We start from the raw sequence: 121,896 nt of genomic DNA on the forward strand, positions 1-121,896 counted from the left end.
AACTGTATAGCTACGGACATTATCATTGAAGCGGCAATGAATAAATGAAATTGGTGCATTTGTGATATCAGGAAATATTTGTTAATCTAAGGCTAGTTTAAAGGGGTTTTCGAGCACTAAATTATTGATGACCCACCCTCAGGATGGGTCATCAATATTTGATTCGTGGGGGTCCGTTATTTGTGATCCCCACCGATCAGTTGATTGAAGTGACAGTGGCGCTTGGGTGAGTGTCGCTTTCAGCTTAGTTGATGCCAGGTAAAACGCTGTTCATTGTATAGTGGATGTGTTTGGTATTGCAGCCCCATCCCATTCACTTGAATGGGACCAAACTTCTCTCAGGCCATGTGACTAATAAAAATGACATCACTGGCCTGAGAAGAGGCAGAAGCGCTATCTAGAAAGTTGCGGCTTCTTCAATCAGCTGATCTTCGGGGATCACAAACAATGCACCCCTATGATTAACTATTTGTAACCAATCCCGAGGATTGGTCATTGGTAGTTTAGTGTTGGAAACCCCCTTTAACAGAGAACACTTTGAGTACAAACTGCTATATTTAGCTATAACAAAAATCTGAATCTAACCCTCAGCAGTAGAATACTGCGGACTAGTAACACAATGTCAGCCATGGGCCCATAAAGGGGTATTCTAGTACAGTTACTCTCTATTCACAAGATAGTGGACAACAAGGTGATCAGTGAGGGTCTGACCTGAGGAGACTCCTATGATTTTCATAGTAGTCCCTCTGAGAGACTGGCAAATAAATTTATCTGTCATTCCCAGTGAAATGAATGTCGTGGTGGCTGAGCATGCACACCACCGCACCAATGTGCCAATCTCTCAGGAGGACATGGGATCCTTGTTCTGGCGATCGGTGGGGTCTCATCAGTTGGACCACTACAGTCAGCTAGTTATGCCCTAACTTGTGCATGGGGAATAACTTAATCTTCCCAGAATACCCCTTTATTGATTACCATGCATCTTGCACCAGTTGTGAAGTTCTGCTTTCCCATCCTTTGTTATGCTGGAGGAGTGGAGCAACAAACACTATTGGTGCCACAATGTAGCTTTCACTTTTTACTTCCTGTGCTCCGTCGGACTCTGAATTATGCTGTTGTATAAAATCTGCAACAATGGAAGGATTTTTCAAATCAGCATTAACCCTTTCCAATCCATTTTGTATCCTGGTTTTCCTATGGGAGCTCACTCTTTTTCTGCCGTTATACAACAGCGTTATATGCTGGCTAAAGCCAGTACTGCATGAGGTGACACGTTGGATAGGCTCTGACAGCAGAGAGACTGGCAATATACAGTAAGAGAACCCCGACGGACGTCTTCCAACATCGGAGCTGTACAGCCTTAAATCATAATGTCTTCAGAGGTCAGACAGTGGATTGGAAAGGGTTAACCTACAACCAGGAACCTGAAGACTTCTAGCGATGTAATAAAGCAGAGGCAGATCACTGACTATATATATAATTCTTTTTATTTACATAATGCTCATATCCATTACATGAAAGACATCTTCATGCACGCTACTTACATGCGTTCTTAATGTACAGAACTCATTAACAGAAGAAGAAAAACCTTTCAGTCAATCCCATTTCATCCAACATTCTCCCATATATTATTAGCAGGTAACATATGGCCTTGGAATTTTGTGTGCCAACATATAATGGCATCTCAGTATCGTCGCCAACTAGGAATGTCATGGAGTCCATCACTATTTCTGTGCCAGGGATCTCATACATTATAACAGTGCAGCCAACCAACCTACCCCTGTGGTGTTCATATCAGCCTGCTCGCCTGATCTTCAGTCCATTCTGCTAACGGATCATTCTACTCCATCCCTTGCTGCTCGGTGAGACACTGATACAGCAGGACGCAAGCAGCCTCTAGCGTTCCATTGTCAATTGCTTCCTCACCATGCAGCTCCTAAGAGGTGCATGCGGTGCTGTACTTGTATTCCGCATTGATTACTGTCTTTACCACCTGTGTTCATCATTGTACATCAGTACCTTCATGCAGGTTGTATAACAGAAGAGACTGAGTGTCATTTTCTGCACTTGGGAATTTCTTTTATTAGTTTTTTTAAATAAATTAAAAAAGTATAATAATAATGAGCACTAAAACTGTACAATATTCATACCAGTAAGGCCAAAGGCTCACAGCCATATTTGCAGCCTATGAGGCTATTCCCATGCACTATTTTTCACGTAGGCTGTTGATTTACGTGAAAAAAAAAATTAGCATGTCCTATTTCTGTCCGTTTTTAGAGATAAGAATAGGCCATGAAATGTGCAGAGTCTGTGTAGATCGGACAGAACACAGATAGGTGTCTATATGCTGTCCAATGTGAGTTGAGCCCGTGTCTCTTGGGTGCAATCTGCATTACAGCCATGTGCCTTTGGCCTACTGGAAACGTATGGGGGTTTAGTACATTCAGCATCACTTGATCTATAATTTCATTCACAGCCAATTGCATATTCTATATATACTGTGCCGGAAAACCAAGAAGCAGTCACACCTAATGTAAAAAGAACCAGTCACACCCATGCAAGAAAATAATAGAAATATACGACAGATTTAAGATCAGTATTGCAGGATAATAGGCTGAACTGCATGGATGGATGTCCTTTTTTCTGCCTTACATACTTAGTTACTATAAAATGACTGAGGGGCGACCTGATAATTATGTATAAATATATCAGGGGACAATATAGAGATCTCTCCCATCATCTATTTATACCCAGAATTGTGACAAGCCGGCATCCTCTGCATCAAGGGATGCACCGACATAGAAGGGGGTTCTTTACTGTAAGAGCAGTGAGACTATGGAACTATCTGGCTGAGGATGTGGTGATGGTGAACTTGATAAAAGCGTTCAAGAGCGGCCCGGATGCCTTTCTTGAGCGATACAATATTACATGTTATAGGCACTAAATACTTCAGAGGGGTCAATGATCCAGGGATTATTCTAATTACCAGACTTGGAGTTGGGAAGGAATTTTGTTTGCTAAAATGAGAAAAAGTAGCTTCTATCTCATTGGGGGTTTTGCCTTCCTCTGAATCAACATTGGGGGTAATAGGCTGAACAGGATAAACATACTGCATGTCTTTTTCAGCCTTACATAGTATGTTACCATTAGGCTTCATTCCCACAAGCGTATTTCAACCCTGTTTTCACAGCCGGTAGATATACGCTGCCAATCTGATACATTGGTTCCCAGATAGGACATAAGATGTGCCTTTTAGCCCAGGCGCTTTTACACCAGCGAGGAAAAATAGTTCAGGAACTATCTTCTGGCTGAAATACAGCAGCGGTACCAAAGACTCCTATAGGAGCTGCCAGAGAAGGGAGGTGGGAGGAAGTTTAGTGTCTGCTAAACTCCCACCCCCTTTCCTCCTCCTCTCCGCCTCTTGCCGGCTGTTTGCAATGGGAGAGGGCAGGACCGGGTGAGAGCTAGTTGCTAAGTTCCCGCATCATCCCACCCCCTGCCATTGCTGGCAGCCGACAAGGGGCGAAGAGGAGGTGGGAGCTTAGCACACTAGCTTCCCCCCCATCCCACCCAGTCCCTTTGTCAAGAGCTGGCGCGGGGGCGGAAAAGGGGAGGCAGTTTAGCAGAGCTAAACTGTCTCCCCTCGCCTGACAGTATCCCGGGCTCTGCATAAACTCGTCAGACTAGCTGAACGGGTGAACAAATGGGAGATTTTACGCGATTGAATGAGCCCTTAAAATGTAAAAATAGAAATGGCACCTATGACAGCAGAGATGGCACTTGCTATGGGGAGTGCAAACAATGTGTGCAACTGACTGACAATAAGGCAAGAACTACACAGTACCTTTGGCCATGATGGTGGTCAAGCAATGGTAGTGGCAACCTGCAACTCACACTATTATTCCACTCAATGGCAATGGGAGGTTGCAGCGTTGCCCTAGACTTATACGCACACCACTGTCCTAACCTCTTTACAAAGCAGGAATTCAGCAGGAAAAAAATTTAAAAGGGAGGTTTCGCAAATCGTGTTTTTTACCAGATGTTAGCTGTAGGTCAATACAAAAATATGAAATTTACTACAAACAGTGAATTTTTGGTAGTATTGTTTTTCACTTGTCATGTTTTTTTGGGTTACTGGTAAACAGTAGGTTTTGCATTTTCCGGTATTTTTGACAAGGCTTCTTCTATAGGAAGAAGAAAGGCATTAAAATGTCATGTAAAAAATGTGTGAATAAAAAAGCCTGCTCAAAAAAAGTCTCTAAAAAACGCATGAAGCAGTAAAAAATTTACTTTATTACAAGCCTTTCCTAGAGTCAAAAAATGTTACTCAAAACGATTTGTGAAGGAAGTGTAACAGGGCTTGGCAAAGAGAGAAATATCATCTTCTCAGTGTTTCGCAGTTTTCTTCTAGTCATCACTCTCATGTACTTCAGGTTCATCTTACTTTGCATGCTGAGATGGCCAAGAGCCTATCTCTCACAGACACATTTTTCTCTATATGATGCCCAATTGTAGCTTTTTTCCTGCTGAAACTTGCCATGAGGAAACTATTGAGGAAGAGATCAGTAAAGCTATGTACATGCGCACACTTAACCTTTTCCTGACCACTTTTAAAAGATCATACATTTTTTTATTTTTCCAGCGACGTATCTACATTGTTTTTGCAACATGAGTTATATGTTTCAATGAAACTATTTAGCGTACCTTATTATGTATTGGAAGACTTTTAAAAATTGTAGGGTGAAATGGGAAAAAGCCACAATTGCACCATTTTGGTAAGGGTTATTTTTATGGCATAAAAATAAATTTCCGTTGCTATCTTTTGACCCTATAACTTTTTGATTTTTCCCTTAATGGGCTAAGCGCTGCCATTCATTGAATTCAATAAATGGCTGAGCGCTGCCTCTGATTGGCTGAGCGCTGTGACCAATCAGAGCCAGTGCTCACCTGTCATTCAATGGCTAAGTGCTGTCTCTGATTGGTCACAGCGCTCAGCCAATCAGAGCAGCGCTTTCTGGAGGCAGGGATTTCTTAATCCCCAGGCAGAAGAAAATGCTGAAGAACACTGCTGGGGAGCCAGACAGAAGAAGCGCCGAAGCCCCGACAGCGCCGCTAAGTGATGTATTTTTTTTTCCATTCATCTAGGGCTTGTTTTCAGGGAAAGGCTTATATTTCAAGCCCTTCCCTGAAAATCACTGCAGGGGTTGCCTGCATCCCATTGCTTGGGACAGCTGTGACAGGGGATTCTTTCGTCCACTTGGGGAGTCCCATCATCACTGAAGACTGTGACAGGATTCTTTGCGTGCAGCATGGACCTTACTGGCGCATGCATGTCCTATCTGTTGCAGGTGCGAATATTTTGCGCCTGCAAAAAATGGACATGTGAACACATCATAGGAAACCAATGGTTCTAATAGATGCACTTTTTTTGCGCACATAGACATACACAAATACACGCTCGTCTGACCTTGGCCTTTTACAGTATAATGCAATACTAGAGTATTGCATTAGACTGTGCTTTAACTGCCTTTTAATTAAAGATGTGCTATATGTACATTTTAATAGGCAGAAATATATGGAAGCTCTGGGGGCCTTCAGAAGCTCGCAGGATGTCATGAAACCCAGAGGCACCCCCATGATCTTATCACAGAGCATTTAAAAAGTTAACAGCTGTATTCAGGATTACCGGAACTGATCACGGCTGTTGCAGATGGTTGTTGGCTGTCAGAATCAACCGATACCAGCTGTGTATGTCCGGTTCCCTTTAAATATTCAGCTGTGCAGAATGGCTGGATGTCAAGTTAAGTGCTCTGGGGCTGTGCCAGAGTCATACAGATCCAGAATAACTGCTCATTTCTCACCAGGCACTGTTAAACATTGTCTATGTTTTTACATAGAATCTGTTGACACAAAAAGTACTTTCCTTATCACAATTCCTCTTTATTGTTTTTCATCCTCACTTCCGAGAGCCATACCTTTTTTTTATTTTTCCACTGACAGCCACATGAGGGCTTGTTTTTGGGGAACAAGTTATATTTTTAATGGTATCATGTAATGTACTATACAATGTACTGAAAAACTTTTAAAAAATTTAATTAGGTAGAAATCCAAAAAAATGCAATTGCTGACTGCTTAGACCAGTGGTTAGTTTTGATAGCAGCATCTTAACAGTTAACTGCCATGATCAGAGCAAATTCTGACAGCAGCAGTTACTGCTGTTTGAAGGCTGTCATGAACAGCCAGTTCCATACACCCATCATACCTGCATGACGTGTATTTAGGTTATGCAGTAGGAAAGGGGTTAAACAGATGGTAAGTCATGTAAGGTCAATCTCCAGACAAAGTAGCAGAAATTACTTGGGGGAAAGATCAGAAGCAATGTCAGAACATATTACTTTACTGAGAAAGTATTAGATGCTTGGAACAAATCTAATTCATTGAATAGATGCTGCACATTCATGACCACTTCTGTATTGAGAACAGGAATGTGATTGGCCTGTTCTCAGGATCTGTGACAACTGCAGTCAACCTCAATCAATCGTTTACAGAATTAATGAATTATATCTCAATTAAATGGTTAGTGAGAAAATACATTAAGACAGTATTCACACGAGCATATCTCGTCCACACTTTCACAACCGCCCGATGTACGCTGCCCCTCTGATGCATTGGTTTACAATGCATCACTGCACATGGGCATATTCCCGCTGGCCAAGATAGCGCATTTCGGCTGGTTGCTGTTATGCTGGCGGCGGTGGCATAGACTCCTGTGGAAGCCTGTGACAGCTCCTGGAGAAGGGAGGTGGGAGGGAGTTTAGCAGCATGACTGCTAAACTCCCACCCCCTCACCTCCTCCTCTCCGTCCCTTGCCGACTGTTTGCAATGGGAGGGGGCGGGATGGGGCAGGAGCTAGTTGGTAAGCTCCCGCCCCGCCCCCTCCCATTGCTTGCTACCGACAGTGGGCGGGAACTTAGCACACTAGCTCCTGCCCCGTCCCACCCCCTGCCCTTGCAGAAAGCCGGCGAGGGGAAGGGGGAGAACAGCTTAGCATAGCTAAAGTGTCTCCTCCTGCCCAACAGTAGTGCAGGTTCGGCATATATCCACTGAGCTCAATGGGCACACAAACATTAGATTTGTGCATCTATTCACTCGTTTTTACATTGCCGGCGGACGAACATAAAAACGCATACGCCCGTGTGAATCCAGCCTAATACTGTATAAATATATCCTCTTCCAATTTCTGCATTCATTCTCACTTGCTATTTAGATCATCCCGTATGTCAGTATTTAAAGGGCCACTATGGTTATTTTTTTCAAATGTATTCATTATGTACCTATCCCCCAATAGTGTTACCTTGGTGAGTTATTTATTTCTATCTGAAACTTCCAGCCTCTTTTTCTTCAGATGGTCATGTGATCCAGTTATGACCAGCTCAGATCTGCTTGGGCTTATGTGTTCATTTTCTAGTCAATTTCTCAGTGCATGTGATGCCATTACATGAATCTAACTGTGTTGAGGGGGATACAGAATCTCCCGTCCCAATTACTGATGATAATCACACAGCTCCTGTCACACAGGTATAAAAGAGGAGATCACAGCTCATCTCCCTGAATGTATACTTATAGGGGGTAGCTTATTTAGGTGAATACAGAAGGTAATGATAATTAAACTGTTCCCCCCAGCAGACAAAATAGTATAGCTTTAACTAATGTTGGGCTGATGCATCATGGGATTTAATGAAAGTGAAAGTAATAAATCTTACCATCCAGATGGTCCCAGATAGGAGGCTGCAATGTAGGGAAATAACGGGAATATGCAGAGGAGACCTCCAGAGTGTGAAAGGCAATACGATGAGGGGGCGGAGACAGAAAAATATATTTTCACCTGAGTGGCCCTTTAATAACAAGGGGTATAATATCTAATACTACAAATGGAAACGTTTAGATGTGAAGTCACTGAGAACTTGGTGTAAATCATATATTTAGGTTGTCTAAAAAAATAGCAGGACCACACTACTCAAACATTTCCGAATAATTTACTCAATCCGTGACCGACAACAGGCATTTTGCATCTAGAGCGAAATTTCATCAAGGTCTTGCCTTGACATGGCCTTAACATAGCATTATTGTTGTCATTGTCCATTTTTGTCACAAATTTAATTGAGGGATCAGATTTAAATACACATTTCCTGTATGACAATTTCCAGTGATCAGTGCTGGTGATATTTATCTATATCATGGCATTCTAAGCATATAACATGAGCATTAATGCGCAGAACAATCTCCAGTATTCAAGGGCACAGTGTAGATTCAGGACTGTTCAGTGCTTTGCTACAACACTGCATCTCTGGTGAATATAGTATTGGATGATTCCTATATGGGACCCACATAATTCCTCATAATCACTTGGAAGGATGAGACGATGATCTCCTTTATACCTGAGATGCTCGAAGAGCTCTGTGCAATAACTCTAGTCCTGTATCATCCGGTACTGATAACTGGGATCTGACTTGGTTAGTATCCTCGACTCCCGTAACTTGTCAGTGATCGTTATTACGTCTGGGCTCTCTTAACTCCATCACTTGTGAACAATGGAAGGGGTTGATGTGTCTCTTTTCATCCTTTATAAGGGTTCATATCATTCAGTTTCACGTACATGTCTGGTTATTGCCAAGTTGCAAGATTTGTTTAATGAAAATATCCGCCTGTTCTTCATCACATAGGAACTTGCTGTACACATCCGAAAGTTTCCCCAATAACAGCAGCTGAAACTCTTGATTGCCCACTTCGATAGCAGCTGCAAGGGCCAAGGAGAGGTAAGCAACGGCATCTTCTGCATCCTGTAAACAGGTAATAGGTTACATCAGCACAGCTGTTCTACTAGTCTGTCCAAGAGGAAGTATCATCATCTTCCAGTCATCAGAACCGATGCACACGGCACAAGCAGCATGTTCACGTGAGATTGTGTATTCACATATTATCTGAATGTTTACCGAGTTATTTTATTGGCTCAGCATATTATTTTGTTCCAATCTGCTGTGAATAATGATGCATTTCTGTATTATTCCTCCTTAATAAGTTAATGCTACACTAAACCGTTCCAAACAAGCAGACAGGCTATGTTACTTTGAAAAGAACTCCTAGATTTTTACATTTCTGATTATAAAATACTTTAATTTCAGTTTTTCTATTGTTTTATTCCATATTACACACAGTTAAAAATTATATTGCGCATTTTATTACTGGCCACTAGATGTCAGAGTAAAAATATAGATTTAGTCAATTCAACTGGATCTCATTTTACTGCCTGTAGTAAACATAAGTGTTATCACATATAATGAAATTCCTTTAAGCTGGCACCAGATCAGGCAAAGCAGTTAACAATTCTCAGAAAAAATATATAATGTCTTAAGTGCTTTACTGAACGCCAAAGCAAGCTTTTTAAGGTAGAAATGACAGTATGTTTCCCCAGCAATTAAACCTATTTCCAGATGTCCTATCATGGTTATAAGTTCGGAGTAGTGTTGAAGAGCTATTGAAAAGTTCGGTTCAGCCAGTTCATCAAATCTCGTCAAAAAGTTTGGTTTGGTCCGAATTAGTTTGGACAGAACCTGAACTTCAATAATGCCTCTAGAACTGGTGTTTAACGCTCTCTAAGAGCCATAAAAGTTGTTGTTCTTCTCATTCTTTGGTGACTCAGTGGTTAGCACTGTTGCCTTGTAGCGCTGGGGTTCTAGGTTCAAATTTGACCAAGGACAACATCTGCATACAGTTTGTATGTTCTCCTTGTGTTTGTGTGGGTTTATCCATAATAATAATCTTTATTTATATCGCACATGCATTTATAGAGGAGAAGGACGGAAAGAGAAAGGAGGAGGAATTTTAGTTGGTTCGTCTGAGAAAATTTGGGGTTTCCGCCAAACCGAATTTTTAGCACTATTCGACACAGGGTTCAACTACGTTGGTTTGCCCAACACAAGTTGGGAGTCACTGCCCTAGTTCAACAAAGAAAATAAAAGAAAAATAGGATATGCTTTCTTCTCTGTGTGGATCACTGGATATGTCAGATGAACAGTCAGGTTGAAACGTCTTGGATCACAGCAATGCAATAATCATATTTATTGTGAACCATAAATAAGTCACAACAAGGACACATTTCAGAGTACAAGTCCTTCCTCAAACCAACAGACACATGTAAAAAATGACAAGAACCAATGCTTATAAATAGAAAAACCCTCCCACCCAGGATCAAAAGATCAAAGGTCGGTTGGCTTTATGATGATAACTAATTGACTAATAATCCTAATGTAATGCTACATACTGTATAAATAAGAAACAGAATTCTTCACCAATAAAATAGTAAATCATGAACACCACTGAACTAAAACTTTGTGTCTCACAACGATTTCAAATTTACCACTATGATACCCCGAAAATAAGACCTACTCTAAAATTAAGCTCTAGCATCATTTTTCAGAGTTTTTGAGGATGCACGGAATATAAGCCCCACTCCAAAAATAAGCCCTAGTTACAGTTAATAAAAAAGTCAATTTAAATAGAATCCAGACAGCTATACAGGTGAAAAAGTAAAATCTTTTGTAGCAAAAATTAACATAAGACCCCCTCCTATTTTGGGGGTAAAAGGGTAGTTTGGTGTCCCACTTTTAGTGAGCAGTCTACAGCGTTTCTCCTTACTGTATAAAGTGGCATACAGCAGCTGACAGCAGCAGCCGATAGCCGTGCTTAGCCCCGTCCCCTGTGGTCAGGGGGGCGAGCAGGGAGAAACAAGAGACCGGCACTTACCAATGCTGGTCCAACGGCACCTGTAGCACTGCTTCAGAGGCTCCCCTCTGCTGGCAAGAGTCACGGCCAGAGAAGGGAGAAGCAGGAGAGTCTAGGTACTTCAAAAGCCATGTTGAAGAAGGTGCCTGAATCCCACCCTTTGATGACAGTGCTGACGTGGCTAGCACATTAGCGTCTTAAGACCTGGCCCTGTAATAGGGATTAGTAAGGGGCTATGCCCTTGCCACCTCCTATATGCAGTAGAGATTTCGGAGCCCTTCAGGCACATCACAGGCACAGACATAGGCAGGCAGACCAGCAGACACAGCTCCACCAGGCAGACTCAGAGGGAGAGACCAGAATAGTTCAGCTAACTATATTTCGAAAAAATGTGCCACTCTGTCTGTCAGCATCGCGCCTTCCTGAACCTGTGTTCAACCACCACCCGTAACACGTGCATGCACCCTTGGGTAATTCAAAATGGGCAACGAGTAAGGAATGACAGTCGGAGTTAACCATCAAGTGTCTCGTTGGCATGGAGTCTCCCAGTACTTATGCGCCTCCGCTCCAGTCAGCACGCTCACGACAGGGCCAATGTCTTAAATACTAAGTACAAGCAAATGATATTCAGCGTGCATGTCCCGAAGGCCAATCAAATGGGTGCATATTCTGAATTCAGTTAGCCGTGTTGAGCGTCTGGTTGCCATACTGCAACAATGAAATGTGTCCCCATTGACACTTTTTATGTTTTGCAATAAATATGCCGATTATTACATTGCTGCGATCCTTGGTTCCAACCTGATTGTTCATCCAATCTATGCGTTCATCCACATGGAGGGGAGCGCATATGCTAGTTTTCTTTTCTTTTCTTCACTGTGCCGTTTCCAAGCCCTGACTAAATATCAGGTGCGATCATCTAGTGAATGCCGAAGACCCGTTAAATCTTTCTTCCATGTATGCAGTTGTTGTGCCTTCAGATGAGCACTCATCTGTAGACTGGAATATAGAGCGTCCCGGAAACCCTGTCCATGGAAGCACTCTGTTCTTGACTTTACTTTTAACTTCCCTACTTTGGTTTCTTTTGGTGTTCTCATACATGCAATACAACTTTTACCTTTCGTCTATGCAGTGCAATATCTCCCAGCCGCCAGTACACCTTCACGTAATATCCAGCCTCCGCAGCGTGTTGTATTGGTGAAGAACACACAGATAGAGCCTTAAGATAACAGTACTCAGCAATCTCATATATCTGCAGGGCGTAGTAGATTCCTGCCAGTCGATGAAATGCAACCAGCTCATGTACTGGGTCCTCTGGGGAGAGACATACAACAAGCATACATTTTAAGAACTACAGAGAGGAAAATGTAGAAATTCAAACTTTGCAGTCCTTAACACAGGGACCGAATCTAACCCTTCGATGTATGACTCATTACATGGATATTTCACACCATCAGTGGCCACAAATCTCTGAATTCCTAATTCATTACCTTCTACCCTTCCAAATATACACAAACCTAAGTTATATTACTCTGGCTTATTTCAACGATGTATCACTCCACGTACAAGTTTTGATGTAACACCATTTAAATGTTGTGCATTTCTCTCAGTTCTCCATTTGTTAAATGCCTAATGAAGGAGCCTGTGTACTCTGAAAGCTTGTGATTATCATTTTTCTGGTTGGCCAAGAAAGGTATACTAATACTATTGTCTTTTAAGAGTATTTAACATCACATAGATTGGGGAGGTACTGTGGTTAGAGATGAGCAAGCATACTCGCTAAGGGCAATTACTCGAGGGAGCATTGTCCTTAGCGAGTACCTCCCCGCCCGGAAGAAAAGATTCGGGTGCCGGTGGGGGGCAGGAAGCGGCGGGGGAGAGCGGGGGGGGGGGGGGGACGGAGGCGAGATTTCTCTCTCCCTTTCTTACCCCCGCTCCTTCCTGCTCACTGCCGCAACTCACTGCTCACCCGCGCCGGCAGCCGAATCTTTTCTTCCGAGCGGGCAGGTACTCGCTAAGGACAATGCTCGATCGAGTAATTGTCCTTAGCAAGTATGCTCGCTCATCTCTAACTGTGGTCAGTTATGGGATTAAGGGTAAATGCAGTATATTAAATACAGCTCACTCCATCCATCATAACTAAAGATTACTAAGTGATGTACAAGGTTTCCAATAATCTACTGCAAATCCATATTGTACATGACTGGGTCTTTCAGCATGGCAGATCTCAACCCTATAGAAAACCTTTGGAGGGAGTTGAAACTCTGTGTTGCCCAGCGACTGCCCCAAAACATCCCTGCTCTTGAAGAGGTCTGCATGGAGGAATGGGCCAACATACCAGCAAGAGTGTGTGCCAACCTTGTGAGGACTTACAGAAAAGGTTTGACCTCAATATAGGATATATAACAAAGGCAGTGGATGCCTGCTAGTGTGCCAGACAAGAAGAAGCAATAGGAAGTCTTTTTTCTGACCAGCATTAAACACATTAGATGGATGGTCCGAGTGAAAATTAAAAGAACACCAGGGGGCGTCATAGCAAGTATGTAGCAGTAATACCCAGACATAGGAGTGTGCTCTTTAAAGGATTCCTATTTAAAACTTGTTATATTATACACAATTTAACAGATTAAAATGGTATTTAACCCCTTAAGGACCAGGCTGTTTTGATCTTAAAAGGACAGACACTTTAGGGATTTTACCCATGTGGTGGTTTAATGTCCTATTTTTTTTTTAACTTTTACTTTTAAGTCATAGCGCTCATTGAGCGCTATGTACCTGGGAAAGGAGAAGGCAGAAGCAGGTAAAAACTGCTTCTCCTTTTCTTCTATGGGTCCTCTGCTGTGTCTGACAGCTGAGGACCCAATCTGCTCCTGATTGATTGTAGGAGTAGAGGCTTTAATACTGCGTCGTACATCTGCTATTGGCAGGGATTAAAGCCCAGGACCAAGCGCCGTATATTTACCGCTCTTGGTTTTTAATGGGTTAAAGAGTACCTGCACTTTCACTTTTGAGTGCTTTTGCTCTGTTGGCAATTTTCAGTTCCCTCCGGCAGCTGAAGACCTCAAAGGTAAAAAGGCAGATATTCCTTAATCGTGAGACAATCCCTTTAAGTATACGATCCCTTTATGTATACTGTATGAAATCTAAAATTGTATGTCCATATAATTGCATAAAGAGGACCTGCCAGCTCTACTAGTATGTCTATTTTAGTAAATACTTAAACCCCACAAAATAACTCTGGAGCATCTATTTTTAGAATTCTGCATTGTGCTGTTCCTCTGTAATTCCTCCTGGAAATGTTTTAATAAACTGAAAACTGATCATAACTAGAGATGAGCGAGCATACTCGGTAAGGCGATATACTCGAGAGAGCATCACCTTTTTCGAGTACCTGCTGGCTCATCCCTGAAGATTTGGTGGGGCCGCTGGGGTGAGCGAGGGGTTGCAGAGGGGATCGGGAGGGAGAGAGAGGGATCTCTCTCACTCTCCTCCCCGCTCCCCCTCGCTGCCCCGCGCCGACCCCCGCGGCCCCCCCAAATCTTCAGGGACGAGCCAGCAGGTACTCGAAAAAGGCGATGCTCTCTCGATTATATCGCCTTACCGAGTATTCTCGCTCATCTCTAATCATAACCATTCTCCTTGTCAAAGCGGCGTGTCCTTGATTGGACAGTGTCAGACTACAGGGATGCCCCCCCCCCCCAAAAAAAAATGGTAACACCCAGTTGTCAATTTACTCATATATTCTATGAGGAATAGTAGAGGAACAGTACAACATAGGACAGACATGCCAGGAGAGGTGACTAGTCCTTTTTAAATAGGGCAGAAATCGCAAGACGTTGATAAATTATTACAGTTTATGGGGAGAATACTTGAGAATAGAATCAAACCTATTACTGATAAACCATACTAAACAAACCATAAGCTCAGACTTCTTTTTTTTTCTTTCACCAACCTAATAATACATAGGTTACTGTAAGTGAATACCTACCAACAAGTGTGCTGAGCCTGACAGCCATTGTAGCAAATTCTAGTGAAGACTTATAATCTCCTTGATTTACTAGCAGCTGAGTAAGTTTGTGAAAGATTTGGAGTTGTGATCGAGTGTCTTCAAGTTTCTTTGCCAGTGGCAGGGCACCCTCCTGAAAATGAAGATACAAATGATGACTGTCCTGAAAACTACTCGATAAATTGAACACGACTTGCTCTACTTTTCACTAACTATTATAAATGAAAACTAATCATATGAGTAAAACTTTCTGCTTGCCACACTGATGTGATTACAAATGTTCCCTGTTGTATGACTTTGGTCCAAGGTGCTATTAACACTTTGCAATCCAATTTTGGATTCAGAGTTTCCTAGGGGGCTTTCTCTTTCTGCCATTATACAATGGTGCCATCTGCTGGCTAGAGCCAGTACTGTTGTATGGCACATGCTGGAGAGGCTCCCAACAACAGAGAGGCCAGTAATCTACAGTAAGAATACCCCGACGGACGTCTTCCGACATTGGAGCTTTACAGCCTTCAATCAGAATGTCTTCAGACGTCAGACAGTGGATTGGAAAGGGTTAATGATATAAAAAGACATTTAAAGTGTCTCTCAGCCCAATCAATAAAACTTGGCGAGTGCTCATTAAGTTTTACTTTTAGTCTACACTGTACTAAACCTATTAAAGTGGTTTATACTCCAGAGCTGCTTTTCAAAGCTGCTTTTTCCTGCCTGTATGTCTGCAGAAGGTATATTTAACTCCTATAATAAATCTGAATTCTGACCTTTGGAGTTGAGCAAAAAGGAGAGCGCACTCCTAAACTGAGGATAATACCACTGAACACACCTCCACTTAAAGGGGTTGTCCCACTGATTTTACTGATCGAGGGGGATCTGACCACTGGGATAGCACTGATCCTGAGTATGACCATCTGCAGCATCCCTAAATGAACGGAGCAGTGGTTGCACATGTGTGAGGATGCCCCATCCATTTCAATGGGATTGATTGAGATAGTTGAGTTCAAGCATTCAGCTATCTACAGCACTTAAAGTGAAATGAATGGAGCAGCATTGCAGATGCCCAACCACTCATCCATCTATCCAGGGTCACTGCAGATGCCTATTTTTGGGATCTGTGGGGGGTCCCAGAAGTCAGACCTTCAATGTCCAGTAAGTTGTCCCTCATCCTTTAGTTAGGGGATAACTTGTTTTGGTGGGACAATCTCTTAAAAAAAGGCAGCTCTTCCGATATATCTAGTTTAATAAATACTTGTATATTTCATGAAATAATCCAGGAGTATCCGATCTTAGAACGCTACTTTGTACCATTCCTCTGTTATTCTTCTTGTAAATGTATGTCTACATTTACAGCTCTGGCAGTATCAGACTGTGTATGGAATACCCCTATGACAAAGGGAATTGTAACTCCCAGTTGGCAATTCATTCCTAAATATTCAGGAGGAATAACAGAGGCAGGATATGACAGAGTTGTGAGATTGTAAGATCATGGGGAATACAAGTATTTACTAAAACGGACATGTGAGGAGTAGGGAAACATCCACTATTGACTTTTTCCAATCCACTATCTGACGTCTGAAGACATTCTGATTGAAGGCTGTAGAGCTGCGATGTCGGAAGACATCCATCAGGGTATTCTTACAGTATATTACTGGTCACTCTGTTGTCGGGGGCCTCTCCAGCATGTCCCATACCGCAATACTGGCTCTAGCCAGCAGATAGCGCCACTGTATAATGGCAGAAAGAGAAAGCTCCCTAGGAAACCATGAATCCAAAATTGGATTGCAAAGGGTTAACTTTTCATTCCGTTGTTGTCTGTAGAGAACAGCTATATTTCACTGTAAGATGTGACATCTTTAAATACGAAATATGTCTGTTCTAATTCTGCACGGTGAAGAAAATCATGCAGGACATGATGAACAGAAAACCGCAAGTAGTTTTACTTTGCACAGACAGAAGGCACAGATGCAAGTGGCACAACAAGCAAACCTATTTCACTAAACTTTGGTTAGAGTGAACTTTGAATACTGATTACAATATTTAAAAGAAAGTTTTAGAAAACTTTTAGGACGAGTGAAAGATAAGAGAACTTTTTAATAAACTGAAAATATAATGAGTGATGGGGCTGCCAATTTCCTAAAGGGTCAGTGTTTTACGTTTCACATATAAGCAGTCATTACCTTATAAAAAGGCAGCGCCTTCTCTCTCGTCTGCAGCCCATGGAAGAACACATCTCCAGCAGCTTCATAGAGGTGCAATGTAGCAGTAAAGTGCTCTGCTTTCAAGGAAGCCTGGATGCCAGCCTGTTATAAATCCATACTGCAGCCATTAGTCATTAAAATACCTCTTTAATACACCTTAAAGTGGAGGTTAAAGTGACCATCCAGGCAAAATTTTGGAGTTATATCACCTGCCACTAGTCTTCTGTGCCATTGTCACTCTGACTCGCCAGTTCCAGGTCCCTTTTTAAGCCGACGCAAACTTCAGACTACCTATACTATAGCTCATTAATTTCAAGTCATCTCAAATATGGCCAATAACTGGAATTTGTACTGATACACATTGTATACAAATGAATTGCACCTTGATATCCTTAAATTTTTCTCACTAAAATATCCACCCTCATCAATGATCACAGTATTTGTTTAGCTAAATAAATCCATACACAGCAAAAACTAGATTTTTTGTTCATTTCTGAAAAATCAATGATTTGGGTGGTATACCGATATTAATGAGCTGTAGTGTAATCCCCACAGTGCATTCGTGGTGTTACCCTGTGTTCCCACATATAGGTACCGACTTGCAATTGAGACTCCTCCCAGCCATGGCCGCCAATGAAAGCAAAGTCTTGCTTAAGATTGGCAAGATCATGCCACTATTGTCAGCCACGGCTAAGCAGAGTCTTAGCCGCTAGCCAGTACCTGTACATGAGAATGCAGCCTTAGACACCTGATTGGCCAGTGCTGCTGGTAATGTGATAAATGATCATAGAATGGTAGAGTTGGAAGGGACCTCGAGGATCATCGGGTCCAACCCCCTACTCAGTGCAGCATTTACCTAATTATCCCAGACAGATATCTATCCTGCCTGTTGATGTGCGTTACATACATAACCACCACAATTTTCTATCTTGGATACCTGAATATGAGGCCAAAAACTTGTGGCTCCAAGGAACAATAGCACAGAAAACCAATGACAAGTAATATAATTCCATTCCTGGGGGTCACTTTAGTATGTTAACACTACTTCAGAGTTTATCTATGGGTGTATTCACTGATTACTCAACTTTCTATATAATTATTTCTGCATGTAATTAAATTATAAGATGACGTAAAGTTACACTTAACCTTTGGAATACTCTACATTGGTAGACAGATGTACTTTAGCTAACCAAATCAGTCTGAGAGGGCTTGGAAACTGCATCAGACATAGCTATTAGAGATGAGCGAGCATACTCGGAAAAGCACTACTCGCTCGAGTAATTTGCTTTATCCGAGTATCGCTGTGCTCGTCCCTGAAGATTCGGGTGCCGCTGCGGCTGACAGGTGAGTCGCAGCGGGGAGCAGGGGAGAGCGGGCGGGAGAGAGGGAGAGAAAGATCTCCCCTCCGTTCCTCCCCGCTCTCCCCTGCAGCTCCCCGCTCCGTGCCGGCACCCGAATCTTCAGGGACGAGCACAGCGATACTCGGATAAAGCAAATTACTCGAGCGAGTAGTGCTTTTCCAAGTACGCTCGCTCATCCCTAATAGCTATGCTTTGCCATCATCATCAGCTATAAATGATGAAACTAGGTATTATACAGGGTTGTTCAAAAGCAAAAAGCAGACTTGGGGATTCAATGACCAAATACAAAAATCCACAGCCGCTGTGACTCTTTTCATGCACTTTGTGAGTGCACTCCACTGTTCTCAAAGAGTGTGTGCACACGGACTGAATGAAAGGAGTCCTACTGACTGACTGTGTGCTGACTTCTCGGGCTGGCAGCATGCCAAGTATAAAGATGACTCTCCTGGACTCAGGGGGACTTATCCTATAAGCATCATAACTTAGGTAACAGGTTCCTTTTAAGCATACATATTTTAATTAGTGATTAGCGAGCATACTCGCTAAGGGCAATTGCCTGTTCGAGAGAAAAGGTTCAGGTGCCGGCGGCGGCAGGGAGCTGCGGGGAAGAGCGGGGAGGAATGGAGGGGAGATCTCTCTCTCCCTCTCTCCCCCCCCCCGCTCCCCCCTGCTGACTGTCGCTACTCACCGCACCCCCGCGCCGGCAGCCGAACCTTTTCTCTCGAGCGGGCAGGTACTCGCTAAGGACAATGCTCGCTCTAGCAATTGCCCTTAGCGAGTATGCTCGCTCATCTCTAATTTTAATATATTCTAACGCGTATTTCATTATTACTCACATGCAGGTAAATCTCCACGAGTTCATCTTCTTGCAGGAGATAATATAGTTTTCCAGCTTGAATCCACCTCTGAGCAGATTTTTCATGTTGTCCCAGATCAATGGAAATCCTTAGACTTTGTTTTGTGTAGTCCAGAGCTTTTCTTAGGGATCTATAAATGAATGCAACATTCTTAATACAACAATGTGGAGAATCATTGCAGGTGATAATCGCAGAGGTGAAAGTTGAAGCTAACTTTCCCAACCACTAATGTGTGTAACTTGCCTATTTGTATTTGTTTATTGTCTAATAGTGAACTACCGTATATAGCGGCATATAAGATGACTTTTGAACCCCAAAAAATCTGCTCTGAAGTCGGGGGTCGTCTTATACGCCGGTAATACAAAAAAAAGAAAGTGTCAAAAAAAAAAAAAATCATTACTCACCTCCCCCGGCGTTCTGCGGCACTGCTACAGGATGTCGCTCCCTCCTGGTCCCCGGCAGAGCATTGCTTTCTGAATGCAGGGCTTGAAATCCCCGCCTCCAGAAAGCTAATACTGTGATTAGCTAACACACGCCGTCAGCCAATCACAGCCATTCAATGACATCATTGAATGGCTGTGATTGGCTGAAGGCGCACGTGTGCGCAGCAGCGCCGCAGAACGCCGGGGGAGTTGAGTAATGATTTTTTTTTTTTTTGCTCCGCTGTATTCCCGGCGTATAAGGTGACAGTTGGGGGGTCGTCTTATACGCCCCTTCGCCTTATATGCCGGAATATACAGTATTTATTTGTATAACCGGATTATTGTGTAACAAGTAGAATTTCATCATTATGTAATTATCATGTCACGTTCATATGTCTTCACATTGTCTACTTATGTCTAATGATGCTCGCCTCTTAGTTTGCAGGGGAATCTAGGCAAAGTTCCAAGTCCAATTACTACCTGTGCACCCTGTACTGCACTACATCTATAGCATTGCATACTGATAAAACATCAGATACAAGAACCAAAATGGAATTACTAAGTTGAAATAACTTTGGGAGAAGAATTGTACAATATTGTATATACAACATACGAGCCCATATTTAGTGGTACGGTTCTCATTAGAGTTGAGCGAACGTACTCTGTCGAGCTTGATGCTCATTCGGGTATTAGCATACTCGATGGTGCTTGTTACTCCAACGAGCAACAAGCCATGTTCGACCCCGCCCAAGTTTTTGGCTCCTCCCCGCTGTGACGTGCCTGTTTTGGCCCTTCCCAGCGCGCGTCATTGGCAAATTTTTTGTCTGGCAGGCAGGGGAGAGAGAGAGAGAGAGAGAGCGGGAGAGAGAGAGAGTGAGAGAGGGGGGGAGAGAGGGAGAGAGAGAGAGGGGGAGAGAGGGGGGGAGAGAGGGAGAGAGAGAGAGGGGGAGAGAGGGAGGGGGAGAAAGGGGGAGCACACACGGACCAAGAAAAAAAAAAAGCTCGGGACCCGGCGTTCCATACAAAAATGCTCGAGTCTCCCATTGTAGTCAATGGGGTTCGTTACTCGAGTAGAGCTCTCGAATTTTATGAAAAGCTCGACTCGAATAACGCGGACCCGAGCATTTGGGTGCTCGCTCATCTCTAGCTCTCATTAAAGCGGTCATCTCATGATAAAAAAAATGCTCTGTTATATCAGGCTAAACACAACAATATTTCAATTAGAATCACTTAAAATATGAGAAAATTATGTTTTTGTGTTTAGATCTTGCTATTATATACTTGCTATAAAAACCTTCCACACTCTGGAACTACAAGAAATATCATCCTTGGGCACAGTTAACCCCTTCCGTGGCAGGTTTATTATTGCCATGTTATGCCTGACTTTTTAAATGAGTCAACAATGCAATTTAATCTCACAAGTATTTGAAAGTACTGATAGTTGATATTATGGCAGGGAAATCTCCGGGGCTTGCTGCACTGAGTATGCAGTAAAAACCCTGGAAGAATTCAGATGACAGCTTAGTGCTCTGCACATTTCAGCACTAGAGCTGTCCACAGAAATCTTCCGGGGTTTAACTGCATGGTCAGTGCAGCAAGCCCCAGAGATTTTCCAGGAGTGCCACTAAAGGGGTTGAAGCAAGACTCAAAACCTATTTGGTGTTTGAGGGTAAATAATACACTTGCTTTCTACAAAGGACATTGTAACAAATTGATCGGTTTACTCCTGGAATGTGCTTTGAGTCACTTGTAAGAACAGCATGTTCTGCTGATTTTGTAATTCAAGTGCAGCAACACTGTACAACGTGCTGTATATAACATATATTAGATATTTTCTCCTGCAACAGTAGTTAACTTCATCCATAACAAGAAATAAAGCAACACACACTTTCCCAGCGCTAATGGGTTGTTACAGCCATATGTAACCTCGGGGCTAGGAAATATTAAAAAAAATTGTTTTCAAACAAAACTTTTCAATACAGCTGTAGAAAAGGGATGTTATAAATGAATATAATTTGTCCTTTGTGACAGCCCAGAGAGCGATCCTGATCATTCAAATTGAATTTTATAAATCTAAATGTTATTTTTACAAATTCAAAAGAATCAATTATCTAGGTTTTATTTGATTTTAATGAATCTTTTCTAGCAGTGCGTTTCAGGCTGAATGGTGAGTTGTCATATCCATTAGCACCAGGTTTTTGTAACATAATCTGCATCTGGATAAATGAGGATGAAGGTAGATTCATTTTCAGAGCCAATCAAAGCACAATAAAAGGTTTCTTCTAAAGTAGTGCTTAATAAACCTTTAGAGTACAAAAAGAAGACCAGATGGTGTGTGTTACATTCAATGGCTACATATAGAAGCCATGTAGAAAGAATAGAGATGAGCGAGCACCCAAATGCTCGGGTCCGTGTTATTCGAGTCGAGCTTTTCGTAAAATTTGAGAGCTCTACTCGAGTAACGAACCCCATTGACTACAATGGGAGACCCGAGCATGTTTGTATGTGGGACGCCGGGTGCCGAGCTTTTTTTCTTTTTTCTTGGTCCGTGTTCTCTCTCTCTCTCTCTCTCTCTCTCTCTCTCTCTCTCTCTCTCTCTTACCTTCCTGCCAGACAAAAAATTTGCCAATGACGCGCACTGCGTCACAGCGGGGAGGGGCCAAAACAGGCACGTCACAGTGGGGAGGAGCCAAAACCTGGGACGGGGTCGAACACGATTTGATCCTCGTTCGAGTAACGAGCACCATCGAGTACGCTAATACTCGAACGAGCATCAAGCTCGGCAGAGTATGTTCGCTCAACTCTAATAAAGAATTTAGACATACTGTACTGTGCAAAAGTTTAGGCAGATGTGGAAAAATTGCTGCCAAAAGTAAGAATGCTTTCAAAACTAGAAGTGTTGATAGTTTATTTTTGTCAATTAATAAAATGCAAAGTGAATGACCAAAAGAGAAATCTAAATTAAATCCATATTTGGTGTGACTATAATTTCAAAACAGCATCAATTCTCCTATGAACACTTGCACACAGTTTCAGCCAGGTCTGAGCAGATGGCACTGCTGGACATCTTCTGATTTTGAAGGGAAGTGGCACAGAGTGTTAAGGCAGCAGAAATGCAGTCCTAAGCTCTCGCTCGTGACATGAAGGTTGTGGGTTCAATCCCTGCTTGATTCAGGTAGCCGTCTCAAGGTTCACTCAGCCTTCTGTCCTTCCGAGGTCAGTAAAATGAGGGGGCAAAAGATGACTGGGGAAGGAAATGACAAACCACCCCGCAAAGAAAGCATGGGCAGTCCTATCACATCGTGACATCACCCGAGGAGTCAGCCATGACTCAGTGCTTGCACCGGGGGACTTTACCTTTATCTAAGCATGATGTGGGTGACCACTGCATCTGCGATCCTCAATGTTGCTCATTTCTTTATGTTCTTCAAAAAAGTTTGAACAGCACATCTTAAAACCCCATTCTGCTTTGAAATCTTTGCCTGGGAGAGACCTTGCTGATGCAGTATAGCTACCTTGTGTCTTGTTGCTGTGTTCAGTTTTGCCAAGCCATGGTATCAAGAGTATACCAAGACTGGTAGATCCACGGACAGACATTTGACAGAAGATCACACAGCATCAGGCCACATACAGTTGATTCTAGAGGCATGCATTAGGTGGCATGTCTGTAATATCAGCAATGATGTGCCACAGTGGACCAACTGACCCAGCAGCACAGCAACGGGAATGTTAGACAGATTTCTACAATGACCATGCGGCAAACCTTGCATCAACTGAGGCAATAGACCAACAAGGATGCCACTGATGACCCCGTGTCATCACCAATAACACTGTGCATGGACCCAGGACAAGCATTAATAGAGCTTAGGCACATGGCAGAAGGTAGTCTTGAGTAAGGACTGCCTCCTGAGGAAGTGGAATTCAGCTAAGCACTCCTCAGAGCGTAACTTTCTCTATATGCTTAGTTCTCCCAGTGGGCTACTACGAGCCGTGGTAGGCTTTGCATAATATGGTGATCCCCTAGGGGTTTTTTTCTGTTTCTTGCACTTTACAGCACTATCTTACTTTATATATGTATGTTTATATACTAGCCAGGATTGATTTTGAAAAAACAAGGTTTCTAGTAACTACACTATTCTACATTTGCGCCCCCTAGGGTATTATATCACTTTTTAGTGTTTGATTAATTTAATTATATTGCTAGATATATTGCTGTGCAATGTTGGTACAATAATTGTAGATTTGTCATCCTGTGAGAACCTTGCATTGCTTCTTTTTTCTTGCTGACTTCTATATAATATGTTATATATTTTTATTGTGATTAATTATAATTAATAAAATAATATATATATATGAATTATTATTAATTATTGGCTTCTTGTTTTGGTTGTTTCTAGCATGGCAGAAGGTAGTCTGGAGTGATGGGACCCATTTTGTACTGACCCATATGGATGAACAGGCCCACAAGTGGCATAACCAGCAAAAAGCTGTATTCCATGACTGTAACATTGAGGTTCAACAGCCATTGAATGATGGCGGTAAAATTGTCTGGGCAGCATTTTTCTGGCATGGAAAAGGACTGTTGGTCATCATACCGCAATCCTTGAATGGTGAACACTACAGGGACTATCTGCCCCCATATCTTGAGTGGTCTTCCCCAACCACAGTTCAATCTTACAACAGGATAATACCCCATGTCATCAAGCTTGGATCACTAAGGAGTAGTTGGAGGAACAGTATGGAGTATGGAGGGTGTTCACTACCTCGTAAAATCTGTTTCCCGATATCTGAAAGCCATGATCTTCCAAGTAGGTGAACCAACCCATTATTTAGTAGGCGTTCCTAATGCAGTGATGGTTCAGTTTATATAATCAACAATGTAACATATGTTGTTGAGGTAGCAGTACGTTGTCATTTTTGTTTTAGGTTTTCTACATGATTATTATTCATGTCTGCTTGACTCGGCCAATCAACTCACTTTATATAATACATAAAAAGTTGAATGCACTTACTTGGCAGTGTTTAGAGTCTGATAGAGCCTACTTAGAGTAGTTAGAACATCTCCTTCCTTTTGTCTGTCTTTCAAAAGTTGCAATAGGTGGACCCAGTGTTCACAGTATGTTATGTGAGCTCCAATAGTAGGAGAGACTTCACTGTAGAATTTAGATAGTTCTTCAATGACACTTAGTTGACCTGCATAGTTAATGCACAGTACAATCACAGTTATGACAAATTACTAAAATAAACTGTGGGAAATAAAAAGTAAAAGAAATTAAAATAAAAGTTTACATTTTCACTAAATCTGTCAATTAATTGGCATTGGAGACTATAGTGTCAAAATATCTCCTGATCTTAAAACACAAAAAGATGATTAAATTAAATATTTACGACTAGATTTTGCTTCATAACTTGCATATTTGGCGTATTCGGCAGGATTCTAATGCGGTTTATACAAATTTGATTGAAAATTCAATGGAGAAGACATTCAAATATCGCTCTATTTGTAGATGAGCCTGGTTCCACATATCTGGTGAAGTGAACAATGTAAACTGATAATTGGCCCCCTATTCTTTGACAACATAAACACACATCATTTTTGTTAGACGATTCAATAGGTTTTCTCTAACCTGTTAACTATCCAACTTTCCTGCTTCGAACATAATAGTACTACTGCAGTCATGTGGTCGTAATGCACAAGAAGGTACAACATACAATTATATGTGCAAAGGAAATGGGGCCACTTTCAACATCTCTAATAGAGATGAGCGAGCATACTCGCTATGGCAAACTACTCGCTCGAGTAGTTTGCCTTAGCGAGTATGCTCGCTCATCTCTAATCTCTAACTATACTGTAGCTATTGCAAATTAACACAAAATAGGAATTAATTTTCAGAAATGTTAAATAAATTGGAAATTATATCGAACACCTCTTAGGGCATGCTTTGTAGGAGGTACTTACTTTTTAAGTTATTGGACTTCATAGCAAATAGTAATGCTAGCTCAAAGCAAACTCTGCCGTCTTCAAGCTTGAGTTGCTCTATCAGAATTTTCCCCAACCAGAGCAAGACTTGGGATAGCTCTCGCTCCGCATCACCGTTGCCCTGCACATCTATAAAAAGCTGGACGGACTTTAAAAAATATCTCTCTGCCATAATGAAGGCTTGGCAGGACACTGCCAATGTCCCAAAGTTTGCCAGGGCTATGGCTTGGTTTCTTCTGTTGCCTGTTTCAGTAGCCATGTTAAGGGCATATGAATACCCTCTTGAAGATTCAAGTACCTTTTTATCCCTCTTCTGTGCATTTGCAAGGAGATTATGCACAACACCGCATTGGGTGGTACTGTCAGTTTCCTGCATTGAGTCTAAAAGAGGCAGCAAAATATGGCAAGCTTGTTCAAAATGGCCATTCAAAATATATAACCACCCTAAAAACAGAGCAGATTCAAAAGCTTCTTCTTCACTGGTCCATCTACCTAACTCAACAGCCCTTTTAGTATAACTAATGGCACCAGACAGAAGACTTCTCTGGAGGTAGAGCTTGGCTAAAAGAAGACACATCGTTCTCTGAGCTTTCACATCTCCACTTTCATACGAAGAGGACAATGCATGTTCTAAGTAAGGTGCAGCTTGAGTTGGAATATGATTACCTTTTAGTGGACAACCCCTAATTTTGGATATATTTTGCATAACTACACCAACTCTCCACAATGGAGATGGCAGTATTTTCATGCCAACTGATTTGCACAGTCTGGCTGATGCTAAAGCAATATGAGGCAGGTATTTTTTATCATACAAGTAACTTAAAATGGGCATCACACTTGTACTAGAATTCAGAGTTTGAGAGCAGGAAGTAATAAGAAGAAATTGCAAGCGTTCCAGAAATGGTAGGGCCTCATCGTGCTTTCCTAGCTGATAAAGCAACCGGAATATGAGGAAGCAAGTACGAGATTCTAAAGAGGCATTGTTAACAATTACAGCTTTCCTAAAAATATATTTTAGCACCTCAAGTTCATTTTCTGAACTAAATTTATGCTGTGATATGCAAGTTAAAAGGCTGGCAGCTTTCTCCAGCAACAGTTCCTGCTTAGATTTCAAATTCTGCTTCAAGTAGATAGCTGATAAATTCCCATACAAGGCAGACAAAAGTTGCAAATCTAGAAATCCATGGCTAATGGCACTTAAGGCTTCTTCAAAGTAAACTCTTGCCTGGGATAGCTTCATCCTCTTAGCACAAATTCGTCCCAGAAGGAAACAACATCGGGTGTGAGCCCAAGACATATTATTCCTTTTTGCCCAGTTCCGGGATGTTTCCAAGTACATTACCAAGTCTTCCTCTTCTGAAAACCCATAAAATGTGGAGTTGAGAAATGACATTGAAAGATCATATAAGGGCTGGAAATGAGAACCATAGCCTTCTTTATTCAGAAATGTCAAGACAGGATCAAAGACTTCAGAGTCCTCAAGGTCTCCAGCATTTAAGTCAACAAAGAACTTTGGGTCATCAATATCTTCTTGTCCAAGCACATGGAAGCCTTCCACTTCATATCTCCATTCGGAATCTGGACTTGACTTCTCAGACACACTGCATTTAGAAGATTCACTTACAGCTTCAATTTCCTCCCAACTATCAGACATTTGTGTTTCACCAAACTGTTTCAGCGTACCTGGAAAAATGTAAAGTAGGTTTCTTTAGATTAGGAATACCCATAAGACCAATAGTAGCAATCACCTCTGGTCAGCTCTAGAAAGTGCAAAACTCCTATGAATTATTATGCAAAAAACCATCATAACATATGATTATCCTAATGTTTGTTAATTCCATCTCCTAGAAACACATTAAAATTGTGGTCAGCAGCACAGGCCAATAATGGTTGTATAAAAACTACATCAGGTGATCAATAATTCTACTACAAGTAGCAATTTTTAAAATCTAGTGAATTTTAAAGTGGTTATCCAGTTGGCCTACCCAAAGGATAGATCAGTAGAGGCCTGCCGCCCGGGAGCCCTGTGGTTCACCTGCTCACCAGAATGCTGTGTTTGTACACTCAGCTGACCTCTGCAGGAAGCAGACAACTCCCTTCCCACTGCAGTGACCAGACTTGGTATTATAGGCGAAATTCCCACTGAAGCCAAGTTACTATTGATCACTTAGCTTAAGGATAGGTCATCAATAGATTACAACTGGACAACCCACTTGATGTATACAATGCCTTTTGTATCAAGAAATAAGTATCTAAATCACCAATGAATGCTGAATCCTCAAGTATTTATACTAAGAGCACTGTTCATATCCATGTCAGAGTATTCAGTTTTTCTATTCCATCAAAGGAACATCAAAATGGAAATCCAGCCAAGGTTTGATCCATCACATGGGTGGACGTGAACAGTGCCTGACAGACCATATCGACTATATTGAGGTCCATGGAGCTTCCATCATGTCATCCAGCATTTTACCAAACTAAGCAGCACAGCTGTGTTATTCTATGTGGAATTTTGTGTTGATTTGCCATGAAGGCTCTGAATGGAGCCTCTGAAGCACGTGTGATCAAGTCTTATACTGGTGGTACATACAAGTAGTGTTAATAGTACATCAGTTTATTTATATGTATTTATGCACAAGGCATTAATATTCACTTGGATTTAATAACTGACATTTGTAGAAATGCTCGTGCCATTTTTTAATTACCTGATGTAGTTTTGTGCAACTAATGTCATCAAGTGCTGATGCATACAAATGTTATATCTCTTTATGAGATCACTTAACCCCTTGAGGACACGGCCATTTTTTTTTTTTCATTTTCAGTTTTTCCTCCCCACTTTAAAAAAATTATAACTTTATTATTTATCCGTCAACCTAGTTGTCTGAGGGCTTGTTTTTTGCGGGACGAGTTGTATATTTCAATAGTACTATTCGATGTACCATATAATGTACTGAAAAAAACGTTTAAAATATTCTACGTGGAGTGAAATGTAAAAAAAAAAATGTGCAAGTCCGCCATCTACGGTGTACACACTGATATGATAACTTTATTCTATGGGTCAGTAGGATTCCTACGATACCACATTTATATAGTTAATTTTTTGGTGTACTTTTAAAAAATAAAATATCTTTGGAAAAAATTATTTTCTGCCGCCATCTTCTGACAGCCATAACTTTTCTTATTTTTCTGTCTAAGGGCTCATTTTTTTGCGGGACATCTTGTAGTTTCTATCGGTACAATTTTGGAGTACATATAATTTTTGATTGCTTTTTGTTACATTTTGTCTTGGAGACAGGGTAACCAAACAAGCGCAATTCTGACATTGTGCATTTTTTTTTCTGACAGTGTTCACCGCGAAGAGTAAATGATGCATTACTTTGATAGATCGGACTTTTACGGATACAATGATACCAAATATGTTTATGAGTTTATGAGTTTCTTTATGTAGATTTTTTTCTATTATATATAGAGGAAAAGGTTTTTTTAAACATTTATTACCTTTAATTTTTTTTATATATATATATAACTAATGAAACTTTGTAAAACTGATTTTTACATTTTGTTTTAGTCCACATAGAGGACATGAACCTACGATGGTTTGATCGCTCCTGCAATATGATATAATAGCATAGCAATCTGACAATCTATCAAGCCACACCACAGGCATGGCTTGCTAGGCAATCTGCAATGGCAGTCCTGGAGGCTTTCAGAAGGGCTTCTACTTGATTACTATTTCAAATAAGTCCCTGGTGTCATTACTTATTTGACTGGTCTAGTAATATCTGCTTCCTAATACTGCTGTGTCATATGCTATTTACATCTGTCAATTGTCATCTCCCTTGTGACAGTCTAGGTTACCCCTAGGTTCCAGCCCTGCTTTTAAGTAGAGTTTCCTCATATTAGTATGATAGGGCAAGATTTCCCTTTCCCCACATTTAATTTCATTTTAAATAGTTTTGTCCTGTCTACTTACAAATAACGTGTATATCTGTCATTTTTGGACACTTATGATGTCCAGACGAAGTGTTTGACGTCCGGCTTGGACACAACATATATGCTGTGTGCACACATTTATACAAAAATGCTCGGTTAAGGCAGATACTTGAGCGAGTATCACTCTTCTCGAGTAACTGCATACTCGTCCGAGCAAATGCACGCTCGGTTAAAGGGGTTGTCCCACGAAACAAAGTGGGAGTATACACTTCTGTATAGCCATATTAATGCACTTTGTAATGTACATCGTGCATTAATTATGAGCCATACAGAAGTTATTCACTTACCTGTTCCGTTGCTGGCGTCCTCGTCTCCATGGTGCCGTCTAATTTTCAGCGTCTAATCGCCCGATTAGACGCGCTTGCGCAGTCCTGTCTTCTTCCTTTCTGAATGGGGCCGCTCGTGCCGGAGAGGGGCTCCTCGTAGCTCCGCCCCGTCACGTGCGCCGATTCCAGCCAATCAGGAGGCTGGAATCGGCAATGGACCGCACGGTGCACCGCATGGTGCACCGTGGGTGAAGATCCCGGCGGCCATCTTACTTAGGTAAGTAAGAAGTCACCGGAGCGCGGGGATTCGGGTAAGTACTGGCCGTTTTTTTTTTTATTCCTGCATTGGGTTTGTCTCGCGCCGAACGGGGGGGCTATTGAAAAAAAAACAAAAACGTTTCGGCGCGGGACAACCCCTTTAAGGTAAATACTCGAGCGAGCCTCGCTCTTCTCGAGTAACTGCATACTCATCCGCATTTTCTCGGAGGAGTATGCAGTTACTGGAGAAGAGTGATGCTCGCTCAAGTGTCTGCCTTAACCGAGCGTGCTCGCTCATCTCTAGTGACTATTATTTGATAACATATCTTACCTGTCGGAGATTTCAGATATATTTCAACTGGATCCAGACCATCTGCAAAACAGCAAAGATTTCACTGCACAATGAGGCCAAAATGCTTCAAATACATTTTTTTTATATTTAAATGTAGATACTTCAAAAAAAAGTCACACTTTAAGTAATCTGAAGAGCAATTTACTATGAATAATTTAGCTTTATGGCCGCTGCCTCCTGATACATTTTGGTGTAATAACTTGCATGATATGTATTATTGATAAATCTAATTAAAGGAAACTTTGCCCTGTGTCTATATAATTAGTAGAGAGTCGTCATGTTGCAAACTGTTTACAACCTGCATATTAAATGCAATCAAGTAGAAGTTAGTCCGGCTTCACACGGGCCATCGCGATTCTACCATGAGAAAATTGTGGCAAATTGCGTCTTTGTTTTTGAGCGGAAGCAATGCTTCTTTTGCATGGGTGGTTTGACATGGGCAGGAAAATCACGCGATTTTCGCCTGATGTTACAGTCAGTAAAAAAGCAGATTATGAAACCAATGATTTACAATACGTTTTCACTGATGCGATGTTGCAAGAACAAAAAATCGCGGCTTGCTCTCTTTCTGCTATGTGTGATTTTTTATCTCCCATGTTTTCCTATGGAGGTTTCTTTTTATTTCAAACCAACAAACACGCTTTGCAATGCATTGCAATTTTAACATAAGAAAGTCCTATTCACACTTGCGATTAAAAAAATAAATAAATCACACAAATTTATCGTGGGCAGCAGCGATGCAAGGCAACATTATTATAAAAAAAAGCATCGTTGATACTCAAAAATCGCAGGAACAAAGATGAAATTTTTACCCGCTTCTCCTGCAACAAAATCGCGATCGCCCGTGTGAAACTAGCCTTAGGAATAGTTTTTTCAGCCGGTGAAATTTTCTAACAATAGTGTCCTGTACAAGACTGGGGAACTTCACACTCCCTATATTCTATAGGCCCATCACAAAAGCAGGTAGAATTGAAAAGGTTGTCCTTTCTGGAAAACTCTTCTAAGAATAAAGCCGCTTAGTCGTCATCTATCAATCACCTGCAGCTAACTGCGCACTCTTAAGCACTATGTGTGTTGCACCTTTAACGCTTTGCAATCAAATTTTGGGTTCAGGGTTTCCTAGGGGGGCTTTCTTTTTCTGCCATTATACAATGGTGCCATCTGCTGGCTAGAGCCAGTACTGCGGTATGTGACATGCTAGAGAGGCCCCTGACAACAGAGTGGCCAGTAATCAACAGTAAGAATGCCCTGCTGGACGTCTTCTGACATTGGAGCTGTACAGCCTTTATTCAGAATGTCTTTAGACGTAAGACAGTGGATTGGAAAGGGTTAAAGCCTGGAATCAGTGCCTATTAGAGAGATGAGCGAGCATACTTGCTAAGTACAATTGCTCGATTGAGCATTGTCCTTAGCGAGTACCTGCCCGCTCGGAAGAAAAGATTCGGCGGGCGGAGGAGAGCGGGGAGGAACAGAGGGGAGATCTCTCCCCCCCCCCCCCCCCCCGCTGCTCCCTGCTGACTGCCGCAACTCACCTGTCACCCACGCTGGCAGCCGAATCTTTTCTTCCGAGCAGGCAGGTACTCGCTAAGGACAATGCTCGATTGAGTAATTGTCCCTAGTGAGTATACTCGCTCATCTTTAGTGCCTATGTAATACATGGTGACATTGGATCTCGCAGGATGGGAGCTGCTCTGTGCTCCTAGTTGGACATCCTGCACCCGGACACCCCCATTCATGACATCTACAGATGCTACGTTATGTAGATGAGACAATCTGCTTTTGCACCAGCTCTGTGCTTTACATTTCCAGTGCATGACCAGCTGTAATGTGCCAATGGGACATGTTACAATGCCTCGACAGTGCAGCTACTTGAAGGTAGCTTTTTTGCAAGTCAATGTCTGACCTTTTAGTAAGCTTTGTAACAATAACTGGGAATATAAACCAAAGCCAGCGTCTTCTCCGGAAGGGAAAGATTACCATGCACAGACAGCTGTTTGGGGGTTTTTGCCCCTTGTGGGACATAGCTTCCTGTGATAACAGCAGTGTTGTGATGTGAGGGGGAGAATGGAAGGAAATGCAATGTAACAGACTGAGGATTAGATAATGAACAGAGCTGGATCCTCGGACAGTACAAGATACATTGTTATCCTTCTGTCAATATACTGTGTCAATCAAATCAACATCCGCTTTGTTCCTCCTTAATGTAATTCATCAATGTATGGAAAACCAGTAGTAATTGCTCATAGACTCACCCAGCCGGTACACCGAACTGATATCTGTCTGCGCCAAGCTGCTCAGCAACTCCATTGGGCCTTTCTGAACATCTTCATCAAAGGAATTAAGGGAAATCTTCTCATCCTCACTTAAGAATAATAAATCCTTACCCCTGTAGGAATCCAATAAAATATGTTAATGAGGTTTGGGCACTTAACGCAATGGGACATAAACTTACATCCTTTGGCTCATAAGCGAGCCGCGCTATAGGGAACAGGCTGTGAATGATAGCTGACCTCCTACTGCAACAGCGGGGATCAATGAGAATAGCAATCCCTCCTTACATGCCACGATCAACGTACATCACGGCATGTAAAGGGTTCACAGAGGGAGTATGCTCCCTTGTGGTGTCATCAGCCATCTGCAATGTAATGCAACTGGAAACTATACACCAAAAAAATCTGTGTGCCACTGTATGTAAGTTAGAGGCATATGGTGGTATGACATGGGCCTATAGCCTTCTATAAGTACAGCTCGATGCAACTCAGATCCTCTATGTAGCCATATAATTACATTTTATAAAATGTGAGGTACATATAATAAAGCTATGGACATTCCAATACCAACGCCATATATACCGTGCTTCCCTGAAAATAGGACACTGTCTCATATACATTTTTCATCCAAAAGAGGCACACTGTCTCATTTTGGGGGGTATCTTAATACTCAACTTGTAGGCGCCGTCCCCGTCCCTCTCGCTGCTCTCCAAGCGCACCGGCAGTCTTCAGTGTCCGCTGAAATAGCATTCTCTTCCTGGCAACGTGGGTTGAATACCCTGTCCCCAGCAAAAGAATGCTGTGATTGGCTCAGGACCGCAGTCTGAGCCAATCACAGTCAGCAATTGATGATCCAATGACAGCCATTCAATGATGTCACAGCCATTCACACACTGTCTTAAAAACCATAAAAGCCCTGTAAAACACTCTTAGCTCACCTAGGATGTATCTAAGTACTTTTGAGCTGATTTTAAGACAAAGTTAAAAGGGTTTTCTGGGAAAAATACTTTTGATGACCTCTCCATCTATCGTGCTGACAGAGTCACAAGTACACAAGGGTCAGAGCGGAAGCAGATGCTCCAATCCCTGTGTAGTGGCTTGTAATTGCAAGCACAGCTCCTCTTGAAATCATTGGGAGCCGTGCCTGCAGTTCTAAGTGCCGGCCTCTACACAGAGGTCAGAGCAATCTGTTTCCGCTCCAACCCCTATGTACTATGTACTTGCACTGCTGTCAGCAGGCGCATAATCAGGGAAAACACCTTTATTGGCAAAAATATAATAGAAAGAAAAAAAAGAGATAAAAAGGGAAAAGGAGGAAAAAGAAGAAAAGGTTTCTTTCCTTCTTTTTCTTCTTCTTTCTCCTTCGTCATCTTCTTTTTTTTCCTTCTTCTTTTAGCAGATTAACCAAGACAAACTGCTCAAGGTTCGGGTTCCTGCCAAACCAAAACTCTACCAAAGTTCGGCCTGAAACAGGATTTGACTGTTTCGGTTTGCTCAGCACTAATGTCCAGGTGTGTTACATTTGTGATCTTGATGGTTAACCCTTTCCAATCCACTGTCTGACATCCGAAGACATTCTTATTGAAGGCTGTACAGCTCCGATGTCAGAAGACGTCCGGCAGGGTATTCTTACTGTATATTACTGGCTGCTCTGTTGTTGGGGGCCTCTCCAGCATGTCCCATACCGCAGTATTGGCTTTAGCCAGCAGATGGCGCCATTGTATAATGGCAGAAAGAGAAAGCCCCCTAGGAAACCCTGAATCCAAAATTGGATTGCAAAGGGTTAATACAATTAACTTGATACTTTGAAGCGATAATCTGATTTGCTGTCTAGATTCATATTACAAATAGTAATAAACATCTTTATTTTATGAGCAGTTTCATGATGTCAGTTACATTTAATGGCTCGGGCGATTTAGGCGCTGAATGCCTGGATGAAAACAAAAGCATTTTGCTAGAAAAAGATCTGATTTCTATCAGTGACCGTCTATTTGTGTCTGGGAGAGCGCTAATTCATACAGACTGTGGGTCAAACAGAAACTGATGTTAAATTGCAGAGCCAACTATTAAGCATTAGTCATAAGCCAAATGTAAAAAGTTTCCATTTGTCAATATTTCTGTTATCGAAGAAATAATCTCAGTATATGCACATTAATATTTTGGACAGGTGTATTTTTTATCTAAACAACAAATATTCTCATTATAACTTGTGCACAAGTCAAAAAGCATAGCACTGGCATTAAAAAAAATTGTGTGAGACAATGAGGTTGAAGCAATAGCACCACCATGGGGATCATCTTAGTACTACATGTTAAAGTTATGGGTTTGTGATTTTCGTAAAGCATCATCTACAAGGAAACTTGAAAAGTATCTCATATCTTACATGGGCAAGAAGAAGTATACCAAAGGGTTAAAGTATTAAATGGGAATGAACACTGTATTCTCTTCTTTCTGTATTGTGGTGTTAAATTCTTTTGTTTAGAGAAGATACAAGTATTGCAGGTCTATCCTGTACAACAAGAATCATGTTTTTCATTATTTCCGTGCACAGACACTTGTGTTAGGGTCTTGTTAACATCATCTATAGCCATGCAGCATGTGTGACACAAAGAACATTTAGGAAGATGCAGAAATCAACAAATATCAGCTGAATATATCCATAGTCAGATAGTTCCCCCTAGTGGTGGTTGCATGCAACCAGAAAGTTATCAAGTACTTTAAAACTCTGTAAAGGCAGCCCATGAATTAGCAGCTCTACCCTAAAAAAATCAGATTAGACCACATACATAATGAAATTATGCTCAGAATTAGTAAAAATGCTTCCCTCTATGGAATGGACCCAAGCCTGAATTTTGCAATTATTTCTGTTTATGTTACTGAATGTGCCATTGCCTTCATGCATTATGTTATGCTCACTCATTGCAAAAAATAGAGAAACAGTAGCAATGAGCATCAACAGAGGTACTTACAGAGGTTTTAAGCAGTTTGGGTCAACATGCTTGGTTTGGACAAAACCAGTGGCTCCAGTAGAAGGACATTTGCCCACGAACCACTTAAGTCCAGGTACAAAAAAGCCAACAACCTCAATGGCGTCACCCCTGCAGTAGCTGAGTTCATCCCATTCTGTGGCTGAGTGGTTCTCCCTAGCAGTGCATTGACCCAACCCTAAAGGAAAGGAGGGATGGAAGGTAAATTATACAAATAGTAACAAATTGTACACAACGTACAGTATGTTCTGAATAGTATCAACTACTTGCTTCACAAGAGCACTGCATTCACACCATGAACACTACTCAAGGGCAGCCTTGGTGGCTACTGTGGGGCTTGTGAATACATGCTAAGCTGAGATATGCCTATATCACTTACAGTAGAGACATGGGATTAAAAAAAAGGGAAAGTGGACAGGAGACAACTATGGAAGAGGACTTCAATGTTTACTGCTTACACATAATAACAAAATCCAGCAGTTAGTAAAATATCCAGTTCATGATAGAGTCACTGCAGATGTGAACGCATTGGATTACACTAATGTTTGGGAGTTTGATTCCCTATCTACCATCAACCTCAATTCATACAGAAATTACAAACAGATGATGTTGTGGTGGAATAAGTGAGTTTTATCATTTTTGTCATTCAATTTGCATCCTTAGCAACATAAACAAAGAGACTGATACTTTGTTTACACTCTTGCTTGTGCTTTCTTTACAAGTCAGTGTTTGCATAACAAAATCGTTATATCCTTAACATAGATTATGTAAGAAGTGCATGCATTTTATGTTCTCCATACAAATAAGGAGCAAATAGCTTTTTAATGCAAAAAAGGTAAGATTTACTAAAGGCCTATTTAGACACAACAATTATCGCTCAAAAGATGGAGCTCAAGCAACTTTCATCGATAATCGTTGTGTCATTTACAGTGCAAGATGATCACTCAAGAAGAGCGATCACCTTGCACCCCAGCGGAGGATGCAGAAGAAAAGCGGGCCCCGCTTGTCTTCTGCATACAGCTGTTCTCCCGCTCCGAGCGCCCAGCTGTTATACAGCCGAGTGCTCGGAGTCGAGGATGCAGAAGACCCCGCTTGTCTTCTGCATCCAGCTGTTCCCCACTCAGAACGCCCGGCTGTCATACAGCTGAGCGCTCGGAGCGGAGGATGCAGAAGAAAGGAGGGTGTTCCCACTTGTCTTCTGCATCCAGCTGTTCTCCGCTTGGAGAGCCCGGTTGTTATACAGCCGAGTGCTCCGTGTCGGACGGCTCTGTTCTTCATACCCAGCCTGTTATCAGGGAGCGGGATACAGCTGAAACAATAGTATCAGCTGTATCCCGCTGTGAACCCCTGATAAGGCTCATTGTTGTCTTTTAGCACGCTGAAAGACGACGATGAGCAATGGGATAACGAAAACTACACGATGTCAGTGCAGTTAGACACAACGATTATCGCTCAAAAGACGGCTTTTGAGCGATAATCGTTGTGTCTAAATGGGCCTTAAGCTAGGTGTTTCATACGCTAGTCTTAACCACTTAATGATCAATGATGGATATATTCATCATGGGTTGCCAGGGACAGAGGTGTATGGAGCAGACTGGAGAGCAGAGTCTCCATATCTCATTGCTTTCAGCTGTTTCTTAGAGCTGTCAGTCGCCAGCAACAGTTGTGATTGGAGGTATCTCCAATTGCAGCCAACTGCGGAGTCTAATGTCCCATTTAGACGGGATGACAGTCGACTAAACGACTGCACGAGCGCTGATGTCACCACTAGGTTGTTAGGGCTCATGTACAGAGTTTATACAAGTAGATCACGGTTGGGTTCTCACTCAGCGCTTCACAATCTATGTGAAGCGCTGAGCATGGAGCGTTTATACTTAGTGAGAAGTAAGTGATCTAGCGATGATTTTCATGCTGGCTGAAAGTGAGCGACCAATGGACCGTAAACGAATAGAGCGCAATGGCTGTGTATTTGCTAGCAATGATTATAGTGCAAATTAGTACTTTCAAACAAATTCTGCGCAATAATGGCCCCATGTAAATGACCCTTAAGCAGATAAGTGACACGATTGTAGGGTGTCGATGGCTTGTAATGGCAGACTGGTGTCTTGTGAAAGGTCCAAGGACTGCCATGAATTTAACCTATTAAACCTTTATCTGTGGCAGGGTTTAATAAGCAGTAATCAAAAGCACAATACACTGCAGTACTGAAGTATTGCAGTATATTGTACAAGCATTAAGATGATTGCAAGTTTAAATCTTTTATTGGGACTGGAATTTAAGTACAAATACGTTTAAGAAAGACTTTTTAATTATATAAAAAAATATATATTAACTCTTTGAGGATGCGGCTATTTTTTGTTTTTAATTTTTGTTCTCCCCACTTTCAGAAATTGTAACTTTTTACTTTTCCATTAACATAGCTGTCGGAGGGTTCTTTTTTGAGGGATGAGGGCTTGTTTTTTTGTGAAATGAGTTGCTTTTTATCAATGGTGCTATTCAAAAGGGTGGTACGGGACCTTAGGCTTTCTTCAATTGGTGACCTATCCTCAGGATAGATCACTATAGATGATCAGCAGAGGTCTGCCATTCGGGATCCCCAATAAGCAGCTGATTCTCAGCACCACTGTCAGTACAAGCAGTGCATGAAGCAGATAAAGCAGATAGCACTGTCTATAGTGCAGCGGCTTAGCTTGGTATTCTAGGCGTAGCTCTTATTTAATTTGTTGATAGAAAGAAAAACCCAAAAGGCCTGGACAATGCCTTTAATGTACTATATAATGTACTGAAAATGTAAAAGTACATTTCAAGTGAAGTGAAATGGAAAAAAAAGGCAATTGTGACATTTTTGGGAGGGTCTGGTTTTTACAGCATACATTCCTGCCTGTGGGTTACTACGATTACGATGATACCAAATTGATATGTTTTTTGTTGTGGTACTACTTTTATAAAATAAAGTACCTTTTAAAAATTGAATTATTTTCCCTCACCAACTTCTGATCATTATAACCTTTTTATTTCTCCATCAATACAGCTGTGTAACGACTTGTTGTTTGCATGATGACTAGAGATGAGCAAGTATACTCGCTAAGGCACATTACTCGAGCGAGTAGTGCCTTAGCCGAGTGTCTTCCCTCCCGTCTCTAAAGATTCGGGGGCCGGCGCGGGTGACAGGTGAGTTGCGGCGGGGAGCAGGGGGGAGAGAGGGGGAGAGAGAGATCTCCCCTCCGTTCCTCCCCGATCTCCCCCGCCGCTCCCCGCCCGCCGCCAGCCCCCGAATCTTTAGAGACGAGCGGGGAGATACTCGGCTAAGGCACTACTCGCTCGAGTAATGTGCCTTAGCGAGTATACTCGCTCATCTCTAATGATGACCTATGGCTTCTATCGGAGCAATTTTTTTGTGGCGATGGGGTGACCAAAAAAGTTTAATTCTGGCATTATGTATTTTTTTCTGACAACATTCATCATGCAGGATAAAAAATGCACTATTTTAATAGGCTTTTTTTTAATGGAAGTGGCGATACCAAATTCATTTTTTTTGGTTTGATTATTTTATTATCAAACTCTTAAATATTATTCAGTTCTTAGAATAATAAAAATGTTTTTTTCCCTCACTTATTTGCACATAATTTTTTAGTACCCTAAGGTGACTTGAACTTACAACTGTTTGGTCGCTTATAAAATATACTCCAATACTTCAATATTGCAGTATATTGTATTTTTACAGGCACAATATGACGAAGTGCCACATGCACATCTTAATAAGCAGATATACCGTACATGGCAGCCCAGAGAGCTTTCATAAAGCCCTGTATTGATATGATACTTGAAAGGCACCCTGTGATCTCATTGTAGGGGTCCATTCAAGACTTCCAAACACTGACTGTCCACTTAAGTGCCTGTCAGAATTGACAGCAGCATGTAAATGGTTAACATGCAAAGATAATCGTTCCAAAGATAGGTTTTAAGCGATTGTTTTGCATAAACTGCTAATGGACACTAATGCTCATTAGCAGCTTATCACCTTCATTTGCATGCAAATGAGCCTCTGGAGCTGTATGCAGAGAACAGCAGGTGTTCAGTTTTCTGCATTCAGCTCCTTTGTTCTGTCATGGGTTTTCTGCTGAATTCAATGTAACCAGCACTCCCAAGGAGAAAACAGCACCATGCACAGCAAACACAGCATGCAGTCTGTGTTATCTTCTCTCCAGCTGAACAATGGATTTTATGCTCACCTAAAAATCATCGTTCAACCGAAGAGTGAAATGTGGGAGCATTTACACACAACGATTATTGTTCAAATGATGGTTTTTGAGCGAATTTTGAGTGATAATTGTTGCTTGTAAATGGGCCTTAAACTCAGATTGTGGCTGTTGCGACCATGTGTCAGCTGTCAAAAACAGCTGACACCTATTGTGCATGGAGTGGGCTAGGCACCTTCAAAGCACCTTGAATTGTGCCTCAAATTACAGTACTATGTTGCAAGCTATAGGTACATTTTTACCTCGTATTATGATTTTACTGGGCATGACTTTATAATTTAAGGGACTTTATAGTACCATTCGAACAACACCTGTCACTTTAAGCAGACTGACTGTTACAATGGATCATATTAGTCACTGCATTTGTAACATGATAAGTCAGTAGAAATTGACTTGCCCTTCTTTCAATACAAATGTTTATTAATACATCTTGTTCACCATAATTTATTATACAAACATTCTGGGTTCACTTCACTGCTAGAACATGATGATACTGAGCAGAACAAAAGGATATTGTGCTGCCAGTAATTGATATACACAGGTGTAACAATAGCATGTCTGTGTGTGGTCGGTAAGGAACTTTACCTATTGGCTGAGAGGTGATGTTCCGGCAATTCTGCTCTGTCATGTTACAGATCGTTGGGTACGTTTTCAGAAACCATCTAAAAACAAAAGGATATAACATGTAATCCGGTCTCTTGTCTGCTCAGTTTACTTGTTGTCCTTTGTCATTAGAAAAGTCACAGATTTTGAAAACATGAAAAACCTGAAGGGATTTTACAGAAGTAAAAGTATTGGTGATCTATCAATAGAAGATCGACAGGTATCCGTCACTTGGGATCCCCCAGCGATCAGCAGATTACATGCTGCTGCAGATGGAAAAAGAGGCAAAGCACCGTCCATAGTGAAGTGGTCCAGGATTGAATTGCACCTCTCTCCCACCGAAGTGAATGGGAGGAAGCTACAAAACCAAACTGGGTCACTGTGCTGCAGACAGTTCTTTGAATGTCGGAACCCTGCCGATCTGCTGTTGGTGAGCTATCCTGAGATAACCAATAGTTTTGTTCCTGTAAAATCACTTAACTCTTTCCAATCCACTGTCTGACGTCTTAAGACATTATGATTTAAGGCTGTGCAGCCCCAATGTTGGAAGACGTCCGTCAGGGTTCTCTTACTGTATATTGCCAGCCTCTCTGCTGTCGGAGCCTATCCAATGTGTCACCTCATGCATTACTGGCTTTAGCCTGCATATAGCGGTGTTGTATAACAGCAGAAAAAGAGTAAGTCCCCTAGGAAAACCAGGATACAAATTGGATTGGAAAGGGTTAAAGGGGTTTTCCGAGTACATTGGTGGCAGTGGAGGAGAGGCAGGGTACCGAATAAACCCAGTAATCACCTCCTGCTGCCGTGATGCTGTCCTGCCACACTCTCCAGGCCTTCTGTTTGCAAGCAATGCAGCAGTCACATAGGTCATTTACCTATGGATAACTGCAGCCAATGGAAGGCCCAACAGGGATGTTACTGATGACGTCCCGTAACCCAGCCTGGGGCTCCTACATTAGAAGCCCATGTGACAGTTTAATAGAACATCATCTGTTAGATGCCACGGTCTCAGGCTGCTGAAATGGCGATCTGGCACCACGATGAGTATATTTATTGTATGTATATTTTTGTGCACGGGGGCTGAAAACTATATAAAATAAACAACTCAGAATACCCCTTTCAGTAGAAGACTATACTGTACATCACAGTTCTGTATTTCAACTAAAGACAAGAGATGAGTGAATCTGGAAACAATAGCTCTGCTGGTGTTTCAGCAACTAAGTAGCTGATTTCAGAGCCATCTTTAAACCATATAAACACAATGGAGGCTGAAATATAGATCCATAATAAGACATTCACCCAGCAGTGAAATGCCACCAACGTACATCTTTACTGGAGCCTGTACAAAACAAATACTTCCCATAGATGGAAGTTTGTAACCAATTTTATCCAGTCTTGCCATCTAAATATGTGATAGCAGCAGGTGGATAATATTAGCTACAGTGATACAGTGAAGGAAACCTTCGGGGCAGCAGAGATGTGTGCTGCTAATTGGTAGGTGAAACAAAAGAAGTTTCCTGGCTGCAAGTACAAGTACTCCGATACAGTGCAGTAAGTAACTAAGGGAGAGTAAAAGTGGGAGTAAATCTGCTGTGGAAATTCCACAGAATTTACACTGTGTGATACCACCCTTAGGCCTCGGTCAGACAGGCGTTTTTTCGTGCGATTTGCGCATGTGATCTGCGCATAAATAGAACCATTGCTTCGCAATGGGATCGGTCAGATGGCCGCTTTTTATGCGGATGTCCGATAAATTATAGGACACGAGGAATCGCAGATCGCGCCTATCTGCGTTCTGCGATTCCTTGTGTTCTATATATGCGCTCAATGGGGCCGGCGGCAACAGCGCCGACCCCATTGAGAACATATACTACAAAGATCATTCTCCCCTGCCACAGCTGTAACAGCTGTGGCAGAGGAGAACGATGTTCGCCCATTGAATTCAATGGAGCCGGCAATACAGCCGGCTCCATTGAAAGCAATGGGCTGGCGGCGAGCGCGGGATGAATTTTCGAGAAGGGCTTAAAAATATAAGCCCTTCCCTGAAAATCATCCTAAAATGTGTAAAAATAAAAAATATATAAATACTCACCTTGTCCCTGCAGCCGGAGTTCAGCCGCGGCCGGCCAGCAGTTCTTCTGAACTGCTCTGTGTAGTATTCAGCAGGCGGGGATTTAAAATCCCCGCCTGCTGAATGGGCTGCCTCTGATTGGTCACATCCCTCACCAATGCAGGGCGAATTTGCCACGGAAATTCCATGCGGAATTTCGCTACGGCAAATCCGCATGCGGCCGCTAATCCCGGGATTAGCCAGCCATGTGGACGAGATTTCTCAGAAATCTCATCCACTCGGGACGGTAAATCCGCTGCAGCTAAGCCGGTAGAAGCTGCCGCTGCGGCGCGGATTTGCCGACCGCAGCATGTCCATTTTTTTCTCTTCCGCAGCGTCTGGGCCGCTTCAAAGCCTCCGCGGGTTTTGTAGCAGTGGTTCTCCCGGCGGAAATCTCGCGTTTTTTTGCTGCGGCCAAACCACGAGATTTCCGCCAAGAATCCGCCCTGTGAGAACCCAGCCTAAGAGAAGGCGGTCCGCATGCTGCGTTCTCTCCAACCATCGCTGATAACATTCTTTAACATCTGTTAACAGCCGCTTTCCCGCTGGAAAACAATAGTGATGTATTTAGAGAGCAGACCATCCACTGGTCTCTAAATACATGCAATGAAGTACTAAAGGGCTGATGCAAAATGATCCCTCAAAACTGTCAGTTTCTGACAAATTTTGAGCGATCATCTGTGTGTGTACATGCACCTTAACTCTTCTCTTTTTACCGATCTTCTAAATTCCCCTTCAGACCCGACTTCTTTATCCCACTGTATTACTCCACACCCCATACACTCTAATGAGCTTGATAACTGTATATACAGATACAGCTGGTTCATACAGCTTTATATATAGTACCCTATTTGTATAAAGATAGCCGGGCCATTATACAGAACAAGCACTTGTGTCCCCACTACTTTCTCATAGTTCTTGTGAGCAGGACCTGCACCCCTATTGTTCAAATAGTTTCTTGGTTTAATACTGCATCTAGCGCCTCCTTTTTGTCCTTGCCCCCTCTGATTTGTAAAGTGTTGCGGAGTTTGTTGATGCCATATAAATGAGGATGATTATAATTATAAGACCTGAAGCAGGAGACTGATCAGAGAAAACCAGTCCGTTTCCGAATTCTTCTACAGCAGCAGATACGGTGTTAACATGGCAGTGTAATCCAGAATGTTTGATAATCCAGCATGTATGATGTCAGATTAAAGGGATTATCCAGGATTTTTTTGTGAAGCTGCACACTGTGGTGGAATAACATAAAAGAAGCCATACTAACCTCAGCTGATCCCCCGGCAGCACTCGACACACCGCCGCTCTTCAGACCTGACTGCAGCAGCAATGACGTCCCAACACAGGGACATGTGAATGCTGCAGCTAATCACCGGCCAAAGTGACATCATTGCTGGAAGTAGACAGCAGCAGGGCAGCGGGTGCAGAGGAAACTGGGGCAACAAGGGATCAGCTGCGGGGAGAATTACTTTTTTATGTTATTAAACACAGTGAGTGAGCAGCTTTGGAGAAAAAAAATACATTTTCCCTGGGTAACCACTTAAACAAAATGTTACTTTTTTCACCAAATGGGGCAAATTGGCTTCTGCCTCATTTGTTTTGTTTTTGCCTTCCTCTGGATCAACAAGGGGGGAGGTTGGGGGGGGGGGGGGGTAAACAGGCTGAACTGGATGGACATTTGTCTTTTTTCAGCCTTGCATACTATGCAGAGGCGTAACTCGAAGCTTCTGGGCCCCAATGCAAAACCTGGAACGGAGCCCCCAACTATAATGCTTTATTCATAGTACTGGGCTCCCCATATGGAGAAGAGAGGCCTTATGGGCCCCCTAAGGCTCCTGGGCCCGGGTGCAACCGCATCCCCTGCATCCTCTATAGTTACGCCCCTGATACTATGTTACTGTATATGCATGTATGTGTATTTACAGTATGTGATTATCTCTGGGCCATAAACTAATTTGCTACTGCCACTACTGAATGGGGCCCAGATCCAAATGTCACTTTGTGCCTGCAATTACTGTACTTCTGCTACCGACTGTCAAACTGAGCTGATGACACGTAGGCAAGAATGTCTCTGATCAGGATAGATCTGAAATAGGAAGTCAGAAATACAGTATGCTGTATGATATTTGACAGAACTTGCCAGACATGTTAGATACTTTTCCTTTGTGCGTTTTATGTCTCCTCTTAGCCACATTCCTTTTTCTAGACACTTCTCAAGTGTAAAAAGTTTCTAAAACACATAAAGTTGGGCAATTAGTCTAGTGCATATTGTTTGATTAGTCTCCCCCATTATACGCGGGGTAGAGCGGTCAGATGATCTGTACATAGTACAATTACATACGGCATATTTCTATTCTGCATAATGAAACACTAAAAAGCATTTACTGGTAGAAAGGATGTGGGAGCGGCTCCACCGCTATGATGGGTAGTAATCCGCGCTCTCCGGTGCTCAATGATTGTCCTTCCCAAGATGACTCATCCCCGACGTCTTTTACATACACCACATCGTTGACAGACACCGCTAGGAATTCTTTCTCCTCCTCCACTTGTGCACCGGCATCGTGTACCACGGCTCTGGCATAGAAGCACCCTACAATACACAAGACTAGAACATTAGTCACATTGACAAGTGCAGTACCGATTGTGGCCTGAGTATAACAGGGTGTAAACCCCCTCGCCCTGATTTTATCTTATGTTTTAATGTATTGCTTTGTCAGTATTTACTGTACTGTTACTTTAAAATGATAGTGGGGTCGCTGAGGTACCGCAAGTGGAACGGCAGCGGGGCCATGATGTGTGCCGCAGTGTGAATAAGGCGGTGTTGTAGAGCAGCTCTCTTAGTAAGGCACTTCCAGCTGGTGTCACCTCGTAAACTGCAAAGTAGCCATGAAGCATTAAGGCCGATATCACCATACGTACAGAATAGAACCCATTGATTGCAATGGGCTCGTTCACATGCACATATTTTTCCTGCACATTTCAGTCTCAAAAAAAAAAGAAAAAGCAGCCTGCTCTATTTTCCTGTGCATTTCTTGCATCCAAAAGTCCCCATAGACATCAAGGGTGATGCACAAGCGTGCGCAAAATATGCTTGAAACACTGTAATTGCGCAGGAAAAAGAACACATCTGGAACTCAGTAGACTAATTAATCATTTCAATCGGTGCATATTTTTTTGCTTTATGCAATGGACATGCCTTGCAAAAGACAAAGTACAGTAAAATATACCGATGTGCACTGCAAAAAAAGCATATTTGCTCCGCAGAAATGCTGCACTCATGCACGCAGAAATATGCATACACTCAAGTGATGCCGGCCTCATGTCCACGGCAAAATAACATTTTAAATCTGCAGCGTTTCTCCCGCATGCGTGATCCGCGCCCCATAGGGATGCATTGAACACCCGCAGGTAGTTAAATACCTGAGGATGTCATTTTTCCCTGAGGCGCGGATTGCGTGTGCGGGAAACACCTGCAGCATGCTCCATTTTAGTGCGGGTCTCCCGCGGGGACGGCTCCGGCAGGCTTCGATTGAAATCTATGGAAGCCGTCCCTATCCACCGCACACCCACAGCTGAATCTCTACTCTGCGGCGCGGGAGCACGGGAGAGCAGGACTAAAAAAAAAGTTGGAGTGCACGGTGCATGCGCACGGCACGCTGCCGGCGTGGCAGATGTGCTGCCGAGCACATCCGCCACGCCAAAGAAAGAAGATCCGGCTGCGACGGAGGGCAGATCCGCAGCGTCGAGACAGGTAAGTAATTCTTCTTTTTAGGCCTCATGTCCGCGGGAAAGGAGGGACCCGCTGCGGGATTCTGCATAAAGAATCCGCGGCGGGCCTGATTTTCTCCATGGACATGAGGCCTTAGAGTACAAGTGCACTGCAGAAAGTGATCTGGATTTACCCAGAGCTGCCGAAACTTTCTGTATCTCAGGACCTCACCTGTACCCCCGGGTCTATCCTCATACCCTACCCAGGAAAACGCCAGCCACTTATGGACAGAGAACTGCATCCGTAATAGACAGTTCCCGTTTATTCAAATAAAGCCACTTCCTGTTTGACCATATTTGTGGATTTATCGAAAAATTGTTGCCGCCTCTCCACAGGCCAAGCATATTGGGTGCAGCCTAAAGTTATTTGACAGTCTGTCGGCGATCCGCCAGCCAAAACTAAGCAAAGATGCCCTGCTTCCACACCTGTACCGGAGTTAGGACCCTAGTTCGCAGGTCCCCAGTGGCTTACGCCCCAGGAGGAGGGAAATGGAGAAGCCCCTGGGCCTGTCACATGAGTTGGATACATTTGGGGTATCTGGCATTCAAGCTGAAGAGGGTGCTGCTTGTCATCCTTGTGCAGTCAGATGGATAGGAGATCCCACTATTGACGCACAGCCATTCTATTAACCTAATAGTCCAAACAATTGTGTGTAAGAAAATTGTAACCTGAACAGGTCCGTAAATGTATTCACTTACCTTCTTGAAGAAGCAAACCAAGATATAATGTGGCCAATTCATCTTGATTTACAGATACTTGTATCTCTGTGTCTTCAACCAAAGCAGCGTTCAACCAATAAATCTCATCAAAAAGCAGATGTTCCAGGGTGCAAGCCACAATACCTAGTGTAGCATAACAAGATATTCCACGTTACTTGGGCAAGAAATGGGCAAAGTCAGAACCATGTACCAAAATATTACAGAGGAGTTCCCTTAGAAGCATACTATGAATATGATGAAACTGTCATATATTGCTCCGAATAACAAAATAATGATTTTCCTAATTAGAACAATGTGCAATTATTCCATACATTGGGATGATTGGAATGATTATGACATCTAGTGGCACAAGAGAGAAACTACAGGCATCTTCCTTCAAACCAACGGCAGGGTTCTTTCACACAAGTGATGTGTCTTCATGCAGGTCGCATCATCAAAAAAAAAAAGTCACTGCCAAGCTGCATTGCCATGGTCTGATTCCAAAAGGAATTAGTGTTTTTTTGTCTATTCACACGGCCACATCGCGTGAAAAGGACGCTGCAGAGGCAATTCGCACATGGCTCACTTTAGATTAAATAACTAAATAAAGCCAGCTGTTTCCTTCAACTAACATCGTTTCCAAGTAAACTCCCTCCCCCTCCCATAGGAATCTATGGGAGCTCCGTTCGATTTTCACAACTTAGCTCCGCCATCGTCCTGCCCTCCCATTGCAAATAGTGGGAGGGCAAATAGAGGGGGTGGGAGCTCAGAGCACTGCTCCCGACTCTTCCAGCCCCCTCCCCCTGCAGAGAGGGACGCCGTATATTGGCACCCAGCCAATATACAGTCATCTGAGGGCGATCTGAGGCCTAATGCCTCCTCCACTCAATTTTTCTTTCACCTGTATGCACCATATAATCGCATGAATGAAGATTTGTCGCGGTCGAGTCATGATCTTTATTTGCGTATTTCATGCCATTCACACGGGGAAGCTGGTGCGTGTATGCAAAAAAAATATGCTGAAGAGATAAAAAATAGCAATCGGCAGAAATCTTTGGAATGACTAATAATTCTTAAATAGGGCCAGCTGTGTTCTTTTCTCAGTATTGTACGCAGGTAACTCCCTCCCCTCCCTTTTTTAGAAGTCTATGGGCGCTTTGCTGCATATCGCGTCAAAAGAAAAGATCTTTTCACATGGCGTATAAAACTGGTGACCGATAGATTTTTCCCAGGGCGATTATCAAAAAATCGTTCATCTGAATGAACTCATTGGAATCCAATGCTTCACATGGTTGTGATATTTCGGCAATTCGTTTAGGCGGCGAAATACCTGCGTAAATACTGCCATCTGAATAAGCATTTATGAGAAGTGTCGTACATACATAATACATATAATTAGAGATGAGCGAGCCTCGCTCTTCTCGAGTAACTGCATTCTTGTCTGAGCGTGCTTGGGGGGGGGGGGGGGCGGCGGGGGATAGCGGGGGGGGGGGTAGCGAGTGAGAGAGATCTCTTTCTCTCTCTCCCCCCCCCCCCCCCCCCGCCTGCTACCCCTTAGCCTGCTCGGACAAGAATGCAGTTACTTGAGAAGAGCGAGGCTCGCTCGAGTAACTGACTTATCCGAGTGTACTCGCTCATCTCTACATATAATCATACATAAAACACTACACATACATAATGAAGAATAGAAAATCATTTGTACGTGACACTAAAAAATGGTTGATTACAGATTCTTAATCATGATTGTTACTGACGGGAGCAGACGGCTGCAAATGCTGAACTTAATCAGCTCCTGTGATTTCCCTGCTGATGCAGTGGCAGTAAACAGCATCACATGAGCTTTCATCCAGGATTAGCAAAACATTTATTGGGACCCCATAGAGCTTCTTTTTTTTTTTTGGAAGGAAGGAAGCAAAAGTACAGCAACTCAGGAGCAAAAAAACAGATGGAAATAAAATATGTGCATTTAAATAGCTTTGATATATTAAAACAATACAAAGAGTAGAACAGTCATAGCAATAGTCTGTCACACCTACCCTAGACACACAAGCACCATCAACTGTCCGGGTAGGACTACCATACAGCATTTATATAACATAACTTTTTATGCACTTCTGGGTTCAGGAGACAATATTTAAGATACATTTAGGTAATTTTTAAACATTTTGGCAGGAGCTATAACTGATGGAGAGGCCCCAACTCCACCATGTTCTTGAATGTGAAGCCCCAAAAGAAAAAGATTGAGAAGTCGTGTTCTACCTATTGGAGCTCTTTGCACTTTTGTCCTCCTTGTAACCCAACCCTGTTCAGACAGTATGTGTGTTTGCTGATTTCTAAAAGTTTCAATATTTGTCTTGTTATAACATGAGGGCAAAGTTGCACTTGCTTACGAATATATGAGCAAGGATTCCAATATGCTCTATACGTTTGGCAATGACTTAAAGGGGTTGTCCATCTTTAAACTATTGATGGCCTATCCTCAGCATAGGACATCAATAGTGGACTGGCAGGAAAATTCCTTACTTATGGCAACAGGAACTTTGTCCATACCTGTCAATCTACTATTAATGTCCCATCCTAAGGCCAGCCTCCCACTGGTGAGAAAATCGTATGATGCGAGAGTAAGTGAAAACACAGAATTATACAATCAATGATTTTTAATCATTCCCATCTGTGATGTTTTTACAACGCAATGTTGTGCGAAAAAAATTTTTTCACCCATTGAAAGCAATGGGAGAACTCCGCGATCCTCTGCCGCAGCTCTCACAGCCGCAGTAGGGGATGCCTTCATCCCTGCTGTGAATCCCTTTAAACGCGGCAGGGAAATCTCTTCAGCTGCGGCGGGGGATTACCTGCAGGGATGAAGAGATTCCTCACAGTGATGCAAGGCTTTTTTCACATGAAAACACCTAGCATCCTGGGGTTTCACATGGATAACGTGAAAATGCGATATCGGGACATGAATCATGGCCCGATATCGCCCATGCCAGTGTGAAGCAACCCTTAGGATAGGCCATTAATAGTTTAAAGCTGAGCAATCCCTTTAATCAACACCATCTCCATATGTATATACTATAGCTCACAACCAGTATTTTGAAATAAAGTATTCAAACAGAGCAAGTTATATTACTGAAGCCTCTCTAAGGCTGCCTGTCCACGGGCGAATTTTCACTCCGTTCCCTGTGGCGGTAATCCGGCCCCGGGGAACGCAGTGAACGCTTTCCATAGTGTTGCTATGGAAAGCACGGCCCTCCTGTCCACGAGCGGAGAACCATAGCGATTCTCCGCTCGCAGGCAGCAAATTGCAGAATGCTGTGATTTGCCGCGATTCTCCGCTGTGAGCCTATCCGTCGGATAGGCTCACTGCGGAAATCCGTCAGCTCTCCCCTGCTCACAGACGGTGGCGCCCTCTAAGCCCATCGACAGGCAGCCTAAGTCACTTAAGTCATTTTATCGCATTGTTAGAATTACCGAGAGAGAGATAGGTAGTGAATTTCCAGATTTCCTCTATAGTCTTGAAGGTGACAATGAAAACATCATTCTGTGCTTGGATGGACACTAGCCGGGCGGAGAGCTCCTAAAAGAAGAAAAAATGTTTGTTTGGTTTTTAAAAGTATATAGAAACAAAAGCTAAACTGAAAAGTCATCTTTTAGGCCAAATGCACACGGAAGGATTTGAATTGTGGAATCCGAAGCAGGCAACCACCTCCGGATTCTGCAGCAAATACCACCCATAGCAACTATGGAAAAGTGATTCTTCATGCACACGAGTGAAAACCAATTGTGGTTTCCGCTTGCGGATGAAAAATCGCAGCATGCTCCATTTTCCTGCGGATTCCGTACAGATGGCTTCCATTGAAGTGTTTGGAGGCCGTCCATCCGACATTGCGGACAGGCCATGGAATTTGCGGAAAAAGCAGGAATTAAAAAAAAAAACTATAGTGCACATGTACGAAGCGAGCCGTGCGGACCATCCGCAGTACAGAAAAGAAGAAAATGAAAGCAGGTATGCGTGGACGCCGCTACTGCCAGGGCGGGATTCCGCTGTGGGTTTTCGTATGTGGAATCCAATCCACCCGTGTGCAGGCGGCCTTACATGTACAATATTCATGTTGTCTATTGAACTCTAAGTTTTCCTCACAAATAACATTAAAACAGCAGAGCATAGAAAAAAACTTCGGGGCTGTTTTCTTAGACTATATTTTATAATGTGATTGATAAATATAATAAAACATCACTAGAGATGAGCGAGCATACTCGGTAAGGCAAACTACTCGAGTGAGTAGTGCCTTATTCGAGTACCTGCCCGTTCATCTCTAAAGATTCGGCTGCCGGCGCGGGTGACAGGTGAGTTGCGGCGGTGAGCAGGGGGGAGCGGGAGGGGGGGGAGAGGGAGAGAGAGATCTCCCCTCCGTTCCTCCCTGCTATCCCCCGCCGCTCCCCGCCCCCTGCCTCCACCTGAATCTTTAGAGACGAGCGGGTAGGTACTCGAATAAGGCACTACTCGCTCGAGTAGTTTGCCTTATCGAGTATGCTCGCTCATCTCTAAGCATCACTAGAAAGTGCATGTCTGAGCAGCTGATGCTCTGTCCTTGGCATTTCTCTCCTTATATTCAGGACGATTAGTGTCCCAAATCACAGGAAAGTCCTGGATAAGGGCAATAAATCTCCCCATATCGAAAGTAGACATGTTGGGCTTTAGAAGAGCTTGGATGGGTCGGTGGCCCATAGAGGCTTCTGCCTGCACCTTCTTGATTTCTTTTCATAACTTCCTTCGCATGTCTTCTAGCAACTGGCGTAGAAAACGCCTCAAGCAAGCATAGTTATTGTGTATGCATTGCGTTCGGTACGCACCCATAAACAATAATACGGCTGTTAGGCTTGTAATACGCTGTAACATAGAATATGCTGTGTTCTTTTTTACGTGTGTAACATATGCATTAAACATACGTCGGTGCGAGGGGAACAATGAAAAGTAATGCACTTCCATTGCTGCCTATTATCACATAATACTCGCGCGTACATTTCGCAGATGATACGCTACAAAAGTATGAGAAGAACTCAGCGATAAGTGAATGAGCCAACAATGGTTTTTATGCCAGCGGAAACTGAATGGCGAATGAGAAGCGAACTATTATAGTTCCTCGTTGGCTTGCATTTAGACTGAACAATTAGCGTTCACTTTCATTCATCTAAACACAGCATTAAGGTGCTGTAAGGTGATGCCATACTAGGATAAGATGCTGATCGGCAGGGGTAAGAATATATCGCTACTATCACCTGACTTATGAATGTTAAACTATAGGTCAACAAAGGCTGTCCTGGCTACACTTGCAGGCCTCCTAATATGAACCCTCTATGGACTCTGGCCAATGGTTTTTGGCAAAATGCCCAGATTTGGTGACCTTTTTGCGACATAGTATGCTACGAAATTTCTGTGCCGAAGCCCCACTATAGCATTAGTGAGTAGGGAGGCTGCGGGGAAGAATGGACATTCCTTTATCGCTTCAGTTATTTCACCTTTTTCATGTAAAGATTAGAGATGAGCGAACGCGTTCGTCCGAGCTTGATATTCGTGCGAATATTAGGGTGTTCGGGATGTTCGTTATTCGTAACGAACACCATGCGGTGTTCTGGTAAATTAAACTTTCTTCCCTGAGACGTTAGCGCTTTTTTTTGGCCAATATAAAGACAGGGAAGGCATTACAACTTCCCCCTGCAACGTTTAAGCCCTATACCACCCCCCTGCTGTGAGTGGCTGGGGAGATAAGGTGTCACCCGAGTATTGAAATCTGCCCCTCCCGCTGCTCGCTATGGATGCATTCTATATGCGCTCAATGGGACCAGCGGCAGCAGCGCTGACCCCATTGAGAACATATAGAAGACAAATCCTTCTTCTCTGGCACAGCTGTAACAGCTGTAGCAGAGAAGAACGATGTTTGCCCATTGAATTCAATGGAACCGGCAATACAGCCGACTCCACTGAATGCAATGGGCTGCCGGCGATCGCAGGATGAATGGTCGGAAAGGGGTTAAATATATAACCCCTTTCCTGCAATTCATCCAGAAATGTGTTACACTAAAAATATATACCGGCGTATAAGGCGACGGGGCGTATAAGACGACCCCCCAACTGTCACCTTATACGCCGGTAATACAGTGGAGCAAAGAATAAAAAGCATTACTTACGTTTTTAGATGATCTGCGGCGCTCCTGCAGGCTGTCACTCCCTCCTGGTCCACGGCAGAGTATTGCTTTCTCCACGAAAGACTTTAAATCCCTGCCTCCAGAAAGACACGTGCCTTCAGCCAATCACAGCCAATGACAATGATGTCATTGAATGGCTGTGATTGGCTGTGTTTCTGGAGGCGGGGATTTCAAGCCTTGAAATCCCCGCCTCCAGAAACACAGCCAATCACAGCCATTCAATGACATCATTGTCATTGGCTGTGATTGGCTGAAGGCACATGTGCTTCTGGAGGCAGGGATTTAAAGTCTTTCATAGAGAAAGCTTGTCTGCCGTGGATTAGGAGGGAGTGACAGCCTGCAGGAGCGCCGCAGATCATCTAAAAACGTAAGTAATGCTTTTTATTCTTTGCTCCACTGTATTACCGGCGTATAAGGTGACAGTTGGGGGGTCGTCTTACACGCCCCGTCGCCTTATACGCCGGTATATATTTTTAGTGTAACACATTTCTGGATGAATTGCAGGAAAGGGGTTATATATTTAACCCCTTTCCGACCATTCATCCTGCGATCGCCGGCAGCCCATTGCATTCAGTGGAGTCGGCTGTATTGCCGGTTCCATTGAATTCAATGGGCAAACATCGTTCTTCTCTGCTACAGCTGTTACAGCTGTGCCAGAGGAGGACGATCTTTATGCTGACAGTGGGGGGGGGGGGGCACTCTTGCCGCTATTGTGGCTTAATAGTGGGACCTGTGAACTTGAGATGCAGCCCACCATGTAGCCCCTCGCCTGCCCTATCCGTCACTGTGTCATTCCCATCACTTTCCTGAATTGCCCAGATTTTCACACATTAAAACCTTAGCGAGCATCGGCGAAATACAAAAATGTTCTGGTCGCCCATTGACTTCAATGGGGTTCGTTGTTCGAAACGAACCCTCGAGCATCACGGGAAGTTCGTTCCGAATAACGAACACCCGAACATTTTGGTGTTCGCTCATCTCTAGTAAAGATATATTACTGCTGGAATATTTATAACAGTAGTCCAACAGGGTCCACCACCTGGGATCACCACCGGGCACAAGAATGGGGGAATCTTGTAAAAATGAAGTGGCAGTCAAAGATGCATGCATAGATTGTCAGCATGCATTCTCAACCACTGTGCCATTCTTATGAGGGTTTGCAGGACCTCCATTTTCAGGATTGATGGGTCCCAGTGGTCGGACACTACTGATCAGTGGATAGAGGATAGGTTTAAAACTTGACACAACCTCTTTAAAAGAGTTGTGCCAAGATGAAGAGCTATCCTCTATACAGGAGATAGGAAAACTCTTTGATCGGTGGAGGTCTAACCCCTGGGACCCCCACTGATCATGAAAATAGGGGGCCTGAAGATCTCCAAATAAAAGGAGTGGAGTTTGAGCATGCATGCTGTTGCTCAATTCATTTCAATGGGACAGACGGAGCTAGCCAAATTCAAACACTCGGTTATCTCCAGCAGTCCTACTGAAATGAATAGAGCTTGCATGCCTGAAAGCTGCTTCATTCAATTGGGGACCTTCAGAACCCCTATTCTAATGATCGATGGAGGTCCAAGCAATTGAACCTCCATCAATTAAATAGTTATCTTTTATCCTGTAGAGTGAGCATATCTTTATCTTGGCATAACACCTTGACAACATCTGACATATATACATACATATCGGATGTGTGCAGAGTTTGTATGTTACTGGCTCAGGAGTCAAGTCATCTCCATACACAGTGGACAGATAATGACCGGCCATGATGGCTCCAATCAAAGGTAACTCTAATCATGGCCGTTAACAATTTAAATGCTGCTGTCAATTATGATAGCAGCATTTAAATGGCCCGTCAAAGGGAGCTGCCTCAGTCACTTGAATGGCTCGCTTCTGACAAGATCTAGAGTGGCTGTTCGTCCATCACAGTAGCCTGGAGTGCGTGCAAGACCCCAATTAATATTTGCCTGTGGCAGGGCATAATAGAATGCCTTTCACAATACAAAATAGCAGCATTGTAGTATATTGTATAAATGATCAAATGATTGCTAGTTTAAGTCCCCTATGGGGTCTAAGAAAAAAAAGTAAAGGTATGTAACAAAGATTTTTTAATTGTTGCAAAATTAAAAATATTAAAATGAAAGAAAAACCGTTTCCCAATCTTAACATAAAAAATCAAAGCAAAAAAATAATCATATTTGGCATCACTACATCCGTAAAAAGCTGATAAAATAATGAACTATTTATTCCACACTCTGAACACAATAAGAAATGTGTTTTTTTTCACCCCCTCTACAACAAAAAATGTAGAAAAAGGGATCAAAAAGTTGTTTGTACCCCAAAATGGTAGCAATGCAAAATACAGGTCGGCCCTTAATGAATAAGTTTCCACACAACTCCAAAGATAATGTAACAAAAAAAAACTATATGAATTTGGTATTGACATTATAGTACTGACCCAGAAGTTCCATTTCACCCCACCTAGAAATTTTTAAAAGTTTTTCAGTACCTTATATGGTACATTTTCTCACCCTCGCTGGCAGTTCAAGTTCTGTGCCAGAGTGTAGGAGTTTGAAAAAGAGGCGGGAAGTCAGCGGCTGCCCGATCTTCCCCGCACCATGTATTCACTACATGCGAGGAAGATAGGGCAGGTCCTATATTTTCTCAGCCGTACAACTCACAGCCTAGAAATTGGGGATGAGGAAAAAAATAGCCAATAAGTGGAGAAAGAAGCATTTTTTGTAATAAGATATATTACAAAGTTTCAAATTAGACGAATCAATTTAGACAAATGTATTATTGATTTACACCGAAATATAACGAATGTTATGCCTCTCACTCCACTTCTCAAAAGTGTCTAAAAAAGGGGCGATATTTGAAGTGAAGCAAGGTTTAAAAAGTTGTAAAATTTGTCTCAGTCTTACTCCAGTAGCTGCGTGTAGGGTGAACAAGGTCGGACGCTGACCGAAACGCGTTCCAAGTTTTTATTATGCTGTGATACTGATTATTAATAATGGCTGAAGACTTTTTCCATACCTTTGAAGGTGGGCTTTCTTTTTACTAAAGTTCCAGTAGCTGTGTGACGTACAAAGCACTCCACATCTCTAGACGTATTTAAAGATGCAACAAATTAATCAACATCACATGACATTCGTTAAATTTGTTGCATTGGTAAATTTGAGAAGGAAAGAAAAGCTGCGGAAAACTGGTGTAAAAAAGTTTAGTTCATACCCTGCCTTTGGTGTATTGATATATTCAATGGTTGTACGTGATATAGACCTGTATCCTGTCATGTGAGGGCCCCTGCTCACTGGCAAGGGTGATATCGGGCCGTGATTCACGGCTCGATATCGCCCTCGCAGTCCTTCTGAAAACCTCTGGATGTGAGGCATTTTTCACTAGGAAACCTCCTTGCATCCCTGCGGGGGTTCCCTTCATCTTTGCTGCGGCTGTCATAGTTGGGGCAGGAGATCGCGATCTTCTTCCATTGATTTCAATGGGGCCACCGGCCCCATTGGGATCATGTGAAAACCCCTGGAGGAGAAGTGTTTTTATTTGAAAGCAGCCCCGCATACCTGCGGGGTTTCCTTCATCCCCGCCACGCCTGTCACAGCTGCAGCAGGAGATCGTGGTGTTCGCCAATGCTTTCAATGGGGCCGGAGCTGCTTCCGCCGGCCCCATTGAGAGCATGATGAAACCCCTGGATGTGACAGCATTACATCCCTGTGGGGCTGAAGGAATCCCCTGCCGCAGCTGTGACAGCTGCGGCAGGGGATCGCGATGTTCTCCCATTGCTTTCAATGGGGCTGGCACTGGCGCTGCTGCCGCCGGACCCATTGGAAGCAATGGGCGAAATTGCAAAAAGAAAGGACATGCTGCGATTTTTTTGTTCTTGCAGCATCACAGGAGTGAAAACATCGCAAATGAGAATTAAACCATTGAAAATCATTGGTCTCATAATTAAGCGTTTTCAGTCACTCTCACAGCATGAGAAAATCACCTGATTTTGTCGCCAGTGTGAAGGCCCCCTAAGAGTTAGAACATGCATAACTTAAAACTTTGCTGAAGTTCAAAAGATACAGAATGGGGAATATAAACAATAATTTATACAATATGTCTACCTTGAATAGCAGAAGCATTTCCTTGTTATCATTTTCAAGAGCCCATAGAGTCTTCCTAGCGGCCTCCTGGAGACTGACATTAGGGTCCAGGGTGGAACGTCGCAGGATAGAGAAGGACAAGGAGATTTCTGTAGAAAACAGGAAGGGCAGGAACAGAAGAGGAAACGAGTAGCGTTTACTTGGCAACTGTGCTGTGACAGACAAAATACCTGGAGAGCCAATAATTATACATAGCGACTAATAGAATACCAACAGATTCTATGCCAAAGTTATGGCAATGATATACTTTATGCTTATGCTGGATGTTGTAAGAGTCTTGTAAGAAATGTACTAGACCAAAGAACTTACAATCTATTCTGTGAATGCATTTTTTTACACACTGTACTAAAGTTAAAGGGCTTGTCAGAAAATGCAAAAACATACCAAAAAGAGACATTTACTGAGCTAGTAAATAGATAGTGTAAAGTTAGACAAAAGTTTGTAAAGAAGCACCAACTTTATCAACCATGAGCCACTGGGATAAATTTGGCACATTTTTAGACTGTTTAGTCAAAGTTTAAGGCCAAGTTCAGACAAGCATATTTTAGCCCCGTTTTGCACACCATAATATGAAACTAATGTAAATCTATATATCTAGTCACATGACCCTACATTTTACAGACTTAGCATGACCTGTTTTTCCCATATTTGCCTCGGCATTGCTATTCTTTTCTATTAGGTAAATACGGATCAGTAGTAGTAGAAAATAAAATATATGGAGGGAAATACAAACCTAATAGTGATGAAATACTGATGACATACAGTTGTAATGCCAGATCCGTATTACAGACGTGTTACCATACGCCCGTCACAATCAGACCTTTAACTATCGGACAAGCTCAGGTTGGGTTCACACCCATGTTTGGCTTTTTAGTCATAATTCTATCTGTGTTCCGTTTTCTGAGCACAGAAATGGAATTAAAACTAAAATAATGACATCCCTTTTCACCATTGATTTTAATGGGTTTTCAAAAAACACAAAGCAAATGACAGCAAACCAATATGAACCCCATTCTTTTAAATAGGGTCATTCACAGGAGCGATTTTTTTTCTGCGGTGCGGAAAACAAATTGCGGCATGTCCTATATTTGGGGGTGCGCTCACATTGCATCGCTCATTTTTTGTTCCCTTTTGCAGTAGGGCTGGCGGCAGCATCGCGCCACGTGCTAGGTGCGATGAGATGTCAGCTTTCCCCATTGAAAAAAATGAGCGCCCATAGGATGTGTTGAAAATAGCTTCCTGGATCGCACCGTGCAAAAAAAACAAAAAAAATCGCTCACGTGTCTAGATAAAAACGCCTTGCATCTGCGGGGAAATCACATGTTGGTGACTGCGATATCGGGCCGTGATACACTCGCCCCGGGTGAAATTAGCCTTCTACAAAAGCAGAAGTATTAACCGTAAAGTTCTTTTTGCTTTTTATAGTGAACCACCGACTATCAAACTGCATATTATTGCTGGATAACCATTGTATTCAGACACAGGGCTGCCGGCTTTATACATGCAGATTTCATATGTAATATTTTCTAAGCTGCATCCTGTTCTTGTTACTATGGAAACATACATCTTATAAGAGAAATGCTTCTTTTGTGTCTCATATACGTTTATATATATTTTAATTCACAGAAAAAATATACTTTTGTATAATAACTCCAAGGGCTCATTCACAGGGGCTAAATATGCACCATATTATGCACATATTTTATGTGCGCTATATAGAGTGAATAGAGCCCATTTATTTCAATGGTAGTTATTTAACCCTTTCCAATCCACTGTCTGAAGTCTTCCTACATTCTGATTGAAGCTTGTACATCTCCAATGTTAGAAGACGTCCGACAGGGTATTCTTACCATCTATTGCCAGCCACTCTGCTGTCAGAGCCTCTCTGGCGCACACACACTGGCTTTAGCCAGCAGATGGCACCGTTGTATAACAGCAAAAAGAGAAAGCATTGTAGGAAACCCTGAATCCAAAATTGGATGGGAAAGGGTTTATCAGCTTTTGATATCTATTTAAATAGTGATTAGTGAAATATTGTCAACGTAGATTTTACTTTAAACAGAGACACGTGTTAAAAATGCTCTATGACTGACTTTCTGACTCTTTGTGATTAGCTGATTACTAAAGGAATTCGCAGGCAGCCCTATAGGAGAAATTTATTATTACACCGTGTAATAAATACTGTATTTCTTAACAGTCCATCAAAAGACGTAAAGCTCTTTACTCTGTCTATTTGCTTTGGCTCTTAGAGGGAGAGCCATATGCACTAAGGTTCCTTTCACATGGGCCAATTCTCTGCCCATTGTATAACATGCCAATCAGCAATTAGCATGTTGATTAGCACTTGTTACTGCCGTTCATATGTAGTATGGAGACGAATGACTGTTAATATAATAGTTCATCCCAATGTAAATAACATTTGTTGGTAGCACATCCTCCTATTTACATGTGAGCAGCCAAGGGCTGAACATTTACTCACTCATTGCCTGAGCCTATTTACATAAGTTGATGATCAGACAAGTGAATATTTATGCCTAATTATCAGACCATGTGAAATTGCCTTGATATGGCATATGAAAAGAGGTTGTCCCAATATAATCTAAATATCTACTGTAATCTTTCATAAAAGCCTGGGTTTGCCTAAGACAATTGAGTGAAGCGGCCTCTTCTCAGGCCTATGACTTCACGTTCATTAGTCACATGCCTTGAGAGCAACTCAGTCCCATTCAAGATAACGGGATTGAGCTGCAATACCAGACACAGCCACTGTCAAATGTATAGCACTGTACATGCTATACACTGAAGTGACAATGTTGCTCCATTTCAGCTGTCTGAAGCCACTTCAGACAGCTGATCAGTGGGAGTCCTGAGTGGCAGACCCTCACCAAACTGATAATGATGACCTATCCTGAGGATAGGCCATCCATATCTTAGTCACGCAAAACCTTTTAAATAGCATTTATTAACAATCTAAGATTTAAAAGGCTTAATAATAAGTAGTTCTTATGAGAAATGATTTGAGATAAAGAAAGATTCTGCTGTCTGTCGAGATGGATTTGTCTACTGATTACTTTGTTTGGATATTTGGTGTCCAGTCACTTACCTGCAGTCCATGTACAATAGACCTGTTACTAGAGTACTAGGCCAACATTCATGAAATATATTTCCATATATGCCCATAAATTCAAACTAATTTTGTCTCAAAGTTTATAGCATTGTTGCTTACATCTTACAATGTTTAAGCAACTCAGAGCCTTCAAAGACTCTTTTGAAGAACATGTCTGGTGTTACACCAGATATTACCAGTGATATATCCTTCGCCCACTCCCAGGGAGATAGTTTCCTTCCCCAGTGGGGTCTCCTCAGCCACAGAGACTAACTCTGAATCCTCCAGGTCATCTATGGAGACAGAAAGGATGGATACTCTTCATACAAACTGAAATAAATAGCCGTTTTTACAAAATCCGTCTTGAATTAAGTATGATATCCAAGGAACTCTTAAAGGAGGTCACCATATGCATTATAGATGTTCCATCACCAAACACAGTAAGAGTCAGCATGGAGACATAGTCCTATGCGGGTGATTATCTGTGATTGTCAACCTCCCAAAGTCCAAAGCATAGCAGAAGGAATCACAGAAGCTTCTCAGCTTCAATATAGCCAGGGGTGTAACGATAGGGGGTGCAGAGGGTGCAGTCGCACCTGGGTTCAGGAGCCCTAAGGGGGCCTATAAAGTCTCTCCTTCCCATATTGCAAACCAGTACCATCAATGAAGCTTTATAGTTGGGGGCCCAGTTCCAGATTTTGCACTGGGGCCCAGCAGCTTCAAGTTACACCTCTGAATATAACCATTCATTCAAACCTGTACATTCATAGCAAAGTGCGACGTTGCGGTAGAACATTCCACCATTTTCAAGCGTGGGCAGCTTTTTCTACCAAATATTGAAACTGAGAAGCTCCCGTGATTCCTTCAGTCACATTATAGATTTTCTTCTTATATATCATTTTATTTGCTTAATTATCCCATCAGCTTGCGGTTCATCTCTAGTGGCGCCCTTGACAAATACAAGCGAATGGAAAACTTTACTGAGTCAGTAGTTAAAGAGCAGCAGAGATAACTCACAGACTGGTCTACAGATTTGACAATGTAAAGGCAATGTACACCTTCACAAACACAATTTTTTAATTGCTCCAATAAACCAAAAATAAAAAATGAAGAAACTCTGCAACAGGTCTTCATTTATAAAGTTCCTCCCATTTTGTTTCTGCAACTCTATGCCGACTATGAGTCTGCATGGTGCCAGACAGCAAACATATTCTGGGTAGTGTAATCGTGCAGTATATGCTTTCTTCTATTTTCCCCTTACTTTGTACTAATGTGCATTCAGTAGTTTAGACAGAATTAGAGGATAAAGAGAAAGGAATATGAATGCAGGATCAGACTACACAGAGTTCATTTGTTGTCTGTTACCACGGAGATGCAGAGTTTGCGTAGGAGCTGTACAAACAATGGGGCTTATATACTCTTCAAGATATGACTGTTTTCATTATGACAGCATTTTATTATGCTGATTCCTGTGATGAGACTGTTGTGGTAAGATTTGTTGAAAAACTCTAATAAAAATTGATTTACAAAATGTGACTGTTTTCTGGTGCAAGTTACACCAAAAAACTGTCTTATATGCTTGCGCCACACTTTTTATTTGTTTAGGATATAGCCTAAATTGTGCCAACAATTGCACGCAATTAGAGCAGTGTGTGTGTCAAAACTTTGGTGCAATTTTTGGTGTAAACTAAGCCAACTGATAGGTGGTCTATGGTTCAACTAGACAATCTAAAAATGCGCCAGATTTATCACTGAATGATTTAGGCCTCCTGCACACTGGCGGAAATTCCATGGCGGGAATTTAGATTATGCAATCCTATGTAGACAGCCGTGATTGGACTGCGTGAAAACTGGTGCGGTAAACAAATCGCGGCATGTCCCTTTTCTTCCGCTCATGTGCAGGAGGCCTTAGACTATCTAGTTTAAGGCCGGCTGCACACAGACAGATTTCCGCTGCGTAATACATAGCGAAATTCCGCCGCGTTGCCCGCAGCTATTAGGTTATATTGAACCTAATAGCTCAATGCTCACGGTGTGGAATTCCATTGCGGAATTCCGCACCGTGAAATCACCCAACCTCACCCGCAGCATGCTCTATTTGCCGCGGGTGTACGCACGGACGGCTTCCATTGCAGTCAATGGAAGCCCGTCCGTCACGCTAACTTCCGCTGTAGCACAGCGGAAAATAGCGTGAAACCGCTTCCCCACCAACCACCAGCCGCGTCATATGTCGTGGCCGGCGCGTCATGCGACACTGTGGGCGTGTCATATGACACGGCCGGCGCATCACATGATGCTGCGGCGTATGCGCGCCGAAGCATCATGCGGGACAGAAGACGCCAGATCCGCAGGTAAGTATGGGGCCTCTGGGGGGCGGCGTGACGGGCTCCGCCGCAGAATTCCACGGCGGAGCCCGTCACGGCCGTGTGCAGCCGGCCTAAGTTTGCACTGTCTAACTTTTAGACAGTATTAGTAAATCAACCCCAATAATTTTTTATGAAGACTTGTTGGAAAGTTACTTCATTTTTTTATTTAAAGGGGTTGTCTGACAAACATTCTGTAACCCACCTATCCTGGCTTCTGGCATGTCCCCCACCGACAGCTCTGGGTCTCTGCTCTGCCAATGACAGAGCTTGGCGATGGATCTGCCGGTGGGGGACCTGCATGGGGCAGGAAGAGGTGAATATTAATTAGCTGATTTTACAATAGAAATGTGTCAGACAATTCCCTTAAAAGACACTGAGACAATAAAAAAATATGTTTGTGATGGTTTCTATAGCCCAGAATGTGAATCTGTTACCAGACATTTCCTAATACCTCCTTGCGTTTATGATTATGCACCTGGTGAAGTGGGTGAGGAACTTTTTAAAGTATGACCAGACCTCAGAGAGCCGAGTGTTACAAAACTGTTCCTTCCCTATTCTTCAAATACAAACTACTTGACTTGAAACATAAGCAGAGGGTTATGAAATTGCTTTGTCCCAGCGCCCCATATCATTCACTATACAACATTAGTAAGAACTTGCTTCTTCTGCTGCTAATTATACTTGAGTTAAATCATGAGCCGGAACCATGAAGTTGCTACATTCCACTTCTCCACATACTTGAATAAACCATGATACTTGACCTAAGATATGAGCAAGAAAAAGGGAATCTGAGTGAAGTGACAGATTCACTTCAAGGACTCCATACCGATTGTGTGTCAGAATGACTCTTCCGATAAAAGACTCAAAGTTGTCTCTAAAAGTATCAATGATGAAAGGATGAGCGATCACGGTTATACATGAAACCAGGTCTAAAATCATTCAGTATTTAGATTTGTAGCAACCTTCACATTTTCTATCACAATGGCCCATTGATTGCCTATAGGAAGATCAGTACATAAGCAGAACTCAAGGAACTCCATATTTTTTCTCAAAACAGCAGATGTCAGAAATGTTCAAGTGATCCAGGCAGAAACTAACTATACTCCATCTATAGACCTGTTTTCTTTTACCGCATACAAAAAAGTCCTCGAAAGAACCTGTTCTGGCCCTTGTTCTGTTCTGCTGACATGGTGCCTGCACGTCATCTCCAGAAAAATAAACAGAAATGTTAACCCTGTGACCTGGACTTCTGACCATCTGTCAGACTCAAAGCATTACTATGAAGGTCTACCTTGGAAAGCGACATTATGGATGGCCTGTAAGGGTTTATTATGGAAACTTTTCTACCCAACATGTGGGTCGAAATTGACCAAGCTCTATAGGAATTCTTTATTTACACTTAACGGAGTTTAGAGGGAGTTATCATACAAAATATATTTGCATATCCCTGTGTAAAGGGACAGGTCATAAGGTAAGAACTTGGGGTAAACACAATTGCATAGAGTTATATTAATTCAATTTTGGGACAAAAGCACAGAAGTGTACTTTTTTTTAATCAGACATCTGTATATAGCCAAGGGAAAGGTCTGAAATGTGTCCGTCCATCTTACCAGCAGCCACTTTAGAATGGAGTGATAGGCAGGTTCTAGTCAGGGACGTCACCAGCTGAGCCCTGCTGTTCTCTCTAATTAGGGTCCTCTTATGTAGAGCAATTAATCGTTGGGATGAGTGAATAGGTGGCTTTACTTTCAAACAACATCCATTTACACTCACAGGTAATTGTTTGGGGTATTTTTTCATTCTGTCCATTGTTGGTCAGGGGGGTCTGGAAACACCAGAAGGATCAGCTTTTATCCGTAACTACTGGATAACAATGAATGATCATTTTCATGCCTGTATAAAATGGACGAATGAAAAGCAAACAAAATTCATTCATCGTTCAATCATTGGCCATGTTGACACTGAACAATTACTGTTGATTTTCACATCATTCAATGATTTTATGAACAATAATCGTTCCGTGTAAAAGAGCCCTAAATACAAATTTAATCCCAGACTACCATTTCTCCCATACGGCTACTGGGGCAAAGCAATTGTTTGTTAGTGATGGTGACATCAGCGTACCACCCTATGTTGAATCCAAGATCGTGGGACATTTCAGCCCTTCACTTTGTCGGCTAACATTTAAATAGCTTTTCACTTTGAATCAAATCAGAGAACAGTATATATATATATATATATATATATATACATATATATATATATATATATATATATATATATATATCCCTGAGCTCAGCGTTTTCTTATAATCTGCGCTGTAATGTAGAGTATATAGACTGCTTTAAACTCCTCTGTAAAAAGGTAGCATAAAAATTTACAATAGGTCTACATTTATCGATGACGTTCTAAAGTGGCTGCCATGTTTTACAAATAATGGTATTGCCACACAAAACCACTTTTTCCACCGAGTTTTAGGAGTTTCAAGCAGCAGAACCCCAAATTTAGGATGTATGAGTGCTCATTCAAGGAAGGCCTGACCATCTGATAAATCAGATTCCTCAAGGACAAGTTTGAGAAACACTACTCTAGAATAAAGACCATATTTATGCCATCACTACATTATAATAGATCCTCATTTAGAGAAATGTACAGACGTACAGATCATTTCTAATATGTGCATTCTAGCTACTACTGAGCAGTATAGATATACTGGATATCTAGAGTTACAAGGGGTGGACAAAAATATGGAAACGCCATACGAAATGTATGCCTTAATTACGTGGGATTATAAATCATATTTCAATAAGACATGTAGAGACCCATTTTAAGTAGAGGTAATATGACACAGATACTGCCGGGCAGATGTTTACATTGGTTCCATTGATCAGGTATTGGAGCCACTCAGCTGCTGTTACTAGCTGCTCCCAAAACCACCGAGAGCAGGGCAAGAGGTGAAGTAAACACAAATTTGTCAGGAAAGCTCTCAGCCAAGCAGAGGTCAAAAGGGCAGCTCACTGCTAATGATTAAAATTCCATGTATTTCGTATGGTGTTACCATATTTTTGTCCACCCCCTGTACATATCAACTTTGAGAAAAGCATATAGGTGTACAGTGTATTACAGAGAACCAGTCCGCTCTCCTGACATGTCTGTTGTACTAAATGCTTGTATTCCTCAATAATAGTTGTTAATGCATTCAAAGATTTCCGGGAGGACTGAAAAAAAGAGCATGCACAATTATAGATGGGCTCACCCAATAAAGCCAGAAAAAAATAGGGTGGAACCATGGGGTGTCTAGACACTGTACAGAGACAACTGAAAAGCAGACCCATACAAAAATTTTATGTTAACTACAAGTATTTCCTAAAGCAGACATGTCAGGAGAGGTGACAGGTTCTCTTTAAACTATGCTACATAAAAATCTGTTAATATCTAGGTATAGATGCATTAAAGGGGTTGTCCAGTTGTAAACTATTGACGGCTTATACTTAGGTTAGGTCATCAATAGCAGATCAACAGGCATATAATGCCCAGGATCTCTACTGATCACCTGTTTGCTTGTGCTTGCTAGTGTGCTTTTGCACTGATCTGATTTCTGCAGGAAGCAGACAGCTCTGTTCCTACTGCAGTGGCCAGGCTCGGTATTGCAGGCAAAACTCCCATTGAAGTGAATGGGAACTTTGCCTTTAATACCAAGTCAGGCCACTACACTAGTAACAGAGTTCTCTACGTCCTGCTGAAATTAGCTCCGTGCATGAGTGCACTAGCCTGATCATTGGAGATCCCAGGCGTTAGACCCCAGCTTATCTACTTAGTATAGGTTATCGATAGTTTACAACTGGATAAACCCCTTAAAACCTAACTTCAATTAAATGAACATAAATTTTACTTATGTAACCCCTTGCCTAATATTTGGAGCTTTTTCAATAACTGATAGACAATACTTTGCATATTTTCTATCTGCATATGAGTAGTCCTTTGTGATCCACAGAATGACTACTAGTGACCACATGATGTGGGTCTATTACATGTATAGACAGTGTGGCCATTGATACAAGATAACTGTGACAGCTGGGTAGAAGGAAGAATCAGACTATGCAAATAGGAGATTTGAGTGGAAAATGCACAGCAGCATTGTGTGACGTAGTGACTGACAACAGCAGAACCACCAGGCTTTGTTCACATACAGTCCTGTGCAAAAGTTTTAGGCAGATATGGAAAAATGCTGCAAAGTAAGAGTGTTTTCAAAGCTAGAAGTGTTAATAGTTTTTTAGTCAATCTACAAAATCAAATCAATATTTGGTGTGACCGCCTTTAGTCTTCAAAACAGCATCAGTTCTTCTAGCTACACTTGCACACAGTTTTTGAAGGAATTCGTCAGGGAGGTTGTTACAAACTTCTTGGAGAACTAACCACAGATCTTCTCAAGTCCTTCCGTCTGTTGATGTAATGCCAGACAGACTTGATGATGCTGAGATCAGGGCTCTGTGGGGCCATATCATCACTTCCAGGACTCCATGTTCTTCTGTACGTTGAAGATAGTTGTTAGTGACATTGGCTGTATGTTTGGGGTTGTTGTCCCGCAGATGCCTTCTATTTTTGAAAAACAATTCTTACTTTGCAGCACTTTTTCCACACCTGCCCAAAACTTTTGCACAATAATGTATGCATTACTTGAGTCCATTGTAGGATGCAAGCAACAAAAACAACGGAAGCGATCACAGAAAGTAATGGATGCCATATCTTGTCTCACTCCTTTCATTGTATTAAATAATAATAGGAGGTCCTACGGGGCCAAACAACGACAGCTGCCACCAGTCTCAGCTCAATTTCCTTTAGCCAACGTCAGAAAAGCTAATTATATGGTCCCTCATAGCCCGGAAAATGCTTACAACAGGTTTTTTTTTGCAAATACAACACATGCTTACCTGGTAGCTACCTCATGCATGCTTGAAAGAAGAATAAAGCACTGCATATTAATAACTGTCCTTAGAATATTAATGATAACACAACAACATACCTACAGTTTCCGTGACTCATATTACTTGGTGTTTCAATACTTTATATTAAATGGATGCAGTCCAGAGGACCTTCCTCAAACAATCTCATTGTCATGGTGTAGTGTTCTGCGAATTTTTGAAAAGTCCTATTGGGCTGGCTGGCCGAATTTCAGAAATAAGTTCTGTTTGGTCTGAATTAGTTCGAATGGGACCAGAGCTTTACTGATACCCCTAGAACTATTGTATACCACTGTCATAAAAGTCCTGTATAATAGAAGAAAGAAGGAGAAGGAAGAAAAGGAAGAGGAAGGAGAAAAAGACGAGAAAAAGGAAGAAGGCGAACAAGGAATATGAAGACGAAAAGAAAAAAAATGGAGAAAAGGAAGAGGGAGAGCAAGAAGGAAAGGGAAGGGGAAGTGGAAGAGGTAGAAGAGGGAGAGCAAGAAGGAAAGGGAATGGGAAGTGGAAGAGGTAGAAGAAGAAGAGCAAGAAGTGATTTTCTTCTTCCTGCTTTTCTTTTTCCTACTCTTCCTCCTTACTCTTCACCTTTCTCTTCTACATCTTCTACTCATAGGATTAGGTTTGCACCAAACTTTTAGCTAAATATGACCTGAAACAAGGTTCTACTGTTTTGGTTCACTCAACACCAGTTATGTTTAAAGTATATTAGGTGAGTTTAGAAGCATGTTGTGGCTAGTTGCATTTCACTACTGTTATCTTCCATGTCACAAGTGATTTCATGGGGCAACACATTTCTGAACTGTCCTATTCATCTGAAGAGGGCTTGCAGAAATCCATGCACGTGTTGCAGAAATGGCCTCATTCAGATGCACGGAATGGATATTTAGTCACAGAAATGTTTACAACAAATCTGCAGAGTGCGAACATACCCTAAGGCCGCCTGCAGACGGGCGGAAATTCCGCCGCTGGAAGCTTGCATAAGATTGTGTTAATAAACGCAATCCTATGCAGACGGCCGCGGTTTGACCGCGCGAAATCTCACGCAGCAAACAAACTGCGGCATGCCCTATTTCCAAGCGGGGCTCGGAATGTCACTCACCTGGCAGCCGGCACATGAAAGATCTGGAGCTGCGGGGTGCCGTTGAGTACGCGTTGCTCTCTGCAGGCGCTCGGGTCGGGTCGAGAATTCTCACTGCCGGATCCGACCTGGCCGTCTGCAGGCGGCCTTAGGCTGGGTTCATACGGGGCGGTTTTGCTGCGGAAAATCCGACTGCGGACGCTAATTCCGAGATTAGCCAGCCATGTGGACGAGATTTCTCAAAAATCTCATCCACACAGGACAGTCAATACTTTGTGGCAAAGCCGGCATTAACCGGCGCTACAGCACAAATTCCTCGGCTGCAGCATGTCTATTTTTTGTTTTCTGTTGCGGCCTCGCTCCTCTCTATGGGAGCGCCAGCCACAACAGAAAAGCATGCGGCCAGGCCGCTCCAAAACCCATGGCTAGGTGCCACGGGTTTTGAAGCTGCACTTTCCCGGCTGAAATCTGGCGGTTTTTCGCTGCGGCAAAACCGCAACATTTCCGTCGAGATTCCGCTCTGTGTAAACCCAGCCTGAGGGCAATACAGCTAATTCAGGTGGAGATGTTTTCATGCTTTCTGCCTGGTCTACTATTACCACATCTAAGAAGATACCTCCTCCTAAGAAGGAGTCATATGACTGGCGCCGGAGTATTTGACACATGCGCCATCATGTTGTAACATACCTTGTGAGCAATGATATGTACGCAAGATTAATAAGCTTTTTTATACTAGATGGAATGAGTCTATTAACTACGTGATCAACACTCCCATAATATGTGCTTTCTAATGTATTTTCTCTCTTCTTTAATAATGTACAAAACCACAATTATCTTCCTAAGTGGGTACTGTTTAGGGCTTGTTACCATGGTACTAAATATATGATGGCTCTGTTTAAATGAATGTCATAAAGATATGCCCATCCTTAATTTTGGGTGAAATTTGTTAAGTATTTCTGGTTTCTCAGAATAGAAATTCTATATATCATAGTGACATGCTACAGGCTGCTGTTTACATCACAACCACTAGGTGGCCACACATAAGCAAATATAGCACATACATCTACATCTCCCAACAGAGTAATGTGAAATTATGTGCTTTTTTTCTCCTTAAATCTGGTCATTCAAATCTGTTACAAAGTGGATCCCTCATAATTGTCATAGGTCTATAACACGTGTGTGAAAAAGCTTTACTCAACAGGCATTTTTACTCCATACTTGAAGACAATTTAAATTAGTACACCACATAACACCGGCTTCACACAAGCATAAACGTATTTGCGCACACCTGAGCGCTGCATTTTTGCGCTATGAACGAGGCTTTTTTTGTGTGCCCGTCGGTATATTTCATGCACACTTACGTACCCCCCCCCCCCCCCCTCCCTTAACTTCTATGGTGTGCAAATGCACAGAAAAGTAGAGCATGTTCTATTTTTTTTTTTGCGTGACTGAAGTACGCACAGAAAATACAGAAATGAGAACATTAAATTCAATGGGTTCTATTCTCTGCGTATTGTGCATGCAACTTTTGTGTGTGCAAATACGTCCGTGTGAAGCCAGCCTAAATGGCATGATTTTTTTTGGCAGGGTGAGAGGGAATTATAGCTTTTACATCAGAGTCCAGGAGCTTTAATCTCTACTTCTGCTTATAACTGTACAGAATTTATAGACTTCACTGTGTACAAGTGACTTTACAGCCAAGGAGGCAGAATGTGCAATCACACTCAAAGCAATGAGTCTGATTGCTAGAGAGGGCATATTATAACCACTACCTGCTGAATAGGAGAGACTTCAGCTATGAGCTCTGCTACTCTCCTCTGCCATGTGATATACTTGTACATCTCTGTGAACACAGAAGGCTCATATATATTTTCCTATAAGCACCAGCCTATCTCAAGTGACACGCAGAAAGCTTATGCAATGTCTTATTAAAAGCATCATTAAGTTTAAGCCTGAGACCCCTCAGATATTGAAATGTGCATCTAACTGCAGTTATCTCAAACAATCCCACTTCCTCCCCCTAACACAATATACTGTAGATTCTCCATCTCTCAGCTTCCTGGACCCATGTGAACATAGCGGGAATACGAAGGGTAAACTGGAACCAAATTCTTCCAGGATTTGAGTGGAATTAGTTATCACACTATTAACCATAATGTACTATACAGTAGATTGTAAGCTCACGTGGACAAGGCTCTCACTAATAATGTATTAAGTACACAGCAAATTTGCAACAGTTCAGTTATATTAATACTTGCAAGCTATATATATGTAAATTAGCTCTTGCTTTGGAATGTACTAGGTAATAAATGCCATATGATATACACCATGCTAGTAATGTATGATGGATCTAGCTTACCTTGCATCAAGAAGAAGCACAGAACACAATCAGGATGTCCATACTGACACTGCACATATTCAGCAGCAACCCATTAAGTATACAAACATCCAAGATATTTACTTGCCTGATGCCATTGTTTCCACGCCGGGACATCCTTCTGGTCTGTGAGGACTGCAGCTGTGCCAGTGTGTCCAGCCAGCCAGGAATCCTGAGTCGGTGCTGTCCACAGATCCTCTACCTGCAGAGGACACTGAAGATTGTGGCAAAAATGATATGGAAGCATTCAATCAGTCGATACATAGTAACACTAAAGAAATATCCCAAGTCATTACTGACATCCCTTTAAATGAACGACCCAACGTCTTTGTTAGATGCATGGAAAGGGTTAAACTCTGCTGCAGAAAGTGCATTCTTGAGAAATATTGTCATTTTTCTTATCAGCTTGCACTTCTATATCTGTCCCAATTCCCATCTATTTAAGGCTGGTGTTTCAAGTAAGGGATGAGGGGGGGTTCAGTATCCATGGAGATTTCTATGTTGAGAAAAAGGTGAGCTTGTTTACTGTAGAAACACGTCAGTAGAAATAGCGTAGCTGAAAAAATAGAATTACACAAGAAGAATAAAATCATAGAGAGCTGGAGGGAGGAGGGGGGCGGGGGGGGGTAGAGAGAATAAAGAGCGATGCACAAAAAATTCCAGAACACACCATAGGAGCAAATGCAACTGCACATGGAATCCACACAGTTCACAGACTCTTCACAGACAGAGATTCAACAGATTGTGGGAGTAAAATTAGCTAATGGCTTTATTTGTGCAGGAGAACAATTGTACAGGAAGCTGACATCTATGGAGCAAACGCTCGTGAGATTCTTGTCTTTATTGTAGGCTTGTCCCTCAGGTTCCTGTTCCTGGGAAGATGCAGGAAAGCCCGGATGGATTGCATGAAGATGTTCCCTACACATACAATGCTCATGTTCTCTCATATGTAGGGTACAGATATGCATCAATACGTTGTTAAAACCCATTTATGTGCATTGCTTATAAACAGAAAAGTGACAACTTTTAAAGAGGATCTCTTCTGACGAACCTGTTTTAGTCAATTAGATTCTTCATGAATTATACCAATTCTGCTACATCCTTTTCTTAATACTTCACTTTGTGCTGATCTTCCGTTATTCTTCACTTGTAAATGGGAAGATGGAACAATGCCTCTACAGCGCCACCTATAGGAAGGCACCATTTCTGTAAGTTAAAGGGGTTGTCCCGCCATAGCAAGTGGGGTTATACACTTCTGTATGGCCCTATTAATGCACTTTGTAATATACATCGTGCATTAAATATTGGCCATACAGAAGTTATACACTTCCCTCCCCCCCCCCCCCCCGGTGCTGGCGTCCCTGTCTCCATGGCGCCGACCGAAGCCTTCTTCTCCCTCGATTAGACGTGCTTGCGCAGTCTGCTCTTCTGTCCCGTTGAATGGGGCCGCTCCGGCGTGCTCGCGCCGGAGAGCTGGTCTGCGCATGCGCAGAAGACCTGTGCGGCGCGAGCACGTCGGAGCGGCCCCATTCAACAGAACAGAAGAGCAGACTGCGCAAGCGCATCTAATGGAAGGAGTAGAAGGCTTCAGTCGGCGCCATGGAGACTAAGTGTATAACTTCTGTATGGCCAATATTTAATGCACGATGTATATTACAAAGTGCATTAATATGGCCATACAGAAGTGCTTTACCCCACTTGCTTTCACGGGACAACCCTTTTAAAGTCAGACCATTTAACAAGCCTTAGGCCAACTTCACACAGGCGAGTGCGATATGGGGACGTGAATGCTGCTGTGTGAATTCCCCAGGGATGCAAGATGTTGGTACAATTGTAACTTGTCTCCACCACCAGAATGGGTGGAGACCTAGTGATGGGCTGTATCCGCCCAGTGTACGCCCACAAGCAACTGATTGGCCGGCTGCAGCAAAGGTTAGTTATAGTGTTAGGCTTACATTATTAGACGTAAATACTTCCATGTGAGAGCGGGCCCGCATTCATAGGGAAGCATGTACAGCTAATAATGTAAGACTAATAGTAAAGCAAACCCTAACTCTAACCCTTCATGCCAGCCATAACTCATTCCCCATGCTGCTAGGAGCTTGGCGGCCATGTAACCTCAACTTCCCCCCCCCAGCTCCGCAAAACTGCTACCGTTGCCGCGCCACTTAATCCAGCCATGCAGAGAGAGCATCCCCTCAGAGCGAGCCATGAGCATAGAAGGAAGACGCGGAGGGGTGAGTGCCAGGACCCGAGAGCCTGAAGATGGGAGTGAGCCATCAGCGGAGAACGGGGACCGGGGTGGTGAGTAACAGGACCCGAGAGGCCAACAACGGTAGCAGCAAAGCACCAGTGACCTGGAAGCAGAGAAGGGAGACAGGGGGGTGAGTGCCAGAACCCAAAAGGCCGACGGATGACGGGAGTGGAAGGACCCGAGAGGCTGAGTACGGGAGCAAGCCGTGCGGTCAATAAGGAACTGAAGGTGTCACCTGGCTGTCAAGCAGCCTTACCTTTGACGACACCCATCACTTCCGGTGTCATGTGATAGTCATGATGATTAGTTAATATAAAATGTCTATCGATTTGTACTAAACTAGACGTATTATGTGTGTTTTGTGACTTCACCCTAATGTGGAACTCTGCTGCATAAGGAAAGAGTTAAATCGCAGTGTTATGTTACTGCTTATGTGTTCATCTTGAGTGTTTTCCCAGTCCTCCCCATCCCCCACACAGACTCTTCTTCAACAATGAGATATCTACTTTCACTTTCAGATTTGGCCACATGTTGTTAAAGACAAAGGCTCCTACTTGAGAGAGGTGGGGAGAGGGGGAGGCGGGGGAGTCTATATGATCCGACAAATGAGAATCCTATATGTTACTGATGTAACCTGTTGCACGCCCATTGTGTGTCTGTACAATAAAAGGCCCTGTCTGGCTGTTTCTGGGCAGAGAGCCATTTTGGATAGTAGGCTGATAGCTTGTGTCTAATTTGCTCCACGATGTGTGCACACGATACAATTCGGAAGCTACAAAATACCCCGAAACCTGCTGGAGAAAACCGTAATCCAGATCAGTGGCGTCTCCTGGGTGGACCGAGTTAAGAGATTTTGATTTCTTTCATTCTGGAAAAATACAGAGATCGGCAGATGGCACGCAGAACTCAGGGGCCCGAAAATCTACAGAACACGGTAAGATTGCTTTATGTAAATCTACCGATGTGATCTGGGTTCTGACTGCTTTTCTGCCTGTTCCTGATCCAGAGTGATAAATCAATGAAAGGCAGGTAATATAGTTCTTTCTTACTCGGAAAAGACCACCGTTTTAACCTGCTTAAGGGGTATTTTGTATGCTGTGGCTGCTATGTCTGAGACGGTTAAAAAATTGTGTATACAAGACCAAGAGATAAATTCTGTGAGGGTTAATGTGTCAGGAGGGCGGACTCGGCTGTTTAAGTCTGAGGGAGCACGCCGGAGAGAGACACTTACTCCTAGGTAAACTAGTGTGAGGTTAGGAAGATTTATGATACGCATATTTACCTTATGATTGAGCGTGTTATGTTCTCATATGTGAAAAGGTATATACGCGGGAATATAGCCGTGCTTTGTGACGGCTGACTCCAGAAACTCTTGGTCATTGAAAATAATCGTCAGTCTCTGTGTATAGCTAAAATGTCCTGTCCAGACGGATTACTAGTAGAGGTTGGTTGTTATAAAAGTAGATGAGATATATACCTTGAGCCGTTGTGGTTATTCTCCAGTAATCCCGTCTGTTTGGTATTATAGAAAGAATGTGCAGTTGTTTATTATTGGGGGGAGGGCTGCTGATAAGAGTGAACTGAAAGCTTTTTTCCAATTAACCCTTCCGTTCCTTTTGTCTTGTAGAATTAATGTGCATTGTAATCTGAGTGGGAAAGAGAGGTTATATTGGAAGGATTTGAAGAAAGCAGATTTTACAAGAGAAACACTACGGTGTCCAGAAACTTCGGATAGGATAGAATGAGAAGGTTAGGCATAGACGCAGGTTGTTTAGAGAATAGAGTTGAGCAGAGTGAGCAAGGACAAAGGTCATAGAGCTTGTGATTTGGTTGCTGAAGGGAAGGGAGCAGAATTTACTGAACAAAGAGAAGGACCAGGAAAAGTTGCAGAAAGAAATGTCAGGTTATGGACAGATAAGCAGAAATGAGTATGGTAAGATAGACTGTAGAAAGTCTTCAGAAGATGAGCAGGAAGCCTAGCAGAAAGAAAGGTGTTTTTAGCTAGTTTTTTTGGTATAACGTAGATAAGAGAGTCAAGAGGAGAAAGCATGTAGGGGGGTATGTGTATTGCTTATGAACAATGTAATGCCTTTGTGTTGACTACAGCCCCTCCCTGTAATGGCGGCCGCGCTTGCAATGTTTACAACCCCACATAGTGTGACTCTGCAGCACTCCCCCCCCATGTGCTCACTTTCAGGGTGTGTGATGTTACTTCCGGCCCCTCCCCATCCGGGACAGGACCTGGCCCCACCCCTTTCTCCTCCAGCGGCCATTTTGCCTCACCTGGGAGATTTGTAGCTCCACCCCTTCCTCCTCCAGCGGCCATTTTGACTCACCTGGAAGTGCTGCTGCCCCTGGCCCCGCCCCTTGCTCCGGCAGCCATTTTGCCTCACCTGGGAGATCTGTAGCCCCGCCCCTTTCTGATCCTGGCGGCCATTTTGCTGCACTTGGGAGGCCTATATTCCCCAATGCCACTGTATCCAGTGCTAACATCATGATTGTCTGAAGTAAGGTTTTGTTTGACCGGCCTTTGTTACACTCCAAGATGTGGCCACTTTGGATGTGTGATAAGTTCAGGGAAACAAACCTTTGTGAAGATGCAGCTTAGGACATAGTAGATGACTAAGCTGGTTTATAGTGTATGGAAGATTGGAGTTGATGCATGGGGGGCAGAGGCCAGGAATACATGACAGGGGACGCTCTCTCATGTTCCCAGGGGCTCTGTTTTCCACTGCCTGCTTCTCCAATGGATACTCAGACCGATGATGTTATGGAAGGCTCCTACAGACGAAATAATTTCCCTATAGTCACCCAGCAGACTTTTTCACGCAATTCGATGAAGTAATTTTACTTTTTATGTGAAGAAAGAGGGACTGAATTGCTCAGAGTAGGATGGTAATTCATCCGTATTCTTTAGTTTTTCCTTAAAGGAGATGTCCCGCGCCGAAACGGTTTTTTTTTTTTTAAACCCCCCCCCCGTTCGGCGCGAGACAACCCCGATGCAGGGGTTAAAAAAACCACCCGCACAGCGCTTACCTGAATCCCGGCGGTCCGGTGACTTCAATACTTACCGCTGAAGATGGCCGCCGGGATCCTCCGTCTTCGTGGACCGCAGCTCTTCTGTGCGGTCCACTGCCGATTCCAGCCTCCTGATTGGCTGGAATCGGCACGTGACGGGGCGGAGCTACACGGAGCCGCTCTCTGGCACGAGCGGCTCCATAGAAGACTGCTGAAGACCCGGACTGCGCAAGCGCGGCTAATTTGGCCATCGGAGGCCAAAAATTAGTCGGCTCCATGGGAACGAGGACGCTAGCAACGGAGCAGGTAAGTAAAAAACTTTTTATAACTTCTGTATGGCTCATAATTAATGCACAATGTACATTACAAAGTGCATTATTATGGCCATACAGAAGTGTATAGACCCACTTGCTGCCTCGGGACAACCCCTTTAAGTCTTTTGTATATTCTAGTGTCAGTCTACACTGAAGCTATAATTATATTCCGACAGAAGAGTAAAAGCTAAACGCTGGACTTCCCCTGAAATACTATTACACTGGGTGACGTAAAATTTGAATTGTGTGGCGCCCCCTTGTGTTAAAAAATGCTAACTGCAACCTGAAAAAAAAAATCTAAAGGATATTTTCGCTCAGACTTTGCTGCATATAATGTCACCTTGACCTACAAGGTGCTTGTTTTTGTGCCTCTTGGTTTACTAGTTTGAACGCAATTACTCTTTTTCCATTGAGTATTCCGGTTCAAAAGGGGGAGGCATAGGTGATCTGGGTCATAGATGATCTAGGTGTTGTAGATCAGCTATTGGGTTTGGAAAAAAAAAAATGGAATAAGATAACAAGATTCCGAGCCATGTGAAATAGAACATCAGCACGATTATTTAGTACTAATACACTAAGAAACTGCAGGTATGCAAACAGTTACCAGAATCTCTGTTGATAATGCATATGTTGAGCTTTTTGCAGATGGTACCAGGGTGAGAATTGATGACTCTACATCGGATATGCAGTGGTCACACAACAAGATGTCCTAGAAGCAGAAGCTCTGCCTCCGCATGTCACAGTACAAGAAGCGGAATTGAAGGCCCTCACTGAGGCGAGTAGAGTGGCGAGAGGTAAGACCGGCAATCCTTTACACTGACTCCTGTTATGCATTTGGCATAGCTCATGATTACGGCCCAATATGGAAGGCCAGACAGTTTTTACCTTAGCAGGACAACCAATTGAGAATGGTGCAGCGGTACAGAGTCTCATGGAGGGCCCTACTTCTACCTGACAAAGTTGAGAGTTCGCACCGATTCCTACACTGGAGAGGCGAGAGACGACACCCTCGCTGACAGCATAGCAAAGGCAGCGGCCCTCAAGCCGTGGAAGAAAGAAGAAAAGATACTGACGGCATGAGTCAGTGGTAAAAACTTTGGACATTGACAAAAATTTGGACTTTGATATGCTAAAGACTTTTACAGTTACAAGCCAGCAAGGAAGAAAAGAATAAATGGACTAATATGGGAGCAGCAGAAACAGGACAGCGTGTGGTGAACAGTCAACAGCACTTGCCCACCACAGTTCCTGTTTCCCATGATGGCCCAGCTGGTGGACGGAAAGACCCACCTAGTGAAGCAGCAATGACGACGACGCTTGAAAGAGTATGGGCGACTTCTGGGTTCTCCGTAGCTGCTGCATCATTTGTCCAGTTTAGCGTGATCTATGCCATGGGTAAGTCAGGGCAGAAGTAAATTTGCCACATCACACTTGCCGGGACCACTCTACCCATTTCAGGGATTGCAAATTGACTACATTCAGCTCCCACTTGTTGGGAAGTATGAATACGTGCTTGTTGTTGTTGATGTCTTTGCAGGTTGGAGGCTGACCCTGTTACCAAGGCAAACAAGTAGGTAACCGCAAAGAAGCTCATGAACGAGGTAAACTGTGAATATGGGGTACCAGAAGTGATTCAGAGTCAGACAGAGGTATAAACTTCGCAGGTGAATGTAACATGTCATGTCTGCTCTGGGTGTATCCCAGGCCTTTTACATACTCTACCATTTTTAGAGTAGTGGAAAGGTGGAGAGACGTAGTGGCACGCTAAAAAGTAAGATACTTAAAAATGACGCCACTTTGGAAAGACTGTCATCCAATAGCCTTATACAGTGTTAGATATGAACCCAGGGGGGATTATACATTATCTCCCTACGAGATTGTTTGGGCTAGCCCCAAGGCTAGGTCGTTACTATCCTCAGTAGTTACAATTACAATCTGATGTGTTGACTAAGTATGTGATTTCCGTTGTTAAAGAACTAACCAAAGCCTATGCACAGGTGTTCCCTTCCAGACTCAGAGGCAGACACTGGGACACATACCTTGCAGCCTGGGGATTGGGTGTGCGACAAGAAGTTCCTCAGGAAGCACCCTCTTGAGCCCCGATTTGATGGTCCCTACCAGGTGCTTCTGACTACTGCCACAGCTGTGAAACTAGCCGAAAGACTCACATGGATCCATGCTTCATACTGTAAGAAAGCTTCAGATCCGGGAGACCAGTCTTAGTTGTGCCAAAGACATTACTCTGGTTAGGGCTAGTGAGAGAGGAGGGTGGCAACTGGAATCCTTAGTCGGAAGAATATGAGGGTATGGTTACCTTCTAGTATAGCTCGTCCAATGCTCAAGTAGCCGCATATTCCTTCAACTATTGTACTGTGGTCCCGTGTCTAGGCGCAAAATCCCACCGCGGACCAGATTTAGCTCAGTCCAGCTGGTTATATGACTCATATACCCGGGGAATACAATATGTTCGCGCCACTGATAACGTCTGGGGAGAAGACTGCCGTTATTGGGGATTAGTGGGATGGAACGCAGGAACAGACTGGTCCTATAAACCGCGAAGTGCCTTAAATAAGAAAGATAGGAGCGGGAAATCCCTAATTAGTCGTATAACCCTCCTTGAGAATAATAAGGACAGCAGGTATTGGAAGGCTGAACTTAGTATGTTGCTTGGTTTTAATGCGGTTTTTACATTAACCATGGGAGATCCAAGCCCAGGGGACGGAGGGACTTATAGTCTGGGGACATACCGGTACGGGAGGACAGATCCCTTAGGGAAGTTTAAAATAAGGGATATGGTAGATGCACCCGAATGGAAGCCTTCACTTAGTCCCGTGCCCATAATTAACCCCCTCCGCCGTAAGATAAAGACCTTGACGAACATGATGATCATAACCGACCCTACCTTTTGAGGAAACCTTGACAGTAGCGACTGGCTACTCTGACCAGAATTTCTGGTTGGAGTTGATGAGGTACAATGCTAACAGGAGCAACAAGTCTAACTGTTGCGTGTGCGGTAGTGCCCGACTACACTCGGGGATGGTCCCCCTAAATCTCCCGGTAGATGCTGAAGAGTGGTTTATTAGTCTCTTCACGAACATTTCCGCTAATTACACTGTCCGTGAGAAGTGGAAGAAGCAATACTCTATAACTACTTAAGTGTTTTGCACCGGAGAGAGAGTATTACTGACTACCCTGGAAACTACACCTGCCAGGCAAATAGGCAGGGTGGAGGGAGATTTTTGGGGAACTCACCAACGGGTATCGCTCCTCCAACAGTACACTAGGAGGGGAATGGACGAAGAATCAGGTCCAGTCCTTAGGAGACGTTTACTGGCTTTGTGGAGACATGAGGTAGAGGACCCACCTGGAGGGTAATTGGACAGGGGAGTGTGCCTTAGTAAAGCCCTTATGCTCCTCCACATCCTGTCAGACAACATTGAGGATAATGAGGTTACCCCCAATAGTTACTTTATCTCGATCCAACTCAGTCTGTGTTTTGTGGTTATCCTGTCATGTTGGTCTATCCTTGTTTTCCGCATAGGTACGGCGGTTCCTTCCAGTCTTGTCACTAGGTAGTGTAGGGTCAGGGTGAGGCGACCTGGACGTGTTCACCATTAGGACTATCTCCAGGAGGAACATTGGTGTGGGTGAAGATTAGGGAGTCCCACGCCGTGCGTACCTGTGCACACTACTAGTATTGTAACATTATACTAGAGCGAGAAGAGAGACCCCTTGTGGTAGTTTTGATCTACACGTATACATTGACGTCATAGGATAGCCAAGGGGGGTACCTGACAAGTTTTAGAAATAGAGACCAAGTTAAAACTAGATTCGAGTCCATTTTCCTGATCATTAGGGTAAATAAAATGTTGACTGGATTAATTATGTTTTTTATAATTAGCAGCGGTTTATAAATTATACTAGAGACGCCTTATAGGGACTAGTCGACCAATAGGACCTACCTCGACTATGACTTTTCAAAATAGAATGGCCTTAGATATGACTTTAGCTAAAAAGGGGAGTGTCTGTAAGATGATAGGGGAGACTTGTTGTACCTACATCCCAGACAACACGTGACCCGTGGGTAAAGACGCAGTTGCCATTAAGAAGCTGACCGCACTAACTAAAAAGAGCTAACTTTTGGGACCAGTACTCGCCATGGATGAGCGGGTGGTAAAGGATCCTGGCACAGACGGGCGTCGCTGTTGTATGTGAACTGATGGTTATCTTTTCTGTTCTAGTCTGCTGTGTTATCCCCTGTGTCAGAGAGACCTGTGAAACTGATGCTGGAAAAGCCGCTCCCACAATGAGCTCGCTGGATGCATCCCCAGAAGGAGTGGACAAGTCCTACACCCCCTTGAAGACTCTAAAACGAACCTTCAACGCGCTCCTGTTATAGGCTCACGCGCAGAGAACTGTGAAAATCAGATAGAGAGTTAGAGGATAGACATTTTAAGGGGGGATTGTGATAGACATGATGATTAGTTAATATAAAATGTCTATCGATTTGTACTAAACTAGACGTATTATGTGTGTTTTGTGACTTCACCCTAATGTGGAACTCTGCTGCATAAGGAAAGAGTTAAATCACAGTGTTATGTTACTGCTTATGTGTTCATCTTGAGTGTTTTCCCAGTCCTCCCCATCCCCCACACAGAATCTTCTTCAACAAAGAGATATCTACTTTCACTTTCAGATTTGGCCACATGTTGTTAAAGACAAAGGCTCCTACTTGAGAGAGGTGGGGAGAGGGGGAGGCGGGGGATTCTATATGATCCGACAAATGAGAATCCTATATGTTACTGATGTAACCTGTTGCACGCCCATTGTGTGTCTGTACAATAAAAGGCCCTGTCTGGCTGTTTCTGGGCAGAGAGCCATTTTGGATAGTAGGCTGATAGCTTGTGTCTAATTTGCTCCACGATGTGTGCACACGATACAATTCGGAAGCTACAAAATACCCCGAAACCTGCTGGAGAAAACCGTAATCTAGATCAGTCAACAAGGTACAACAGTACCCAAGATGTTTTCATGGCAAAACAGCCTCTCATCGCTTCGAGGATGCAGGGATCAGCTGTGGCAGAGGATTGTGGCGTTTATCCCATTGTTTTCAATAGCTAACCTTCACATTGCACTGCATTCACCTAGCACGTGGAGTGATGCTACCACTGATTCCATTGAAAACAGTGGGCGCTGTGATGCAAGAGCAAGCACAAGATAGAACATGCTGCGATTTGTTTCCCGCATAGCATCGCAGTGCCATGCAGGAAAGCATCGTGCATGTGTATGACCCCATTCAAAAGGATGGGGTTCGTATGTGTGAGATTTGCACATCTCGCAACGCACAATCATGCGTGATTTTATTCCAATAACTGGAATTATGAGCCAAAGCCAGAGTCTTCTCTAGAAGGAAAAGTGAACCTTGTCTTCCAGAAATTTATGACTAAATTGATAGCCGGGTGTTACCAGTCAGGGGTGCTAGTATCAGACTGTGTAGGTAACACCCATTGGACAAGGGGAATGGTTATACGCAGGAGTCAAGTTATTCATACATATTCAGGAAGAATAACAGAGGAACAGATTAACACCAAGTTAAGAGGTAAAGTATTTCAGAAATGTTATTACATGAGAATTCAAGTATGTACTAAAAGAGACATTTCAGTAGTGCTGGCAGATCCTCTTTAACGAAAGCATAATATAAGCACACATTAAGTATTCCTGGTGAATGTAATATAATACATATAGCATAAACCACCATAAACTATGATGCAGCTTCTTCTGAAAGAGGTATACATATAGGAGAGTGGGGGCCATAGCTCATTTGTTCCCCTCTATGCCTTTTTTAAGAAGAAAAAAACATTCTGCCAAAAGCAATGTAACATTGTGTCAACTGTATCCTTTTTTTGCATCAAATGGATCAGTCAGAAAGGTGCTCTGACATTCGTTTCCATCTTTACATTAGGATAGTGAATGTTGTTTGTGTTTTAGTTTCAAATGGATCCAAATATGTTATGTGCAAATGTATACAAACATACAGAATACAGTTATGTTTGAGTTAACCCTTTGCAATCCAATTGTGGATTCAAGGTTTTCCTAGGGGTTTTTCTCTTTCTGCCATTATACAATGGCACCACCTGCTGGCTAGAACCAGTACTGCGGTATTGGACATGCTGGAGAGGCCCCCAATAACAGAGCGTCCAGTAATATACAGTAAGAATACCCTGCCATACGTCTTCCACCATCGGAAGCTTTGCAGCCTTCAATCAGAATGTCTTTAGATGTCAGACAGTGGATTGGAAAGGGTTAACTCCCATTATATAAACAAAAGTATGTATTATATATATTTTTTTGTTATACCCTTTTTTAAAAAGTTCTGCAGCCAATGCTTTCAGTGCAGTCAAGAAAAGGTATCCACGCATAAACTTTTTAGATGTATACCTAAAGGAGACACTATCATCATATATAGTATCTGCGGCTTAGAAGTCTATGGATACTGTAGAGTATGTCATTAGATACATGTTTCTATGTCCAAAAGTATATTGACAACTATATGAAAAAATGTGATATGAATTGAGCCTTAAAGGGGTTTTTCCACGACTCAAAATTGCTCCACAACCACTCTGTACTTCCTAGTTGCTGCTGACCAGGACATGTGACTGCTGCAGCCAATCACTGGGTCATTGCTGGGGCCAGTGATTGGCTGCAACAGTCATAAGTCCTGGTCTGCAGCAACCAGGAAGGGCAGAGTGGGTGTAAAACAATTTCAAGTTATGGGAAAACTCCTTTAAAGTGGCTCTATTGATCCTCCTATGCTACCATATTTGAGGGCAGCATAGGTTAGAGGTGAAGAAAAAAAAACTCAGGGATTTATTTCATTCAGCATTTTTTTTATGTAAGAAGCTACTGAAATGCTGCCAGGATTCAAAGAGAAAGCATGCGAGTCTTGCTTCCACCACCCACAGAGCGCGATCGACAGTTTCTCCAGTATAAGTTTCTATGAGAGAGTTGTCAAGTGCTCAGTGGGAGGGGGGGGGGGGGCAGTACTTGCAGATTTTCTCCGAGTCCTGATGGAATTTCAACAGCTTTTTACAGCAAAATGCTGTTTGAAATAAGAGAAAACTATCTATATATAGCTCAGCATCTTATCCTGTTCCCCCTCAGACAGGGTGACATAGGAGATCTGATGATCCTCTTTAAGGGTATGTCCAACCTTTGAAAACCATACAATGTACATATCGAATGAATCTATTGGAAAAGTTGAAAAACTTAGCAAATGTTTTAAATTTCGTATCTTGAATAGTTTGAAAGAAAACACAGTTTAGCTCAACTACTTGTATCTTGTATGCAGTTGTTCACACCCAACTTTTGTTCATATAACCTTATTTACTTTTACGCTTGATTTAAATGCCAATATCCTTGATTTACTAGCAAATCTGGCTGTTAGAAAACCACTAAACACATGTAATGATCTCTGCAGCTTATCAGATGTAGCTAGAATGTCAGTGTTAATATGTGCGGTGTGCCAAGTTTAGTTACATAACAAGCCATTGACCCACGTAGCAATGCTCAGATGTCCTATAAGAGGCACTTTACCATTTAACTTCATAAAAAAGAGAAACCACATTGGGATAATAACAATCCATTCAAGTCAACAAGAACCATATCAGTGAAAACTATGCAACAGCGTTTTAGCTCTGGCAAAGTGGCCAAGTATCTAATATCCTGTCTTAATGTTACAGGAGAAGATACATGAGGTCAGCAGATCGGAAGAAGCCAGCTCTATCCTAGAAACACCACTTAACAATCACTTAAAAACTCAAAAGCAAAGCTGAAAGGCTTGACCCGGGTATAACGGAGTCGTATGCTGCTATGACCTTACCCCTTTAAATCCCCCTCCCCACCTACCATTACCCGAACAGACCACCGACACCATCTGTTGGATAAAATTTGGCCACAGCAGCCAATTTATTAAAACAAACAACATTAACATAAAATTTTTAAACGCATTTCCTTTCAAATATATCATACACCATTATAACCTCCTAACCATTATAAACATTCCCTAATGGAAAACCTGCGAAGAGGACCTTGGAGCCCCTCCTACTTCTAAAAATATCCTGTCGCCTCAAACCAACAGAGGAAATAGCTGTCCCGGTCACCAGCCGCAACTTGGCTGGCTCAGGCGACGCTATTTCCAAAACCTTCTTCCTCCCGCCGCCGGTGGCAGACTCGGGAGCCCAAGCAAACTCCCCATTAACCTCCGGCCGCCGTTTCTTCCCGACCCCGAGGCCGGCTAGCCACCCCTGGCTAGCCTCTCCCACCGACTATCAGGGCTCCGCCCTGTAACCCAGGAGGCGACAGGCCACGATTGACCAAATACAAAAAAGGGGGGAAGGGGCTATGTAGCCCCTGCCTTCCCCCACTAACCTTCTACACGGGCTCCAAGGGCCCCTCCCCCTCCCCTGCTGCTATGACGAAAGCCCTTTCCCGTGATCCCACCCCTCTCCCCCCCTGGGTTTCTTCTAGGGCGGGCGGGCGGGACTCTTCTAACTTCAGCTTCTTTCTTCCTCTTCTTCTGGACGCTGTAATGGCCTTTCCCTGCGCTACCCCTCTATTTAACCCCCTCTTCCTAAGCTCCGCCCCCTCCCGGCATCCTCTACTCTAATTAACCCCCCTCCTCCCCGTTAACCCTATCATGCTGCCTTCCTCCTACCGCCCTGCGGGCTTCCGGCTCCGGCAGACCTTGACCCGGGTATAACGGAGTCGTATGCTGCTATGACCTTACCCCTTTAAATCCCCCTCCCCACCTACCATTACCCGAACAGACCACCGACACCATCTGTTGGATAAAATTTGGCCACAGCAGCCAATTTATTAAAACAAACAACATTAACATAAAATTTTTAAACGCATTTCCTTTCAAATATATCATACACCATTATAACCTCCTAACCATTATAAACATTCCCTAATGGAAAACCTGCGAAGAGGACCTTGGAGCCCCTCCTACTTCTAAAAATATCCTGTCGCCTCAAACCAACAGAGGAAATAGCTGTCCCGGTCACCAGCCGCAACTTGGCTGGCTCAGGCGACGCTATTTCCAAAACCTTCTTCCTCCCGCCGCCGGTGGCAGACTCGGGAGCCCAAGCAAACTCCCCATTAACCTCCGGCCGCCGTTTCTTCCCGACCCCGAGGCCGGCTAGCCACCCCTGGCTAGCCTCTCCCACCGACTATCAGGGCTCCGCCCTGTAACCCAGGAGGCGACAGGCCACGATTGACCAAATACAAAAAAGGGGGGAAGGGGCTATGTAGCCCCTGCCTTCCCCCACTAACCTTCTACACGGGCTCCAAGGGCCCCTCCCCCTCCCCTGCCACAGCAAGTGAGGCTCGACCACCTTGAGCCTGCGCCGCCCCCCACACCAATAGCGCCCGCTCAATTCCCTCCTGCAATCCTTCCGTCCATAGGTCAATGCCGATGTCATTTAAGTGGACGCCGTCTGACCTCCAGTAATTGCCGACCCCTTTCTCCAGGTCTATATGTCGCGCTGCTACCCCCCCTTTGCTGCCCAGGAACCGCGACACTTCCCTGTTGAGCTTCACTCTTGCTCTGTTCAGGCCCTTCTCCGACTGCGCCCCCCTCCAAACTTTCCTAGGCACGATTTCGGACCACACTACGACCGTCCCCGGGTATGACGCTTGCAGTCTAAGACAGTCATACCTTATGTCCCTTGATAGGTCCCTAAACCTCCTTTTTCCCAAATCGTTTCCTCCCACGTGTATGACCAAAACCTCCAGCGCCCTATCCCACCTAACCCGCCTTTCAACTTCCTCCAATACGCTGCCCCAAGTCATCCCTCTAATCCCCATCCATCTCACTATCGCCTCACTCTTCTGAAACCGTAGCTGCCTCCCATTCGGCCGTACCCCCGCTCTCTCTGCTCCCCAAAAAACATAGGAGTCTCCCAAGATCCAAACTAATGCTGGACGACCATCTGTAAAATAAACAGCAACAATACTATATTAGCAAACCGCCATTATGACCCCCCCCACCCTCCAGACGACCCCGCCTTGAATTTAAAGCAGGTGGGGTCGCACGTATGATTTAAAACGCCCTGACTCCCACCGACCTATCCTCTTCACTGCCTCCTCCCCCATACCTCTTACTGACGCTTCCGTCGCCGCCCCCACCCGAAATGAGTGAGACCCGAACTGTGTATTATTAAAACCCGCCACCTCTAAGGCCTTCTTGAACACCGCTATAAACTGAAAACGCGACAAAAATTCCCCGGTCTCGTGCCGCAAAAATGGGCCCGTGCGAAAATTTAACCCTTTGCTATACTGCTCCCAGGCACTCAGAGGGCACATACTGGCCCCCGGCACCTCACCCAACCGGATCACCTGCCCCCGTCCTTGCTGATCCGTCTTGGACCGACGGATAAGCAAGTCCAACCTCCCGTCTACCAACCGCACATCCTCCGCCTGCAGGCCGCCCCCCACGGTCTTGCTAGGTGACACCAATTCGCTTACCCGTAGGGCCCCGAAAAATGCAAATGAAAAAGCCGCCCTAAACAACCGCCGCTCGAACTCTTTTCCGCAAACAACATCAACCGCCTCCCCTAATTTCTCCAAAACATCAAATGATACCGGTCGCCTAGTGTCCTGTCTCCCTTTCCCTCTCCTCAGACCCTTCAGCGCCTGTTTTACCAAAAAATTTTTTGTCGCGTCCTCCACCCCCCGTATTTTAAACCCAAAAGCCACCCCCGCTATAAACTGGTTCACTTTTGCCACTGACCGACCCAAATCTGCACTCTCTCCCAACCAACTCAACAGCAAGCCCACTCTATCCTCCTCTGAACGCTCCCCCCCACGCTGCCTCAACCATTCTTCCCACTCGCTCCACGCTGCGCAATATGCTGCCCTAGTCCGCCGAGCCAGTGACCGTTCTATCAGGCCCCCCACTGCTCGCTTACCACGTTCCAGATTCGAGACGGGCACTTCCTCCCCTCCTTCTCCGCACCCGGCGCCAGTGTCCGGAACCGCTCCCACTGAAAGCGAGAGAGAGCATCCGCAATTGAGTTCTCGACACCTGGAACGTGTACCGCTACTACCCACATGTTTAATGACAAGGCCTCTAGCACCAACTGACGCAGCAGGTTAACCACCGGGGGGGATGACGCAGAGAGGTTGTTAATCACCTGCACCACCCCCATGTTGTCGCAGTGGAATCTTACTTTTCTATCACGGAAGTGGTTACCCCACAGTGTGATAGCCACTACTATTGGAAATAATTCCAATAGTACTAAGTTCCGAACTAAGCCTTCTTGCTTCCACTGCTCCGGCCATTCCCCCGCACACCATCTACCTTGAAAATAGGCCCCAAAGCCTGCGCTCCCTGCTGCATCTGTATAGAGCTCCCAGTCCACGTTGCTACTGACCTCCCCCATAATTACCGACCTGCCATTGTACTTCTCTAAAAAGGCGGACCAAACTGCCAGGTCCGCCTTGTGACTAACTCCCAAACGGATAAAGTGATGAGGGGCCCGAATCCCTGCTGTTGCCGCCGCCAACCGTCTACTGAAAACCCGGCCCATGGGCATGATCCTGCAGGCAAAATTCAGCTTGCCCAGCAGTGACTGCAGCCCTTTGAGCGTGATTTTCTTCGCCACCCGCGCCGCACCTAATTCCTCCTGCAAGTTTCTTAATTTTTCTTCTGGTAATCGGCACTCCATTGCCTCAGAGTCAATGGTGATGCCCAAAAAACTTAAACAAGTTGTGGGCCCCTCCGTCTTTTCCGGTGCCAGAGGCACCCCGAACCGTTTGGCCACCCATTGCAAGGTTCCCAGTAAGTTCGCACAAACTGGCGAACCCCCGGGCCCTACGCACAGAAAATCATCCAGGTAATGAATGACCGACTGCACTGCCGCCGTGTCCTTCACCACCCACTCTAAAAACGAACTAAACGCTTCGAAGTATGCACATGAGATTGAGCATCCCATGGGCAAACAACGATCCGCAAAATAACTCCCTGCCCAAAAACACCCCAACAACCTCACACTTTCTTGTGTTACTGGCAGCAAGCGAAAGGCTGACTCTATGTCAGCCTTTGCCATCAATGCCCCCCTTCCATAGTTCCGAACCCAATGAAGCGCCGCATCAAACGATGTATACACCACCGAGCATAGCTCGGGGTCTATTCCGTCGTTTACAGACGCCCCCCTTGGGTACGATAAGTGGTGAATAAGCCGAAATTTATTCGGCTCCTTCTTCGGTACCACTCCCAAAGGTGACACCACAAAGTCTTGCACGGGTGGCTCTTCAAACGGCCCCGCCATGCGCCCTAACCTAACCTCTTTCATTAGCTTCTCCGTCACCACTTCCGGATATTCTAACGCCGAACGTAAATTTTTTAACGAAAAGGGGACCCCATGAACCGGAGGCGGGATGTGAAAACCATCCCTAAAACCCTTAAACAATAACTCCGCCTTCTCTCTATCCGGGTACCTACTTAGGTACGGTACCATCTCTTCCAGAATCACTGGGGTCATCCCTTTTCGCAAAACCCCCTGGACCTTTTCCCTTTCCTTTCTTGAAACATCTGCCAGCCCCGTGAGACCCCGCGCCGCAGTGAGAGCAGGCATGACGGAACTTGCATGTTGCTCCGAACTTGCACTGACCCTCGTTGTACTGCCAGCAGTACCCGGTCCTACTCCCCCCTGCTGAACCACCCTGCCCCCCGGCTGAACTAGAGGCCGAGCCGAAGGACCCGGCACTGCCCTGAAAGGGCTGACCGAACCGCGCGGGGGCCATTACTCTCAACCATAGACCTATATCTTTGTGATCCCATCTGATCGATGGGCGCACTGCCTTACGCTGCCTGAACTGCTCATCATAGCGCAGCCAGGTCTGTCCCCCATACACTCGATAGGCCTCACCAATGGAGTCCATGTAACAGAAAAGGCCGGAGCAATTGTCCGGCGCTTTTTCTCCGATTACGCTCGCTAGAATGGCAAACGCCTGCAGCCAGTTCGCGAACGTCTGGGGTATAAGGCGCCACCTACGCTTCTCCTCCTCCTCTTTTTTAAACTCAGTCCGCTTTCCCTTGTCTAAATTAAATTTTTCCAAGGGTAGGAGGGAGAATATCTCGACATATTCGTCCCTCCAAATCTTTTCCCTCACCTCTTTTTTTAGGTGGGCCCCCAACGGGCCCTCAAAGCAGACGTAGACCTCGCCTTTTGCCTTATCGTCTAGCCGCACCCCCTCCCCGTCCTTTTCTGTCTGGACCGCTACTGCCACCCCGGCCGATCCCCCTGACTCCAACGTACCTGCTGCACCCCCCACTTGAGAGATTTCCCCAGTGGATTGTGCCCCCGTCTGTAACCCGCTCGTGGACATCTGTCCTACCAGCGGGGCAGATTGTAACACCCCAACCGCCTGTCCTACCCCAGTCCCACCAGCAAACGGTCCTCCCGGTCCGTCCCTAATGCTGGACGACGCACTGCATGGTGAGTTCCATGCTGTGACAGGCGACGGAGCGTAACCTACCCCCTGCCTCCTCAGCAATTCTAATACCACCCCCAGCAATGCACCTGCTTCGCCGCCTACCCCTAGCGCGTTAGTTAATGCAGCGCTACCCCCCGCAAATACCCCACTACTAGACCCCGCATGCGCCACGCGGCTAACATTGCTGGACACACCAGACATAGAGCATGACTCACCTGGCTGCGTAGGGGCTGTGGACCCACCAGCCGCCGACCAGTCTTGCCGCTGTTCCTCCTGGACTCTGCTAACGCCGGGCTGTGACCGCTCTGCTGGGACCGCAACCGCCTCCGATCTTCTTGGTGCCGAAGAAACATAGGCCACCTCTGTCGCCGTCGCACGCCTTCCGGATGACTCCGCCGCCGGGCCCCGAGAAACCGCGGGCCGCCCGTCACTTGAACTGTTGCAGGGCTGCTCCCCCTCCGATGCACCTCCGGGTGAGCAGCCCCCGACCCCTTCCAGGCTCTTTGCTTTCTGTGCAGCGCTTGGCCCCGCCCCCCTCTCAGCACGGGGCCTCGCGCTGCCCGCCGCACCTCGTCTTTTGGCGGGAGTCCTCCCCGCCCTGCTCCCCCTGCCTGTTGGTGTTGCCGGGGGGAGCCTACTACGGGGGGGGGCCGGAGAGGCACTCCGCAGCCTCTGCCTGCGTGAGGGAGCGTGCTCGGGGCTCAGTCTCTCTGGTGCACGCGCCCTCCGCGGCCGCTCTTTTGCCAGCCCCGCTGGTGCTGCCGCCGCCGGCCCCGCACCTGTCCTCCGACTCCGGACCTCTGCAGCCGCCTCTGCACCTCCCGCCGCCTCCGCTCGAGCTCCCGCTGCTCCTGCTTCTGCCGCCGCTGCCGTGGATACCGCCGCTGCTCCCCGGGCTTCACCGGAGAGCTGGACAAGCCAGTCCAGCCCCCTTTCTTCTGCCTCCGCCCGGATCTTCTCGAGGATCGCCTCCATCTTCTCCCGGTAAGTGGCTGGTCTTCGGGCTCTTCTTTTTCTTTTCTTCTTCTTTGGGACTGCCTCCGCTGCTTCTTTTTCGGCACCTCGGGTCTCCGGTCTTCAGTCTCCCTGCCTCGCTGCCGTCTGCCGCGCTCTTCAGCTCCGCCGGGCACCTCAGGTCTGCTGGGCTCTTTGGGACTGCTGGGCTCTTCGGTCCGCTGGGGTCTTCGGTCCGCTGGGGTCTTCGGTCCGCTGGGGTCTTCGGTCCGCTGGGGTCTTCGGTCCGCTGGGGTCTTCGGTCCGCTGGGGTCTTCGGTCCGCTGGGGTCTTCTAACTTCAGCTTCTTTCTTCCTCTTCTTCTGGACGCTGTAATGGCCTTTCCCTGCGCTACCCCTCTATTTAACCCCCTCTTCCTAAGCTCCGCCCCCTCCCGGCATCCTCTACTCTAATTAACCCCCCTCCTCCCCGTTAACCCTATCATGCTGCCTTCCTCCTACCGCCCTGCGGGCTTCCGGCTCCGGCAGACCTTTAACTCTTCCAGATCACGTTTGTGAAGAATGGATGTGAAAACAGAATACTAGATATGGATATGTCATAATATACAGACATAGCAGAGCCAAACTAGTAATTGGACTATCATTGACTTTATATATCTTCTGCATCATTGTGATCGTATATATGTGGTTTTACATGAGACTGCAGATCAATAATCCCAATGCATTCTGCAGTTGTCAATACGTAATGCCAATGCAATGCCAAAGGGTAAAACAACAAATACAACCCAACTACATCTGAAGTGTCATTGATGATGTTAGTTTATTGGCAGTTTACTGTTTTTGTTCTAGCTGAACTAACCTGAACAACTGAAGAGTTTCTTCCCCAAGAAGATTCCCAAACAGCAACCCATTGGTTTGAGGGTCTGTTACAGCAGAGCTATGACAGTACCCTGAGTGCAGCGCAGTGACATGACTGAGCTGTGACAAGGTCCGGGTCCTTTGCACAATGCATCTTTTGACAGCACTGCACATCTGTAGGCTGGAGGAGGAGAGAGAATGGCAGAGGCCTTGTGAAAGGAGGGTAAATGGCCTGGTTTATGCAGAATGAGTTTCCTGGCAACATGATACATTTTACTTTTTGCTCCCACTCCTGCATTTGGATTCTTTGCATTCTCTTGCTATTTAAAGGCTTTCAGCCCTAAAATATATAACTGTATTCAAGAAATCCACTCCGCTCCTTCATGGTGCACGTGTCCAGGTTGGCAGCCCCAATACACAGTAGAGGAAACCTACTTATGTGTAACTTTTAACTTCTTCAAAGATTTATTTAGAGTCAGGCAGACATCACAGTGTAACACTTTTTGACTCCATTCAATCCAGGGGCGTAACTAAAGGCTCAGGGGCCCTGATGCAAAAGGGGAGCTGCCCCCCCCGCCCCCCACCTCTTTCTGTATTTGTACCCGTACCCATACCTAAACCATGCTGCATAGAGGCATAACTTGAAGCTTCTGGGCTCCAATGCAAAGCCTGTAACAGGGCCCCCAACTATAATGCTTTAGTCATAGTACTGGGCTCCTTATATGGAGAAGAGAGGCCTTATGGGCCCCCTAAGGCTCCTGGGCCCGGGTGCAACCGCATCCCCTGCACCCTCTATAGTTACGCCCCTGATTCGATCTCTGGTCTATTTTCTCTTCTAAAGTATATAGTGTAACTGATGTGTCTCAATAGAGTTAATCAATACTGTGTGAAAAGCATTTGTCTGTAGCTATTATGAAACTACTAACCTCATCATGCCCTGAAGCTGCAGACTGATTTAGCATGCTGGGACTAGTAGTCTCACAATAGCTTAAAAGGGCCCCTTTAGCTAAAATATAAGTTTTCATCTCTGCTCCATTCACTTGATTGCCTGTCACACTCTGGAGGTCTCTGCTGTATATTGCAGTCACTTCCATGCAGTGCAGCGTCCGGTCTGATACTTATCAATCCCACAATGTATCAGCACAACATCACATGACCAGCTAGAGCCAGTAGGGCAGAGATGGTATTCTGCATTCACCTCAGGTGGTCATGTGATCTCAATTTGAACACCTGAGATTCACCTCAATAAACTACAGATCATAAGTATGCAGTCAGGAGGTAAAAGTGTGATCTCCTCTATTATAACTGTGTAACATGAGTTGTATGATTATTATCAGTAACTGTGGTAGAAGTGTCTGTGCCCCCCTCTGAAGAGCATGTGTGGTAATAGGTGTGTAATATCATCACACAGGAGTTATGCTGACTGAGAAACTGACTGGTTTGAGAAAACATAAACCCAAGTAATTATCAGGTGGTCGAAATGAGATCACATGATGACCTGAGGAGAAGGACTCCAGGAGTTTCAGATAGAAAGGTAATGTTAGCTGACTTATATATATATATATATACTGGGGGGATAGTTATATAATAAATGGCAAAAAAAAGTGGAGTGGACTTTTAAGAGCTGAAGGTTGACAATCACATTCACTTAGAGATGTGTTTAGTTTCATAATTCTGTAATTTCCCTGGTCCCATATAGTGTATGACATGCAATAACCTAAAAAAACAGATCATTGTAGGGTCCGATGTGAAGTACTTAGAGTATCCTCAAACTACTTCAGAAACATTTACATCATCAGTAGTTCATCAGGGGATCTTTCTTGAAAAATTAATTTAGTTTCCATTATGACTGCCCAGCATTTTAACAGATTTGATTACAGCCTAAGGGCGCATTCAGATGACCATATATCGGCCGGGTTTTCACGCCAGCCGATATACGGCGTCTCTCTCTGCAGGGGGAGGAGACTGGAAGAGCTGAGAGCAGTGCTCTGAGCTCCCGCCCCCTCTTTGCCTCCTCTCCACCCCCCTGCACTATTTTCAATGAAGAGAGGCGGGATGGGGCGGACCTAATTTGCACCACTTAGCCCCACCCCCATCCTGCCTCCTCTCATTGCAGTGCTATTGCTGTGTTATGTATCTGTGCATTAGTTTATCAGAAACTTACATTTTATTAGTAACAGCACACATAGCTTACAAGAAGTAGTTCTCGCTATTCATGAGCTGCAGGCTAGCTCCATCCAGCCCACCCTCCAGCCACTGAGTTACAGCTGTCTTTCTATGCACAATAATATGCATACAGCTGTCAATTAGTGGCCAAAGGGCAGGTGGGAGATCATCCCACAGCTCCTGAATATCAAGGACTACTTCCTGTAATCCTCTCTGTGTGTGATGCCACTGACATGCAAGTTGCTGACAAGCTACCTCACAGACAGAAATATTATTGCAACCAGCAAGCCTGCCACCACCTTATGCTGCCCTCAGAGAAGAGGGTATAATAGTGGTGACAGATTCTTCATAAGGTTGCCAGCACACAGCGAAGCTGCCATCCCTGACTGTACACTGACACATGCAGTCCCTTTATAGAGATATATTTACTCCATGTGCAGCTGTATGGTGCCTGGTGGAGCAGTATATTCTCCCCTCCAAGCAAGGCTACTAGAGGACAAGATCTTAATACAGCATACACAATTATTCCCATGTTCTCCATATGGATCTTCGAGAGAAAACTCTGTGTGCCTCTGTATAAGATGAAAGGTCCGTAAAAACACATTTTTGACCAGGATTGTCTATGAGCGCTGTGTTCTGGATCCATTTAACACAGATCAGTAATACAGAGGTGTATATGGAAACTATGGAAAAGTTCACCATAGATTATGCCAAGGTATACTAGGCCTCCTCCCCGCTTGTAACTTCTACTCAGTGATGAACTTACTGAATGCATTATGTTTTTCTGCTTGAACAACTTTTATCACCTATCACTGTTGAGATCTCCGTTGATCCTGAGAATGGGTTTCCCACGTTCCCCTCTTCTTTGACTGTGGGTAGCTGCAGTGACATCAGACTGAATGTTGCAGCAGTCATGCATGCATGGCAATGCTGCATTCATTTCAATGGGGCTGACAAAATAACGAGTGCAAGCATTCAGCTGTCTCCCGCAGTCCCATATTGAAAATGGATGGAATGGCGACGCACATGCACTACTGCTGCTACAATCAATCTCTCCCTCACTACGGAGATTGGGGGTGCAGTGAGCCCTTATTGAGAAGGAGGAAGAACAAGGGACCTCTGTTCTCAGGATGGTAGGCTCAGCAGTAAGATCCCCTCTAGAGATGAGCAAGCATACTCGCTAAGGACAATTACTCGAGCGAGTATTGTCCTTAGCGAGTACCTGCCCGCTTGGAAGAAAAGATTCGGGTGCCGGCGCGGGTGTGCGGTGAGTTGCGGGAGTGAGCAGAGGGGAGCGGGGGGAAGAGAGGGAGAGAGAGATCTTCCCCTCCGTTCCTCCCCGCTCTCCCCTGACACTCCCCGCCCCCTGCCGGCACCCAAATCTTTACAGACGAGTGGACAGGTACTCGCTAAGGACAATGCTCGCTCGAGTAATTGTTCTTAGCGAGTATGCTCGGTCATCTCTAATCCCCTTCTATAAGACTTTTATCACTCTCCTGTAGATAGATGATAAAAGTTGGTGTTAGTACAGCCCCTTTAAGACCCTTATCCTTTCACTTCTATCATATGCTTCATCACAAACCCATGCCCAGGTAGTCACTGACCAGCAAGGCAACATGTTACTAAAGAGTTTTAGTTCCGAATATGAAATGTCGTCTGAGCCTACTTATAGAGCTGTGGCCAGTCTCACATAACGGCATTGATTCTTTATTGCGCTGTGTCTAATGTTATGGCAAGATCTCCTGTACAATAAACAGCAGTCAAGCAACAACTAATCCAATAATTAGAGAAATGGCTGCTATATTGTCACAAGTCTATCCCTCCTAGCAGTACAGCTTATATAGTCATATGATCAACATAATCTTCTCTTAGGAATCATGTGCACTTCAGAGCCCTCTGCACGGCCCTGTACTGCAAGTTCCTCAATCATCAGCTGTGAGAGAACCAGTAAGTGTTCAATCTCTCTGCAGCGCAACCACAGGGAAAATTAGGCATTACCCAGTGCCCATTCTAATCAATGAACTTCTCTAATTCTCTAGTAGTGCACATAAAAATAGGTTTTCTAAGAACCCTCAACTAGTAATGTCCTTTACGGAAACCAGTAAAGTGGCTCTTATTTGCTACTAAACTTGGTCTTCTTGGTCTTCACCACATAGCCTTACCTGATGAAGCTACACATGGTAACAATAGGTGTTGGGTCGGGGGTTTTGATGCAGCACCTAATGGATGAGTATCTTGATTATTTTTTCACCTCATTATCTCTTGCTCTCTTTTTCCAACTTCTTCTTCCATTATTACTAGTATATAATGTAAATCTATCTTTTATGTAACTAAAATAGGCTGGCAGGATTGGGTGGTAATTGGGACGGCAATCCAAATGGCAAGGGTACATCCAGGGTGAACCCTCTGATATAGGTCCCCCCAATGTATTGGATGTGCAAGGGGAAGGGGTGTACTTCAGTTGTGTCAATGCGTTGGCATGATAAGGCAGCAGAGTTGTGGGCACCGAGCAGCTGTGTTGAGCAGCTCCTAACATGTGGCCCCTTCTCAGCATAGCTGGTTAGTAGGACTTCAGGCTCTCTATCTTTTTGAGCGCTCTCTGCTCTATTTTGCTGGTTTTTCAAGCTTTTTAATGCACCTCCCCACCCATCCCCATGATGGGGTGCGTTAGGAACAGCTGTCGTTACTGCGTCCAAAAACGGCCGTAAAATCGCCACGTTTTGGCGATGATGTGTGTGAGAATGGCCTAACTGTGTAATCGGATTGGCTCTGGGGCATATTTAAGATGTTGGTTAGCACTAAGCAGTATTATACCAACCCCTGACGAAGAGCAAATTGAAATGGGCTTCTCTTGTTACATTATATATGGATCTGTATTGATCTACTATATGGCAGATATTGCGGTATTATTGCACTTTATTTTTGGATCATGTCACTAGGCTTTGGTTTAATATGTTAAATCTGCTAACGTTTTGTTATTAGATGTACAGGGTGGATTTGTTGCACTCTATTTGTTATCACATATTTATTATTAGTGGATCACTTTAATATAATGTTTATATTATGTAGATTGGTAATATTGATATTTTTCCGGGATACCCATTTTTAGATATTCATATAGGAATTTCAATGAAGATTTGATATTTTTCGATGAGTTGCATTTCTATTTGTAGTATTTATTAATGCATCTCATGATGCAACATGATAAGTGGTGACGGTGCAGATATATTATAGTGGTACAGATGTACTATTTCTGCAGTTTGTATGGTTACTATTTTTGATTAGTGTTTTTGTAGGTTTACTAGCAAGTAGATGTTCGCCACATCTGTATATAACATGCATATTTAATAGGACAGTCAAAAAAAGCCTGTTAATACGATAGTCAATGTGAAAAACAGTAAAAAAAATTTACTTTATTTATCAAAAATGACATTTTGTGTCTGAAAAATTGCTCTAAAGTGCTGCCACTAGGACTTTCCCTTCCATCTAACTTGCTGTCCACTGCCTGTTATTGAGTGAAGCCTGTCTCTAGTAACAGATGGGTAATGTGAAGTGGCTTAGCTAGCATAAAAGAGCTCAGTGTAATACATACAGCCTGTGCAACTTGCTTTCCTCCCATCCACCCATCTACACTATATATGTTAGCTTTCCTGCCTCTTGTCTCAGCACTGAGCAATAAATAACCATCATTCCCCTGATAAAAAAGCCCTGTTCTGCCCATCTACAAGCCAGCTCTGCTATGACTCCAGGACAGCGGTGTTATGCTTTTGCCAATACTACAGCTTTCAGAAGGTCTTTCTATAAAACTAACTACTTTCTGCATCAGTAACAGATATCAGTGTGTTCTTGCTGATAACAGAGCTGTGCAGCGCTCAGACGGATTGGTAGAAGTTGCCAACAGTCACTAAATCTGTCACAATTATTACTACTTTACTGTACAATTACACTTTGCATGTCTGTTCGCTAGTTCTCTCCATTCAGGGAAGAGAGGCGGAGTCTCAGATCAGGGCAGCACTCCTATTGGTCAGGTGCAGGAGGCAGCTAAGGGAAAAGAAGTGGCAGCATGCACCGTACTGCCAGTCAGGCAGGGATACGGCCCACTGAAATGAGTGGATGGATAACAATGCAGTAATTCTGGGGTTGCTAATCAGCAAAATAATATATATATGCCCCCATTCACAACAGTCTGAGGCATAAGAGCTACAAGCACAGGTATTTAATTAAACAATTGATAAAATGACAAATATACTTCAATTCATATGAAATACTGTCATGAATCTTAGTCCAGCAATCCTTTCATTAGCTACAGCAATTTCAGATGCTGCTCCGATAAGACAAATAGGTTTTTGTTATAGCAGACTGATGGATAATTCCGTGTGCCGGCAACACATTGTTTTGTAATAGAACACTCTGATCTGAATGAAAATGTAACTGGGAAAAAGCATTAAAAGGCCCTAGCAGCAACGAGCTGGAGAAGCAGGTATACGATTGGGTGCTACATGTACAACCTATTTGTACTGCATATCTTTAATATTCAATACTATTCTTCTTCACTTCCTAGGAAACTGATACTAATGCGATTCAGACGCACAAACCCTCCCTGGGGGCACGGACTCATGCAAATGAGTGCAATCTGTGTACAACACTACAGCACAGGCAGGCGCTACAAGCAATTCGAATATAACTAAAAGAAAGAAAACTATCACTGACAACAGATGCATGTATCATACCCTAACGTTAGGCATTAAAATTCTAATGTACTAACATTAAAAACGACAGTATCTGTTAGTGCCGACTGCATAAGCAACAGCAACATGGTTGAGAATACATTTCCTGAAGAAACACAAAGTTTAACCTTGATACTAAAAATATGATATCAGTTGAAACATAAAGCTGAACGGCTGTCATAAGCAACAGTGTAATATTTTTTGTTCTCTATATGTAGAGAGCACAGTCCTCCCCTGACAAGTATAGATAAAATAAGCTGCATATACATGTCAAGCAGCAAGTAACAAACCCTACAAATAAAGGCTGAAATGAGCCAAGTCGTTCCTGTCCAAACACAAGTGCCATACTAGTGCCCCCTTACCAGGCTGGCCTGCGCCCTCTGATCACGGCGTCCCCTGTAGTGCTGTGCATGGCAGGAGTCTTGACAGGATTTAGGTGTGTGACTCTGTAGTTTCCAAGTGTAGAATGCACTGATTGTAAGCCAAGTGTATGCAGACTCAACCCCTCCCTCCTACACTGGAGAAGGAATGTCTCACTAGTTCCTTATCAAGCGTATACCAGGGACTTCTCCTTTTCCCAGAACCTCATTCTCTCATAATGCATCACCCCCTCCAATCATCAGCACAATCCACAAGATTGCAACCAATGTCCCTCTTTATTATGTGTCAGTACTGATGAGAGTGCTACAAAATCTGTTCATTCTTGGGTAAAACAATGTATCTTTAATGTTACTGACATGTAAATACAATCCCAGATGATTACAAGGTTCTACATTGCTGGCTAAGAAGTGACTTCTAGCAAATAAAGTGACAAATCAGAATTTTTCTACATATGAAGGAAAAGTGAGAAAAGTCATCATTGCACCTGTTTAGTGACCACCCTTGTGCCAGCCACCTGTATGGTGAATGCAGTCAGGCCACCGATGCCAATCTACAGGAAATTAGGACTGAAGAGTTCTCTTTTTATTATAGCATAGGAATGCAATTTGTGCCCCAGCCGAAGTGAAAAGAACCCATGAAATTGTGTATTCCCTGTTATTTAGTGGTGCAATAGGTCAAAAGTACTATGCTTCAATGTAGCCAGACTCTTTCTATTAGGGGAGGAAGAGTAGTCGACACAATTATACCCACTAGTTTGAAACCTCTTACGAATGGTCTGAGTAAGCAGGTCCTGATTGTTTTTACAGGTAAGGAATGATAAGCCACATGGGCTGGGTCTATTTGTTTATTATAGTTTGTAATTGTAGAATATTTCTAACTTCTTTTAGTATCATATATAATTTCCTCGTCTTGAGAAGCCACTAAGCAATCTGCACAGCCATAATGTGTCTTCTTTTTGAACATTTTTGGTAACAGTACTAAAAGAAGTTACCCACCAAACTAAACCGTAACAGAAGGTGGAGGATTTTTTCTGGACTAAATACATAGAATTAAGTTGTAAATTGAAGCTTCTGGGCCCCAATGCAAAATCTATAACAGGGTCCCCAACTATATTGCTTTATTCATAGTACTGGGCTCCCTATATGGAGAAGAGAGGCCTTACGGCCCCCCTAAGGCTCCTGGGCCCGGGTGCAACCGCATCCTCTATAGTCACGCCAGTGCATAGAAAGCTAAATGCTGTATTTACGAAGAGTCTGCACTGCTTCTTTGACAATTGAATGTGTCAGAAAAAAGTGAGCGAGACTCAGTTATCATAATTTGTCAAACTTTCTATACTTAGAAAGGTGTAAAAACAACACTATGTCTGACCTGCCATTGTTTTCCGCCTGTAACAGAGCATGCAGACTGTTTATGAATCTAGGACAATGTCCCTCAACTCCAGTTCCCAAATATCCCAAAGAGGTCATGTTTTCAGGATTTCCTTAGTATTGTGATATAATTATTGTCAGTGTCTCAGAAATGACCATAGATGACATTCTCTATAAGAGAATTAGGACATGTTTGTGGGTACTTGAGAACTGGAGAAGAGAAACCAGTGATCTACTGGTCCTTTTACACAGGGCAAGCTGTCGGGCAAACAATGCCCGATACCCATCCCAGTGCTGCTCGCTCCTGTGCTGTTACACAAAAGCAAACATCGCTAGCATCCCTCATAGCGCTGCCGGAATGGAGGTGGAGCAGGCCAGAGCGCATTCTCCTCCCGCCTGCCTTTATTTAAAATTGAACGACTGCTGTTTACACTGAACCTCGCGTCATTCTCTTTTTTTTGCATGCAGAAACTGAACAATTCTCGTTCAGTCGCTGTATACATTTACACAGGAGGACTATGGTCCAAATTCCGATAGGAGTACAGGAATCTGGACGATAACGTCCCGTGTAAAAGGACCATATGGCACACTGCGTGCAGGAAAGACTCTCCCGAGAACTGTAAGGGTGTGCCAGTATTTAAATAAAATTTGAATATCGATTTTTAATGCATGAGAGGCTAGAAAATGTGATTATATAGAGTTTGTGTTGAATTACTACCAGTATTGGTATTATCATTGCTACTAGTTAAAAATACAGCCAGCTGTGGTAATCAGGCATTTTACATACTGAAGTCTCATTGACAAATAATCATCATGACAATTGTGATAGCTCTGATTAGGCAATTACTACTCTGTACTCTGAACAGAGCTGCTTATTGTGTATTAGTGCAGCTAAGACATCTGGCCCTGGTCCTCTCCAGCCACCCTTGAAGAATGAACTTTGCAATGTAGTTAAGTATAAACTTGACAAACACATAAAAAAATAAAAGTGCAAGGTATTTACTACCTACTGAACATTCTTCTACAATCAGGTGACTACAAATATAAAGTTCTCCAATGGCTGTTGGAAGACCCTTACATTACTATGTTCATGTGTAATTTAACCATCAGTCAACACTGAGGGGTTTTGTGACATAAACTGGAGCCTTCCAGGCCCTTCCGGGCTAATTTGCATTAATTTGTACTGCTAAAGTTAGTTTTTCTACAATGTATATATATATATATATATATATCCACAAATTTCTGAGTACCCTACCAAGGGGTGTGAATAGTTTGGTAGGCATAAATCATATGAAAGAGTCCCTTTCATCTTAACTCATATGCTAAAATAATTCTTAAAAATTCAGCCTACAACAAACAAGGCTTCAAAAAGTTATGTGATTATAGAAGTATATAGCTATGGCTGTCTGAAACACAAATATTGACTGCATCCTAAAGGGAATACCTCATGACAGACAGTGATGGCAAATTGTTAGATCCCCCTGCCGATTGCTAGAAGTAAGTGGCTGCAGAGCTAGGAAAGCACCATGGATCTCCATCTTCTGTTATCTGCACTTAGCATTCTCCGGGGGCAGCAGTGTTGGTTCATCATAGTCAATAGTAGACTGTTGGGCCTCAGAAAAATGCTGAACTGTCTCTTCATATAAAAATACATCCGCAATCAAAGTAAAAAACTACTTGTCAAGCAAGATTTGGGGTGACAGTGGAAGAGATCTCTGCCTCACCACTAATGTCCCACCCCAACAATGTGTGAACAAAACCCTAAAGTTTTTGATTTTGGTATTTTACAGAGTACCAATTTTTATCAGTTCCACGAAGGAACATAGTCTGACTCTGAGGAATTGGATTGCAGAGTTTGAGATTTATTATGGAGTTCTTATCAACTTTACCATATTGACCTTATATGGCCATTTCCATAACATAAGATGACTCTCCGAACAGTCTTCCCCATAAACATGAACATTCATCTCATCTTATGTCCTGGCAGAGATAGTATTCAACATAATGAAATCCTTCCTCATGTGATAGTAGATTGTTGGCTGATCCCCCTCCAATTGGCGATATGCATTAACAATAATCTAATGTATATGAGCTACTATAAGTTTGCATATCCCGCTTGGTAACAGACATTATCTAATTAGTATCCATGAAGACCCTGCATTTTAACCACCATTAATGAGGATTCTGAAATGACTGTAATAGCTCTGTTCACAAGTTGTGGTCACAGCTAATCCCGAAATCACATAATGAATCATGTGACCTCTTAATCATCAGCAAGTCATCACAATCGCTAAATTTGTTTTCCAGTAAAATAAAGAGAAAAAAATCTTTCAGTATATTGGAAGGAAATTATTGGAGTTGCCGAAAGTGAAGCAGTCTAGTTGTGGCCCTGCATCAATCATTAGTGCCACTTAACAAATGTTTTAGTGCCAACAGCTTGTAATTGCTGCTTGGAGTGATCTATCAAACGTGCCATGTGCATCTTGGAGAATCAGACTTTAAGGATGAAGAAGTAGATTTTTCCATACTGCTAATGTTATTTGCTCACTGGAGATTATTTAAAAGGGAGTATTCAGCCCTGAAAGAAAAAAAAATTACAATCTAAGGAACTGTGCGTTCCAATCTGTGTGGCGCAGCTTGGAGAAAGACACTGGTCTCCAAAACTAAGTAAGGTCCATACAAATGGTTTGATGGTTCTGAAGTAGAATAACTTGACTGGATTGCACAATACCCAACCTCATCCTTGTTTAGCATCTTTAGGGTGAATTCGAACATCCTTGCAGTTTAATATTCAAAAATCTCCACAGAAACATTTAAAAATATAAAAAATGGCTGTGTGCAACGGGCACCATGCATAGTCACTGTATAAAAAATATGCAAGCTAGTTGCCTTCCATAGAATATGACCAAGCGACGACTGTAAGCAGAGGATAACTCGTGGCTGTTGAGTCTCAATGCAAAAGCAGTAAAAGGGCTCCCCAAGAAAAGAACAGAAACACTTTGGGTTACCTAGGGCTCTAGGGCCCAAGTGCAAATGTACTTTCTGCACCTATTATAGAGTTTCATTGGAGCCACGACTAGAGTGAGTTCATTACATAAAGATTTGTACAGCTCCCATTAGAGGGGTTGTCTGGTTACTATATAAAATTTTAATGTCAGGTGCAGATACTTACCCCACCTCAGCCCCGGCGAGTTGGTGTAATGAAAAGAAAAAGGAATTTTGGCTTTGTTTTTGCTTAGTTTTTTTTCTTCAAATGTTCACCAAACAGGATAAATAATGCATTCATTTTTGGTCTGTGCCATTAAGAATGTGGCGATGCCAATCATGTATATTTTATATTTATTTAAAAAACAAAATAAATATAAAATATATATAATAAAATATTTTTTTTAAATGACTCAGTAATTGCTAAAAAGATATTTTTACTTGGAAATTTTTGTTTTTTCACTCTTTTCTACTTTTTTTTTGTAAATCCCAGTCCCAGGGAGCCTCCTCTCTCTGTTGACTAATATTGATTGAAGCATCTGAGGGAATAAACAACTTGGATGGAGTTTATCTCCAATTTCGACCATTATATTACAGTTGTAACCTGCAAATGATGGGGCAAGGGCACAGCTCCTGGTTCCGCACCATCATTGCACCATAATAGTGGCGTGAATTAAGCTTGGTGGTGTTGGCATTAGTGGTCCATACAGATGACCTACCACCAGTGCTATGATGCCCCAGGTCTCAAAGAAGAATATAGATGCTGGTCGTTCATGCTGGAATCAGCAGTAAAACAAAGCTTTTGTGATTTCCCTACTGGAGTTTTATTCTTCCAGTGTAGGGAAAGTAATAAAGTGAAACAATGCAAACAATGCCCGACACTCGTCCCCGCACATAATTGCTCCTATGCTGTTACACAGGAGCGAGTATTGCTGGCTCCCTGACAGATCGTCCAGCAGGGGGCAGGGGCGGCTGGAGGAGATTTCAGTCCTCGCTCTCCCCCGCCCCTCTCAATTCACTTAACACATCGGCCGTTCAATACTGAACGGCTGCTATTTACACTGAGCGATCATCATTCAGAATCATCACTCATCGTTTAAGCTGCATAAAATCCGGAATGATGATCATTCAGTGTAATCCAGCCGCTCTGCTGTGAGCCAACGATACTCGCTCCTCTGTGACAGCACAGGATCGAGTACATGCAGGGGCAAATCTCAGGCATCGTTTGCCTAACATTCGTCTCATGTAAAAAGGGCTTAACTATGATAGAATTATTCAGTTAGAATGTGATTATGTATTCCATAAATAGATATTTGCATAATGGATTAGCATGAAGTTATCAAGCAAATACATAAAAAGGTTTTCCAAGATGTAACTATTGATGACCTATCCTTAGGATAGGTTATCAATAGTTGATTTATGGGGGTTCACCACTCAGACTGTTCACTGGGCCCACTGTCAGTTGTCTTCTTCTGGTTCTGCCCACACTATGTCTGGGTTAGTTTAGCTTTAAAATGAGACCAAACACTTCGCTGTAGCTACAATAAATCCGAAGCTAAAGCCATTTGAAGTAGAACAAGCTCTGTTCTATATCCAAAACTGCAATGTCCTTTTCCTGTTGATCAAACAGAGCTGAAGATAATCAGTAGGGGGTTAGAGAGGACCTTTCAGCTCTACTGACATTTCAGTTTTGTATATATTCTTCATAAAACAAGTGTGCTATAGTATTGGGAAAATAAATACTTAATAACATAGACACATTAGAAGAGTTGGCAGGTTTCCTTTAAAGGTAATTCACCCAACCAATATCATTCCCCTGCTATTACTTTATCTGGTTTACTCTTTTTAAAGACTTTAACAAGATCCATGAAGTTCATGCTAGAATTTTAGTGGTTTAATTTAATGCTGATTGCAGGTTCACAGCCACATTCGTCTTATGTTAATGAGCAAGAGATTGTTAAAATTCCATTTACATTATTAAAATCATTGACTAGTAATATATTCTTGTTTGCAAGCCCTTTATTACATTGCTGTGGATGTCTCATTCATCTGAACAGGTCTTGTACGAGACCACGTACATGCTGCAGAAAATAACCTCATTCACAGTATGGAAAGGAATTTCAATTGTAGGCATTTCTGCATCACATCTGCTGAGTGTGAATTTACCCTGAGGCTACTTTGCTGCAATTCTTTTTTAGTTAATTCCAAAAATAAGAAAAATGAAAAGGAAGTTCATAAGTTTCGTGGAAAAACGCAAATGCGCCTTTTTTTAAGCAAGGCCCTTGTTTTTACAGTGTACCTAGTGTGGCAGAAATGACATAACTTTATTCTTTGGGTCAATATGACAATACCAAATGTATATACCTTTATTTTATTGTACTACTTCACAGAAAATACAAATACCAAAAAAATCACTTTCTGTTGCCATCTTCTGACCGTCATAAAAAATTTTATCGATGCATCTGTGTAAAGATTTCTTTTAGCGGGATGAATTTAATTTCTATTGGTACTATGTTGGGGGGAGGGTAACAATTTTTTTATCATTTTTTACTAGTTTTTTTTTTTTGTTGGAAATGGAGGTTATCAAAAAAGCACAATTCTGGTGTTGTGTACTTTTTTTTTGGTGGTGTTCATCATGTTTAATAAATAATGTATTTTTTTTAATAGATCAGACATTCACAGACTCGGCAATACAAATGTTTATTTTTTTGTTTTGACTTTTTAATTATTCATATGAGGAAATGGTTTTATTGAAAAATTATATTTCTGTAATAGTTATAAAAACTTTGCCTTCTTTAAACAATTTTTTAGTCTTGGACTTCTTTAATTGCTTGTACAATATACTGCAATACTTCAGTATAGCAGTATATTGTATTTTGGCAGGCATTCTGTAAAGACGTGTATATATATATATATATATATATATATATATATATATATATATATATATATATATAGATCTATCTTTCTATACACACACATTATATATATATATATATATATATATATGTGTGTATATATATATATGTGTGTATATATATATATATATATATATATATGTATATATATATATATATTCACTAAACCTGTGAATATATAAATTAAGATATAACTGCACCTGAAATGTGCAATAGTGGTATGGCTTTCATTCCATTTAATTGGTATAGAGGAAGTGCTTATGTTTTATTATACTCATCCTATAAATCCAGGACTTACAATTTCATTCTGAGTGGAAGTGTCCTATAACAGAGCAATGCATATTGATTCTACATTAGAATATGCAGCAAGTCATTTGGCTTCAAGAATCCTTTAACAATCAATAGCAGTAATTCTATATGCATACCATTTACATTATGGTAATGAGAAATATTAGAAAAGTTATATTCCAAAGAAACTTTCTTTAAAAATAGTTTTTCCAGTGTTAAAAGCACAGAATTAAAACCAAATCTTATCATCTTTATGAATAGCTAAGGATCAAAAGTAAACTTGGCTTCCTATGATGGTCAGTATAAAGGATCACACTTACCGAACTCTGAGGCATGTCTTTGTAGAGCTTTCCAAAGAGACGACGTTCGTCCTTTTTGATGGCAATTATTATACAAAGATGCTCTGCTGTTGGCATTCCTGGCAAACTGGTACAACATGCTCATACATCTCTGATCTTCCATTTCTACTTGATAGGTTTCTGAAATTCCGTTAACTAGTAATCATCCAAAGTTGTGTCATGGCTTCACGCAATACACTGAAAGCATCTCAATGCCTAAGAGTTATTCCCGTATTCAGACTGCATTAATTATTAAATCAAATCAATAGCACCACTCCCAGGCAGGTACAATTCAGCAGTGGACGTTATCACAGGACATAGCTTATATTTACTGTAAAATGGGTCTAATGGACAAGATCCTTACTAAACAGTGAACTAGAAAATGCAGACTAACCAGACCTGTAAGACAATGGGAGCAACAATACAGACAGGTTTATGACATTCTCCATTCTAGCTAGTACTGAGAAGTTTCTGTTGACTTATGAGTGTCATCATAGACTTTGTAGACATTGTGTTTTGTATACAAGAAAAGTATGTGACAATAGTTTAGCCTTGGTTACAGGGAGCAAAGTTAGATCAGTCCCAAACAAATCTGCCTGTCTCCCCTATGCAGATATTAGTATATACTGGTCTGCAAGGCAGCGAAAGGTTAAGTTTAGACAAAGCTCGCCAGGCCAGTCTGACCAGGTTTATTGCTCCGCAGGTTCATTGGTGCCAATTTGTAGCAAAGGATAGAAAGGTGGCGAAAGCCTGCCAAGATATTTAGCTAGTAGGCCTGCAAAAATTCCCCACAGGAACCTGTACTGAGATTTCATATAACCTCACTAACTAGAAGCGGAAAGGAAGAGGAAAGAACAAGCTATTTTTAGATGACACAATACTGCGAGTTTTTCAGCTTTGCAATAACAGAAAAGTAGGGTAAAAAGCAGGAATTTTCAAACTCCACCCAATAAATTTTATGTATAATTAAAGACAAGCGTTGGGGTGACAAAGATTGTAGGAAAGTAGCAAAAATCACCTATTATATACTCTATGTATTTATTTAGTATCCCATATTATTTAAGCATTATGTCCATTATTAGAGATGGGCGAGCACCAAAATGCTCGAGTGCTCGTTACTCGAGTTAAACTTCCCGCAATGCTCGAGGGTTCGTTTCGAGTAACGAACCCCATTAAAGTCAATGGGCGACTCGAGCATTTTTGCATATCGCGGATGCTCGCTAAGGTTTTCATTTGTGAAAATCTGGGAAATTCACGAAAGTGATGGAAACGACACAGAAACGGATAGGGCAGGCGAGGGGCTACATATTGGGCTGCATCTCAAGTCCCCAGGTCCCACTATTAAGCCACAATAGCGGCAAGAGTGCTCCCCCCCCCCCCCCCCGCACTGTCAGCATAAAGATCGTTTTCCTCTGCCACAGCTGTAACAGCTGTGGCAGAGAACAACAATATTAGCCCATTGAATTCAATGGAGCCGGCAATACAGCTGGCGAGCGCGGGATGAATTTTCGGGAAGGGCTTAAAAATATAAGCCCTTACCTGAAAATCATCCTAAAATGTGTAAAAATAAAAAAAAATGTATACTCATCTTTCCGCTGAAGCCGGAGTTCAGCCGCGTCTGGCCGGCAGTTCTCCTGAACTGCTCTGAGTAGTATTCAGCAGCCAGGGATTTAAAATCCCTGTAGCTGGAGACCAAACATACCCTGGCGAGGTCAAAAGGGAACTGAGCAGTTTAAATGCTGTCAGAACTCCCGCTCCAGCAACTGATTGGGGCAGGGAGCCCGACAGCAGCAGGACCCAATCACAGGACGCTGGGAGAAACAGCCCCCGGGGCCTGCTAAAGACAGGCAGAGACAGAGCAAGCACGCCCAGATGTCATGGCAACAGGGATGCGGCGCGGGACGGCACCTGCCGCGTCCCCAGCAACCTAGCTACCTAGGCGCCTGCCCCTGAGCCCGGGAGCGCGCATCAGGAGCTGGCATCCAGGATTACGCCGGCCAGGGGAGGGCACAAAAAACGGGGCTCCCCTGCGCCACACCCCTACAGCCCAGATGATAGGACCGGCGGTGTGGGCACAGAGACCCTGAGAGCTGCCGGTCCCGACACTGTGGGCTTGTGCTGCTAGAAACCATAGTACAACAGATCCCAACCAGCAAAACTTAAGATTTTCAATGTCCCCGGGATCTTATAGTCCTGCTGTGTGTTGGGGATCCGTATCCTGTCCGCAGACCAGTTCCATTTAAGCCTGAGGAAGGATCGATAGAAGATCCGAAAGCTCGCTATATCATTATGTATTTTTGTTAGCCACTAAAAGGTATCATTTCTACAAGATTACTTGGTTTCTCTTACTGAGAACAATGAACAGATTCATTCTCATTTCTTTTCTTTTCGTGCACATGGTTCCCGTGGGCACCAAAAAATAGCATCTGTTCTATGTTATGCGCATTTGCACACTAAAGAGACCCACAGAGTCTATAAAATGTGCGTAAATGTGCACATGTGTATGCGCAGGGATGTGTATACCCATACCCACTGGCACCTCATTTGACTTAATAGCCATTTAAATCAGGGCAAGGTGATTCCCCATCGCCCATGTGAAGTGGCTGTGCCTGTGCAAATATGCATAGTATTGTGTGCAGGCAGGCATGCGCAAAGTATACTTGTTCTCTGTACAAAAAAGTTGCGCAGGAGCAAGCGGATTTTGCAATGAGTTCGTGTGACGCTGCCGTACGGTTACCAACCCCAGACAACTAACAATGTGATTGAATAGAATCTGTGAAATATGCTGACCATTATACATCCTAAGAAATACATTAGAGTTATTTTGGTTGTAACTATATTGTTTTACTCCCCAGGTCTGCCTGTGCAAGTTGCCAGTAAATACACGTATAAAATAATAATCAAATGTAAGTAGATGTTATAGGTTACCCACATTCTGTCTATTAGACTTGTAACATGATATACAACACAAAGAACAAAGGAAGAAGAGGGAAGGTTCTTCATAATTGTAATGTAGGAAGAATACAAGTCAGTGAGCCATCCTATCCTCCTGCTAATATACACAGTAATTAGGTAAATGCATGTGTAGCCTCACAGACCTGCTGAGCTAGCATCTTCTCCTACAGACATCTTCTGACATGTCCTGGATGGGGGTCATTAGCTGTGGCCTGCATTGACCACCATAATAAACTTATTGCGTCTTTTAGCTGGGGGATCTTCAGAGCATACGCATTACTGTTCCATTTATTCTAATAGAGACCAGTCAAGTCAGATTATGGAAACTCTAGGAGAAACATCATTTATATTTGTAGCAAGAAAGGTCAGGTGATTCCTCTACAGTAGTATAAAGCAGTAACCACAAGCCTGGCGCCGATCAATGTTTCTCAACACTCCTAAGCCAAGTTCCCCATTCTCAAATAATAGTATAAGGGGGTAAAATTGTGGCCTTGCAGCCCGGACAGTATTGCTGTTTTGGAGTTGTGTAGAGGCCTTGTGTGTGCGTAGGTGCGGGAATGAGAATGAAGCCTGCAAGCCTGGAAGGGTAACTAGAATACGGGAAGGTACGATTGGGTGGGCTAGAAATGTCGGCGTCCAGTTGCTGCTAAAACAGAAGTACCTGCCAGAACAAACGGCCTCCACTTATCCAAACTATTTGTGGACTGTTGTTGCTGCCGTTAATTAAGTTCCGCTGTGATGCATCACTAAAGTGACATATTTTGTGAGTGCCTATCCAAGGGCTCTGTTAGGTCCAACGTTCACGGGCAGATTTGAATTGCGAGCACCCACGCGGACGATCCGCAGTTCAAGGCGCCCATAGGGAAACAAGGGCGTCCGCACCTGAATTAAAACATGCGGATTTGATTTGCAGATCTTTGGATGTGGAAATCAAATCGCAGCATGCTCCATTCCTGTGCGGTTCCTGCATGGATGGCTTCTATTGAAGTCAATGGGAGCCGTCCGATCCGCGGTCTATCCGCAATAGACTTTGCAGACAGGCCACGGATTCCACGGGGAAGCAGGAGTTTGAAAAAAACAAAACGCTCTACTGTACATGTGCTCTGCCCGGTACTTCCGTATACATCCATAGTAGAAGAAAAAGAACACATGGACAGGTACGCAGGGTGCTATAGGTAGGGTCGGATTCTGCTGCAAGCTCCCACATCTGCTTGTGGACATGAGGCCTTACCGAGTGTTCTTCTGTCAACATTGACAAGGACCAAGGTCAGAGTTGGATGTACCCAAATCTCCACACAATGACGGTTAGGAGCTGACTAAGAATTCACCTAACTCCTTAAGCCTATGCCTATCCCAGAGGAGCCCCATGTCACTGCCAGGAGGGGGTCTTCAACCGCATCAAAGTACCCCAAGGGTATAATCATACACAGTGCTGTAGCTATTAAAAACGCAGCATAAGTACCATGCAAGTTCCCCAAACAGTGGCTGTCCGGCTCCCAGCAGCAGTGACTACATAGGCCGTTGCATTTTTAGAACTTGGTACTGGGGTCAAAGCCATAAAATTGGCAGTAGGGTAAAAGCGATATCCCTCAGTCATGTCGTTAACCCCTTAAGTACCAGGGTGTTTTGGTCCTAAAGGACCAGATACGTTTTAGGGATTATCATTTTACCCATGTGGTGGTTTTACTGCCCTATTTTTTTGCTACGTTTTTTTCCTGTGACATATGAAGCTATTTTTGTATATCTCTTTTTACTGACTTTTTTCAATTTCTTACAGTAAAAAGATAAATAACTATTTTTTTTTTATTTATAGACTTTTTTTTTAAAATTAGTATATTTACACTAAAATAAGGTATGGAATTGGGTTTCTTATTTTTTTAGACGTTTTGGTATATAATTTGCATAGTTTTATTACAGGGCGCATATGGTGACAATTTTGGTTGGTGTCGGCAGTGGATAATTTTCATTATTTACGTATATATATTTTTTTATTTTATTCTGTAATTTTATTTTTTTTTACTTATCTTTGTAACTATTTTTTTTTACCATCTATGTCCCACATGACATTATATAAGACCTCTGGGGTTCATTCATATTTCCTTTTGTTTTTTATTATCTCAGACTTTTCGCGGTAGCTAGGGCATCCATAGGAACCCCAGTTTGAGGGCAAAACATTTGGCTGTAGTGACAATAGTCACTGTGAGAGCAGATCAGGGTCTGCTAAAACCCTGCAGCTCTGCCATGGCAGGGGGCACCTGGCAGTCACGTGATTGCTGGGCCTAATAATGGAAGAAACATTTTCTCCCAGTACTACATAGCGCTCATTGAGTCCTATGTAACCTGTGAAAGAGAAGGCAGAAGCCGTTACAGAATCGCTTCTGCTTGGGCTCTACAGTTCTCAGCTGTGTCTGACAGCTGAGGACCCGACCAGGAACTTTGATCCCGCACCGTCTGTTTGCTATCAGGTGGGATTAAAGCCTAGAATCAAGTGCTGCAAATTTACTGTGCTTGGTTCTTAAATGGGTAATAGACTTTTACCCTTTCGGTGCTCTCTGTGCCTCTACACCATCTGCAATACTTGAAAGGGTCTTAGAATCTACAAAATGTTGAGTAGCACAGGTTGAGAACCTAGGAAGCCCATAATGCTTTTTTTATTAGAGAAGGTGAGATGACAGATCCTTAATAAACTAGACGGAAAGTATAAAGCAACGACTTGCAAGAAGATAATGCTGTAGCCTTCACATATATTATATAATATATATATATATATATATATATATATATATATACAGTATATATATATATATATATATATATTCAGCTGATTCTGAATGTTTCTCAGTTACTGTATTACTAAACTGTGTTTCTATAATGACAGCAGTGAAGATACAACGTGCCTACTCCGCAGCTCCGAACAATACAAGATGAAGCCATGTGTCTTTACTTGTGATTATTCATAACTCGGTGTGTTAATTGTGGACATTAGTCACAGGGAATGAAGGCGAGCTGTGCCTCCGCGCTGTTACTCAGTACAGTCTGGATACTTCGTAATGCCCAGAATGTATCATGAATCCACACATGTGCACTCCTACTAATCCTCCCACTACACAGCCATATGCATCACATTCTTTATTTCAAGGCAAGCAAAAAAAAAAAAAAAAGACATTTCATTCTAAAGCCATACACAATCACATTAATCCAGGACATCCTTATAGAAAGTGAAAACTCAACATACCCTGAACTTTATCAAAGTGATACTTCTATATGTGGCCGAATAGTTGAAGTCAATTATTATTATTGTTATTATTAATAATAATGATTAGAGATGAGCGAGCGTACTCGGAAAAGCCCTACTCGCTCGAGTAATTTGCTTTATCTGAGTATCGCTGTGCTCGGGTCTGAAGATTCGGGTGCCGGCACGGAGCGGGGAGCTGCAGGGGAGAGCGGGGAGGAACGGAGGGGAGATCTTTCTCTCCCTCTCTCCCGCCCGCTCTCCCCTGCTCCCCGCTGCGACTCACCTGTCAGCCGCAGCGGCACCCGAATCTTCAGGGACGAGCACAGCGATACTCGGATAAAGCACATTACTGGAGCGAGTAGTGCTTTTCCGAGTACGCTCGCTCATCTCTAATTAATGATACAAATAAAATTAAAATGCCGTCATCGGTTACTATAATCACCATGCCATTGAATAAGGGAACTTGGCAGTCAATTTGAGGGCTACATTTAATGGCTACTTCATACCATACTGTGTGGTGTTTATATGGAGCAACACATATTTTAAGGGCATTTCTTTCATATGGGCAATAAAGTCGCGGCTAAATCTCAAGTTTTCTCGCCCATTCACATGGCCAGCGTGGCATATAGATGCCCGGCATTCCTTCGGCTGGCAAAAATGATTTTATTGGCTCAATAGAGCCAGCTGACATAGTTTAGCAGTGCTAGCGTTTGCTAAATTCCCTCCTCTTCCCTTTGCCAGCAGCTCCCATAGAAGCCTATGGGAGCTGCCAGCTAATCATGGCTGAAAGATAGGGCCACGTCAAAACATTGCCCCGCGTCTTCAGCAGCAATGTCCTAATCTCACGGCTGCGATGTTTTGACGTGACTAAAAAGCAGTCGTCTGAATGAATACATTGGAATCCAAGGCCTCAGGCGGTTGCGATTTTCGGCCCATGTTTTATCACGGCAAAATAGTTGCAATAAAATGCTGGTGGAAGATCACCCTAAACCTGGGACTACTCGTACCATGAAACATAATACATCTCCTAAAAAAAATCTATCTCCTTCATTGATTCCTTTTTGAGATTGGCAGGAGGACAAGGTTTGTTTGCTAGTTTAGGTCCTTAGGTGGTTGGCCCTTTTGCCCTCCCTATAATCTAGACTTGATTAAATATGTTGTGTTTAGTTGGACAGATAAAAACGGGTTTTAACCCTTCCATTCCTATGGCCAATAAGACACCAATATCTGAATATGGAAAGATAGTAATGTGGAAGTGAAAGGTGCCTGAGTCTATGTGAAAACCATCTAGACAACTTTGGGCTGCATCAATGGAATGGCTGCATGGCTCTCCAACTGCGGCCCAGCTGACTCTAACCATTTATTTTCCATACTCACCGTTTGGCCTTCTTAGGCTTTATTTACACAATCGATGTCAGCCACCATTTTCATGGCCGTCCATTATACCCTACCATCTGATGCAATGGATTCCAATGCATCAGATCAAATGGGCGATTTTCTGCCACGTTAAAGCACCCAGCTGGCCAAGATAGCGCATTTCGGCCGAGCGCTTTTACGCTGGCCAGCAAAGATAGTTGAGCAACTATATTTCTGGCCCGAAAACGTCGGCCGTTGCATAGATTGCTATGGGAGCCTATGACAGCTGCCGGAGAAGGGAGGTGGGAGGGAGTTTAGCAGCGTGACTGCTAAACTTGGTCCCCCTTCTCACTTCCTCTCCGCAACTTGCTGGCTGTTTGCAATGGGACGGGGCGGGATGGGGTGGGAGCTAGTTGCTAAGCTGCCGCCCCGTCCCGCCACCTCCCATTGCTGGCTGCTGACAAGGGCCTGACAAGCTTAGCAGCTTAGCACACTAGCTCCCGCCCCATCCCGCCACCTCTCCTTGCTGAGAGCCGCGAGGGGGCGGAAAGGGGGATGGCAGCTTAGCAGAGCTAAACTGTCTCCCCCTGCCAGACGGGAATTCAGGGCTCGGCGTATATGCGCCGGGCCTAGGCCACCTGAACTGGTGCACAAATGGCAGATTTGTACGCCCGTTCACACATTTCTCCGGCGCCGGCGGGCGCATGTAGAAACACCTGCGCTCATGTGAAAGAGCCCTTAACCTGAATGGGCTTTTCTTAGGTGAGCGTGTCACTGCTCACTCTTGGGAGAGGTCAGACTATCAAAACAGAAATTATCACTTGAAACTCGGTGCAACTTTTTTTTTAAACTCAAAGTAACCACTGGTATATGTAAAATCATAGTTACAGCCTTTAAATTCTAATTTATGCAAGTAACTACTACCGTAATAGCCCTAGTGTGAATAAGTTAACATGTGACACAAAAAGCCTGCTATGAATATGAGCAACATTTGAAAACCTACAGCATGTGCTAAAATAGATGTGTTCTGCACTGTATGATGGGGTGTGCCTATTCACTTGCTCTGTACTGAGATCTAATATACATTTTTGGTACAGAATTCCACATAGGAAATGCACAATTATTGTCCATGTGAACTTAGCATAGGTTTCACCGTTTCCACCACAGTCAAGCATTCAGACATGCAATCTCCATAGACAAACACTAGCAGCTAAATCTATTAATGTGTAAAAGCTAGGTCATCAAATTTCTGTCCTGTTAGAGCTGCCCAGTCAGCCATTAGTGCTGTTAATGGTTAGCGTTAACAACAGTTTATGCATTAAGAGCTAGAATGCCCAATTCACAAAATTGGACCATTAGGCATAAAGTAGCTAGTACTCTATATAAAAACAGATTCCCTAATGCAACGAGCTGGACTTGGGATCAACTTGGGTTCATTGTGACTATGTACTCTGACTCCCTTCCAGCTATGTTACAAGTGAAAGTAATGGTTGTTGTAGTTTGTGACTCCAATTTGTAGTATGCCAGAGTGAGGGGCAACAATGTACTCTGACTCTCACCCAGTCATGCTACAAATAAGAATGATGATGGGGGAACTTGGGGTTGGGTGCTGGTCTCTGCTCCTGGAGGCCGGTGTAGTGGTGTTGCATCGTGCAGGTTTTCCCTAGTAGGAAGAAGCTCTAGGCATCAGGGAAAGGGTTAGGAAGCAAAAACTCCCTTTTATTGCAGTTCCAGGCAACCAAGAAGGTGCTCCATATAGCCCATGTCCATACATCTGGATTTCAGAGTTTGGTGACTGGAGATACCGCTTAACTAACAAAAATTCCGATACTGCTTGTCCAGGTGACTCATCGGGGCCTGGGAAACAATAAGTGTAGCTGGCACCATTTCCTCTTTCCTCCTACTTAGGGATGACGTTGGCTACACCTTTTGTGCTTCTTCCACCAACTTTTTCTCTACACCTACTCTTTACTGAACTTTCTAGAGCTAAATAGTTGTATTTAAAAACTTTTGATCCTCCTAGCAGCATAAAGCTGAGGGGCTAGACAGATGCTGAAAAATGCTGAGCTACTCTGCTTCCCTGATTCAAACTCCCTGGTTCCCTCATCACTAACTTCATTTTAGTAGTTTTCAATATATTAAATGGAAACATCACAGTAATAAACAGTTTCAGTCACAGCAACAAACTATTTTAACACTATTTTCCCCAGAAAAGTCTTTTGTAGCACCAAGTCTGGGTCACTAGCTACTCCCAAGCTGCCTCCGGAGGCAACAGTAGCACAAAAGCGGTTTGTAAGAAGCTTCATAAATTTCCATGTCCAAGTAGCTTTAGAGTACTTGTATCATCAGAGACAGACCCTTTTAGGTTAGGGCCACATTTTAATTTGGGGGGACATACACCGGTAGCACAAGAGATCTTATCTTTCCTAGAGATTTTGGTCCACATTGACATGACAGGGTCAAGTAATTAAAATACCAATTTCTTGGCAGCCCATTCAGAAACGTGCTCAGTAGTATTGAGATCTAGGGGATATTAGTTGTGCACCATTCTAGAAACACGACATAACAAGACATCACAGAACCCGAACAACATGTTCAGGCAGCAATTTATGTCTCATTAGTGATATTGGCAATTAGAAGACACGGTAATTTCATCACTGAACAGACTGTGTGATTGCATCATGCTGGCACATTAAAAAAAATACGGCCTGTAGTAAAGAATTAATCCATGTGGGCGTCTTCATAACAACAGGGTCATATTTTGCTAATATTTCCCACTAAATTGGGACTAGAGTGCAATAAAGGAAAATCATTATATTACGAAAAAGGGGGAAAATCTGGTTTATATATGAAAACATGTACTGAACCGGCTAAATGACTTCACATTCAGCTCCATCTGGCCATTAATCATAAAACTAGTAATCATGATAGTAGTCTTTGTCAAAGACTGGAGTGCCCAGTTGAAATGTTGCAGGTGATGCAGTGGACTGATGTCTAGAATAAGGTTAGTATCATGAAGGATTGGATGGGAGTATCGTCATCCTCTTTTGCTTGCACCTCAGTTGCTGCTCTACACCATGTACTTATCCAGGGACTGTATCTTTTGGATCTTGAAGTCCGGATCCTGCTTTAGAGCGTGCAACATTGTTTTTCTTTGCTCTCCCAGGAGGGATTGGCCTGTGGTGCCGCTGTTACAAATTTGGTTTTTTTGTGGGCTTCCACAGACCTTGTGCACCAAAAGCCCCATAGAAGTCAATAGGGGTGTGAAAATGCACGTGCAAAACACTAGGAGATGCACAATATGCAGTGTAATTGCGCATTAAAAGAACTCATTAGACTAATCCATTTCAACGGCTAGGAGCATCAATGCGTATCTATTTGCATGCACAAATGCACATACCTAATATTAATATTCATCTACCTTCTCTCTCTCACCAACATGTGATCCATTGCTTCATCTATCTGAATTTGACTGATCTGCCTCCCCTCTGCTTGTCTGCCGTGCAATCGTTCATTTAATATGATAATCTGTGTGAAATGTTATGTTCCCCTGCTTGATATTAACTGAATTGACTATTTGTTACTACATGTAATTTTCCCCTATCACCACCCCAAGCATTTTTCCTCTCCTCTATCTCATCTTAGTGTTGCTGGGCACATTCTGTTTATTTAAAGAGGGCAATAAACCACTAAAACACCCCCCCCCCCCATCTTGTTCATTAGCCATGCAAAGATGGGGCCAGCTGGTTGACTAATGAATTGTAACTAGCCACTCCTAGCTGTAGGCTTAAAGCTAGTGATAGTTTCATTGCCACGCATGTGGTTGGCACGCATGGGTGTCTAGTACTTAGTGTCTGGGAACAAGTGTCTTATGCAGTCGAATGATGCAGTTATACAGCACAGTTCAACAGAGCAGGAGACAGTTAAAATCCACAACTGTCCAATGTCTTCAGCAAAATACTCTCCTCTTTGCACTAATCTCCACCGCTATTCTCCTTTCAAGCCTTAACACTTTCTTCCTACGCCCAGCCCCAACACACTCCATCCACATCAGCCCCTCTCTCCTCTCCCATGCACTTTTCACCTTCTTCAGATGTCTCAACCCCCCCCCCATACCGCCAAGAAACACTTCAGCTAACCACACAAATGCCCTAACCCTCACTACCCTGCTACTCCTAGCTGCAGGACACATATCCCCCAACCCAGGCCCACCCTGTACTGTTCTCTACCAAAATGCCCCCCCCCCCCTGCCCCATTCAAATGCTCCCTATGGAACTCCCAATCCGTGTGCAACAAACTCCTAACTATCCATGACCTCTTCAACACAAAACACTTCAACCTGCTTGCACTCACTAAAACCTGGATACAGCAGTCCAATTCTACAGCCCCCGCTGCATTGTCCTATTATGGCCTGCAGTTCTCCCACACCCCCAGATCAGACGACAGGCGGGGCAGAGGAGTAGGCGTCCTCCTCTTGCAAAACTTCCTCAGCTCCCTCACTGACCTTCCAGAATTTTAAAGTCCACACCCTACGACTCTTCTGCCCACTGTCCCTGCGTGTCGCAGTTGCTTACTGGTCCCCAGGTCCCACCCACCTGTTCCTAGAGCACTTCGCCGCCTGGTTACCCCACTTCCTATCCTGTGAAATCCCAACCCTCATCCTTGGTGATTTCAACAACCCTACTAATGACCCCAGCTTCTCATCTCCCTCCCGGCTTTTATCGCTTACCTCTTCCTTCAGCCTATCACAACTCTCAGACTCCCCCACTCACAGAGGCGGCAACACTCTCGATTTAATCTTCCTCCATTTCTGTTCTGCCTCTCACTTTACTAACTCCCCCCTTCTACTCTCAGGTCACAACCCCCATTCTTTCTCTATCAGGAACCTTAGCATCTCCCATGACCCTCCTATCTATCGCACCTCTAGGAACCTCACTGAGACCATCCAGATCTCCCTATCCCCTATCTCTCTTCTCCACTGTCCTAACCTGGCAGCTGAACACTACCACACCACCCTCAGACGTGCCCTGGACAAAGCGTCACCATACGTGACATGAGCCATCAACCACAGACCACAGCAACCTTGACTTATGTCCCAAACGCCTCATCTGGTGGTGCTTTAGGTGCCCCAAGCGGCCCAAAACTGCCTGCAGGCTTCCCCCACTTCAAATTCATGCTTTAAACTGCCAAACAAGTTTATTTCACCTCCCTTGTCTCCTCACTAGCCCACAACCCAAAACGACTCTTTGACACTTTTCTCTCCCTCCTCAGCCCCAAAGAACAGGCCCCTGTGATGGATCTCAGTGCGGGAAAACTAACCGCCTAGTTCAAAGAAAAATAAAAAAGCGAAAACATCCAAAAAGAAATCTCCGAAAACTGCATGGCTAGCCCTGATCCCAGTCTCCACAGCACTGCATCCAGCACCCACTCACTTTCTATGTTAGAACCAATGACAGAGGAAGAAGTTTCCAGGCTGCTTTCCGCTGCTCGCCCCACCACCTGCGCTAGCGACCCTCTCACCTCCTCTGGTCCATTTCCTCAGCTCTCATTGCTCACCACCATCTGCAACCTCTCCCTAACCTCTGGCACCTTCCCCTCCTCATTTAAACACTCCATCATATTCTCTCTGCTTAATAAACAAACCCTTGACCCGACCGATGCTGCCAACTACCGACCTGTCTCAAACCTCTCCTTCATCTCCAAATTACTAGAATGCCTGGTCTGCTCCCGCCTAACATGCTTTCTCTCTGACAACTCTCTCCTTGACCCCCTCCAGTCTGGTTTCTGCACTCTACACTCGACCGAAACCCTCAGAAAAGTATCAAATGATCTGATGACGGCAAAGTCGAGAGGCGACTACTCCCTACTAATCCTCCTTGACCTGTCTGCTGCATTTGACACCATTGACCATGACTTCTTTCTCACTACGCTCTGATCAACCGCTCTCTCCTTGTTCTCCTCTTACCTCTCTGACTGCTCTATCAGCATCTCATTTGCTAGCTCTATCTCCTCTCCACTTCCTCTCGCTGCCTGGGTTACCCAGGACTCGGTCCTAGTACTCTAATACTATGTCCTCCCTTTTTCTTAAACTTAATAACTCTAAAACTGACCTTCTCATCTTTCCACCTTTCAACTGACCTCCCCTCAACATCTCCATTCCAGTGTCTGGCACCATCATAACCCCCAGACAGCATGCCCACTGTCTTGGGGTCACACTAGACTCTGACCTCTCCTTTACCCCCTACATCCAATCTTGGACCCAAACATGCCACATGCACCTCAGAAATATTGCTAAAATCTGTCCGTTCCTAACCACGGACCCGCTAAAGACACTCATTGTCACCCTCATCCACTCCCGACTTGATTACTGCAACTCGCTATTCATTGGCCTTCTCCACACCAGACTCGCTCCACTCCAATCCATACTAAATGTGGCAGCTAGGCTCATTTTTCTATCGAGCCGTTACTCAGACGCCTGTGCACTATGCCAGTCACTGCATTGGCTGCCCATCCACTGCAGAACTAAATTTAAACTCCTCACCCACAAAGCTCTCCATTCCGCCGTGCCACTGTACATCGACCCCCTTCTGTCCATACACCACCAAGCCCGCACACTCCGATCTGCTAATGCACTCGGACTAAACACCCCTCTAGTGCAAACCTCACATGCTCACCTACAGGACTTAACCAGAGCAGCACGCATCCTCTGGAACGCTCTACCCCAAGGCATCCGGACAATTCCCGATGCATGAAATTTCAGATGCGCCTTAAAAACTCACCTCTTCAGACAGGCATACCAAACTCCTGATGTAATCCCCCTAAAGCATACCAGATAGACAGCTGGAAAACAAATGGATCTTATT

General features: G+C 43.5%; 2 protein-coding genes across 8 annotated transcripts; both read right to left on the bottom strand.

Moving 5' to 3' along the window:
• Positions 1 to 8,020: 8,020 nt before the first annotated feature.
• Positions 8,021 to 107,769, bottom strand: SH3TC2 (SH3 domain and tetratricopeptide repeats 2). Of its 6 annotated transcripts, none has more exons than XM_066591291.1 (18): positions 107,470 to 107,769; positions 71,509 to 71,622; positions 60,833 to 60,928; positions 57,491 to 57,618; positions 50,640 to 50,745; positions 47,169 to 47,312; positions 45,087 to 45,291; positions 40,574 to 40,650; positions 35,712 to 35,907; positions 32,725 to 32,858; positions 30,452 to 30,493; positions 25,583 to 27,286; positions 24,636 to 24,816; positions 19,181 to 19,331; positions 16,963 to 17,085; positions 14,768 to 14,918; positions 11,897 to 12,093; positions 8,021 to 8,840 (listed from the first exon to the last, which is right to left on the bottom strand). In XM_066591291.1, the coding sequence occupies exons 1-18, from the start codon at positions 107,609 to 107,611 to the stop codon at positions 8,649 to 8,651; spliced, it is 4,083 nt and encodes a 1,360-aa protein (XP_066447388.1). In that variant the 5' UTR covers positions 107,612 to 107,769; the 3' UTR covers positions 8,021 to 8,648. The 6 variants fall into 6 exon arrangements, with proteins under 6 accessions (XP_066447388.1, XP_066447387.1, XP_066447391.1 ...); XM_066591290.1 differs by having other exon boundaries at positions 71,509 to 71,634; XM_066591294.1 differs by lacking the exon at positions 107,470 to 107,769 and adding an exon at positions 99,573 to 99,708.
• On the bottom strand, positions 85,719 to 91,379 carry LOC136611582 (uncharacterized). Of its 2 annotated transcripts, XR_010790292.1 has the most exons (3): positions 90,722 to 91,379; positions 87,977 to 88,051; positions 85,725 to 86,998 (listed from the first exon to the last, which is right to left on the bottom strand). XR_010790292.1 is itself a non-coding variant. In XM_066591289.1 (2 exons), exons 1-2 carry the CDS (start codon positions 89,642 to 89,644, stop codon positions 86,981 to 86,983), a joined length of 1,686 nt encoding a protein of 561 aa, XP_066447386.1. In that variant the 5' UTR covers positions 89,645 to 90,263; the 3' UTR covers positions 85,719 to 86,980. The 2 variants fall into 2 exon arrangements, 1 of the variants encoding a protein (XP_066447386.1); XM_066591289.1 differs by lacking the exon at positions 90,722 to 91,379 and having other exon boundaries at positions 85,719 to 86,998; positions 87,977 to 90,263.
• Positions 107,770 to 121,896: the final 14,127 nt, after the last annotated feature.

The sequence above is a fragment of the Eleutherodactylus coqui genome, chromosome 2 (genome assembly GCF_035609145.1).
Source record: "Eleutherodactylus coqui strain aEleCoq1 chromosome 2, aEleCoq1.hap1, whole genome shotgun sequence".
Classification (NCBI taxonomy): Eukaryota; Metazoa; Chordata; class Amphibia; order Anura; family Eleutherodactylidae; genus Eleutherodactylus; species Eleutherodactylus coqui.

What these genes read in the sequence shown, in the direction of transcription:
- LOC136611582 (XM_066591289.1), bottom strand. Translation starts at nt 89,644, where the DNA reads ATGCCTGCTCTCACTGCGGCGCGGGGTCTCACGGGGCTGGCAGATGTT.
- SH3TC2 (XM_066591290.1), bottom strand. Translation starts at nt 107,611, where the DNA reads ATGGAAGATCAGAGATGTATGAGCATGTTGTACCAGTTTGCCAGGAAT. An exon ending in CGTGGAAACAATGGCATCAG is followed by an intron (nt 60,929 to 71,508) that starts GCAAGTAAATAT and finishes CTGTCTCCATAG; the next exon opens with ATGACCTGGAGGATTCAGAG. An exon ending in TTGCACTGCATAGACGAAAG is followed by an intron (nt 8,841 to 11,896) that starts GTAAAAGTTGTA and finishes ACCTGTTTACAG; the next exon opens with GATGCAGAAGATGCCGTTGC.